This window comes from Ochotona princeps, chromosome 1 (genome assembly GCF_030435755.1).
Source record: "Ochotona princeps isolate mOchPri1 chromosome 1, mOchPri1.hap1, whole genome shotgun sequence".
Classification (NCBI taxonomy): Eukaryota; Metazoa; Chordata; class Mammalia; order Lagomorpha; family Ochotonidae; genus Ochotona; species Ochotona princeps.
The window spans coordinates 116,228,491-116,368,686 of NC_080832.1; the positions used below are offsets into that span (position 1 = coordinate 116,228,491).

At 52.4% G+C, this 140,196-nt stretch overlaps 5 protein-coding genes across 11 annotated transcripts; all 5 read right to left on the reverse strand.

Annotated features, from left to right (window-relative positions):
• Positions 1–13,442: 13,442 nt before the first annotated feature.
• On the reverse strand, positions 13,443–14,678 carry MUCL3 (mucin like 3). Its single transcript, XM_004598787.2, has 2 exons — positions 14,416–14,678; positions 13,443–13,950 (listed from the first exon to the last, which is right to left on the reverse strand). The coding sequence occupies exons 1-2, from the start codon at positions 14,554–14,556 to the stop codon at positions 13,804–13,806; spliced, it is 288 nt and encodes a 95-aa protein (XP_004598844.2). The 5' UTR covers positions 14,557–14,678; the 3' UTR covers positions 13,443–13,803.
• Positions 14,679–25,700: 11,022 nt separating this feature from the next.
• On the reverse strand, positions 25,701–27,299 carry LOC131481837 (uncharacterized). The gene is made up of 2 exons (XM_058672262.1): positions 27,008–27,299; positions 25,701–25,926 (listed from the first exon to the last, which is right to left on the reverse strand). The coding sequence occupies exons 1-2, from the start codon at positions 27,170–27,172 to the stop codon at positions 25,822–25,824; spliced, it is 270 nt and encodes an 89-aa protein (XP_058528245.1). The 5' UTR covers positions 27,173–27,299; the 3' UTR covers positions 25,701–25,821.
• Positions 27,300–33,883: 6,584 nt separating this feature from the next.
• Positions 33,884–44,794, reverse strand: VARS2 (valyl-tRNA synthetase 2, mitochondrial). 2 transcript variants are annotated; one of them, XM_004598788.4, is made up of 30 exons: positions 44,656–44,794; positions 43,974–44,200; positions 43,747–43,828; positions 43,543–43,643; positions 43,164–43,285; positions 42,966–43,032; positions 42,777–42,874; positions 42,106–42,187; positions 41,859–41,978; positions 41,415–41,526; positions 40,749–40,837; positions 39,538–39,628; positions 39,203–39,330; positions 38,989–39,092; positions 38,774–38,855; positions 38,481–38,557; positions 38,327–38,396; positions 37,953–38,058; positions 37,731–37,801; positions 37,477–37,602; positions 37,191–37,295; positions 36,975–37,043; positions 36,802–36,880; positions 36,581–36,708; positions 36,336–36,488; positions 35,450–35,656; positions 34,724–34,835; positions 34,398–34,573; positions 34,120–34,248; positions 33,884–34,034 (listed from the first exon to the last, which is right to left on the reverse strand). In XM_004598788.4, exons 2-30 carry the CDS (start codon positions 44,175–44,177, stop codon positions 33,933–33,935), a joined length of 3,192 nt encoding a protein of 1,063 aa, XP_004598845.2. In that variant the 5' UTR covers positions 44,178–44,200; positions 44,656–44,794; the 3' UTR covers positions 33,884–33,932. The 2 variants fall into 2 exon arrangements, 1 of the variants encoding a protein (XP_004598845.2); XR_009245613.1 differs by having other exon boundaries at positions 34,015–34,034; positions 34,387–34,573.
• A 122-nt stretch (positions 44,795–44,916) lies between these two features.
• GTF2H4 (general transcription factor IIH subunit 4) lies at positions 44,917–50,303 on the reverse strand. The gene is given in 15 exon segments (XM_058665997.1): positions 44,917–45,223; positions 45,583–45,661; positions 46,197–46,244; positions 46,414–46,544; positions 46,700–46,817; positions 46,819–46,833; positions 47,081–47,164; positions 47,337–47,405; positions 47,528–47,639; positions 47,858–47,946; positions 48,040–48,136; positions 48,324–48,455; positions 48,778–48,882; positions 49,398–49,540; positions 50,068–50,303. Coding segments are annotated over 14 exon segments (1,392 nt in total). The 5' UTR covers positions 49,538–49,540; positions 50,068–50,303; the 3' UTR covers positions 44,917–45,050.
• A 3,358-nt stretch (positions 50,304–53,661) lies between these two features.
• DDR1 (discoidin domain receptor tyrosine kinase 1) lies at positions 53,662–70,489 on the reverse strand. 6 transcript variants are annotated; one of them, XM_058666037.1, is made up of 18 exons: positions 70,359–70,488; positions 63,803–63,935; positions 63,608–63,710; positions 63,184–63,412; positions 61,805–61,952; positions 61,457–61,556; positions 60,891–61,077; positions 60,529–60,775; positions 59,935–60,030; positions 59,669–59,820; positions 59,078–59,243; positions 57,860–57,970; positions 56,511–56,755; positions 56,247–56,374; positions 55,905–56,123; positions 55,319–55,553; positions 54,741–54,890; positions 53,662–54,599 (listed from the first exon to the last, which is right to left on the reverse strand). In XM_058666037.1, the coding sequence occupies exons 2-18, from the start codon at positions 63,891–63,893 to the stop codon at positions 54,459–54,461; spliced, it is 2,748 nt and encodes a 915-aa protein (XP_058522020.1). In that variant the 5' UTR covers positions 63,894–63,935; positions 70,359–70,488; the 3' UTR covers positions 53,662–54,458. The 6 variants fall into 6 exon arrangements, with proteins under 6 accessions (XP_058522020.1, XP_058521992.1, XP_058521999.1 ...); XM_058666009.1 differs by lacking the exon at positions 70,359–70,488 and adding an exon at positions 68,936–69,059; XM_058666016.1 differs by lacking the exon at positions 70,359–70,488 and adding an exon at positions 68,180–68,204.
• Between the last annotated feature and the right edge of the window lie 69,707 nt (positions 70,490–140,196).

Genomic DNA, 140,196 nt, shown 5'->3' on the forward strand with positions numbered 1-140,196 from the left:
CCTTTTGGAGAGTGAGCCAGCAGTTGAACAATATTTCTGTCTCTCCTCTCGGTAAGTCTGCATTTCCAATTTTAAAAAGATGCATGCTTCCCATTTAAGCATAGGGTGTCAGAGCTGTGGAAATGGGATGGGAGTTCCTTTTCCTTCAGAAATACTTTTCTCCTTGGTCTGAGGCTGACTCAGGCTGATGTGGAATCGGGGTTAAGTAGTGAAACCAAGTTCAGAGCATAGAGAAGTGATTTTCTCAAAATAGTCAACTCTTCTATTTAAATCCCAACTATCTCACACATTTCACAGGCACAGACATGGAGACCCTGGAGGAGCCATTCACCCCAAGGCCACAGTTCACAGGTGCAGCGTTGATTCATACACCTGGGCTGACTGAGACCGGAGCCCACAGTCTTAACCGATGCATTCTAATCGCCTCCTTGGTGATACAGTGTTAGACAGAAGTGATGAGAGGAAAAGGATTCCTGGGAGAAGAGCCAGAGCTAGTCCTGGCTGCAGTCACATCTCCTACAATGCTGAAAAGGTTCTCAGAGTACCTACTGTTAAATAAAGGACTTACCAAGTACTAAAAGTAGGAGACGCAAGAGTAACCAATACGTAAGAAGGACGTTGCTTTTCTTCATCATCATATGCCTCTGTATAGCTGCAAAGCAAGGCGCTTGGATCCCAGATGTAGTTGAGACCTAGATGATCTTGAGAAAGGTAAAGGCTGGCACCTCTGGGGGATTGGGTGTCCTAAAGCTTTGCTCTTGGGAAGAACTCTGAACTGAAGGTCAGCGGGCAAGGGGCCAGATGCTGGGGTTCCTTATGCTTCCTCTGTGCGGTGTTGTGCCTCTTGCCCAACTGTGAAGGAACGCAGGGGCCTTTATAGCTTCCCATGGGCTGGGAAGGGGTTGGGCAGAGGAGCTGACGTTTTACCAGCTGTGAGCAGGTGACAAAGCAGCATTGAGCTTGGGGAGGTATAGACTGAGGTGGGGGGTGGGTCAGGAGGAAGGTGAGAAAGGAGAATGACATGATCACTTCAGGCAGGGCTTTGGGCTGGGCTGCAGCGGGAAGTAGAAAACAATAAAGAGATCAAGTTTTAAGAGTGGAGGAGACCCACCCTCAGGGGCAGGGATGGCAGTAGAAACCTGTTGCCTGGCCAGGGACTTGCCATGGACCTGCTCCAGTCACGGAAGAAGCAAGCCCTCATGAATGCAGCTAAGGGGGGGCCAGATCTTGGCCCTGAAACTAACAGGAATGTGAGGCTCAAATGCGAACAGTACCTGGAGATCTGGCCCTTGGACAAGGGCCAGAACACAAGTGGGGTGATTCTGGGTTTGCCTGTGGAGTGAACAGAGAAAGAGAGGTAGAAGTGTTGGTGCAGTTTGGGTTTTGGTGACAAAGTTCTTGTTGCAGAGCAGAGGCTCATTTACAGCTAAGGAGGTTGGAAGTCGAACCTGGATACCCCCATCTGCTTGGTCCCAGTGGGTGCAACAGGTGCCTGCACCAGAGGGCGGGCTCCCCGGTGAGACAAGAGGCAAGAGAGAGGTTCAGAGACAGGTCAGGTGCCCTCTTAAGGATCTGCTTCTTGACAGCTGCTTGAGGAAAACACAAATCCCTTCCAAAGGCCTAATCACCATCCACTGGACTCCACCTCTTAAAGGTGCCAGCTCTTTTCACATTCACCACTGTGAGGACAGAAGAGGCCTCCAGCACCTGGGCCTCCTGGGGTGGAGGAACCATCTGGAAACAAGGGCAGGGTCTCTGGGGCTGTGGACACAGGGAGGGGGTTAAGGGTACAGACTCACACGCAGGTGAAAGGGTGCAGGGTTCCTTTCAACACTCCACCGGAGGCATTCCCCTCCCTCTCCCTGACCACTGTGGCTTGACCCTGACCATTGTGGCCATTTAGGAAGTGAGCCAGCAGATGGATGATCCTTCTCCCTTTCCCTCTTACTGTCTTTCTGTCTCCTTCTGTCTCATTTTGACTGCTGTCTCTCTCTCGCGAGCTCTCTCTCTCTCTCTCTGCCTATCTTCATATGGGAAGGAAACGAGGTCCCCAAGCTCTTTTCAATGCAGCATTGCTTATGAGTGGAGCCCTTATAGCTGAAACACTTCCCATTAGGGTTCTATCTCATGGGAAACAGAAATATTTAAATCAACAGCCACTCAATCCCAAAGTTGCAAACCCAAATGAAGTTATTGTAACTAACAATCCTGATGGGAGAATTTTTTTTAAGCCCCCAACACTTGGTGCTGAGCTAAGAGACACTTGTTCCTCACAGATCCCATTGCATGAGGTGGATAACGTAGTTTTTTGTTTAACCACACAGTGAAGGCTAAGCCCTTTTAGGCCTCCAGTTTATTTAGAGTCTCCTGCTTGACTCCACTCTGTGCCAACCCTGTGCCCCACCTCTATGCTAAGCAGTAAGAAGTTGCCAAAAGACAGTCCTGAGCTCAAATTCAAGAGATGCAGTGAATCCCCTCAGCAAAAGCTGACTCAGGGCTTTCTGGGCTCTCTGAGTTTCTTCCTTCTGTCAGTTACTTATTTAAGTATCACCCATCAGGGACTGGCATTGCAGGCTAAGATGTAGCTTTTCAGTTCTAGCACCCCCAACTGGCACCAGTTTGAGTCTCAGCTACTTCGTTTTCAATCTAGCTCCACGTTTATGGTTTGGGAAAGCAGTGGAGGATGGTCCACAACCTACACCAACATGGGAGACTTGAAGAAGCTGCTGGATCCTGGCTACAGCCTGGCACAGCCCTGGTGGGGCTATTTGAAGAACAAATAAGTGTATAAAAGATCTCTCTCTCTCTCTCTCTCTCTCTCTCTCTCTGCCTCTCCCTTTGTAACTCCACCTTTCAAATGGGTAGATCTTTAGTATACAGGTTTTTTCAAAAGTATTTTTGTCTAGAAATATTTGTTGCTTTCATTGATAGGAGTGACTTATGTGCCTTATTTACCTTATTGCCAGAAAAGTAGTTCTCCAAGGGCTGTTGTGGTCATTTGGTGATAGTTTATTTAAAGTTGCTCAGAACAAAGCTTAGCATATGAGACACATGCAATAATAAGGGAGAAAAGGAAGGGCTAGATTGTCCAAACAGATAAACAAGGGAGCGTGTCACCTGGCTTCTCGAACACCACAGTTTTGGTTTCTGTAAGCTGTCATAATGCCTTTCTTCCTCTTCTGGGTCATGATGCATCACAAACAAGAGGAAACGTTCAAACCCAGAGGCGTACAGGTTGTGACCTGTACGCGGGGAATCAGAGAGGACTTGCTCTGGGCTTCCTCCCCTGGGATCCCCTGCCCTGGAGGCCATGACCCTGTCAAGCTCAGGGATTAGCCTTCGAGACCTATCAAAGCTGCACTCTCCTCCAGAACCACTGTCTCTCTGATGCCCTCTTGGCCAGGCTCTCTGTGATCTTGTTTCTGCTTTTTTCTCTTGAGCCCTTTCAGCCGTATGGGTGGGACATGGACCAGAACCCATATGTAATACTTGATACAAGTATTACAGAGACTTAACCTAAGACACCATGGTGCTGGCCCTCTCCAAAAAATATAAATAAATGGCAGTCTTTAAATGTCCATATCATCACAAAAATAAAGCCAGCACTTCTCTGCAGGACCAATCTTTGTAAAACCCAATCCGGGGGACCTGCTGACCTGCTGCTCACCATAGCCTGAGTCACTGAAGTACCTGTCTCTAGGAGTCAAGTGACGTTCAGGTCACCTCAGTCTGTGTAGAGGAGAGGACAACATACCGAAAGCAGACTTTTCTCTAATTCAACAGGGCCCTGGGTTATAGCACAGCAGTCACTCTTGGGGAGGCCAAGGACTAAAGGAAAACCAAGCGCAGATCTTACAGAAGCGCCTCCCTCTGTGGCCCCGACCTGCCTGCCACTCCCCCCGCCCGCCCCCCAGCCGCTTGTCAGTGCCACAGACAGAGCGCTGTTCAGAAAGACAGCCTGTCTCCCTAATCTCCGCCATGACAGTGGCCTCCACAGGAAACTGCCTAAGCCTTACACAGACTTGTGGGAGACACTGTTGAAGAGATAAATCACTGATCCAATCTTTCCAAAAGAAATAAGGTAATTAGCATTAACTTAAATGTGCATCCTATTTTAGAAATTTAAAAATATCAGGGGCCCCGCGGCGTGGCCTAGCGGCTAAAGTCCTCGCCTTGAAAGCCCTGGGATCCCATATGGGCATCGGTTCTGATCCCGGCAGCTCCACTTCCCATCCAGCTCCCTGCTTGTGGCCTGGGAAAGCAGTCGAGGATGGCCCAATGCCTTGGAACCCTGCACCCGTGTGGGAGACCCGGAAGAGATTCCGGGTTCCCGGCTTCGGATCAGCCCGCATCGGCCCGTTGCGGCTCACTTGGGGAGTGAATCATCGGACGGAAGATCTTCTTCTCTGTCTCTCTTCCTCTCTGTATATGTGACTTTGCAATAAAAATAAATAAATCTTTTTTAAAAAAAATATCAGGTCAGGGGGCCCGCATTGTGGCATAAGCCTCCACCTGTGTTGCCAGTATCCCATGCAGACACTGGTTTGAGTCCCAGATGCTCCACTTCTGATCCAGTTCCCTGTTAATTCACCTAGGAAAGTGGCAGAGGATGAAGTCCTTGGGCTCCTGCAACCATGTGGGAAACCAAGAAGAGGCTCCTGGCTCCTGGGCTTGGATTGGCTCAACTCTGGTTGTTTTAGTTGGGAAGTGAACCAGCAGATAGAGGATCTTTCTCTCTCTCTCTCTTTCTCTCTGTCTCTCCTTTGGTAACTTTGCCTTTCAAATAAAAATAAACAAATCTTTCAAAATGTTAATCAACCTGTGTGATAACATTTGGACACATTTTATAAGTTGCATTTCAATAGTTTTTAGCTGTGAACAGTATTTTTTAAATTAATTGTTTCTTTTGTTTCAAAATTTAACCTAATTTCTATTCCCCATGTCAACTTTGTTAAGGTAGAATGAAGAAATTAAAATTGTATCTATCTAAAGTGAATATGATGCTTTTTGATACATGCATACACATTGTGGTAATTGAATTAAGCCAATTAACATCGCCATCACTTCACACATCATTTTTAATGGCAAGAATTACACTCCAGTTGTTACAAAGCAAATAACAGAGATCCCATAAGGAGCTGGAGTTTGGAGAACTGTTGTAAAGGTCTCTGACGAAGGGCTCAAGCTCCTGGCCTCAGCCTGGCCCAGCTCTGGCTGTTGCGACCATTTGGAGAGTGAACCGATAGATTGAAAATATCTGTCTCCCTCTCCTTATAACACTACCTTCCAAATAAATATACAGATCTTTAACAGAAAATTTTAGAAAGTTTCTTGTTTGGGAAATGCTTTTGAAACTCCATGGTTTCATACATAATATGCTTTTCCCATGAGCTATTGTCACAGCAAACCTACAGGAGCATTGGACTTTTCAAACAATTTACTTGATTTATTCTGTTTCGGCCTGTGGAAAAAAATGCCTATGCAGTGTGCAAGAAATGAGGAAATGGCGATGGTGTTGGTGCAGAAGAATTTCAAGAGGCTTGATGATGAAGGAACGTTCCAACAGGCAGGGTTGAAGAGGGCTAAGGGCTGGGGAGGACAGGGGCTGTTAAGGTGGGCAGAGCAGAGCTTGTTCACCCGTGCCCTGAACCATAGGCATTCAGGTGCCTCAGACAGCAGGCCTTTAGCACACTTGAATTCTCCCAACTCCGATGCCTCACTCCAGCTTCCTGCCGCTGCAGACCCTGGGAGGTAGCTCATGATAGCTCAAGGAACTGGGTCCCAGAAACCCTCAGAAGAGACCTAGATGGCGTTCCTGGCTCCCCAGATCAGATAAGGCAGTTGCAGGTATGTGAAGACTGAGGCAGCAGATGGGAGTGTTCTCTCTCTCTCTCTCTCTCTCTCTCTCTCTCTCTCTCTCTCTCTCTCTTTCACACACACACACACACACACAGGCATTCTCAAAAAAAAAAAAAAAACAGATGCATTCCCTGCCCCACACTCTGACTCAGCGCACGATACCCGCATTCCTTAGGTAATCCCCTGCAGGTGCTTTCTGTGCTCTGTTGAGATCTTGTTTGGCTTTTGATGGGAGGGACTCTGGAGCAGGAGAAGTAAAAGTGGCAAGGTGAGGGGAGCACCCCACTGGGAAGTCAGTGGGGGTGGGAGTGGGGAAAGGGGAGGGGAGGGACTCTCCTCCAGGCAACACAGTGGCTTTTCAGTCAGTCTGGGCAGCGGGAAGGCCCTGCTGACATCTCTGCACGCCTGCGGCTTGTTTTCCTTGGGTGTTTCCTCTGTGCCTTCCCCAGAAGACATGGACACCTGGAGGGCAGAACCTGTCGCTGCTTTGTTCACAGAGGTGTCTTCAGACCCAGCACAGTTCAGAAAACGTTTACTGAAAGGTCAGCATTGTGGTGCTGCAGGTTAAGCGAGCAATGAATTTTTTTTTTAAGTTGTCTTAACTTGTGCCATCTTACTTTTTTGTGTGTTGGTTACTTGTGTTATTTTTTCAAAGTGCCATAATTTGTTGTTGATGTTGTTGATGTTGTTGTTGTTGATGATGTGGTTGTTCTAACTCATACCGGTTGTTGACCTCGTTTCATGGCTTCTCACTTATTGTAATATATAGTGATGGAGTACTGGGGTCTATCATATACAGACGTGGAGGTACAATGGAACATGCATCCCTGCATCCAGATGAAAGATGGATTCCCAATGAAACTGTTGGACATGTGTAGACAATGGGATGGTGGAAATCAGTATGGAGAACACTCAAACAACTGAAAATCTGCATACCATATGTTCCAGCAATAGCACTCCTAGGAATATATCCAAAACACCTGTTACACGAGAAACCAACATGCACCCCTATGTTCATAGCAGCACAATCAATAATTGCAAAAACTTGGAAGCAACCAAAATGCCCATCAACAGAAGACTGGATAAGAAAGGTATGATTTATTTACTCCATGGAATACTACTCAGCTATTAAAAAAAAATGAAATGCAGTTCTTTGTGGCCCAATGGGTCCAAATGGAAACCATTATGCTAAGGGAAATGAGCCAATCTCAAAAGGTTAGATACCACATGTTTACCTTAGTTTAAGATGAAATGATGTTAATCCGAATAACAATACCTGTAAACTGTAATATTATTTCAACCCCAACAACCTGTATCTCATGCAAAAAGATATTGTGATGTAACCAATGAACTAACAATCAATGTGAGTCAGATTGCTTATAATCTACATCAAAGAATTGTAAAACCTAATATACTTTTAAGACCCTATGCTACTTGGAAATGGGGTGGGAGAGAGGAGAAATCTTCCATCTCCTTAGAATGTGTGAGGAAGACGTGAAGTACAACCTATCAGGAACATAACAGGTAACTTATAGACAACAGACTCGAACCAGCATTAGATAATAGTAAAAGTGCAAAGACATACAGGGGGAATCAAGAGCAATCCTGACAACCTCTTAACAGGAGGTCATATGCACAGAGCTGCGGGGGACCCCAGAGTGGAGCAGGTGGACAGAAGGAGGCTTGTATCCCAACCCTGGAGACTCTCAGATCCTCACCAAGGACTATCAGTATGGGCATCAAGGACTACATCCCGGCTGCCAAGGAGACCACGGGCAATTGGAGTGCCTTCGGAGGCCAAGAACTCTGAGATCATCCACTCCCGTTTGGATCTACCACATGGGATGAAAGAAGCCCAAATCCTCGCAGGATCCAAGATCATCGGAACAACAGCCAAGAGCCCTGAGTGGTCTGCAGAAACAGAAGAACAGCAAGCTTCCTTCAGGACTAGGGAGAGGAGCTTTCTCTGGTCCTCACTTAGTTCCAACTTTGGATCCCCACCCTCTCTTGCAATGACCATCAGGGTTGCTCCGGAATAGATAGACAGAGAACAACAAGGAAAGCTTAGAACTAGACAGGAAACGGTCAGCATGGACTCACACATACCTTACTAGGTAGGACACAAAGATTAGTTACTCCTTACTAAGGTATTGAAGATTTCTCTGCACACCCCTCCTAAAACTGTACTGCACCTCAACTGTTGGCATATGCCTTGTTAGAATTATAAGCCAGTTTAGACTATCTTAAAACCTGTCAAGTTCAGCAAAATTATGCTTCAACACTACAAATTGATAAATACTAAAATGAAAATAGACACGAGATAGCTGAATAGTACCCTATAGCCATTCTAAGGTGTATAGAATCCAGTTGTATATAAACTAAAATTGAAATGTCAATAAAGTAGTCACAGGATGTGGTTAAGAACTTGCATTTTTTTAACATACTGGTTACTCAATACCATGTCAAATAATCCCATAATGTTGTAAATTGTTGTTGATGTTATGTTGTGACTTTTAATTGATTGGGATTATATTCTGCCAGCTCTGCCTTCAGACCAGAGATGGTCTCCCCAAGAAACCGTTGAATTTATCTGGACAATAAGATGCTGAACTCTATGCTTGGTATATGCTAGCAACAAAAGAATCTTGACTGGATTTGAACTGTAATACTGCAACAAGGTAAAGGAATCCAACATGGGGGGAGGGTATGGGGAGGAGTTGGGGGAATCCCAGAGCCTGTGAAAACTGTGTCACATAATGTAATGTAATTAATTAAAAAAAAAAAAAGCAGAAAAAAGAGATGTATTTATTTTTATTGTAAAGTCAGATTTACAGAGAGGAGGAGAGAGAGAGAATGAGATGATATTCTGCCCAGTGATTCCCTAAGCAGCCGCAACAGCCAGAGCTGAGCCAATCTGAAGCGAGGAGCCAGGAGCCTCTTCTGGGTCTCCCATGTGGGTGCAGGGTCCCAAGGCTTTGGGCCATACTCCACTGCTTTCCCAGGCCACAAGCAGGGAGTTAGATGGGAAGTGGAGCCGCCAGGACAGGAACTGGTGCCCATATAGGATCCTGGTGCATGCAAGATGAGGACTTAGTCACTAGGCTACTGTGCCGAGCCCAGCAATGGTTTGAATCCCAGCTGTTCCACTTTTGACTCGGCTCCCTGTTAGTGTGCCTGAGAAAGCAGCAGAGAATGGTCCAAGCGTTTGGGCCACTGTACTCATGCAGAAAACCTAGATGGAGTTCCTAGCCTAGCCCTGGCCGTTATGGATATCTAGGGAGTAAGCCAGTGGATTGAAGATCTTTCTCTCTGTGTCACTCTGCCTTTCAAATAAATAAAGGAAACTTTTTTTAATGCTTACCAAAGAAACAGGAGAATATTACATTCATTATAACACATGTCTAGACATTATTGTTTTCAGAAAGCTACCCAGAGACAAGTGCCTGAATTTCAGAGTGAGGACAAAGAGTTGCAACAAGAGCTGAACATGTTTGAGACAGACAGGGGCACGGAGCAGCAGTACAGAGAGTAGGATTGTAAATCAGTGCTGCAGAGGGTCAAGTGCGTAGGGCAGAGGAAGGATTCGCCAAAGAGAACCCAGAGGGCAAAGGAAAAGCCCACAAAACGCCTCAGTTCATCCAACCCAGGCCCGGTTCTCCCACCGCACCTGTTCTCCCTGCCCCTGCTCAGCATGTTTCAGCCTGTACTGCCAGTGGAGGGGCTTTGCAAGTTGTGTGTTAGAGGGTTTTAGTAGCCAAGAAAGTTCCAGGGGAGCTGAGATTCTATTGCTCTTGCTCTGCTGAGTAATTTCCCTCACAGCTTGCACAGTCCTGGGTTGTAGGGGTCCTTCCACACCGGTCTCTGTGCAGGGGCTCTGAGAGCTGAGGTCTTCCATCTAGGCAGCACTTTCTGGAAGGAATATTTTCATTCAACTCAGCTTTGGCCTCAGGGCCTTGACTCTAAGAGGGAGCAACGGATTAGATGGAATGGAGGATTTTCAGAGCACTTGAGCATTCACCCAGCAGCCATAACCACGCCCCCAGGATTTGTGTTTGTGCTGCTGCTGCTGGCGGCTGAAGTTGCAAGGAGAGGAAAGGGTGGATTTGTTGCAAGGTTAAAGTAGGGTCAGATTTGCAGTCAGGGAGTAGTGGGGATGGGAGGGGCAATACTGACTTCCACAGAACTGGAAAAAACAAGTCGGTCAAGTTTGTTTTCCGAGAAAGTGAGAATGTGCAAGCAGCATGCCTTGACACAGGGACCCTTGTCTTTGCCAAGCTTTTCATGGCCTCCTTGTGCTGAGGTGGGGAGTTTGCTGCCAGCTCCCAGGGTCCCAGAAAAGAAGAAAGGAAGAAAAGAAGCAGCAGCATGAGGATGCATGGGGCAGGTTTCCTTCTCTTTGTCTTGAGGGACTCCACGAGGCAATTTGCGTCTGGGTCGGGGCGGGAATGGCGTGGAGGTGCCTGGAAGGAGTCCAGGCTGGCCTGGAGAGGAGTCAGCAGAGTTGGCTGGGTTCCCTGCTTGCAGGGAGCCATGCAGAGGGACAGCCAAACTTCTGGCTTCCATTGGCAGCTCACCCAGGATGTCTGGTTTAATTCCTTTCTTGCTTGGCTGTGACTGTGCCCCTGCGAGAGAAGGCTGGCGCCTCAGTGTGAGGTTTGGCTTGCCTGGTCTTCTACTTATAGCTCCAGCACTCACTGGTTCTGGGCTCCAGGAGGGGATGACGGACAGCTGCAGGCATGATGCCACAAACACCCCTCTACTCCACAGGAGCTGTGTGTGTCCGAACAAGGCCCCTTCTCTGCGTTCTCACCTGTGAAATGGGTCTAAGAAGCAATCCCAGCACTAGCATCAAGGACTTTCTTCATAACCACTGCAGGGGGACAAGACCAGGTCTGTCACCTGCCCAGCCAGAAGCTCACCCAGGAAAGCCGGCCTGGGTGCCTCACCACGGATACGAATCCAGGCTGAATCTGATGTGAATTCAGAAGGGAGCTCCCTGGGCACAGGCTAGTAGGCAGTGAGAAGGCTGCCAGGTGCAACCCCGCCCCATGCTCACTAACTAATTGTGGCTACTGAGGCCCAGCCAAAACCCCGGGGAGGAGTAAGGAGAAGAGAGAGAGAGGGGAACACATCACCTGCACAGGCCAGGACCTGGGGTCTGGAGAAGTGCCTGCCAGGGTGCCTGGCTGGTGGTGCCTTGGCAGGGGAGGGGCCAATCGCATTTTGTGTTTAAGATTCTAGGATATATTTATTACATTTTCTTTTTAACTGGGGTTCCAGCTGAGATGCTTCTGCTTTAGGGGTGGCAGGGGGCCTGAGTCCTTCCCAGACTTGTTTTTGTCCATTTCTGTGGATGTCAATATTGCCCCTCCCACCCCATTACCCCCTGACTGTAAGCCTGACCCTACTTTAACCTTGCAATAAATCCACCTTTTCCTCTCCTTGCCACTTCAGCCGGCAGCTAATAGCGCTCCTGTACCAACACTCCTGTACCAAAGTTGCCACACATCCAGGCAACCAAATACCTGCATCTTCCTCCTTTCCTGTCGGAATCCCCTTGCCTCAGGCTTTCTGCAGACCCCCAAGGCTGGGCTCCCTCCGACACCAGCATACCTCCTCTATGAGACTAAGCTGTAGTTCCACCCTAGGCAGAGTATTTCTGCAGGGAGATTCTGGGTGCCCCTGAGAGAGCTCCCAGTCCAGGCCAGGCAGACAAGACCACATGACTTTGTTACATCATTGTCGGGTACAACACTGCTGTCTGCCACAGGCTTCTGGCTTTCTCTGAGTAGGGATTGTTAGAGTCCGGGCCAAAGCCCCCAGACATCAGGGTGCGAGCTAGTCAACCCCCAGAGAATGACAAAGAGTCTCGCTGGTAATGCAAACAGCAAACAAAGTTTATTGCACCAGCATGCTGGGGTCAGACCGCACCGGGGGCACACAGGCCAGCCAAGCCGGGCGGTCGGACCTCGAACAGCCCAAGACAGAAGCTTATATAGGCCCTTTTGGGCTGGGAAATACATCAAAAGTAGCAACCTTAGACATATGGCCTTCAGGCACAGGCAGCCTGTTCTGTTCCCATACCCATTATCTGTTTGGTGCATCCCATTCTCAAAACCCTTATCTTCCTCCTGTTCCTGGGACCGGAGAAGAATTGTGCCCTTGCCCTCCTGCACCTGGGTTCACAGAGTTGCAGGACAGCAAAGAACAGATTTATCACTAAAGCGAAATCCTCCCAAAGTCCAGGCACCTCCTGGCCTAGCAAAGTAGCAGTTTTTCAGTACAGAGGAATCTCACACTGCCCAACAAAAACATACTGTTCTAGCATACTAATATACTATCATAGCATTTACCTATACTCCATTAGGATGCCATGAAAGCAGCCAGCTGTGACCCCAGCCTTGCTGTTTGATCCTGGGTGGAGGTAAGACTGGAAGGCTTACAGCCAGCTAAGGGCCTTGCTTCTCAGCCACAGTGCCAGCTGCCATTGCCTACTGGTGAGAGTCAGGGCCAAGGCTACGTGTCTGATGGGCAGGGCTCTGCTGGGATGGTCACTGGGCACAGACTATCGTAAATATAGGTGTGATACATGCTCATAAATATTGGGTTTAATGAATTGGGGTGTTTCACTGTGTCATCCTGCCTTGTGATAACGCTTGTTGATTTATTTCTTTTTGATTTTCTTCTATTTGTGTGTCAGGTGGGAATCATGCCTTACCTCCATATCCTCAACTCAGTGTATAATGGGTTGGCATGTTTTCTTCTTTTTTTTGTCACCACTCAAACATGAGCAACATAAGCTGAAGTGGCCAGAAACAAGCCCTTGTGGTTACCATGGAAACAGCCTTCCCTCTCCGCACCTTCTTGCTCAGGGTCACCCATGAGGTTCCAGCCAGTGCCAGGAACCCCAGTCAGGACTTTCCCCATCTGAGAGGTTAATAATGACAATGTCCTTGCTTTATAAATATGTCACATTTTATTATAAAACACCAATAGATAGGGAATGTGGTTGTCCATCGCTCTCCATGTTCCAACCTGGCCCAGTCAGTAACAGGCGTAAGGTTATTCTACGTGGAAGGAGAATCCAAAAGGCATACACACATGGAATGCCAACAGGAGGAAAGCCAGAATTGAGGGTGTGGTTTTGAGGAGGGAGAATAGGGGCAGGAGAGAAGACAGGGGGCCCTGCAAGATGATGCCATGAAAACGAAGCTGAGTGGAGAACACCCCCAGGAAGACCTGGGATGGAAATCAGCAGATGAGAATGTTGACCCACCCACAGCTGAGCTGGCCAAGCCAGCAGAAACCCCTGCAGACAACTAGAAAGACAAAGGGTTGGGAAGAAAGAGTGGGGAAACATCTGTGTTAGAGCTATGCATTTTTTTTTCTAGAATTTTCCTTGCTTCTGGGAATGGAGAGGATAGAGAAGGAAACAAAACCTCTTCTTAGATCCTTTTGTTTTCACTAAAAAGGGAGAAAAATGGGGAGGCAAGAGCCTTGGAAACTCAGAGACAGCCTGTTTCCACATCAGTCGTGGACCTTGGGGCGCTGCCTGCGATCTCCCTGCTTCCCACAGCCCCACTCACAAGTCAGCAAGGGCAGAGCCTTGCTTTTAGCTCCCTGGGCCACGCCCATCCCAAGTCTCAGTGTCCTGGATTGCTCTTCACCCGACATGTCCACCAAGCCCCTCTTGAGTCTCCAGCCATCACTTTCTAAGAGAACACCCACAGGTGTGAGTCATCCTTTTCTTCTCTTTCCTCCCACTTCACATTCTTCTTGTTAATCATCTCACCTCCCCGCCAGTTTCAACAAAGAACCACAGCAAATGGAGTGCCAATGTTGGCTACTCTTCCCGGAGTCCAGCAAATCAGCATTTTGAGCGTGATTCCTCATTCGGGAGAGGGACAGAGTGTGGAGGCTCTGGGGGTGAATGCTTCTCAGAGATCATCGCGGGAAGGGGATCTGGCCCCCGCCCAGAGTCTGCTGCTCCATCAGGTAGACCGGGTAGGAGTTGGGGCCCCCCTCATCATCTGGCTCATTGTCCTCAGTATCCGGGGTCCGTGCATGGCGTGTTCGAGTCAAGTAGCAGATCTGTGGTCGGGAGAAGAGAAGAATGAGATGCACCTGCTACACAATTCCCTTAACTATCTCCTCCTGAGGCCCTTTATTCCATTATTCCTGAGCCTAGAGGTTCCCTTTTTCTCAAGATCCCATCTGAACCTTGATCTTCATTCCATCCCAGATCCAACACAAGGTCCAGATCCCATCTCTACCCACTTCTGTCCTGTATATCCTTATAGCCTCATATCCCCTATCATCACACCCCTCAGCTTTCTCTTTCACACCCTTTTCATCTCAGACATGACCTTCTCACCAATTAGAACATTCCCCATCCTGCTGTGCACTACTTATTTTTCCCCTGAGTTTTGCCACCACTGCCCCCTCCATTGCCATTCCCTCCCCTACCATCTCTTGGAGTTATCATTCCTCCTAACGCAGACCCCTAGCCTCTGCTGCCTCACTGTTTCCTTCCTCTGGGGCTCCCCTATCCCTTACCAAGAAAACCAGGCCAAGGAACAGGAGCAGAAGAATCACAGCCACCAGAACCACGATGACTATGGCCCAGGCAGGAAATGGATCCTCCACTTCCGTTTCTGTGGCCTGCAGACCTCCCTGTGTGACTTTATCCTGCATCATGTGGCCTGTAACTCGTGATGTGCCAGAGCTGGGGTCCGTTCTAGATGTGGTGCTGGGGAAAGAATTATTGAGTGCTGGATGGGTAACCACAGTTCTGTTTAAGCAAGACGTTGTCGTAGATTTGTTCCTTGTACTCCTAGCTACAGGTCTTGGCGTTTCTGTGGCAGCTGATGTCTTATCAGGACTTTCTGTGGACTTCCTTGGGGATGTTGTGGTCTCTGTGTCTGCCTTGGTATTGCTTGGGTATGCTGTAGACTTCTCTGAGCCATTTGTGGTTTCCTCTGTGGTTAATGTGGTTTTTTGGAGGGTTTCTGTCATATCCCTGTGGGCTGATGTTGTCCTTTCTTCATGCCCTGTAGGTGTTCCTTGGGTACCTGTGATCTCCTCATGAGCTGATGTGGTCCTTTCTTCATGCTCTGTAGATGTTCCTTGGACATCTGTGATCCTGTAGGCTCTTGTGGTCCTTTCTTCATGCCCTGTAGTTGTGCCTTGGGTACCTGTGAGTCCGTGGACTGATGTAGCTTCTTCTTCATGCTCTGTAGATGTTCCTTGTGTACCTGTGAACCCATGAGTTGATGTTGTCCTTTCTTCATGCCCTGTAGATGTTCCTTGGGTACCTGTGATCTCCTCATGAGCTGTTGTTGTCCTTCCTTCCTGCTCTGTAGATGCTCCTTGGGCACCTGTGATCTCCTCATGAGCTGATGTTGTCCTTTCTTCATGCTCTGTAGATGTTCCTTGTGTACCTGTGAGCCCATAGGCTGATGTTGTCCTTCCTTCATGCTCTGTAGATGCTCCTTGTGTACCTGTGAACCCATAGGCTGATGTTGTCCTTTCTTCATGCCCTGTGGATGTTCCTTGGGTACCTGTGATCTCCTCATGAGCTGTTGTTGTCCTTTCTTCCTGCTCTGTAGATGCTCCTTGGGTACCTGTGAACCCATGAGCTGATGTTGTCCTTTCTTCATGCTCTGTAGATGTTCCTTGGGTACCTGTGAGCCCATAGGCTGATGTTGTCCTTCCTTCATGCTCTGTAGATGCTCCTTGTGTACCTGTGAACCCATAGGCTGATGTTGTCCTTTCTTCATGCCCTGTGGATGTTCCTTGGGTACCTGTGATCTCCTCATGAGCTGTTGTTGTCCTTTCTTCCTGCTCTGTAGATGCTCCTTGGGTACCTGTGAACCCATGAGCTGATGTTGTCCTTTCTTCATGCCCTGTGGATGTTCCTTGGGTACCTGTGATCTCCTCATGAGCTGATGTTGTCCTTTCTTCATGCTCTGTAGATGTTCCTTGGGTACCTGTGAACCCATGAGCTGATGTTGTCCTTTCTTCATGCTCTGTAGATGTTCCTTGGGTACCTGTGAGCCCATAGGCTGATGTTGTCCTTCCTTCATGCTCTGTAGATGTTCCTTGGGTACCTGTGAGCCCATGGGCTCTTGTGGTCCTTTCTTCATGCTCTGTAGATGTTCCTTGGGCACCTGTGATCTCCTCATGAGCTGATGTTGTCCTTTCTTCATGCTCTGTAGATGTTCCTTGGGTACCTGTGAACCCATGAGCTGATGTGGTCCTTTCTTCATGCTCTGTAGATGTTCCTTGGACATCTGTGATCCTGTAGGCTCTTGTGGTCCTTTCTTCATGCCCTGTAGGTGTGCCTTGGACACCTGTGAGTCCATGGACTGATGTAGCTTCTTCTTCATGCCCTGTAGATGTTCCTTGTGTACCTGTGAACCCATGGATTGATGTGGTCTTTTCTTCCTGCCCTGTAGGCGTTGCTGAGGGTGCCCCATTCTCAGCAGTTGATGCAGTCTCCTTTATGTGTTGTGTGGTCCCTGGGGACTTGTCTGTATGTCCATAATCCTTAGTACTTTCTGACCCCCCCAGGGTCCTTGGGGTCACTGTGGTTTTCTCTGAGAACAATGTGGTGCTTCCATGGACCTCTGTACTGCTTAAGTCATGGAAAGGAGTTGTGGCCTTGTGGGAACTGACACTTTTGTTGTCTAAAGTCGTGCTCCCCTTATCTGAAGGTCTTAAACTTGTAGCAGGGACTTTTGTCACTGTTGTTCTGCTTGCTGTAGACTTAAGACATGTTGTTTTGCTCTTGGGGGTTGGAGTTGGATGTCCAGCAGTTGATCTTGTTGTTGTGTTAGCATTATCAGCAGAGCGGCTGTTCCGGATGGCTTGTTTCTGGCCTTGATCGTTGGGGCTTTGCTTGGAAGTGGGTGGAGCTTCAGGACTAGTTGTAGAGCTTCCCTGGCCTGTAAGTTTGGAGCTGACTGTAGGTTTGTGACCTGGACTGGAAGTGGTGTTGCAGCGGCGTTTCGGGGTCTCAGTGGAACTAGGGAGCTCTGTGGACCTTTGCCCTGATGGCAGAACCAACTGGTTGGAGGAAGGAGTGCTGGAAACAAGGCCTGCAGTGAGCAGAAGCAAAGGATCCTCTGTGGAGGCTTCACCCGTCCTCTGAAGTTCTTGATGTGTAACCGCGCCTGCACAAGCAGAAAAGTAAATAAGGAACCACCCCCAAGTTCTTCCCTACCTGCCGCCATCTCCAGGATGGTTCCCCGAGATCCATCTCCCCAGGCAGGTTTCTCCAAATGCCTTGCTCAGGCTGTGCACTCTGTAAATATGCTGCCTCGGTCCGGTTCTTTCTCTTCTCTACTCCTCAACTCTTAATCCGAGGTCCTTCTGGCATCTTCCCCGATGCCCCCAAGTGAAGCCTGGCTTTGTCTCAGGGCTCAGCAAATCACTCTTGCCCGTGACTTTCACTTGACACCACTGTCTGTGTGCCCATCAGCCTCCACTTCTCCTGCCGTGCCCGTCAGGTGGCAAGGCTATGGGAACAGGCCTGGGCTTGTATTTGCTTCACCTGCACTCCTTCAGAGCCCATGTGCTGATGACAGGGGGTCCTCTCCCCGGGGGATGAACTGAGAGTCAAAGGAATCATCAGAACCTCATTTCCCCATAGCACCCCAACTCTGACCCAAACCTAATAGTGTGAGAGCTGAGGTGACATTTCCAGTAGAACTTCCCACATGGTTCACAAATGAGTGAGAGGAGTAAGTACAAGCAGAGGAACAGAGGAAGAGTAGAGCAAGGAGCAGGTAATTTTACTTTGGAGGTGAAGCATGATCCAGATGAAGGAATACATGAAATGACTCAACCCTGGGGTCCCCCCCATGCCACTGGAGCCTTTACTTTACACCCCAAAAGCCAGCAGGGGGTAAATGATTGTGGCCCCGTTAAAGGGAAGAGATGTTTGGCTTAGCGGTCCTGACAGCATCAAACAAGGCAACTGGACTGTCGGAGGGCCCGGCTGGGAGTGGGGAAAGTGGATAAGGATCTTAACACCACAAGGAAGCAATACGATGGGACCTGATGAGGTGTCTCTGGTATGTGGCCCAGAGAGCAAGAACCGGGAGATCCCCTCAGGGACTGTGTCCCTACACAGCTGAGATTTCCCAGCTGTTAGCTCAAGGCAGCAACCAGAACCTGCACCTGCTCCCAATCATGGGCAACCACAGTCCACCCAGCCCCTCGCTGACAAGTAACAGTGGGGACTAGGAGCGAACACGGTGAGACAAGAGGAGGGTGATACTGAGACCCAAGTGACTCCAGGGGACCAAGATCGGGGAAGAGAGGAGGGGATGCTTCCTGTCATCCTCCCGCTGGGCCAGTTCCAGTCTCCCATTCCTTGGAGGCCTCAGGAACAGCAGCCTCCATCAGCCAGGTCCAGGCACCCAGCCCTTTGCCCCCACCCCCTCCAGACATTGTCTTCCTGGACTCTCTTCTGCCATGATCGATCGATCTCCCACCTTCCACATCAGCTCCCTCAGGAGTTGTCAACTCTGCTTCACATCTGGAGTACATGAATTTCACGGAAGAAATGCTGCCCCCAGCAGGGGCCACAGCCAACCCTTAGGGTATACTCATTAGAAGGCGGGGCCTGTGAGGAGGACATACATTCACTCTGACTCTCCTTGGAGGCTGAGAACCATTCTCAGCCCTCCCCTCTGAGGGTTAAGGCTCAGAGACAGTGCACAATCTCCTCAAGAACACCCAGCAAGTTGAGCCAGAATCTGAATGCAAGTTCTAGACTGTGAGCCCCAGCCCTTACCGGGTAGGGTCACAGCGCACAGCCTGTGGAGTGTTTCTGTCTCCCTGGGAAAGAAGGACACTGATATTTGGGAAGCTCCTGTTGTATGATGTTCACATCATTTGATTTTTGAACTTTTCCTTTGAAATCACAAAGCCAAAACCACGATCATTTTACAAGTGGGAAGGGGAAGCAGACAGCAAGGTCAGGTCATGGGCAAAGCCCAGCAGGTTCGGCACTGCAGCCCAGAGGCTCAGCTACACGGTAAGTGATTGCATAGCCAAAGGAACAGCAGCAGCTCAGAGCATCAACTCAGCCTGGCTGGACAGTCAGAGGACAAGGCTGGAGCTGGAACCCAGGCTCCGCCCCTCGCCAGCGCCACAGCCTGGCCCCAGTCCCTTCAGTACTCCAACACCTTCAACCCTGGGGAAGGAGGATGCTCCCTGCCTCAGCTCAGGGTGAGGGTTAGGAAATGAGGAATATAATAACACAGGATGAACTGCAGGCTTCAAATCAGGCCCATGCTGTGCCTTGTCACGCTCCTGGCTGCAGGGGTGGCAGAGCCCAAGTCTCCCCGTCTGCCTGGAGCAGCCCAGGGGTCTCTCCTGCACCCCCTGCCTCCTTATCTCTGTAAGAAGGCAGCCCTGTGCCTTTCTGGGTCACTTCTCCTGCAATGTCTCATCAATACCCATTTCTTAGTAGTATACTGTTAATTTCCACAATGGCAGTTTTCATCTTGTTTATTTATAGAATGGTGTGTGGCCCATAGGAGGCCCTTCATAAATATGAACTGGATGATGAATGAAAGAAAACTTTAAAACTAGAGGCTGGCCTTGTGGCACAGCAAGCTAAGCCTCCAACTGCAATGCCAGCATCTTATATGGGCACTCGCTATAGTCTCAGCTGCTTCACTTCTGATCCTGCTCCCTGCTAATGACCTGGGAAAGCAGCAGCAGATTACCCAAGCACTTGGGCCCCTGAACCCACACAGGAGGCCCAGAAAGAATTCCTGGCTCTGGACCTGGACCTTGTTCAACCCTGGCTATTACAGCCATCTGGGCAGTGAAGGAATGGAAGACCTCTCTCTCCCTGCAACTAACTTTCAAATAAGACAAATACACAAACATATCTGTACTTTAAGGCAGATGGAAACTCTTCAGATGTATCACTAACAACTGCTCATTAAGTTAAGGCAGACGTGTTGATAACCTTGAAAGATGAGAAGATGAAAGGATGATTTTGCCATATTAGGTAATTGAGGGCCTGAGATCTATGACGTGGGAAGGAGGCTTCTAGCCCCCCACCAACAGGTCTGGGCTGTCAGTCATTATTTAGCCAACAGGATCAGGTGGCAACTACATGCAGACAGCTAGGTCTTGCACTTCCATGTCTGCATCGAAACATCGTGGGGCCATAGATGGTTAGGTCCGGGATGGAGCTCTGGCAAGTCCCTGCTCCTGCAGTCACGCAGCTGAGCAGTAACTGCACTCCCAGAATGAAGGGACCATCTCCTCTCTACCCGGAGCAGCAACTTCACTTCCCTGAGAGGTTCTCACCATGAGATACTCATCTCACTTAATACAATAATGGCCCGGAAGGAACTGTCTCTCCCACCAGCTTGATTCTGTTTGAAAAGGAGGACATCAACCTAGCCACTCACACCTTGTGATAGAGGTCACAGGCCCTCACTCAGAAAGGCATTGCTAGTGCTTCTAGGGGTCCTAGTCCCCCCCCCCAAAATGGCTTACTGCATTGACAATAATGCAGGTAAATGTTCACTAAAAAGTGTGTTCAGTAGGAGCTCAATATGTGACCTAAAACTCAGACACAGGAAAAAAAAAAAACATTAAAAGAAAACTGGTGCAAATGGTTGCCAAAATTCTCAATATTATTCAGAGGGATTTATTTTTTCCATACTCCACGTACTATAGGGAGCACACATCATTTTCATCATAGAAATAAAGTAACATTCATTGTAGAAAGTCCTTTTAAGATTTTCTAAGGATGGGCCCGGCGGCGTGGCCTAGGGCCAAAGTCCTCGCCTTGAACGTGCCGGGATCCCATATGGACTCCGGTTCTAATCCCAGCAGCTCCACTTCCCATCCAACTCCCTGCTTGTGGCCTGGGAAAGCAGTTGAGAACAGCTCAAAGCCTTGGGACTCTGCACCCGTGTGGGAGACCTGGAAGAAGTTCCTGGATCCTGGCTTTGGATTGGTATAGCCCAGGCCATTGCGGCCACTTGGGGAGTGAATCATCGGACGGAAGTTTTCTGTCTCTGTCTCTCCTCCTCTCTATATCTGACTTTCCAATAAAAAAAAAATAAATCTTTTAAAAAAAATAAAGATTCTCTGAGGAACCCCGCCCCAGTGCCATCTCCAGCCCACCTGTGCCTCCCTTGGAGCTGATTGAGATGGACCCCGCATGCGTGCTGCCAGGCTGCCTGCTTCTGCCCCTGCAGTTCTGGGACTGCCTGCTCCTACAGGTGAGGATGGGGCAGACCACATCCGTGGGATATGGAAGATACCTCAGAACTGTAGCTGAAGTACTTCCTCCATGCCAATCATGCCTGTCCCTCCCCGATGGCCTCACTCTCTGTGGACACAGTGTACGCCCAGCCGCAACCCACCCATCTATCTACCCCACCCCAGACTTTGGTCCTCCCTGCTCTCTTCACTCCCTCTCCTCTGCAGGATCCAAGCACCCAGCTGCCCTTGTCCCTCATTCCACCCTCTCCTTGTGTCTTCCCCAGCCTGGCTCCAGTGAGGCCACAGCCGCATGGCATTTCCCATCCATGGTTGTCTTCCCTCTGCCCGCTGCTCTGAACAAACCTCTCTCCCTGTAGACTGCGTAGTGATTCAGGACTTGGTATCTTCCGCCCCCTGCTGGCGGCTGCTCGCGACGGAAGATGGATGGACAGTGGAACCCAAGGGAAAAGCAAAAGAGGGCAGCTCTGGTGCTCATTCCCCAGACCCTAGTGCAGGGGGAGCCAGCTGCGATCCAGGTGCAGACAGAATTCATGGTGAAGACAGATCACAGATGGCTTAAACATTCCCCAGCCCTGTGGTCCCAGCCCTCTGCCCAGTCCCCTCTAATAGCATCATGATCCTGTGCTCAAGAAAGGAGCAAAGTGCCACTTGCCATACCCCATACAGCTTTCCCAGCCTTGGCTTACGATCATCCACATGATTACTGCAAGTGACCATATCCCACCTCAGTCAGAGCCCACCACTGTATGTCAGCCTTATGAAGATTGTCCCCAACACTGCCAGCGCCTCTACACACTGGTCCTGTACTCCACATCTTTGCTCCCGGGTCCAGTCACCGTGAACTAACCCAATAATTTCATCTCACTTTGTAGAGTTGGCTTTACTCATCAATCTGGGCCAGTTCTTCAATCTTCATTTTCTCACCAAAGCTCTGGGGTGTTTTCTGGCTGGGAAATTAGCTACATGAGGATAAAATTGAGCTGGGCACATGGGGGGATGCCCAGAGCACCATCCGATGCTCAGCCGTTGCCCAGAGAGCACCAGCTGTCCAGATTGGCCTGGCAGCATCCTCCCCAACTCAACAGGCAGTGGAGATGCAGAGGAGCCAGAGTTAGGCCCAGAACCCAGATCTGCACAGACCGAGCTCCCAGGAGAGAAGCTCTCCACACTCACCCTTGGGGCAGCAGGTGGCAGGTGATGAGGTCTCCCCACCACACTCCAACTCACCCATGCCCACCCTTGGGTCAGTAGGTGGCAGGGGGCGCTTCACCTACTTACCCCACTACATCCCACCTATATACCTTGAGAAGCCCCCCTACTTTCCTGGGTCTCCCTCTTCTCAGTTATAAGGTAGGAGTGTCATTCCACACCTTGGGGGACATGGCAACACACTTGCTGTAGCCAGCCTACCAGAGCTGCCAGCCCATACAGAGTCTTGATACAAATTCCAGGAAGCCCCCCCTTGGGTAGGTGTGGCCCTAAAAACCTTGTCCTAAGGAGCAGAGAGCACAGGGTGGATTTGGTCTCTTACATCCCCTCTGGCTGGCAGATCTGAACGGCGTGCACCCTGGCCCCTGTAATCCCATGCCTGCTCCCCTTAACCCCATCTCCAGGATTGGCCATCCCAGTCACAGGTACTGAAATTCAAGCCCCTTCTGAGTTCTACACCACCCCTCCCCTGCGCAACGGCATCCCCTTTGCCCTACAAGCATCTTACCTGCCTCCAAAGAAGCTAGCAGGAGCAGGAGACAGCACTGGAAGCCAACGACAGAGCGGGGTCTGCAGGCCAGTGGCTGGGCCATGTCAGAGCTGGGTGACTGCTCAGAACCATGGGCCGGGGACCCCTCATCTTATATGGAGCCAGTTTGACGTCATGGGGGTTGGGGCCCCTGGAGAGTAAGCCTTAAACAAATGAAGCGGCCCCACCCCACGGGGGTGCCCTGATAAGAGGATACCGCAGGCTCGCTGTGTCATGGAGCTTACGTAAGGGGTGGGATCCAGGGGCAGGGAGAGAGAACTAGGAGGGAGGACTCCCGACCCAGCCCCAGCAAATGGAAGGGTTGGGCAGGGATGACTCTGGGCAGGAAGACAGTAGTTGGTAAGTTCTAGAAGGACCAGGCTGGGGTAGGCCAGGGGGCCAGGCCAGGTGGGGGCGGAGGGGAGGGGGCGTTCTGGGTGAAAGTTCACATTCCAAGCCCATCCCAGGGCTCCCTGATCGCAGCCCTCCATGGGCCTCACGCGTCAGCTGGGCTCTCCACACCCCTTACTCACACACGGGCCACTCTTGCTGCCCTGGGTGGAGCTGTCCGCAGGGATCAGGTGAAAGATCAGAGAAGGGAGAAGCCCTTACACAGCCACTGCTGCACAGGCAGGTACTTCACGATGCCCACACATGGCACAGCAAGCCATGGGGACAGCAAGGGCACGGTCAAGAATGGGAGTGCGGGGACCACCACCAAACACTTCACAGACAGCTCAGGCCAACCAGGGGCGCTGAGGCCCAAGCACAATAGAGTCACTCAGCATTTGGGGTCTTCTGCCCCTTTTGCCCTATCCACCCAAGCCCAATGAGCAGTTCTTTGCCTCAAATCCCCCACCCGTCCCTCCACAGACCTGCTCTTGGAGATGAGACCCCCTCTGCCTCCCGCCCTCCTCATGCCCAGACTAAAGCAAGCTGATATCAGCTCTAGGGCAGTCCCCCTAGTGCTGTAGCAGTCCCTGTGTCCCTGTGTTTAGGGCTAGGAGAGAAGTGCATGTACTCTAGGATCTCTAAGAGATCCCACCTGCTCCGCCATGGGCTCATTCAGTTGCTCCAGGTCTCCCCAGTGGGAGCACCCCAAGGCCTGGCTTTGCCTCTGGCACCCCAGCATCCCCCTGCACCCGGGCTGGTGCCTCACCCACAGCCCTCGCAGGTGCCTCCTGCCCTTGGTCATACGGAGGGCAGGCTAGCTTAGGGAAGCGGGGCAGCAGAACAAGTAGAGGGGCTGGGGCCTGGAGAATAGGAGGCCGGGCCCCAGGGCCAGCTGGGGTGCAGGAGAGGCTGAGAGGACTAAAACCGTGGCTCTCTCTCCTTGCCTGGCATGACTCGTGCCTAAGCCCTAGGCAGGGCTGGAATGGGTGGGAAGAGGACAGGAGGCCAAGTGTTCATTAGTACAATTGATGGGAGATTAATGAGGCTCCATGCAGACCGACCAAAACCTGACTCCTCAGAACTGGGCTTCCTGAGCCGTGCATGATGCAGGGTGGGGAGACTGAGGCCGAAGCAGACCTTACCCTGTGACTCCATCTAGGCTTTCCACTTGCTCCCCAGCCCACCCTGTGCCCAGGGACCTAGACCTCCAAGACAGAGAGGTCCAGGAGAAATGGGGCCATTTCTGAGGATCTTCTTGCTACTAAGCTTTCAGGCGGGGAAGGGGAGGCGTGCTCCTGGCATTCAGTGGGAAAAGGTTAGAGGTGCTGCTAACTCCCAGAACAGCCTCCTTGGCAATGACCCAGTCCAGCATGCCAGTCATGCCACAGTTGCAAGTATCCACTTTGGAAAACCTTTTTTGAGAAAATGATTTTCATTGTCTTTATTGATAGATGTGTTGAGAAGAGAGAGCATTTCCATCCACTGGTTCACTCCACTGATACCAGCCATAGTCTGGACTGTACCAGGTCAGACCAGGGCCCCGGAACTCAATGCGGCTCTCCCATGTGAGTGGCAGGGACCCAAGTAGTTGAGACATTAGCTGCTTCCTCCACAGGAGCACATTAACTAGTGGTTGGACTCAGGAGCACAAGTGGGACTAGAGCCCAGGCCCTCCGAGACAGGATATGCACAACCCAACCAGGGTCACTGCACCAAATGCCTGTCCATGCAACAAGCTGACTCAGTGTTTATGAATGGCTGTCCCACTCCCTCCTTTTGTAGCTACCGTTCTATGCAGAGGACCCAGACATCCAGGGCAGGTGGACCTGGGGGCAGGGAGAGACCCAAGTGGACCGGAGGCTGAGGGAGGCAGTCCCACTGATACCAAGGCTTGAACATGCTGAGCACCTCCCCCGGGAGGCCCAGCCCAAGGCTGGCAAGGCCCTCCTCTCCACTAAACACAAATGAGTCTCAGGATAGGGAAGCGACATGTCCCAGGCCACACACCTGGCAAGTGACACCAAACACAGCAGCTGGGAGCACGGTGGCAGGGGAGGACATTAGTTTATTCAGCAACATTTGTGGCCCAGAGCAGATCCCTCATCTTTCCTGGTGGAATAAAATCAGGGGGTCTAGTGGTATTCCCTATAGAAGGAGCATGAAGGGGAACCCCCCCATCTTGCTCCTGGGCCCTGAGTGGCCTCAGCTCAGGAACATCTCCAGCAGCTGGGCACGGGGTGGGAATGGGAAGAAGTCAAGGTTGCTCTGGGTCTGACCCAGACTGTGAGGCTGGGAAGGCCCCTGTGCCCATCTGACCCTAGTCCCTCCTTTGTGGATGAAGAACCACAGTCTCAGGGAGCAAAATGATTCCTGCAGGATGCAGGGCGGGGCGGGACAGGGGCCAGAACCCCTGGCAGGGGGACACCAGGATGAGGTAGAGGCAGAGACCCCAGAAATCTACTCTCTGGAAATGGCCTCAGCGGGGGCGAATGGGACAGAAGGGCCTGGGGATAAATCTGCAAAAGACCAAAGGGATGGGGTGTGGCCTTCCTGGTCCCGCCCCTTCACTTGACAAAGTGGCGCTGGCCACCGGCCTCCAGGTGACAGCTGTAAGGGGTCACAGAGCCACAGCCGCAGCCCACATGCATCTCCCTCCGGAGCTGGCAGGCCTGTGGGATGAGAGGGATTGGGGAGAGGTTAGCTGAAGAAGCCTGTGACGCTGCTGCCCAGCCCACATCCCTGCCACAGTGATCGGGACCTGCAAGTCATGAGCACCACAGTGGAGTCCCTTGTGTCAGCCCCGGCCGAAGACTAGAGCTGGGGGTCAAGAAGGACGGTTCCTGAGCACGGTTGCCAGATGGGCCATCTCACCAAAATATTTCCAGAACCACACACCCTCTCAGAGGCCACCACGGCCTCACGCACCAAGGACTTCCACTTGCACATGTGCTCAGCCTCGGACCAGCATCCTGCTGTTACCACTACCACAGCCAGAGGCATGTGCTGCTGCCCTCCTCCTAGAGCCCCTTGGGAAGCACCCACGCCCACTCCACATGATGCCGCCCCTTGCAATGCTCGGCTGTCTCCAGATGAGCACAGGAAAGTCTCTGTCAGTTTGTTTTTGCTTTTTACACAGACACTGCAAATCACTGCTCCTGCCCCAACAAACCAAGTTCCCAGTGCTTTTCCTTGGACAGAGGCAATGACCATGAGGAAGCCTGCACCTTGAACACCCATGGGCACGTGGGAGCCATGGGAGCTTCCCACCAGCCGCTGGGACAGATGCCATCATGCTCGTTTAATCCAGCATTCAGCAACCTCGTCTGAAGAGCCATAACATCGCCCTGGAGTGTATCACCCAGCTGCAGTGAGTCGTGCAGCACCTGGCACACACTACTCACCCTGTGAGTTTTGGTTAGCCTTGTTAGTAAAGATTCTGAAGCACAGAGAGCTAACTAACTTTTACCAGGCCACACAGTTACCACGGAAGGATTGAGATAAAAAGCCCTGACCCAGCATAGACCGAGCTCACCTGGAGCCTCCAGGGGCTGCTCTGTGCCATCTCTCACCCAGTCTCTTTCTCAGAAGCCTCAGCCACCACCCCTGCCAGGCGTGTTTCTCTCAGCTGTCACAAATGCTCCTTCCCCTCAAGTACCCTGTCACTCAACATAGCAGGCCATGCCACACCCCCCAGCCTGACTCTCCCTCCAGGCCCAGGTGCCAGCCCCACAAGATGACAGCTTCACTCACCATCTTGACCCCGTACATCAGGCCGACAATAGCGGCCACCAGCGTGAGGGTGATCAGCACGATGGCCCAATCTGGAATGGAGCTCTTCTGGGGCTTCAGGTCTGAGGAGCAAAGGGAGGGATGGTGACCAGAGCAGTGAGACCCCATTCCTTCCATGGCCCCCATGCCCCTGGACCGTGTCTGTCTGCGACTCTGATGTCCATGTGGCTCTGAGTCCCTGTCTCTCTACGTGTGTCCTGTCATCTGGGAACAGGTGGCCCACTTGCCTCTTCTCCAACTCCTGGGTACATGGCTGCTGTCCTCTTTCTGAGCCGGCTCTGCTGCATGCCGGTCTGCTTCTGTGATGCCTCTGCACAGTGAGGGTCCCCCCACCCCAGGCCCTCTCCCCAACATCCTCCCTGATGTTGGTCCCTAGCAGCAAACCAGAGCTTGCTGCCCAGCTTCCCTTGGCAGTCTCCCCTGGTTCCTCACCCTAACAGTGAGTGGCATGGGGCAGAGGGAGGGGTGTGGGGCAGGGCATGCTCTGGAAGGGATGGAATAGCCCCATAACAGTGGGATTTCCCTACCCGGCTCTCACAGCCATGAAAGAGCTTCTTACCTGGCACAGGGCTAAGCATGGGGGAACTGGTGGCCACAGCAGTGGAATGCCCTGATGCAGCCACATTGGATGCAGATGTCACAAGCACTGTTGGAACACACCCAGGGGCTGTGGTGGGAGAGACCCTTCTGAGAGGGCAAGGCAGCAAGGGCTGGGAGAGACCCACGCCAGAGCCAAGAAGGAACCACCACTAGCGCAAGACCAAGCAAAAACCTGACTAGGGTAGCTTCTCAGCAGAAAGCAATGGACTGATCTTTTGAAAATCAAAGAACTGAGCACAGCCAAGACAGTCTGAAGGAACGATAGAGCAGGACTTGCAGGGTCACTTAGCACCTGGAACCCGAGGGAGACCAAACACATCAAAGACTGGAATGAAGCCCAGAGGGACTCACACAGGTGTGGTTGTCACTTCCACCCAAGGCAATCTCACAAGTCAATGGGCAGGAAATGGAGAGGTCTTCGCAATGAGAGGTCTAGGCTAACAGGATATCTCTAAGACAGGAAGTGAACTTGGACCACTGCCTCCCTGCATGCACAGAAATTCAGACAAGTCACATGTTTCAGTGCAAAAGTTAAATGGTGAAGTTTCTGGAAGAATGGAAGGGGCATATTGTCATGATCTCAGAGTAAGTAAAAAAAAATTTTTTTAAGTCTCAGGCAGGTATGAAAAGTACAAAGCACTAGAAAAAAAGTTCATCAACTGGAGGACCTCTGGGGAGCCTCAGACAAAGATCCTGCCTCTAGTGACGCCGGGGACACTGCTGGGCTCTTGGCGCAGGCAGTTCCAGCACTCCCTGGCAACGGATGGGGGTCACAGGAATCTCACCTGGTGCTGGGGACACCGCTCCAGGAGCTCCAGGCCTGGGACTGCTGGGGTAAGCCCCGGAGGGTGGAGCAGCTGTTGAAAAGCTTCCAGAGACAGAGGGGAGACCCCCAGAGACAGAGGGGAGACCTGTAGAGGCAGAAGGAAGGTCCCCAGAGAGAGAAGGAAGACTGCCGGAGACAGAGGGGAGACCCGCAGAGACAGAGGGGAGACCTGTAGAGACAGAGGGGAGACCCGCAGAGATGGAGGGGAGACCCCCAGAGACAGAGGGGAGACCTGTAGAGGCAGAAGGAAGGTCCCCAGAGAGAGAAGGAAGACTGCCGGAGACAGAGGGGAGACCCCCAGAGACGGAGGGGAGACCCCCAGAGACAGAGGGAAGACCCCCAGAGACGGAGGGGAGACCCCCAGAGACAGAGGGGAGACCCCCAGAGACAGAGGGGAGACCTGTAGAGGCAGAAGGAAGGTCCCCAGAGAGAGAAGGAAGACTGCCGGAAACAGAGGGGAGACCTCCAGAGACAGAGGGAAGATCCCCAGAGACAGAGGGGAGACCCCCGGAGGCAGAAGGGAGATTCCCAGAAACAGAGGGGAGACTCCCAGAGACAGAGGGGAGACTCCCAGAGACAGAGGGGACACCCCCGGAGGCAGAAGGGAGATTCCCAGAGACAGAGGGGAGACCCCCGGAGGCAGAGGGAAGACTCCCAGAGACGGAGGGGAGACCCCCAGAGACAGAGGGAAGATCCCCAGAGACAGAGGAGAGACTCCCAGAGACAGAGGGGAGACTCCCAGAGACAGAGGGGACACCCCCGGAGGCAGAAGGGAGATTCCCAGAGACAGAGGGGAGACCCCCGGAGGCAGAGGGAAAACTCCCAGAGACGGAGGGGAGACCCCCAGAGACAGAGGGAAGATCCCCAGAGACAGAGGGGAGACTCCCAGAGACAGAGGGGAGACTCCCAGAGACAGAGGGGAGACTCCCAGAGACAGAGGGGACACCCCCGGAGGCAGAAGGGAGATTCCCAGAGACAGAGGGGAGACCCCCGGAGGCAGAAGGAAGACTCCCAGAGACAGAGGGGAAATTGGCGGAGATGGAGGGCAGGTCTCCAGACACGACATCCAAATTCCCCACTGAGGTCAGCTGCGCTGTTGGACATAGAACAAAAGCATTGAGATGGGGTCACCAGTGCTGGCTGTCTCCATGGGGACAGCACCGATATCCCCCAGATTTCCTGCCTAAGCCCCAGGCTGACCGTGTCCAGCCAAGGCCTGCAAGCCCAGGAGCAGCAACAGCACGGCGTCCATGTTGCGGGCGGCAGTGTACCCAGCCAGGGCCATCAGCGCGGCTCTTTAAAGGGTCTGAGGCCCATTACAAGTCCCTGGAAAGCCAGGCGTGCCGGGGCTTCCATCAACACGGGATCGCAATTCCCAGGGAGAGGCTACCAAGCTGTCCTGGGGATTAACCTGTCCCAGCCTGATCCCAGGAAGCCAGCAGCAGTGAGGAGGAAAGTGAGTAAGACTGTGGGGACTCCCCCACCTGGCCCTTGGGTTCTTCCTGACCAGGGCCCTCCTCCCCAGAACTGAGCCAGTCCTGGGGACAGGGAGACCCTCATGCCATCCCCTGAGATCCCTGCTTCTGTTCAGGGACAGCACAGAATCCCAGACTCCAAAGCTTGGCCACTGTGTGCTATCAACGGAGTCTGCGTTTCTTTGCTCACAAATCAATCTGGCAGGTTTGTGCTGGGCAATAAAGGAAATGCCATTAGTGATAAGCCTGGCACACGCATCGCAGTCAAGGTTACGGGGCTGGGAGGGACACCGGCAAGGAAGGAAGTGGAGATACTTCTGCTCTACTCGGAAGAAGACCGCACTGCCTCAGACTGACTGTGGCCACCCCTGCCCCTGCTCCAGCCTTGCAAGCTACTGTGATTGTCACCCATTCTCCCTTCCGCTGTGGCCCCTTGTCCTCTGAGACAAGCCCAGGGGACTCTGGTCATCTCGCTTCACATACAAACTGCAGGTTCTGCCCCATCTGCATTTTCTGACTGCCTGGTGCTTGCCGCCACCAGGGGCCCTCCTGCAGCATGCAGTGTCCTTGGGCCTGAGAGAACAGATGACACTTAGGGAAGAGGCAGGAAGGTCGCATGGGTCCCTGTGCCCCAGGCATGTGGGACTCTTGACCCAAGTGTCGATTGAACATAGATGTCTAGCGTCATGAACGTGGGCCTCCCAGACCTCTGCTACAGACCTGCAGTGACCTTAGCAAGCCACTTGTCCTCTCTGTGCCTAGCTGCCTTGTTGTCTAAGGGCAACAAGCTAAACTCAGTGGGTCCCAAACTTCCTCTCCGCATCTGCCTTGCGCTTACCCCCCCTGAGAATCCAAGGGCAGGAGCACAGGAGCACTGACAAAGCTCAGGCCTGCCCCTACCACCAAGGCCACGCAGGCAAGAGGGAAGTTCTCCAAACCAGCTCTCTCATCAGCAGCTGGGGCGGTGGGAGTCGGGGAGCAGGACACCTGGCTTGGTGCCAACCATCCCTCCCTTTTGGGCCCACATTCCTAAGCCCTTGGGTGGCAAGGATCCTGAAAATTAATAGCAGTTAATAATTAATCCCCAAAGAGCCACAAGAGGCCCAAGTTTGGGTGGGGTTCAAGCACCTGCGGGTGGGACACCTCCCCAGCCCCGCTTTTCTTTCTGTTTCCCTCCCTGCCAAACCAGGTACCACCCCTTCCAGCCAGGAGAGCGAGAAGAGTGGACGCAGAGCAAAACGGCCCTCTCCACTTCACTGAAGAGCCCAGCAAACATCCCTCTCCATGGCCCTCAAGACCATCCCTGGAGAACCAGAAAAGCCAGTTGCCTACAACTCCCCCACCAGTTCCACCAGGCTCCGCTGTTGGTTGGGTCCATAGAGGCTACGGGATCACAGATCTCTCAGGTGTCTGCTGAGAAGCAAGGTAGCTGCCATGGGGTATGGGCCACCCCTCTTCCTCCTCCTGACCCTCTTCGGCTGCACTCGTGGAGTAGGTGAGCATTGGTAGGAGTATGCCTGGGTCCAGAGAAGGGGGGCTCAGGGGCGAGGGAGGCACTTCAGCCCTGTGCTCCTATAGATTCCAGGCTGAACCTCCATATCCCACAAGCCCTGGACAGGCACTGATGAGGAAGCCGGACTGCAGGGTTGCAGGGCGGGTGGTGGTAGAATTAACATGGCAGGGGACTGCTCCTGGCACTCTAAGGGACCCAGCCACAACTGCTGCACTTGTGGGTTCCAGGGCCAGGCTTGACCTTGCAGCTGAGACTAAAGGAGTCTCTTCCAGCAGACCACTCCTCTGACACACACTGGCCAGCCTTGCTTCACCAGGTACTTCTATGGGAGGGGAGAGAGCAGGGCCTGCCTCTGGGATATGGCTGGCCTAAGGGTGGGAGCCAGGAGCCAGCCAACTCACCCCTCAACCTCTCTGTCGCCAGATCTGCCTCCTCCTGCAGCTCCCGTCAGGGACCAATGTCACCGTTCATCACACAGGACCCCCTTATCGCATGGCGTGCTGAGCATGAGGGCCCTGGAGCCTGTGCCCCCTTGACCCTATGCCCTGGCTGGACCTCACCCTCCTTGGTGGAAATAAACCTACTGAACCCATGGCCTGACTCTGTGGGCTCATGTGCGCTGGGCTGGTTGGGGCACAGTGCTAGCTGCCCCTGCCTTTGACCCCGACACTGAGCAGAGAGGGTACTGGATAGACAGCCTCCCTAACCCCGGACTCAAAGGCCCAGAGGGAATCAGGGAACTAAATGGGGACCTACACACTCACAATCACACATACCACAATGGGAGCAAAGCCCATCGCAACACCTAAGGAGGAGGGAAAAGCGAACTTGTTTGAAGGCCAGACCTGCACTGTGGTCTCAACGCCTGCCCACCTGGTCACTCACTGCAACCCTGAATGTTTCAGAGCAGATGTCATTGTCCTTGCTTGCAGTCAAGGAAATGGAAGTCCAAAGAGGATAAGCTACCTGCCTAGGGTTCAACAGCAGTGTAGACACCAGCAGACAGATGTCTTGGGTTCAGCAAGATTTTATTATTTTTTAAACATTTGTTTATTTTTATTGGAAAGGCAGATTTACAGAGAGAAGGAAAGATCTTCCATCTACCGCTTCACGCCCCAAGTGGCTACAATGGCCATCCTCCACTGCCCTCCCAGATCTTAACCCAGGAGCTATACCAGAAGTAGAGAAATCAGAACCCAACTGGGTCCCCTACGGGATGTCAATGCCATAGGCGGAAGCTTAGTCTACTACACTATGGTACAAGCTCTACATTTCATTCACTGATGAATCCAAGCATCCAGAATAGGACCCAGCACATGACGAGTGTTTAAGAAATGTTTGTTGAACTAGGTGGAGGCAGAAAATTAAGGAAAAGTGGTGTTGGAAGCTGGAGCAGATCTTGGGCTGAGGGCTAAGTGGGTCAAAAAGGCAGGAAAATCAGGCTAAAGGGATATGGCAGGGCGCCCCCTACCCAGAGTCCTGCACTGCTTATGCCCAGCAAAAACACAGGACAGAACAACCCCATCTTGTCTAGGATGTCATCATATTTCAAGAGCAGTTACAACAGCTAGAAAGAGCCTCCTGAGTTAAATACATTGGGTTAAACTCCAGTTGCTACCTGAAGCTCATTCCTGCGCCTCCAAGTGGGAGCTGACACCCACCTCAGGAGGCCTCCGGTGGGGTTAAATGGCACTGACCCCAGGATATGGGGAACCCAGCCCCAGGTGGCTCTGTCTGAAAGAGCTGCTCAGAGCATGGATTGGAACATGACTTGGGCACAGCAGAGCCAGCCCCTGAAGAACCCTGGGATGAGGAAAGGTGGGGGACAGGTGAGAGTATGACTCAGTCAGCAGCTGTGTGTATGGCTCTGGCACAGAGGATGGCGGCACGGGATGCAAGCCCTGGAGCACCTGCAGCTCTTCTGTGTGGAGGAAGTCCTTGCTTCTCTCACACCTCTGGGGACAGGGCCAAGAAGCCAGAACGCTTCCATCTGGTGAGCAGCACAGCTGGGAGGGCCCACAGCGCTGGGGCACCATCAGTGAGTCCCAAAAGCAGGAACAACCAGGGTCACATGCCCATGTCCTGCCTCTAGAAAGCACCTCCTTCCTGCCACGAGGCAGGCCTGGCCCAGCACCCACACCCTGTGAGGCCCTGGGCCTGAAGCTAAGAGGCGGGTACCTTGTCTTCTGTTAAGCCAGGTTCCCAGGGGAAAACTAGCAAAGGCAAGGGTGTCACCCCTGGGGAGGGGTGGGGAGGATAAAAGGACCGCAGGCAGCCACGTTTGGGGATTTTCAGGTTTATTGACTCCTTGCTCCTGCACTTGAGGAGTGCAGACAACAGGTACACGTCAGCTCAGAGAGGCTGGCAGCCACGCGGATCACATAGCCAGCCTCTCCGTTGACAAGGAGGGTGGACCCCAGACAGTAGCTAAATCCATCTGTCCCCCAAAGACAGGTGTGGGAGGGTGGTGTGTTAGGGCTCCGAGTTCCCAGAGCTGGGGGACTTGGCCATCAGCTGCTGGAGGTGAGAGGCCGCCTGGTCCAGCTTTGACAGCTCCAGCTGGAGGGCAGAAAGCTGGAGGGGGCAACAAGGAAGTGAAGGTCCAGGGCCGCCCTCTCTGCCCCCCCGGTTCCCTGTAGAGTCAGCTCCCCCACCTCACCCTTTGCTGCCGCTGGGTCTCTGCCACCCCATCAGCAGGACTCCGACCCTTGAGGCTGTCCAGCTGTTTCTGCAGCTTTTGCCTTCGGGCAGCTAGCCGGGGCAAGTGGGTCTCGGGCTCCACTAAGCCCTAAGAGAAGATCAAGGAGTGAAGCTGGAACAGCTGCTGCCTGCCCAGTCTGCCCCTGCATCCTGAAGCCCCTTCCCCATCGTCACAGGACCCTGGCCCTCCCTCCACACGCAGTCCCTGCTCGCAGCCCCCAAGTACCCTGTGGTCACCTGCAGCTCCATGTAGACCTCAGCGGTGTCACTGAGTGAGGCCTGGGCCCAACCGGAGGGAGTCACCGTACCCCGGGGTAAGAGGCTTACAGCCCCACAGTGAGCCAGGGTGCCCAGGGGTTCCAGGAAAGCCTGGAAGACATCTTGCTCTAGGGGCTCAGAACTCTGCAACAGCACTGGGAAAGGCAGGCAGCGAATCAGGGCCCAGGCAGCAGCCACCTCCCTCGCACCCCACCCCTCCTGACTCTGGGGTCAGCCCTCAGGTTCTCAGCCCCTTCCCCACCCCTTCCTGTAGGCAGCCAGTCAGGAACCAAGAGCAGGCTCACCACGGGGCCGGGCTTTGGTGAGCTGGTACGTGGCGCGGAGGGCCCTCAGCGCCTGCACGGCCTCCTGGATGCGGGAGAAGCGTTGCTCTAGCTCGGGCTGGTGCCAGTGCTCCTGAGGGGGTGGAGGGGACAGCCCAGAGTTGGCCAAAGGGCTCCAACAAGACTTGGTGACCCTGGCTCTGTCTTCAGTCCACCCACCCATCTCCCAGGGGGTCACGGTTACTCCTTGGCACCACACACAAAGGGCACCCCCAGAGGGCCACAGCCAGGCGGTCGGAAGGTTTTCAGTGGCCAGCAGCAGGTGCGTGTGCAGGTGCCCTGACATGAAAGCCGACACCCACAGTGGGTTGGGAGTAAACTGCATCACTGTGAATTCATCAAGTCAAATCAGTATGAGATGCCAATAGCCACAACCTTCAAACGACTTTTGTTGGGGACTTCATGGCATCTGACCTTCTGCAGTTATCCAGGCCGCCCTGGGGCTCCTTGGGCACACTGTCACTGACCTCCCCCAACCCTGTCAGCCATGACATGGACTCCCACTGCTCTCCATAGGCAGAGTCTCATAGGTGCTAAGCACCAGCCTAACAATGGAGTCCTGCTCTTGACCTCTAGGCTAACACCGCCCCTCAGGGACCTAGAATGAGCCCACCCTCCCACAGGCTCCATAGTAAGGCACAACCCCGTGGCAGCCCCACTCCCACACACCATGCCCACAGGACTCACCAGGCTGCGGGCACTGGGGTAGGGGGCAACACAGATGCTGGGCACAAGGGGGCCACCGGGCCTGGGGGGCAGCCTCTGCCAAAGCTCTTCGGCTAGGAAGGGCATGAACGGGGCAAGGAGGCGGAGCCCGATGTCCGCGCAGGAGAACAGGACCTGAGGGGGTTCCTGCGGGCGGGGCGAGCGCAACAGCTGGGGCTTCACAGCCTCCTGAGGGGCAGAGAGTGGCCGGTCAGAGGCAGGTCCATGGCCATAGCCTTTGCAGCAGCTTCTCTGTCCTCTTCAGCTGCCTGCAACACACCCCAGGGCTCGCAAAGAGAAGTCCAGGATGGTGCCACCAAAAGGTGGGGGCATCAGATTTTCAGGGAAATGTGGGTTTGTTCATCAAACGGGACAGTTTATAATAAGATGGAGAGCCCTGAACCAAGGCAATGGCCCTGAAGCAGTGCCACCAACGTCACCAAGGGCAAGTGAATGTCCTCAGTACCCGACCAAACCCACTGCAGCAGCTGCCAGGGCGTGGGAGGAGCTGGGCAGATGTGGTCACCATGGTCCCCATAGTGATTCCACCACAGAGCCCAGAGGGAGGGAGGAGCCTGGGTCTCTAACCGGCTGCTCACTCTTTTCCAGGCCCCACTTGGCACCTGGCCTGCAGCCCTCCCTCTCTAAACACAGCAACTTAGAGACCAGGAAAACCACCTCACAGCTTTCTAGAGTCTGTGCCCCACCCCCACCAGGTGCAGAAAGCCTGCAGAGGCCAGGCAGAGGGGACTCCAGCCCTCTCCTGTCCTTTCCTGGCACATGCAGGAGCTCATTGCCATGGAGACCCCAAACTCAAGGGGAGTGGAAAGCAGGAAGCAGGTGGACTGAAGTGGTAAGACGGACTCACGAGGTAGACGTCGCAAAGGTTATGCAGCCAGAAGTGGTGCAGGGCATGGGTGGCGAGCGAGAGCTCCCGTGTGAGGAAGCTGCGCTCACACTCCTGGGCGGTGCGGGCCAGACGGCTCAGGATCCAGGCATCCATTGGGGAGGCAGGGCACAGCTGAGGCGGGGTTGGGAGGGGGCAGCACTGAGGAGCTGGACACCCACCCCCCGCCACATTTCTCCAGCCCGCACCTCCAACCCCTCTGTTACCTCCTCTGCAGGTTCTGGTGTGAATTCCTCCCCCAGGACGTTGAGGATGAAGCGCAGGGCATTCCAGATCTTGTTGCAGAAATGACGGCAGCTCAGGACCTCTGAGACCGACAGGTGCAAGTCGCCCCCTGGAAAGGAAAAAATGAGGAGGAACGGGGTCTGCGCAGGACGGGGAGGCAGCATAGGAAGTCCCCAGCCCAGCACCTCTCAGTCCGGCTTACCCAGGGCTCCATGGGAGCACAGTGTGAAGCGCAGGGCATCGGTGCCACACTCAGGGATCCCGTGGGGGAAGTCCTTTTTCTGCAACCACAGGGATAAGGGCAGCACAACTGAGGCAGCCAGCCATGGGCCACAAGCCTGGGTTCCAGGGGAAACCCGGGTAGGACAGCTTTACCTGCGTGGCGGCTGCAATGGCCAGCTCAGCAGGATCCAGGTTCCCATCTCTCAGCTTCTCCTGTAGCACCTGGGGGTGGGAAGGAGGCTGCTGGCCTGGTGGGAGCCCAAGCCTCCCCAGGCTCCCCCCGCCCGCCATCCCCACCTCCATCCTTCCCAGCTGCTCCTTTCCTTAGATGCCGCCCCGCCCTCAAGCCTGAGCCTTCACCATCCTCACCTGCAGCTCCACCCCTTTGATGATGTCCCGTGGGTCCAGCACATTCCCCAAGGACTTGCTCATCTTCCGGCCCTGCCCGTCTCGGACCATGGAGTGCAGAAGCACCTAGGGGTTTGGGGTATATGAATGGGGATGGGCAGAGGAGACTGTGAGAGCCTTTGCTTGGAGGGTCCCTTGAGATCTTGGGTCTCTACACACAAAGGGGTCAGGATAGGAAGGTGATCAGAAACATGGAAGGCCAGGAGTGAGTCTGCTCATCTCCCTGAAGGCACTGGGGCGCTGGTACCTTGCGAAAGGGGAGCTGCCCCGTGAGCTGGGTCCCCAGCATGACCATGCGGCCCACCCAGAACAGCAGGAGGTCACTGCCTGTTTCCATAAGCGACAGCGGGTAGAAACGAGCCAGGTCTGGGGTCTGGAAGGAAGAGGCAGGCGGTAAGAGGCCAAGCCCCAGGGCCTCAGCTCTTCCCGAGACCCTGGGACCCAGCTATCTACCTTCCCCTCAACACTCCACGGCCACTCTGTCCCTCCCAACCCACTCACCTCCTGGGGCCAGCCCAGAGCAGCAAAGGGGAAGAGAGCCGACGAGAACCACGTGTCCAGGACGTCGGGGTCTGGGGAAGAGAGCAGGCAATGGGGAAACTGCCCCTAAGATTGCTGCCACCAGCCCACCCTAGGTCACAGAGCAGGGGCCTCACCTGCCACTCCACCCTCCACTTCTCTGCCCCACCTTCTACAGCTCAGACTCCCTCCCCAGACACTCACCCCTCTCCAGGGTCAGCTCTGCTCCAGGTCTCCCCGTTAGGGCAGCTGCTAGCTCTCTGGCCTCAGCCTCCGTTCGCCCAACCACCCAGCAGTCCTGTCTGTCGCCCTGCAAAAGTACACGTGGAGGGAGGGGGCAGGGCAGGGCAGTAAGGAAGAATAAAACAACAGGTGTCAGTGTACCTGACTTCCACATTGCTCACATAGGTCTCAGTGCAGCAGCCCCTCTGGACTGAGCTGGAGCCTGCAGACCCCCATACTCTGGCCCCTTTGCTCCTCAGTGGGTTACATAACTATGAGCATGAGGCGTGCTAGCAGAAGAGGGCAGAGGTCCTTCCCACCAAGCCCAACCATCCCACCAGCTCCTTCCTGCTGACCTTGGCCTCCACGACCTGATAAGCTGGAATCTGATGGCCCCACCACAGCTGCCGGGAGATGCACCAGTCCCTGCCAGGAGGACAAGAGTGATGGATTAGCATGACCGGGGGTCCCCCCTCTCAGTCATCTCCATGGGCACCCCTACCCCCTTACCCAATGTGGGCAAACCAGTGCTGCCAGTTCTTCTGGTGGAAGGTGGGATTGAACTCCAGGGCCCCAGACTCCACAGCCTAGAGGGAGAGGGTCTTTAGATGGGCTTCCCCTCCTGCAGCCCCACGCCTCTGGCAGTGGGACAGGCAGCCTCTGGGGTGGCACTAAGACTCAAGCCAACCTTCTCCCCAACCTCACAAGTCCCAATCTCTCAGCTTCTGCAGCCACAGAGATTTCTCTGGGTCAAGGGGCCCCTCTTCTCTGGGGCCCCAGTTCCTCCTCGCAGGCAGTCTCACCTTGGCAGCTTGGTCCCCCATCTCCCGGCAGCGGACGAACCACTGGCTCTTCAGCAGGTATTCCACCACATCCCCCGACCGGCTGCAAGGGACATGTGGTGGGCCCGGGGCAGGGGCCCCTGGTCCTGAGGACATGGCAGGGACTGCAACCGGCGCAGAACTTGCATTCAGGTGTGGGGGTACAGGGTCCTTCCCACGGCCACCCACAGGGATACCTGCAGACAGGTAGCACCATAGGGTGGCTCTGAAGACCCCGGAACAGGCCCCGCTCCCGTAATGCAGACACAATCTTCTCCCGGGCCACAAACCGGTGGAGGCCCTGGAGACAGAGGGGCAGCCGCTGAGATGAAAGCCTCCAGGCAATCAGGAGAGTGGGAAAGTGGAGGAGGGCAGGGACACCCAGCCCCCCACCCCACCAGGAGGTGCCACCTGTAGCCAGTCCCCACAAAGGGGTGTCATGGTGCCATCCTCCGCAATGGCACTCTGCGGACACAGGCCATGCCGGGTGCCCATCTCAGCGTCGGCAGGACTGTGAGCTGGTGTCACCTTCACGGCCCCTGGGGGAGCACAGCTGTGAGCAGCTGGACCTGACCCTGGCTTGTGCTTTTCCAGGTGCCTGGCCACTGCCCTGCCTGCCCCTCTGCTCTGTCTAGGCTTCCTGTCTGCCCCACTTCCTGTTCAGATTTCGTGGTCTCACTTTCCTCCTCCTCCAAAATCCCATATACACACTTCTTCCCTCCCTAGGCCCTTGACCGCCCACTTACCAGTGCCCATTTGTGGTTGCACTGCAGGGTCGGTGATGACAGGGAGAAGCTGCCCTGTCAATGGGTGACGAAGCTGTCGCCCATGCAGATGCTGGAGAAAAGGAGAAGAATGAGGGACAGGCCCATGGTGGGGGGTGGAAAGGTCAGGGCTGGGGCATGAGCACCCTGGGAACGAGAGTTGGAAAGCAGCAAGGGAAGAACAGGAATCGGGTCACCAAAGTGTTCCTGAAGTAGCCAGAGGACACATATTTTAGGCTTTTGAGACAAATCCACTCTGCCACTATAGCAGTTAAAGAATATATACAAGGCCAGGATTGTGGCACAGTGGGTTGAGGCACCACTTACAGCGCCAGTATTCCCTATGGGAGTGCAGGTTTGCTGCTCCACTTCCAGTCCAGCTCCCTACTAACACATCTGGGAAGGCGGCAGAGGACAGCCTAGGTGCCAAGGTCCCCGCTACACATGTGGGGGACCTGGATGGAGTTCCAGGGTTCAGGTTGGCCCAGACTTAACTCTGACTTTCTAATGAATGAGAAAGTAAATCTTTTTTTGAAAGTTCATGAAGGATAGAATTAAAAGTCACTTCCCAAAAAGAATTTACATGTTTTTAAAGAAAAAAAAAAAAGGAAGGGCACAAGCTGGTACTGCAGGCCAATCCTCCGACTGTAGCATCAACACCCCAGCTGCTCTACTTCTGATCCACCTCCCTGCCAGCCAATGGCCTGGGAAAACAGCTGAGGATAGTCCAAGGCTTTGGGACCCCGTCATGTGGGAGACCTGGAAAAAGTTTCTGGATCCCAGCTTTGGACTGGCCCAGCTTTGGCCATTATGGCCACATGGGGAGTGAATCATTAGATGGAAGATCTTTCTGTGTCTCTCCTCCTCTCTCTAACTCTACCTTTCAATTATGATAAAATCTTTTTTTAAAAAGTTATATGCACAACAGCGGCCATAGATGGCACACAAACTAATGAGCACAGCTCCTACAGATATAGGCCCTGGGCCCAGCTTGGTCCACGGGTCACAGTTTGTTACCCACTAATCCAGAGATAAAGTAGGTTACCCGGAAGAGAAAGGAACAGCAGCAGAGCCAGAGGCTGAGCTGAGATGCAGAAAGTCTTAGCAAAAGGAAGCAGGTGCAAGAGAGAAGGAGCCAGAGCCATGGAGGGAAGGGAAGGGAACGGGGGAAGTGGGGTCTACAAGTGCATTACTGTGTATCGGGAGTCGTCAGGATGAACGGCCACAGCCACATCTCCAGGCAGCGTCTCAGGCCTCGTGGTGCCCACCACAACCTCCACATCTGAAGACAAGCATTCGGGCACTGAGAGCTGCTATCCACCTTCCCTGGGCCCGACACAGCGGCAGCCTAGAGCAGGCCCCAGAAGTGACGGTGCTGTCCACAGGAGCCTGGGGCTCCTCAGAGCTCAGGACTTGGGTGGTGCTGCTAAGGAACTCCTGAATAACAGAAGCAAGCAGGGATGGCACCCAGAATCCTGCTGGGTGCCCAGGGGACATACTCAGGTCCTAACCACACACACCATGCACTCCTCATGCTAGTACCAGCCCCACCTACACACAACCTGCTCAGCTCCCACTCACTGTCATCGCCCTCGTCTGGCCTCTACAGAACCCCTCCCGTGCAAACTGCACTTTACAACAGACCACTCGGGTGGCAACAGCTTGCAGGATCCCACTGAGCTCACAAGGGGGCGACAACCAGTACATTGTTCTCACCTCCCCAGGACACCCAAAGTGAGTGTCCGTGGCCTCACAAACACTGCCAGGTTTCCCACAGACTGTGAGCTGTCTCAGAAGCCCGACCTGGGCTCCAGCAAACAGGGGACACCCTGGTAAGCCTCGGGGAGGCCCACACTCACCAGGCTCTCCGTCCACACGGAAGGCGACAGAAAAGAGAAGGCCGAAGGACACCGGGATGGGGCAGCCGGGCAGCTGCAGTTCCGTGCGGCCAGGCAGAGCCCTGCTCTCCACCTGCAGGGGGCCAGGAGGCTGGGTCACAGCCAGCCTCGGCACTGGCGCCACTGGGAGCACGTGGCAGCCACCTCCCTCACCTCTCACCCCACTTCCGTGCAGTCACAGGAAGAACATGACATGACTTATCGTTTTATTTTTCTAGCATGCCCAGGATGCAGCCAGCTCATCTTCCCTGACTTACCAATTGAGGAAGCCAGCCTTAACTAAACTTGACAGCCGGCCAAGAGCCATGGGTTCAGATTCAAGCATCTGGCTCCAGAACCCATGTTAGTCACCTCTTGTTCACCCTGCCCAGGAGTTCTTACCTCCTGCTTTTCTCCCTGACTCACCTCTATGTCAGAGATGGCTGATCTTAGGGCGCATGACCAGTTGACAAGCTGACGGCTTCGGTACAACAAGCCTGCCTTGTGGAGCCGCACGAAAGCCTCAGTCACGGCCAGTGAGAAGCCCTGGAATGAGCCAAGTGTCCACATCCAGAGCCCTTCACAGCCGAGCACCAACCCCGGGCATCCAGCACTCCCATGCCTGCAGCTCACTAGGCACCCCAAACCCACAGAGGCCCAAGGGGACACTCACCATGTCCATAGTGAAACACTCTCGGTCCCAGGCCAGGGAGGCGCCCAGGGCACGCAGCTGCTCACAGATCTCACCCCCTTTCCTGTGCCCAGAGACATTCCATCAGCAAGACACCCTGAGCATCCCCCATGCCCCACACCCCATGTCCCCCCAAGCAGTGGCCGGGCGGTAGAGGACAATAAGGTGTGATGGCACAGAGCCAGACCCTAGAAGCTGATGGAGCCAGACCCAGGCTGGGGCTCACCGCCACACTGAGAAGCCCAAGGGCCCACAGGGACACAACATGGCAGCCACCTTGCAGGAAATCAAGAAATTTCCCCTCCTGCCTGAAGACAATGGGCAGGGAGGCAGGAGGGCAACTTTATGGGATCAGAAGGGTGGCAACGGGCAAGTGGGAGAGGCAAGGAAACTGAAATTTAAACAAGGGAAAATGGGTCAGCACAGGCAAAAAATGTGTGTACATCTACACATGTACACACACACGTGTGAACACTCTATACACACACAGGAGGACTGGTGACCCCACCAGACACCAAAGGGCTCTAGCACGTCTTTCCCAGAGAAGACTGGGCCACCCCGTGAAGGGCCAGGGACTCCAAGGGAGGACAGCAAGTGCTGGGGAGCAGGGCATCAGCTGGCGACTTGGCCCCCGCATCCCGCCCCACACTCACGCCTCCTTCCACTGCCACACGGCCCTGAGGAAGTCCTCGCGGCTTAGCTCATGCCTCCTCACACCCTGCTCCCTCCACAGCTGCTTCTCCACTACAGTCTGCAGGAAGATGAGTGGCAAATAGACTGAGGCTTCCCCGGGACGAGAACCTGCTTCCACCCAAGGGAAGGAAAAAGGTGACAAGGTCTACCTGGGTAGCAATTCCTGCGTGGTCGCAGCCAGGGACCCACAGCACCCGATCCCCTCGCATGCGGTGCCTACAATGGAAGCAGCCTCACCTGAGCCCGTGGGACTAAGTCTCCCTTACTCCTGCACCCTCTACTGTCCCTCCATACCTGCCACCCCCACCCCCACCCCGAGAACACTGCTATTCCTGGTCCCCTCTCACCAGCGCACGAGGGCATCCTGGATGGCCACTGTGAGTGCATGGCCGATGTGCAGGGAACCCGTGACGTTGGGAGGTGGGATACACATGGAAAACGTCTCCCCTGTGGACTGGGGCAGCAGGGCCTAGGAGGAGGGCAGAGTCAAGGCAAGAGGATGGCGATTCCCTGGATGGACAGCGCCCTCTGGTGTCCACAGGGCGGAAAGACTCTAAGGGAACTGGCCCTGCAAGTCACAGGCAGGACAGAACTGATGAGGAAGAGAGGAACCTGCCCAGGGAAGCCTGTGCAGACACCAGGGGCCTGAAGACAAGCCAGGCAGTGTGAACTGGGGACACCCTGAGCACACACACCACACATCCCTGCCCGGCGCCAAGTACTAACCTGATATTCTGGCTTGAAAAAGCCCTCTCGCTCCCACCACAAGTACCAGGCAGCCTCAACATACTGAGGGCTGTATGCTGGCGGCAGGGGGCCCGAGACATCTGTGGGAGCAGAAGGGAGCTCCACTACCTACTCAACCTTCCCCTCAGGTTGTACTTCAGCAACAAACACGTGAGACGCCAGGTCTGGGAGCTCCCTAGATACCTTTCTTTGTCCCAGGTTCTGTAGGGACTTCATACAGCACCACCTCCTTAGGGCTCCAGGCCTTACTGGATTCAGCAGGTGTCTGCGTTGGGGAGCAAGGAGGGAGTGCCAACAGGAGGGGCTTGCAATTCCCGGTATGGCCCAGCCATCTGATCCCTGCCCTGGCCTCCTCCAACGCCCTCCCGACCATCTCAGGCACCCGGGTTCAAGGTGTTCACCCCCCTGACCTTGCTCTCCCAGGCTATCCCGGCCTCCAGCGCCGCCTGCTTCTCTCGCAGGCGCTTCTGTTTGGCCTCTCTGTTCCTCCGGGAGATGGGAGAGCCATGATGGGGCTGAGACTGTGTAGAAAGGGGACAGAGCCTGCGGAGGCCCCGCGAGGCCCTGAGACACCAAAGTGATGGTCTAAGGGAGGCCAGAGGCAAATGAGGCATCAGGAGTGGACAGGGGCCACGATCTGTTCCGGAGAGACGGAGCACAGAGAGAGGATGGGGGAATGGGGTCGGAGCGCAGCCCCCCACGCCTCCTCCCCTGCACGTGCAGCCCCGCCTAGCACCAGCCTGGTCTGCTACACATCTACTCCCTCCTACACGGCTCCTCCTCTTCCTTGCGGATTAGAGCACGCGGTGTAGACAGGGGCCGCAACCTGCAGCCACGGAGACCAGGGCTCCAGTAGGGAGGGCGTAGTCTCCACTCCCTTGCTTAAGCCTCTCTGCGATTGATCCCGCGCAGGAGGCACGACTGGGGGATTCGGAGCTGACGGACGCCGGCGTGCTGGGGCCGACCAGGTGGCGCAGCGCAGTCGCCGCCATCTGACTCGGGCGCCCTCGGCAGTGTCCCCAGCCCCGCGCGGCCCGGCCGCCCGCCCTGGCCCCGCAGCACCTCCCACAGGCCGCCCCGGCGCGCGCTCACCGGCGACCCCGCCGCTATCCCGGGGCGCCCCGCGGCGGCGACTGCAGGGACGCGGGACCGCAGGGAACCGGGCCCGGGACGAGACCCGCGATCACGCTACGCGCGGAGACCAGCCATTCCCCGCCCCGCGCGCACTGCGCCTGCGCCGCCGAAGCCTCGGCCCACCCCTTCCTCCCGCGGCCCAATGGCGGCCGGCGCCCGCAGGAGCGCGCTCACCGTTGAGAGGAGAAACCCGGCCGAGAGGCGCCCGGGGCCGCGGACTTCACTTCCATAACTTTATTGGATATGAAAAGTCCCGATACATAAATTAAAAACAACAACAACAAAAAACACCTGAGTTGTAAGGTCGCGCCCGCCGCCCCGCCCGGTCCCGCCCCCTCGGGTCCGGGTCCCTGTCAGGAACTGTGCTTCTGCCGCTTCCAGAAGCGCTTCACGTCGCTGTGCCCGGCCGGGGTCACCACCATGAGCCGCTTGGCCGAGTTCTCGAAGAGCAGCACGCCCAGCTCCCGTGCGTGGGCCAGCAGCAACTCAAAGTCCACTTGCGACAGGAACTGGTTGTACAGGACGCCTGGGGTATGCAGGACGGAGTGGGGGAGCGTGTGAGGCGGGGGTCCGTGGACCATGGCAACCTCGGGGGTCACCACAACGCTAGCCATCAGCCTGGACCAAAAGGCAACTAGGAAGCCCAGGCATGCGCACCACAACCAGAGACATGACTGTGGGTTACCCTTCCCACCCCCCCTCTCCTAGCCAAATCCAAACTGTACTCGTTGGAGAGACCGTTCCCCGCTACTGACTCACCCTCCAAGTCCACTGTCTTGCCAGCCATTCTCCCTCCCTCCATGCAGTGGACAAAAAGTAAACGACAGCTGGTGGAGGCTGAGCTAACTGCCCCTCCGCTAGCCTTGGCTACCAGGAGCCACTCACCCTCAGTGAAGCGGAGTCTGTCCCTTTCCAGCTCCCACAGGCGAATCTGGTCTGTGATGGTGGGGGGCAGCACCGGGGTCTGTAGGGACAAGGGCCGGCTGTAGGGTTTCAAGAATACTGGCCCCTGGGGCCCAGCATGATGCCTTGATTGGCTAACCCTTCCCGTTCAAGTACCAGGATCCCATATGGGCACCAGTTCATGTCCCGGCTGCTCCACTGCCCATCCAGCTCCCTGCTTATAACCTGGGAAAGCAGCTGAGGATGGCCCAAAACCCTGGGACCCTGCAACTCGTGTGGGAGACCTGGAGGAGGCCCCTGGCTCCTGGCTTCAAATCATCTCAGCTCCAGCCACTTGAGGCCATTTGGAAAGTGAATTAGGGGATGGAAGATCTTGCCCTGTATCTGCCTCTCTCTGTAAATCTGCCTTTCCAATAAGAATGAATAAACCTTTAAAAAAAAAAAAAAAAAAAAAAAACTTCTACCTGAAAAACAAATAAAAAAAAATGACCCTTGAAGACAACCCCCAGCTTCCCCACATGGTGCCTGCATTGGGGAATTTCTTTCAGCCAATTGCCAGGGACTGTCAGCTGAGGCCTCCTGGTGCCTGCACTTACCTGTTTGAGCATCACTGGGTGGGCCCTTGTCCTCAGGAAATGGATGATCTACAGAGACACAGGATGGCAGGAGGGCTTGAACAAGAGGCAGGACAACCAACTAGGCTGTGCATGCCTAGTGCTCTGCTCAAATACCCCCACCACTGCCTGGGTACCAAACCCAGGACCAGCCCCAGCCCTCTGTGACATGACCTGCCCTGCTCCCCAGCAGGGATACCTGCTGGGCTGTGATGCCGCTGGCAATGGCCTGCTGCACGCTCTCGCGGGTCACCTGTGCCACCACCATGTTGGGGAAGCGATAGAGCATCTCGGAGAAGAGGGCGATGAGTGCTATCTGCAGCTCCGACTCTGACCCCGGGGAGGGAGAGAGGGTAAGCACTAGTCTTGGGGAGCACCAGGGTCAGGGACACAAGCGACACGTGGGATGAGCCATGTAGAATGCTGCTCCCTCCTACGCGCCCCCCACCACCACCTGCTCTCCCTGGCCCTGCAGCCAGCCGCACCTGTGTAGGCATACAGCCGGTAATTGGTTTCCACAACGATGAAGCCTGGCTGGTGCACAGTGCCCCCTACCCCCGAGACACCTGAAGAGAGATTGATGGCCAGGCGTGTGGGGTAGTACCCGCCGAGATTTCCTCTGGGAAAGGCAGAAGGGGAAGATGGAGATCCTGTGTCAGGTGTCACAGCACTAATTCCTGCTCTGTGACAACTCCCGCCCTGCACACAGAATCTCAAGTCCCAACTCCTCTCTCACAAGGGACCCAAGTCTTCAGGAATGGCAACTACTTCTGGCTCCTGCTTCATGACCCCAACCTCGCTTCGAAGGCCATGACAACCCAGCACCCCACTGCTTCCCTAGAAGTTGTGTTCCTGGCCATTCATACCTTTCTCTGGAAGACAAGCCCAAACTCACGCAGGTGCTGCAGGAAGTTCAACAGAGAGTCACTCATGCCCTCCACAGAGTAATCCTGGGGAGAAGAAAGGGGCCGGGTGTCCAAACACATCCACCTTCCCTTGCCCACCCCGAAACACTTCCTCTTCCTGCTCCCATGTCTGGTAACTGTGCATACAGCCCTAGCCTCTCACTCTAACACCCACACCCTGCCTTCCCTTTCCATCTGCCTCTCAACTCCTGCTTACCTTGCCAAGAGTGGAGAAGCTGAGCTGGAATAGGAAGGACAGAATCTCCACGAGGTCCATGCCCCGGCTCTAGGGAGAAAGTGACACATATAAAGGAAGGGATGGGAGGGAGCAAACGGAAGAGAGGAGGAGTTCTGTGGGCACAGCTCTTAGAGCTGAACATGCCAGCAGGTGGTCCCTGGCCTCCTCACCTGGGCTGTCTGCAGGTACTGCAACATGAAGTACCAGAGCTGGGCAGGGGTGTCCAGCAGCAGAAACTGAAAGCCAGCGGAAGTAATGCAGGGTGGCTCTCCTGGTTCTGAACTGGAGGCACAGAGGGGCGATGGGGGGAGCTCAGGCAGAGAAGGGCTGCTGCCTCCACCTGCACTCTCACGTTTCAGCCCTGAGGCTTGGACAATGCTAGAATCGGCTTTCCTCTCTCAGCCACCTCCCTCCAGTCCTGACCCACCGCAGATGCGCTTCTCAAGGACCCCAAAGAGAGATGGCAAAGCAGGGAGTTGCTGGATCTCTGGCTGCCTCACCTCTTCATGAGCCCAGCTTGACTGAGCAGCTGGGCCAAGTCCTGGCTGACAGCGGCACTGGGGGAGCCCACCATGAAGTGCAAGACCACCTGTGGAGCAGAAGAGAATAGAGGGACTGAGGCATCCAAGGGCCACAAGGTCACGACAGCACGCACAGGACACCCAGAGCCCTAGGTCCTTACCTCCCAGCGCTCCTCTGCATACTTATCCAGGGAGGGGACATCCCGGGCATGCTTGTCCGGTCCCAGCTGACTTGTGTCATCAGACCAGGCCTTCCCCCTAGAGCCAGGATGTGCTGAGAGTAAAGACCCCCTACCTCTGCCCCGGCTGCCCCTCTGCCTGCATGGGAACATTTCCTACCCCATGCCACAGCTCTCAAAGGCAGAACCCACAAAGAGCCGCCGTGTCCAGGAGCAGGATGAGCAGTTCCCCTGGGCTGGCTTAGGAAGAGATGGCAGTGACATACCCACCCAGAAGGGCAATGCGGAGGTTCTGGCGGAAGATGGGGTTGAGGATGAGGCCCTGGAGGCCGCCGGGGAGCAGCTGGGTGTGCCAAATGCGGAGGCCACTCAGCAGCCCTGTACTTTGCTCCTGAGCCCTGTGACAGAAGCAGAGGAGAGTGCTGAGCAGGTGTGTCTGAAGAACAAAACCAGGGATCCCCAGAAAGGACCCCCATTTCTGCCTTTTCTTGACCAATTCGCAGATTGAAGCCAGCACCTTCTGAGTATGAGCTTCAGAAGCTTGCCACAGACATTACAAAAAACTCTCCAGGTGGGAAAAACACAGCACACAGAGCTGTCCAAGTGTATGGCCGAGCTCCGTGGTGCACTCCGTGTTCCACTGAACAACAGCTTGACAAGGCTAGCTGGGACGAGGTCTGTGAGGCTCCTCAGGTGACCAAGGATGCAGTGGGGACTCACTTGCTGAACTCCTTCTTCACCCACAGGGCTACTGCAGCTTGTGGCAAAGGCTGCTCCAGGAACAGCATGCGCATCACCCAGTTCTTAGCCAGAGACGGGAGCTCTCTGCAGAGGGTAGAGGTCCAACATTAAGATCTGAGGCTGCCCCAACTGCCTCTAAAACATCTCAGGGGCAGGTGTGGTTGGTGGTATAGTGAGTAAAAGCTACTGCCTGTGGCACTAGTTTGAGTCTCAGCTGCTCCACTTCCCATCCAGTTTCTCTGCTAGTGGGCCTAGAAAAGCAGCAGAGGATGGTCCAAGTCCTTGGAACCCTGCATCCACTTAAGAGACCTGGAAAAAGCTCCTGGCTCCTGACTTTGGACTGGTAAACTCCTGAATATTGTGGCCATTTGGGGAATAAACCAGTGGATAGAAGATCTCTCTTCTTTCTCTGTTAACTTTACCTTTCAAATTAAATAAGTAAATCTTAAAAAAAAAAAAAAAAAATCGGTCTCTCATGCTATGGAATAATTCCCAAGTCCCACTAGCCTGCTAAGTTTCTGCCCATGATAATGGATTCTAGTCTTCACGGCATTACATTTCCCCACTAGTCCCTGCCAGCCTAGATGGGAACTCCTCACCTAAACACAGCCAGACAGGTGGCAGGGTGCCCATACAATCGATCCAAAACCCCAGGGCTGAGGCTCCCTAGGAATTCCTGCAGATTCCTGCATTGTAGATGCACCCGGTTCAATCCACCCCTTGAAGGGGTACTCTCCATCACCTGAGAGAGGCAAGGGTTAAGACACATACCCCACAATCCACACCAGACTCCCCCACTCTGGCATTTCTCATGTTGATGCCAGATCCCTCAGTCCACATAGTAATATCCTTTTGTTTTGTGGTTTCTACTACCGGCGCTTATCTCCTCCTGTCTCTCCAAGCATGATCCACCCCCCGCCCCCCGCCTTCTTTCCCATCTCCTCATCCCACTTCTCTCATCCAATTTCCAAGTGATGATGGGGCTGGTAATTGTGTTGTGATGCCTTGCCTCATCCTTATCTAAAGATTAGCCAGGAAACTTGTTTGAGCCCAAACCTCTCTCTCTCCACTCCTTTGCCAGTTTCCCATCCCCAGTCAACTTCTGCGAGGTGTAACTCTCCCCTCCATGCCGCTCAAATCTAAATCTACCACTTTCCACTTTGTTTCCAGCCGACTTCACCCCCTTCACCCTGATTCACACCACCCTGTCTCTTAACTTCTCTACTTTCCTGCCATTCCTCGCCTCTCCTCTCTCCTACCTCTGCTTACCCGCCCTCCCGGACCCCCTCACCACTCTGGATCGATCCCCCTCTCTCGTTCCGAGTCTCGAGCCGACGTTTAAACGGACCCAATGTCCCGGAGAGAGGGGAAAAGACTGTGGGGAAATGGGAGAGAAAGATACAGACACCAAAGAATGACTTCACAGGTTGCAACCCAGAATGGAGAATTTAGAAGGAAGAGGAGTGGGAAACAGAGGCTAAAGAACAGGCGAGGCACTCGTGGGCCGCGGTGCATACTGGGAGTCGGAGTCTTGTCCTTACACGCCCCCGAGCAAACTGGAGAACCTTTAACTACAACTCCCGAAAGGCACCGCGGGAAGCTGGGAGGCGGTAAGTTCCCCTTTGAGAGGGCAGGGCCAAGTTGTTCCGGCGTTGTCTCCGCCCACGCCACTAACGGCGCTTCTAACTCGCGTCGTCTGGAGGCGGGACTTGCAGAGAAGTACGCTCAGAGCCTTCTGGCAGACGGGGTGTACTGGGTTGAGAAGCAGATGGAGACTACAGAACCAGATTTTTCGGGGTTCAGTCGTCCTTGCTATAGGGATAATGCACGTCCCAGGGAACGTTCGCGAGTGGGAGCTGCTACCATGATCCCATGCGCCTTACTTGACACGCGAGTACTCAGTATTCAGTAAGTCTTAATGTCGTTGTCCAGAGCACTGCCAAGTCTTAGCTAGAAGGTCGTAGTAAACACTTTCTAAAGAAATTATTTGCTAGGGGCTGGCATATGCCGCCATCTGCCAGGTCTGCCATCACATATGGGCTCCTCCGATTGGAATGGGAGGGGGCGGGGGGCTTAAAAGATCGCATTTACAAGTAGATGTGAGATCACGTCCCTGGTATGTACTACACAGAAGGGATCCGTCTGCACTGAGAGCATCAGTGGATGTGACCGGGACTGGGGAGATTGCTGAAGAGCCAGCAGGATTGACCAGGGGTCACTGTCCCATATAGGTGTCAGCATGTGACAAAGTCTGTGTGGCAGGAAGAACTGAGGGCCCTTTGGGGTGAGGGGGATTGAGAGGTCAGTGGTCTGGCAAGAAGAGGGAGAGAGTACAGGAGAATGCAGAAGAGTGAGAACTAACCCTGTCAGGATTTTCTTTGTTCTGAGAAACTATTAAAGGGGTTGCAGTAAAAGAGTGGGGGTCAGGTTTATGTGGGTTTTTTGTTGTTCTTAAGATTTATTTATTTTTATGGGAAAGGCAGATTACAGAGAGAAGGAGAGATAAAAAGATCTTCCATCCCCATGGTTCATTCCCCAAGTGGCCACATGGGCCAGAACTGAGCCAATCCAAAGCCAGGAACCTCCCTGGGTCTCCCACATGGATTACAGGGTCCCATGAACATGAGCCATCCTCTGCTGCCTTTCCAGGCCACAAGCAGGGATCTGGATGGGAAGTGGAACAGCTGGGACACAAACCAGTACCCATATGGGATCCTAGTGCTTGAAGGAAAAGAATTAATTGAGCCATCGTATTGGGCCCCACATTTAAAAAAATCACTGTGGGGGGCCCGGCAGTGTGGCCTAGTGGCAAAAGTCCTCGCCTTGAACGCGCCGGGATCCCATATCGGCGCTGGTTCTAGTCCCAGCAGCTCCACTTCCCATCCAGTTCCCTGCTTGTGGCCTGGGAAAGCAGTCGAGGACGGCCCAGTGCTTTGGGACCCTGCACCCATGTGGGAGACCCGGAAGAAGTTCCTGGCTTCAGATTGGTCAGCTCCAGCCATTGCAGACACTTGGGGAGTGAATAAACTAGCAAATGATATTTCTGTCTCTCCTCCTCTGTGTATCTGCCTTCCCAATAAAAATAAAATTAAAATAAATCACTGTGGGAGCTGATGTTATGGCATAGCAGCTAAGGTGCAGCTTCTGAATGTAGAGGCTTGAGACACACACACACATGACCCTGGATCCAGCTTCCTGCTAACAGGTATTCTAGGAGACAGCAGAGGAAGGCTCAAGTCTTTGGGTTCCTTCAAGCCACAGAGGAAACCCAGATGGGTTTCTGGTCTCTTGGCTTCTGCATGGACCAGCCACAACTGTTGCAGACATTTTGGGAGTGAACCAACAGATGGAAGATCTCTCCCCAATCCCTGCCACATGCATATGTTGCTCTTAAAAATAAAACTACTGCATTGTTCCAGACAAGATGGAGGCAGTATGCCAAGAGGGCCTGGAGAGAGGCAAGCTGCAGGGAGAGCTGGGAGCAAAATCAACAGGGCTTGTTCTGGTTGGATTTGTTTGGAGGAGGATGTCAGGGTGACAGCTTGTGCAGCTGAGTAGATTAGACTGAAGTTCAAGTGAGCCTCTGGTGGTTACACAGGTCTGGAGCTTAAGGGAGAGTGTGGGCTCCAGGCTTCGGGAGGTATAGGCTCATTCAGTGTCCTCATTGCTCACCATTGGTTCTGGCCTCTGAACTCTAACCTGTCCGCCTGCCCACAGCACACAGTGGTCTGACTTGTGACTGTTTTAGCAGGGCCTGGATCCGGAGGGCCTTTAACCTCAGCCTCATATTAAATCAGCTTTGTTGTTATCCTCTTGCTCAGCTGTGACTGTCATCAATCAAAACGCAGCAGTTTTCACGTAAATTGCTGGCAAGACAGCTCTGCTTGACCAGTGCTTGCATTTCCCAGCTCACCTGAGCTCTTTGTGGAGGCCTCTCATGGAGGTTGCAGCTCTTCCCTCCAAGTCTCAGGGATAATTCAGACTCTTGGTTCTGGCTCCAGCCAGGCCACTCACGCCTCCTGGGTCCCCTGCACACTTAATTATTCTAATCCAGGAATTTTCCACCTGGCCTCTACATACCTATTTTTACTAACCTCTAACTGAAAGTTAGCATTTCCTTCAACTATATCTAATGGTACCTGTAACTTGTCATTAATAAATGCTATAGCCATTTTTACAAGTTACTGTCTTTGTAGAAACCTCAGAATACCATTCACGGTCACCACCATTTGGCAAAGATCTTGTTATAAGATCTTGTCAAATATATTAAAAAAGGAAGTATATTACTCTACCATAATTCCTTACCAGCTTGGTAAGCTTAAAAAGATTGGGGCTCAGTAGCTAAATCCTCATCTTGCAAGCACCAGGACCCCATATGGATGCCGGTTCATGTCACGGTTGCTGCACTTCCCATTCAGCTCCTTGTTTATGGACTGGGAAAGTAGCAAAGGATAACCCAAAGCCTTGGGACACTGTATCCACTAGGAAGACCTGGAAGATCTTGGATCCTGGCTTTGGATCAGCTCAGCTCCAGCTGTTACAGCCATTTGGGAAGTGAATAATGGAATGGAAGATCTTTCTGTCTGTCTCTGCTTCTCTGTGTAAATCTGTCCTTCCCATAAAAATAAACAAATCCTTTTTTTAAAAAAAATGTGGCGTGTGTGTGTGTGTGTGTGTGTGTGTGTGTGTGTGTTTTTAACAAGCCTGTAAAATTTATGTAGAAACAGACCCCTGTGTTGGGCAAAAGAGGTGATATGAAATGGGACCAGGAGGGAAAGGTAAAAAGAAGAAAAGGAAGAAAGGGTATGGGAGCAAAAGGCAGGAGAGAGATTTTACCAAAGCTCCAAGAAACCCAGGCAGAGCTGTGGAAAACTCAACCTTTATTATTGCCTGCCTAGTGCAGGAGATTACAACTGCCTCAAGCTAGGTTCATATATTAGTGTAAAAATCTGTCTCTCCCCACAAAATGTACAAACCCCAAGTGATTATAGAAAAACCAATGTGGCAACTACAAGAGAGATGTCCAACCCCAAGGCCACAGGCCATTGCTTCCCTGTTCCCCCTAATCCCAATATTTACTCCACAGAAACGTATAGACTTAGGGAAGTTCTAGCTACAACATGGCGGGTGGGAAGTGGGGGTGACGGAGGGTCAGGGCAGGGGCTACCCCCATGTTCCAGTGTTGCAGGGGGTGCTGGAGGACAAGTCAAAGCTGAGGACAATTCCAGGATGGGGCTCAAGGGAGTATCTGTTTCCCCTTCTTGTCCTCCTCACCATCTCCCCGAATTCTCAGCCAGTGGGGTCCAGTGTGTGACAGGAAGAGAGAGAAGCCAGGGGGCACAGCCTCCCCCCAGCACCAGTGTTGTCCAGTGGGGCCCAGGTGCTCCGAAGGCCATGTCCAGTGTCTGCCCTACATCTGCCCCCACCCTTCCCCCAGGCATGGCTGGAAGTGGTCAGAAAGAATCCCATCCACAGAGCCAGCTAGGTGGGCGACAGAAGCCATCGGGTAGCCACAAGGAGGGGCCCACCTGCAGTCACATCGCCTCTCAGAGGTGATGAGCGGCTGAGGGTGAGGGTGGGTGCCATTGGCTCCTCTGGCTCTAACATTGCTGGCTTCCCTGGATGGCTCCCCGAAGGAGGGGGCAACTGGGCACTGCAGTTCACGCCGTGTTGAGCGCATCCTCTGCCAGAAAGCGATGCAGCTGGGAGAAGGGCGGCCGCTGCTCAGGCTCCCGGCTCCAGCACCGAAGCATCAGCTCGTACAGGCTCTGCGGGCAGGCTGGCGGCCGGGCCAGGTACACCTGCATGGTGGCAGCACCAAGGAGGGGCGGGCGGTAAACATGCTTTAGTTTCAGGATAGACAGATAGACCTGCTCTGCATATTCCCCTCCCCTCCACCACAGATCCTCTGCCCATCCCACCACATTCTGTAATGCTCCAACCTGCCGGCCCTGGTCCCGGAAGAACTCTCCTGCGTTCTCGATGACTTGCTCATCGGTGAGCTGCCCGAAGGGCTGGGCCCTGCAGAGCATCAGCACCTCCCACAGTGTCACCCCAAAGGCCCACACGTCACTCGCCGTCGTGAACTTGCCCTGGTACAGGGAAAAGGGGACATCAGCTGTGGAGAAATCCCGGCCCCATGTGACACCACCCATCTCTCCGCAATCCTGCACTGCCCCTCCAGGGCCATCTGCCTTCCTTCGCCATGCCCTGGTGCATTCTCCAGGTCCTGGCCCACATCCTTCTCCTATTTGTCCTTCCCATTTCTGGTTCTAGCTCTATCTCCCCATTTGACCCCTTCTATCCACAGCTTCCTCTCGCCCTCATCTCTCTGCCACCCTGACTCTGTGCCCCACATCCATTCTCGGCTCCTTTCCCTCTTCCCCTCACCTGCCAGGGTCCTGTTTGCTCCAGTCCCAAGCCAGGAGAAAGCACAGCCCAGAGCAGGCAAGTGACCCAAGGAGACCACAGAGCTGGGTATGGCCACGCCCCACCTCTCCTCCCTCTGCCGGCTGCTCACCATGAGGATGCACTCCCAGGCCATCCACCGGATGGGCAGCACTGCCCGGCCCTGCACGCGGTAATAGTCCCCGGCGTAGAGGTTCCGGCTCATGCCAAAGTCGGCGATTTTGATGGTGAAATTTTCCCCAACCAGGCAGTTCCGTGTGGCCAGGTCACGATGCACGAAGTTGAGTGTGGCCAGGTAACGCATGCCAGAGGCGATCTGGGCTGCTACATGCAGCAGCATTGGGTAGCTGAGTAAGGGAGCCGAGGCAGGACACTGGGTCACTTGAGAACAGCCTCAGGCTTGTCCCTGTTGCACAGATATCTGTCCAGGAGAGGAGGGCAAGCTTGCTCCCCAGACATGGTCACTCCTGCTTGTAGGTGCCAGTGTGGGCTCTCATCTCCACCCCTTAGAAGCTCAAACTTTATGCTCTGTCATTCTGGATCCTGGCGTGAGGGGGCATCAGCTCCTCATGCAACCCTGCAGCTGCACCTTCCTCTCTGAAGCTTCTGCCTACCTCCCGCCCTGTGGTCCCCTCTCTCCCCAGGTTGGGTGAGGGGCGAGGAGGTCTCAGGGTAGGTCCTGCCAGGAGACCAGGTACCTGATGGTGGGCCCAGCAGCGGCCTCCCCACTACCAGGGGCTCCCTCAGCCGCTTTGTCCTCCAGCTGGTGGGCACTGAGGAACTGGTTCAGGTCTCCATTCTCCATGTAGTCTGTGATCATGCACAGTGGGTCATCCTGCACACACACGCCCAACAGCCGGATGATGTTTGGGTCTTTGAGCCGGGACATGATCTTCACCTCCTTCAGGAAGTCGTTCCTGGAGAAGCAGGGAGGAGGTGGGCGCCTGCACTTTCCTCCTGCTCACCAGCCTCCATTGCCTTAGGCCCAGCACACAAGCATTGACACCACCCCAACTGCTGGCCCCCACCCGGGTCCTCACCTGGCATTCTTGGTGGCATCTGGCCGCAGGATCTTGACAGCCACCAGCAAGGGGTGTCCCTTGCGCACATGAAGGGGGAAATCGAGACTGACCAGGTCTTGGGGGTTTTCAACCTCACAGAGGTGCACCTGAGGGAAGAAGGCCACTTGCTAGCAGACCGCAGGTTCTCAAGGCGTAACGTGGCTGAGAGGGCCATGCAGGTACCAGCTCAGAGCCCGTGGTCAGAGCAGATGCTGTGGCGGGCTGGGCAGACATCCTTCTTACCTCCCCAAATTGGCCCTCGCCAAGCTTCTCCTTGAAGCGGAGCCGTGACCGAGGAAAATCCACTCTGGGGGGTCCATCTCCAACTGCCCCTGGGGGCAGCGCAGGCACAGCATAAGTGTTACCCCCAGTGACACCCTGCAGGGTAACAATGTCAGCCTCGGCATAATGGGGGACACTGTTCTGGGGAGGCGGGGGCAGAAGCGGGGTGCCCGGCTTCTCGGGCTCCATGTAGTGGCCAGTGCAGGCTGCAAGGGTGAGGGAAAAGAAGACAGTACAGGGCATCAGAAACATCTCATGAGGCCAGTTCTTCAACCCTAGGCTCCTGGAGACCCCCCACCCCCACCCTCTAGGACTCCCAGTTGGGTGAGAAGCTGGCTCTACCTGCCTCTTTCCTGACAGCTCTCCCAACAGCCTCCAGCCAGAGAAAGTCCTGGCGTGCAGTGATTTAGCTAGGCTGGAGGCAGCCATTACAGCAATGGACATGGTCCAACAAACATTTTCATAAAGTTGTACTCATTGGCACTCCCCTGTCACAGCCAGGGAGACCAGGGGACAGATCTGGCCGGAAGAAGAACTCCACCACCCACCATGGAAGAATACAGCCACCAGCCACCCGGCCACCCTCCTTCCAATCCTTTGTCCTGCTTACCCCCAGCCCTTCCTCCTCACTTAGCTCCTCTCACCTCTCTCCCCTTGCATTCTGGTTCTTTCTGTCCAAAACCTCCCAACCCCACACACCAAGCTCAAAGACAAGCAGAGACATGGCACACAGAGAGGGAGGGGAACAGTGGCTCATGGCCCCACCACAAGCTGTCTACAGACAGGAGGTAGAGTAGAGCATCCCCTCTTCATCCCGGGGGAAGGGGCCACAATGAGAAGGCAACACTGAGCAGAGGAGGGGCGGACAGAAGGGAGGGGGCTGAGCCTTCACCTCTGGAACTGCAGAGACAGGACACATGGGGGGAGAGGGCAAGCGCCCAGGGTGGGAGGCCCTCCTCCTCGCAGCTCTAGAGAGAGGGGAGAGTAAAGGGGGAGGGTTATGAGAGAGCCTGGGGCCACTGTAGACACCTTCTCCCTAGCTCAGGAGAGCTGCAGAGCAGAGCAGGGAGAGGAGGAGGGGAGAGAGCCGAGACCGGCAAGCGTTCTACTCCTCAGCTCGAGGAAAGGCCTTCAGTGGGAGCGTGAAGCAGCAGAAGAGAGCTAAGGGTGTGCAAGCTTCCTGCCCAGGAGCTCAGGAGAGCAGAAGAGGCCACAGTAGAGACGGGAGGCAGTGCAAGGTGTGAGGGCTTTTCCCTGCCCCAGTAGAGGTATGGGGAGCCTTGGCAGAGCCCATGGGCAGAGGGGCTTACCCTGGGTGTTGGTGGGTTTGGCCCAGGCGGGTGTGGGGGGGCCCGGGCCTCGAGGGGGACGGGCGTAAGTGGCCAGAAGGAGGCGGTAGGCTGGATTGGAGAGCAGCAACGCTGTCGGGAGAAGGAGGGGGGAGACACCGGGAAGGGATGAGACTCAAGGTTAGACAGACAGGAAGACATGGGAGAGGGCAAGACTGGGGTTGATGGAATGGATGTCCCACGAGACAGAGAACCTGCAGGGTGTTGGGTAGCTGGATAAATAACCAGTGGAAACAGAGGTTGATGAACAAATCAATGGATGATGGATGGATGATGGATTGATATAGATTTGAATGAATAGTAATGAATAGATGGTAGAATGAAAAGATGGTGTGGATGGATGAATGAAAGGTAAGTGGATGATGGCTAGATGACTGGATGCATGGACATATGGATATATGAATATAGTTGGATGGATCGTGGAGGACGGATGGATGAGGAGGATGGACAAATGGATATAAGTAGATATAAATGTATATATGGGGCCCGGCGGCGTGGTCTAGCGGCTAAAGTCCTCGCCTTGAAAGCCCCGGGATCCCATATGGGCGCCGGTTCTAATCCCGGCAGCTCCACTTCCCATCCAGCTCCCTGCTTGTGGCCTGGGAAAGCAGTTGAGGACGGCCCAATGCTTTGGGACACTGCACCCGCGTGGGAGACCCGGATGAGGTTCCAGGTTCCCGGCATTGGATCGGCGCACACCGGCCGTTGCGGCTCACTTGGGGAGTGAAACATCGGACGGAAGATCTTCCTCTCTGTCTCTCCTCCTCTGTGTATATCTGGCTGTAATAAAATGAATAAATCTTAAAAAAAAAATGTATATATGAAATGGATGCATGGTAGAGGACAAATGGATGAACAAATGGATATATGAGTATTGATGGATGGGAGTTGGAAAATGGATAGAATGGACAGAATAAATACAGCTAGTCTAGCAGAAAGAAGAGGGCCCAAGAAGACACAACAAGTGGATATACCAGAGAAATGTGTGCGAGACAGATGAGACCACTGGGCATTGTGGGGGACACATGGGCTAATCTTGGAGCAACTATAAGGAGTGACAAGGAAGATGACCTAGGTCACAGAAATAAGAAAAAGGAGCTAAAACTTCAGAAGACATGAAGAGAAGAGAATGGGGAGAAGGGGATGACAGAGGTGGCACTGGAACAAGACAGGTCTTACCAGAGCCATTGGGCACACAGGGAGCAGAGTGAGGTGGGTTCCCCCGAGGCCGGGGCTCCTGGTAAGGGGGCGGCTCTCGAGGCCCTGGGCGGTTGTTGATAAGGATGGTGTCACCCGGGACAGACAGATGAACTGTCAGCTCCTCTTCTAAGACCCGACGCTCAGCCTGGTTATGAAGAATGTGCCATGTTAACTGCCCAGCACAACTGTAGCTACTACAGGTTCTATTTCACAGGGAAGGGGACTGAAGCTCTGGAGCATTCAAATGATTCCCCAATGCCTCACAATGGAATTCCAGCCCGCATCTGATCAGCCCATAAACATCAGCCACCGCAGCACTGAACTCAGAAGACACAGGCCTTCCATATGCCTTTCCACACTCCCTCCTCCTGGGTTCCAGTGATTGCAGCCCCACACCCTGGCAGGCCCCACCACCTGGTGATTGCCCCATGGGCCAGCCCAGGTGCCCTCCTGGGAGGAAATGCCCTGTGGGCCCTGCCTGCCTTGCTCAGGAGCTCCTCCTACCCTGCCCAGGAGCCCCACTCACCTTGCCCAGGAGCCCCTCCTACCCCGCCCAGGAGCCCCACTCACCTTGCCCAGGAGCCGGCGCCAGTGCAGCCTCCAAAGCATCAGGGCAATGATGAGCAGCAGCAGCAGGATGATGGCCACCAGGCAGCCGATGAGGATGGCCGTCGGGCTCCCCTCCGCCTTGGCCACCGGCTGCTGGCCTCGAGGCTCCAGTTCTGGCAAGGGCAGAAGGGTCAGCACCAGCACCACGAGGAGGTGAGGGCAGGCCCAGGAAGAAGCAATGCCCAAGGTCTGCCCACCCACCACCTGGTCCGGCCCAGGGTGCTCACCCAAGCTGCTGAAGTTAGTGGGAGGCGGGCCCGGGGGCCACCAGGGAGCAGGCGGGAAGGTGCCTCCCAGAGCCTGGGAGGAGTCATTCACCACATCTGTCAGAGCAGGAGAAGGAGAGAAGAGAGGAAAAAGGAGAGGGTGTCAGAGGAGGGGATCCAGGAGGCAGGGAAACAGACTCAGAGTGACCCTCAGGGACACATAAGCTCAGCCTGGACTAGCTGCTGAGCAGGCCAGAATCCAACCGTCCCAGTGCCTGTGGGGTAGGGTCCTTGGAGGCTCTGACTGCAAGGACACTAACTCTACCCTTGCTGAATTCTAGGGAGGAGGAGGGATGCCCAGGGCAAAGGTCCTGGGTATCAGGAAGCTTCTAGAAGCAGCTACCTCTTTCTCAACAACAAGCAGGTACTGTCATGCTGCTCATTGTTGGAGACAAAGGGGTGGAGGGGTAGATGGGAGCTCCTGGACTCTGGCACCCCTGGTTGAGAGAGAAGTCCCATGGGTGAACAGCAGGTGAGATGGCAGGAAAGGGGACTATGGGGAGCGGGGGTCACGGCAGGGCCAGGAACCCAGTCACCAGGAATCCAGGGGCTTACCAGAGATGAAGGAGATTTCACTGAAGAGTAACCACGGCCCCCCAAAGAGGAAACGGCACTGCAGAAAGCGCCCCACACGACCACCCAGGGGCACAGACACAGCCCGGGCTCTGGGGTCCCCGAGGCTGCCACCCAGGACCTGGCGCACCGGCTCCCCTTCCCAGGCCATGGCAGGGCCTCGCCGAAAGCGACATTCCACCCCGGCAGGCAGACGGGCTCCCAGCGTGTGCATATTGTTGCAGTGGACCTGGCAAGAAGGGATGAGGGTTGAGGGGGTCAAGGGCAGAAGAGCCCCAGGGCCACACACCTTCCCTACAGCCTGGTAGCCCCGCAGCCCCCTCCCTGGCTTCAGAGCCCCTCACCTGCATGGCCTGGAAAGCCCTCAGCCGGTCAAACTCAAACTCCATCTCCACATAGCCGCTGGGAAAGCTGTGATTGCTCCATCCCACATAGTCGTAGCCTGGCCACACCCGCAGCTCCTGGCTCTGCCTGAAGTCATCCAGTCCTACCACACCATCAGCCAGCTGGCCCAGGCCACCATACTGCAGACTGAAGGGTGGGGCACCAAGGTTGGGAGGGAAGGGGCTTCAAACTAACCAGGTACTCTTTCCCTGTCCCTGCCATGTCCCAGCAGGACTGGCCCCCATCCTGTCATCCCCTTCCTGCCCCAAGTCTGTGCAGCTACCCAGCCCTTGAGTCATGGGTTCCAGCCATACACAGGCACCACCCCTCGGCTGAGCCATCCAGTTTCCAAGCTATGCACCATGATGGTTCTCACCAGAAGTCTCAGGAAAGGGGTTCCTCTTTCTAGTCCACACACAGCATCGATGGTCATCCTGCTCCCCTCCATCCCTGACCCGCTGAACCCCGGCTGACCATCCCTCTCCCCAGTTCTCACCCTCCCAGGCCAGACCCCATGTCTTCTCACCCGCTAACAGTGTAGCCATCGTAGGTGGAGTCATTGAGGTGTACTGCCTCAGAGAGGTACATGGTCTGCCCCACAGGGGCTGTGTAAGACAGGAGGCCCTCTAGGACAGGGGAAAAAGTAGGGCAGTGTCAGAGACACAAAGCTGCTGCAAGGGTCCCAGGCCCCTTCCTCAAATCTCTCCCCTCATTGGTATGGAAGGAGCAATGTGGTCCAGTGCCCTCCCCACCAGAGCAGCAGCTATGTTCTTCCCAACAGGGAGAAGAGTGACAGGATGCCCAGCTTTGCATCCCCTGCCCCAGTCCTAAGGGAGGGAACTGGATTCTCAGGGGAGGGAGGCTGACTACTCACCCCTCCAAAGGCAGCCATAGAGTTCCACCCGCAGACAGACGCTCATGACCCGGTCAGCCCGTGGGTAGAAGCGAACCAGCCGGGCCACCATGGGGGGCCCAAGGTCCTTCAGCACCACCCCACCAGGATCCTCATTGCCTGAGATCACCTAGTGGGAGTTAGATGGGCTCCAGGTCAAGGTCACATTTAACCTCTCAGCCAACAGCTAGCTCCCGCTGGCGGCCAAGAGACCCGTGAAGGGTGGCACAGTCATGTCGGTACAGCCGGACATTTGGAAAATGAGGGCTGCTAGGCATCTTATTTCAGCCCTGACCACCTGTCCTCAAACTGCAGGCTCAGCTCCCCATCTGTTCACCTGCTTCCGTCCAAGCCACACATTCCACCCAGTGCTGCCTAGTCCTGCACTCTCCCCTCACCCAACCCTGGCTCCAAGTGGCTCCACTTTCCTGCATTCATTCAGCAGCAGTTGGCTTGGGGCCCACTCCATGCAAGCCATGCTCTAAGAGGTGAGCCCAGCCACTGCCCTGGCAGGACTGGGAGTACAGGAGCACAAAGAGCTCTGAAGGGCAGAGGCAGGAAGTAGAATAGAGCAGTGAGGCACAGTAGTCAGACAAGGTTCTCCAGGAAAGCGATATGGCAGAGGGAAAGCAAGTGGAGCCAGGGGGAGTTGCATCCTTGGCCAGAGCACAGCCAGTGACGTGCCGTGACGGGTGGCAATGAGTCCTGGCTTATTCCAGGAACAGCCAGCAAGACAGTGCAAGGTGGAACAAGAGTGGAAAGTGTAAGTAGGGCCACTTACACCAGGCATTCTGCCCCCAGCTGAGGAGCAGGTGGGGCCTGTGACCTGGGTGTGACCCATCTGATTTACACAGACACAGTCTGAGGCCGCAGCAGGCAGCAGGTTTGGAAGCCCATGCACTCATCTCAACAGATCGTAGGTCCAGGGCCTGGGGTGGCGAGGCGGTAGGTAAGGTGCCAGGGCACAAGTGAAAGAACTCGGGGAACAGCACAGAAGTGAGAACATGCTAGTGCACTGGGAAGGAGAAGGTGAGAGAGAAAGAGGAACCAGTGGTGTCATCTGAGCTCTAGGCCAAAGCCACCGGACAGTAGAGAGGCATCTCCTAAGCTGGGGAAGGCTAAGGGAGGGGCAAGTATGGGAAATGGGAATGAAGTTGAGGAAGTCAGGGAAGCTCCTGGCAAGTATGTAAGCCACCCCATGAGCCATCCCAATGGACAGGTGCAGAAGGCAGTCGGGCCTGTGACACGGGGCAGACTTCAGCGGAGCGACTTGGGCTGGGGAAGACATGTACAGGTATGAAGGTGGTGTCTCAGTTGTAGCTGGGACAGAGTTCCTGGCATGCTACCCTCGCCAGCCTCACCTCCTGGCCCCAACGGTCCTTCCAGTCCATCCAGCGGTGGCCATCCCGGGAGTAACGTAGCCTGTAGCTACGGGAGAACTCCTTGCCCAGGCCCCCAGCGTGGCGCCCCTGGGTGCCCACCAGAGCCACCAGGTGCAGCCGTCGGAGATCCACCTGCAGATACTCCTCCTCTTTGGGAAACACGGGCCCCGCAGGGCACCAGGCCCCGTCCCCGTCGCTGCTCTCCAGCCTGTGAGAAGGAAGGAGGGAATGGCAACAGCTAGCCCCACCTCTGCATCTCGTATTTAGTCCCCCCATATCTGCCATGGACTGCAGGGGGTTCAGTGACATGAGCCCTCCCAAAAGCCTCTTGTCTTGGGCAGAGGAGCTGAAAGGACAGTTAGGGGCATCCCCTCGGGCAGACCCACATGTGCCAGGTAGGTACCTGCTGTGGCGGGCAGCAGTGGAGTCTGACCAGGAACTGGAAACAGAGATGTCGCTGTCTGGGATGGTCCGGTCCTGCATGCCCAGGGCATAGCGGCACTTGGCTGATGAAGAAAGGGCGTGCAATAAGTCAGGGCCCCCAGACCTCTGGTTCCCAAGGTGCATCCCTTAGGGACCCAGGGTGCAGCCTCCTCACCAGGGTCAAAGTGTCCTTTCATGTCAGAAGCATCTCCAGTCATCACCAAGAGCAACAGCAGCAGGAGACACGACAGGGCCCCCGGCCCCATAGTTCCAGATCCCACAGGCTTAAGGCGGTGGGGGCAGCATTTCTGCAGGGCACAAAGTGGACAGTAGGTTAAACGGGCTGACTCACAGCCCACAGCAGAGACTGGACAGGCTACCCTGGGAGCAAGAGCAGTGAGTGACAGCACAGTCACTATGTAGCAGCAGCAGAAGCAGCAGCAATATTTTTAGGAAGCTTCCTATATGTCAGATACAAGGGCGGGCCCTTCAACAGAATCCATAACTTTATTCTCAGTTACTCTGCAAAGTAGATAGTGCTGCTGTCCACTCTTAACACAGCAGTGATCAGTTATCTAATAAAGCCCACTCCTCCTCCACCCCTGGACCAAGAGAGGGTAGAACAGCCCCACACAATGGCTTTACATCACCAACAGGTCTGCACAAAATGCTTGCGATACATATGACAGAAAACAGAGTGATATTAAGAACAAACTAAGGACTCTTACAAATCAACAAGGAAAGAAATATCAACAACCCATCAGACAAATAGCCCAAAGAATCTAAACAGAGACAAATAAATCCAAAATTTCAACAAGTCTTTTTTTTTTTTAATAGTCAAATTCAGTAGGATCAAGTAAATACACATCAGACTGTTTTTAAAGCTGTAGTATCTTATACAGGGTGGAGAATGACAAAAGGGGTTGTGTTGTGAGCTATTTGGAAGGCAAATCTGGTAAAGTCTTTCCTGATTAAAAAGGCGCACCCTCGGCACCCTGCATCCCCCTCACCCACCAAGATGTGACCAAAGGGAGTAGGAGGAGCCACAGAAGGAACAGCACAGAGATGTCCATTGTGGCACTGTGTGTAAGGACCCACATTCTGGGTCACAAAGCTTGTGGATGCCCAGAGAGGCCCAGCCAGGCGGGGAGCAGAGGGGAGGTGAAGGTTCACAGACTACCACGTGTCTATGAGAAGCAACAAAATAGCAAACACTTCTCCAGCATGTGTGATTTCTTTATGCAGCTGCTGGATGTGAAAAAGCAAGATACAGAAACTTGAAAAATGACCCCCACTGTTTGAAAACAAAAGAAACAAATCCCAGTGTTTGTATGGGTACTTGTACATGTATTGAGAAAGAGAAAATACGTAACAGAATATGACATAAATTACCAAGGATGAGGCCAAAGAAGGGAAGGCAAACACAAAAAAGCAAGACAGGCTGGTGGTACTATTTTTCTAAAATATATAATATATGGTAGCTATCAAGCCTTTGTGTAAAATCACATGATACACAAAATATAAAATTGTCTCATTTTTTAAAAATAAAGGTGTGTCTCCAAAAAGGTTAGACAATTACTAATTGAGAATATGATAGACTTAAACATCAGAAACACCTGGATCAGTTCACCCTGGTGCCTCCCATCTAGAAGCCTGGAATTCTAAAAGAAGTAGGGGACCCCAGGGCCTTCTAATCTCTTCTGTTATCTGTGGCTGTGTTGGCCCAGAGTGCCAGCAGCCACCCCGCCCCACCCGCAGTCCTGTAGCATGGCAATCTGCACCATAACACAGCCAGAGGTGATCTGTGCCCAGAAAAGTTTGAGAATGTCAACTCCATCCCCTCCCAGGTAGCAAGTAGCCAGATCCCACCTGAAACCACTATCAACTGTCACCTCATAAACCCAGGCTGCAGGAAATGTTGTCCTACCTAACCTGAGCTGGTCCCAAACACCTGCTCCGGGTCATGGACTCTGGAGAGAACCCAGCCACTTTCTCCCACAGCCCAGGGTCACCCTAGCCTCGCATCTTCCAAAGCATCCCCAGCTGCCCCTGCTCTGCCCTTCCAGACCCCCAACATGCCTGTCCCTCCTGCCCCCTGCACCAGCTCACTTTCTGAGTGTCTGCTTCTGAAGGGAGATCAGGGCTGGAGAGAAGACTGAGTTGCCTTGGAGATGGGGGCGGGTCTAAGGGGGAAGCCAGGTCACCCCAGGAGGTAGGAGTTGGGGGGGATACTCCCCCATCCCTTTGTCCTCCTCCAGCTGCTCCCACAATGCTCTATGGCTGGAATGTAAGAGGCAGCTGAGACCCCAGGGCTCAGAAGCAGCAGCTGAGGGGGATGAGTGAGTTGTGGGGGCCCCTAATTATGAAAAGAGGCTAGAATCGGAAAGCAGCACACCTTTGTTCAATGGAGGTCCAGGCCATGGGGCGCGGAGGGGTGGGCCACTGCTGGGAGTCCCAGGAGACAGGCAGTCCCTGGGTGCTACCCTGAACCCTCACCTCCCTCAGGAACAGCGGGCCCTTGTTCCCCTGAGTAACCTTCATGCCTCTCCCAAATGAGTCACTGGAGCCAGACAGAGCAGGGAGAAGCCCCGGGCTGAGATACAAAGCCGGGCAGAAGAGAGGCAGCAGGGGGAGCCTCGAGGGGAAACACAAAGCAGGAGGTAAATAGAACAGGCTCCGAAACAGGGCGCTGAGCCAAGCAGAGAGACCTGGAACAGCCCAGTGACTCTGCCAACGGCCCCAACCCCCCAGCTCTAACCCCACTGCCTCACACACAGAGCCAGGCCCACCAGACTTGCCCGTCCTGCCCCTTTCCCGCCAACAGGGCCTGGGGCCAGGACACCCCACTTCAGCCCCTTCGCTCCTCGCTTCTCCCAATCCCTGTCTCCCACTCCAGATAACAACACTTACACAGCTTGGTACATCTGTGCACACACGTGCACACATGCACCATCAAACATGAAACAACAAAGCCATCTGTAAACACTGGGGCTAAGCACGCACACATACCTCTGGGTGTCTCATGGACTTCCAGAGCCAGGACAAACACAAACGCTGGGGCACACCGCACCCCACCCACACCTCCGCGTCATCCAAAGTCCAACCTCATCACTTAGTGAATAGACACCTTCAGACACTTGCGACATGAAATGACAGACACCACGTGCTCTGTGAGCCGGACACAGTGGGATACAAGCACAGGCCCTCGTGCACAGCACACCCCAAAAAGTGGAACCCAAGGCCCATGGTAGTCAAGGGGATGTGGAACAGGTGGAATCTGGGTGGGAGGAACAGCAGTAAAGACAAGGTCCATTTCTCCACCTTCACCTGCCTCCTGGGCAGGCTCAGTTCGAAATATATCTACATCTCCTGGCCACAGTGGGTCCCAGCACCAGCCATCCACCGGCCGTGGGGGTGGGGACGAGGTTCCGGGAAGGAATGTCCAGCCAGAGGGGGACCTCAGGGCTGGCGGCTGGGGACTTGGGGGAAGGCGGAGGAAGGCGCTCACTGGGCAGTGACATAAACTCAGGGAAGAATCCACAGACCACCCAGAGGGGCTAAGGGGCTGGTAGATCTGATGTGGAACCCTCAGTCTTCTGGGCTGCGGCCAGCGTGTCCAGCTGGGTGTTGGCTGGGGAGGGGGTGATCACAATTAATTGATGTCCCCAGGGACTGGCCCATGCAGACACGGCTTTCACAGGAGCACCTGTCCCCTGGGCTTCAGTTGCTTCACTCCGAGAAAAAGGGGGTGGGGGGTCTTTCCTCCCCACAAGACTGTACTGTTTCTCGGAAATGGGGGCGCGCCCTCGCCATTTGCAGTCAACAGACTTGGAGGAGCTTGCAGCCCAGCCCGGGCGTCCTGTCTCCCCCTCACTCCCTACCCCTAACCCCAGGGTCCTCTCGCTAGCTCCCTACCTTTCACCGATCTTCCTGGCAGACCCAGGCGCGCGATCCCCGCACTAGGGCCTCCGCGGCGGCGGCGGGGCGAGGGGAGGGGGAGGCGGAGGGAGCCAGGAGCCGCGAGCAGGCGGCGCCGGCGGGGCTCGGGTGTCGGGAGGCGGCTCCCGCGAGCAGCTGTCGGGGGCCTGTTCCGGGGAGAGGAGCCAGCGCTGGGGCGGCCCGGGCTCAGGCGCCGCCTCCCCCTCGCCGCAGCCGACGCTCCCTCCCCTCGGCCCCCGCGCCGCCGCGCGTTCGCGCCCGCCCGCGCCGCCCCGCAGCTCCCACGCGCCCGCGCGCCCGCGCGCGCCTCCCCCAGGTCCACCCCGGCCTGCCCGCAGTGCCCGCCCTGGCGCAGCATCCCCACCGCCACCCGCCGCGCTCGCCGCCAGGCGCCGGGTCGGCCCCCGCCAACAGCCGCAGCCCACCAGGGCGTTCCTCGCAGCCGAGATCCCGCCCCCCACAGGCAGGCCACGAGGTGACAGCGCCCCTCCTAGCTCCCCCGCTCCTGGGCCCTGTTCCTGGAGAGAGCCGGAGAGCGAAGGGAAGCAGGTTCCCACAGGCCCGCGCCCAGCCCAGCCGCCGGAGCTGGGAGGGGGAAGGGAGCTGGGCTCACCTGTCCGCCCTGCTTCTTACACCTTCTTTTTCCTGGAACAGTCTGGCCTCCCTTGGCTATAGCTCAGCCTGGGTCGCCCCCCTTCACTCCCCCAGACCGGAGCCTGGAAGCGGGCTCACACTCTCCCTGCCCAGCGCACTGCCCTGGGGACAGGCCAGCTCTGGCCCTGATGGAAGGCAGGGAGAGTCTGGCTGCTGGCAGAGAAGGATGGAAATGGATCCAGGAACCAGAGAGGTGGGGGGGGGGTGGGTGATGAGAAGAGCAGGACGAGCCGGCACCGTGAAAATCAGACACACCCAGAAAAGAAGGGGAGCAAGAGGCCCCCAGGGAGGCAGGCAGCTTGTGGTTGGGATGGACTGGGTAGTCTGGGGGAAAGAAAAGAGAACAGCTGGGCCGGGTGTTGAGGTGGGCTTGAGATAGGAGGTGTTCCGCCCTGCATCTCCCCACACTCCCGCACCTGCCAGCCACCTGGACAATATCACCATGTCCCGGTAAGGTCTCCCGCTCCATTGCACTTCAACAGGAACTAACACACACCCTGCATGCAGCTGCAACAGGTCCCCAGGAAGAAACTGAAAAGTCCCGAGTACACAAGGGCACTACCAGGAAGAGCTTGCCCGCACAGGCATGGGCACAGATTCACAAACCCGGAGGCGCTCAGACTGCCAAGGGACTTGCCAGCAGACTACGCGGCCACCAACTGCCCCAGCCCGTCAGTCCCTCCCACCAAAGCCTCAGGGGTCCCGGAGCACCTACCCAGAGTCGGCCACTGCGGAATCTGGGCCCTGAAGAGGCTGGCCTGGGGTGGAGCCAAGCCCCGGGGGTGTGGCCAAGGCTTCCCCAGTCGGCTCACCTGGGCCGCCACTCAGCTCCTCCTTCCCGAAGCTTGGTCTGGGACAGCCGGGGTGGCAGCCCCTTGCACACTACTGGGACATTCTACAGCCCAGGCCTGTGCCAACCAAAGCCAGGTGGCATGGCGGCACCAGACACAGGGGGTCTTGGAGCCTCTGTCCCCTCTTCCCACTCCCCCAGGAAGAATTCCTAGTTGGTGATGCCCACCTCACCCCAGCCCAGAACTGGGAGAGTGGGAGGGATCCAGGGCTGGGGCCCAGTGGAGTCAAGTGACAACAGAAAGGGGGCTGGAGCCGGCTGGAATGTGGGCCGGGAGCTGAGAGTCCCAGAGGCCAGGGAGGGAAATCCCAGCCACCCAGGGGCCCACTGAGCAGTGCCAAAGACCCAGAGTGCCTGTGCCCATGCCTCACCTCTTACATCACTCCCGACCTCAGAGACCCCCACATCCTCAAGAGCCCCTCCTCCATGTGTGCCCTCCCATTGGGGCCTTCCTCCCCTTCAAGCTGGTGGCCTCTGGCTGCCTGGGGAAGAAAGGAGGGGAAACAGCTGAAAAAATGTGAGGAGAGGCACGTAGGAGAGGAGAACAGCTTTGGGACTGGCCGACCACCGGGCCACCAACACAGGGGCGCCCAGCAGGAGCAGGGAGAGGGGAGGGAGGATGGATGGACCAGATGCCTCCCCCGCCAGCACACACACTAGCTACAGCCCCTTCTAAGAGATGCAGCTGCCTGGAGGGGGGGCAGACAGGGTCAGCAGCTGGGGAGAGTGAGCTGCCCTGGTAGGAGAGTGGGGGCTGAGAGAGGGGTGGACAAGGCTCCCGGGACAGTGAGTCATACCTTGATGCCACTGAGTATGAATGGGTGACTGAGGCCCCTGTGGGAGAAGGAAGGGGCTGTGGGTAGCCTCAGGGACTGAGGACGCTGGGGGAATGAGTGGAAGGACAGAACTTCAGCGAGAAAGGCCAGAGAGGGTCTCAGAGAGGGGCACACAGGGGTCGGGGACAAAGAGCAGTTAGCAGAAAGCAGTTGGCATTGGAACAGAAGAGCTGGGATTTGAAACGCAGAGATGAAAAGAGGCTGAGAAAGACATGCCACCTGTGGCATAGGTGGCCAGAAGGAGGTCCCGACACAGAAGCAAGCTCATCTGCAGGCACAGGACACTGACCACAGGGAAGCCCCAGCTTGATTCCTCATCCTTCCCCTCCTCCCCTCAACCCTCCAGCCAGGCCCTCCCAGGCCCTCCCCACAAGGGGAGGGCCCAGCACCCCGTGTGTGCCTACTCCCAGCTTTTCCCAGTCCAGCTCTGGCTGCCTCCCTCTCCCTCTCACCTCCAGCCTGCCTGGGGTTCTCCTGGGTCCCAGTTCCCCCAGTCTCAGGCCCTTGGGGTTCCAGATCTCGGGCTGCCACCGCCGCCTCCTGGCTTTGTCCGAGCGGCCTGGGGCCTGGAGCAGCTGCCTGGGCCAGCTGCGGCTGGCTTCAACGTGACCATGGCAACCCAGCCCGCTCCCCTCACAGAGCCTCCCGGCCCCCGCAGAGAGGGAGGGAACTGCCTGGCCGAGAGAATGGGAGGGGAGGCTGAGAATTGCGAACTGAACCAAAGGGAGACCCCAAACAAAAGAGACCCCAGACAAAGGGAAATGAAGGCAGGCTGAAAGCTATAGGCGCTGGCTGGGGCCTGGAGCCCTGCGGAGCGGGAAGATTCCGGGAGCAAGGTGGGGGCAGGGGATTGGAGGAGGGAGAAGGAGGTTTAGAGCTGATGGCGGTGGTCCTTCGGAGACCTCCTTTGGGGTCTCTAGCTATTCACTTCCTTGTCCCAGCACTGTGCTTGCCAGCAATATCCGGAATCCCCAAAGTGCTTGGTGGAGGAGCCCTGGCAGCCTGAGGGCACCAATAGCAGTAGGAAGTGTGAGAACCCCAAGAGCGCCCTCAAGAAGCAAAAATCCCAAGTTCAAAGACACCTTGAGCTCTCATCTCAAATACAGATAATGTCATCAGACACTGCAGTCCACCTCCTGGGAACTGTGGTCCCCAAAGCATACGGTGATTAGAATTGCGGGGTGGAGTGGAGTGCAGGGAGAGAGAGAGAACAGATAGCATCAGTGCCTCTCAACCCAGGATGGCAAACCTGTCCCCCACATACACACACTTCACCTCCTTCCCTGAGACAGGAGACAACAAGGTTACACCTATGGAATTGCCACTCAGGGCTGGTCCTGGGCTGAGTTCCTCCCAGCTGCTCATCATGAGAAAGCCCCTTCCCCTGCCCCAAAGTCACGAAACAGACTCTGTGACTCGCTGGACCAACTGAAGGGAACAACCAGCCAGTCTCACCAGCATGGTCTCCCATTCAGTCCACTCACAGTCCTTAGGGAGAGTTTGCACAGGGAAGGGCCCTGGCCCCAGAAACCGCACACAACACAGGTAGGATTGAGATCCGCTCCATGCCCTCTGAGCGTTCACCATGCCAGGGCTGAGAGCAGGGTCAGACACTAATATGTACACATTCCTGGGAGATGGGCTGCACCTGCTGTAGGCAGAATCAGAAGGGGCTATGGGAGCCCACAGGAGAAAGGGGCCAGACCCTCCCAGTGTATGATAGATAGCCAGGCCATGCAGGGCCTCGGGAAAGAGCTAGAAGTGGGCCTGCAGTCAGGTTCAGATTTGCAGGTGAGGCAAGGCTGTTCCTGGCTAAAGAAGCTAAAGGAACAGAGTGGTGCGAATGATCTCAGAAACATGCGGCTGGGACTAGCCCCAGTCTCTGTCCCTTGAGAAAGCCATGAAAAAGCTGGAAAGGCAGACCTGGGCCCTCCTGGCAGGAGTTCTGACGGAGAGGAGGAGGACTTGGGTCTGAGCTGCATGCTGTCGTAGTTGGGTCTGTGCCCTCCAAGAGCACCTAGCAGCAGTGTATGAGGCGCTGTGTGAGGGCACAGCCTGGGGGAGAGAGGAGCTTGTCATGCCTGCAATTGGGGAAGGCGTGATGGAGCCTGTGGACAGCACAGTCCCTGTTCGGGTGTTTGCCTGACCTTCTCGTCTATCATCTGCTGGTCCTGTCCCTTCAGGGTCTCCTGGGGCAAACAAGGGCTGGAGGGAACAGGAAACCCAAGGGGGAGCATTGGGCTCAGCAGTGAAGGTGCAGCTTGGGTGCCCCGGCTCAGGTTCTGGCTCTGCCTGCCAATCTGCAAAGATCTGCACCCCGGGGGGAAGCAGCAGGTGAGTTGGCCCAAGCACATGGGTCACTGCCACTCACAGGGCAGACCAAGACTTTTTACCGCTGCTAGCTTCCACCCACCTGTTGTGGGCATTTAGAAGTGAACCAGGCGGCCCGGCGGCGTGGTCTAGCGGCTAAAGTCCTCGCCTTGAAAGCCCCGGGATCCCATATGGGCGCCAGTTCTAATCCCGGCAGCTCCACTTCCCATCCAGCTCCCTGCTTGTGGCCTGGGAAAGCAGTTGAGGACGGCCCAATGCATTGGGACACTGCACCCGCGTGGGAGACCCGGAAGAGGTTCCAGGTTCCCGGCTTCGGATCGGCGCGCATCAGTCCGTTGCGGCTCACTTGGGGAGTGAATCATCGGACGGAAGATCTTCCTCTCTGTCTCTCCTCCTCTGTGTATATCTGGCTGTAATAAAATGAATAAATCTTAAAAAAAAAAAAAAAAAAAAGAAGTGAACCAGGGAATGGAAGGTGTGTGTGTGTGTCTCCCTGTTCCTGTCAGATGAAAAATTATGATAATAAAGTAACTTTACTTTAAGAAGAAAACTAGGTCCACAAAGGTTGCACCTTGCTTTAGGTCTGTGACAAATTGCTAACTCCCACTCAGGACTGCTCCTACATCCAGTCCTCTCACTCTTCCCAAAAGCAGAGGGAAATCTAGACTGGTTCCCTGGGCGGCTAGACTGGACACGCCCTTGGGCAGCTGGAGTCCTGCCCCAGATGTCCCCACCTAGGGTGGACTTTAACCTAACACCTCTCAACCTATCGGCCTCCTCACGGTCCCGACAATAACCAGGAAGGCCACATGGGGGCGCCTGCTGCCTAGGCTACCAGCGTCAAGTTGGGAGAAAGAGGAGAATGCTGGGAAAGAGATGCAGGCCTGGGGTGCCATGGTGCGAGTTGAATGCAAGCTGAGGGTAGCCGTGGGCTACAAAATCCCCAGATCCACCCCCATGCCAGAGAGGTGGTCATTTGTAGGCAGAATCCTAGAACCTTCACTTTCTCTTTCCTGTTGTTCTTAGCGGAAAAAACTTGAGCATGCGCAGCAGTGAGCTGGGAAAACCGAGTCTACCGGAAGCCGTTGCTTTGCAGAGTCGTCTCATTTGGCCCTGGGGACAGCTCTGCATGCAATGTGTTATTTGCTGTACACCCATAGAGAGGGGCAGAAATTTGGGGTTAGAGAAGTCAGGCGATCCACAGAGTAACCGACAGGTCTGGAATTCAAACTGCAGGCTTTTGGACGGGAGAGTCTCTGCCACCGGTGTTTGTCCACCTGCAGAGGTGGCCGATGGATTCTCTCTTCCTTAGCGTCCTTGCAGATCTGAAAGCGTGGCCTTTCATCCCACGACTCCCTTCTTCTCCCAAGAACAGCCTGGCCCAAACCATTGCTGTTAGTTTACCAAGGGCATAGTGAAAGGATCTACTCAAGGACGCGCTGGAAGTCAAAGTCAGTGCCAGGGGCAGGGTTTCTCAGACAAAGCTTTCTGGACTCCCTGTAAAAGATAGTGCATTTCTATTTCCGTTTCCTTGGAAACCAAAGGTATTGCAAGCATGTTTTGGGACAGATGTAACTAATCTTGATCCTCACGCGAATCCCTGCATTTGTGTTTATGTTAATGTTTCAAGATTTCATTGTGAGGCTAGAAGACAAGTACCAACAAAGATTTCTTAGCAATTTGAACCAGCATGGGAAGGGGAAGAATTGAGTCACAGCTGGGCACGGGGTGGGAAACGGTGCTGAGCTCAGAACCTGCACTTGCAGTACAAGTTCACGTTGCCAGCAGCAGTTTCATTACAGAAAAAAACAACGCCATTTGTCACATTGAATTCAAATCCATTTGAAAATTGTCCTTCTGCGTTTGTTTGTATTAACTGCCACTGGTTTTGGTTTTATGGCTGTTTAAGGACTGAAGGATTAAACATGCTTCATTGGCTTTGTTTGCACACATTTAAATTCTAAAAATCATTTAAATCCAGTCCTTGAAAATGGTTTTCTTTCCAAAAGAGTCCATCCATCCATTTTTGAATGACTTCATGAGTCTCCAAGGAAAACCCGCAGGGATGAAATCACTATTCAAGGTCAGCATTCTCCCTACTCTCGTGAAGCAGAACAGGGCAGTTAGAGCCTAGAGCTGCTGGATTGCCAGAGTAAGGAGGAGAGGAGTGACTCCCAAAGGGAAGGGATATGGGGCAGGCACCTGGGAAACTCCAACAAAAATCTACAGGGCAGAAGTAAAATTGGGGGCCTGGCATGATGGCTTAGTGGCTAAATCCTCAGCTTGCAAGCACCAGGATCCCATGTGGACGCCAGTTTGTGTCCCAGCTGCTACACTTTCCATCCAGCTCAGGAAAATGATGGAGGATGCCCCGAAGCACTGGGACACTGTAATGTGTGGGAGACCTGGAAGAAGCTCCTGGCTTCTGGCTTTGAATCAGCTCAGCTCCAACCATTGTGGCTATTTGGGGAAAGAACCGACAGATGGAATATCTTTGTCTCACCTCTTCGTAAATCTGATCTGCCTTTGCAATGAAAATAAATGTTTAAAATAAAATTAAAATTGGAGAGGGGATGTTGAGAATTTTCCCTAAAATACACACAATTGTAACTGAAATGATGGTGTCTGTGAAATGTTAGTTTTTGCGTGATACTTTTACCTAACAGCTCTACCCTTTACGGAATCAGCTTGGCGTAACCACAGCCATCTCACTGCTTAGGTATCCTTGATGATCTATGGAAAACAGAAGAAGTGGTAAGGTAGAAACAAAACAGGTAGCTTGCACAGAAATGAGTAACCACATACTAGGAGCTAAGTTTCCATGGGGAAAACAAGCAAGAATCACTTACGTAGCAGGACCACAAGAAGGACACCATGCTGGGATCTGAAGAGTATCCGTGCTTTGGGAAGGGCCGGAGATGAGCCTTCCTGGAGTGGTCAGCAGGGCAGGAGGAGGCCGTGCAGGGAAGCATGTCGGAGCCAAAGAAAGTGAACTTGGACAGCTGACACGGCCAGCGGTATTGCGTGAATTCTGGAAAGTGGCTCCTGGGCCCTGGTGTTGTGTGTTAAACTACCACCTGCAATGTCAGCATCCCATAGGAGCATCAGTTCAAGTCCTGACTGCTCCACTTTAGAGCCAGCTGCCTGCTAATGGCCTGGGAAAGCAGTGAAGGATGACCCAAGTACTTGGATTTTGTGTCGTTTGGGGAGTAAGCCAGCAGATGGAAAATATTTCTCTCTCTCTCCCTCACATCTTGTCTCCGGAATTCTGCCTATACATATATGCTACTCCTAATCCTTCAGTTGAAACTTCTAAGTCTTCTTTTCATATTGAATTGGTTTTCGGTAAATAATACATTCCCACAGTTCAAACACATAAAAGATTTTCTTCCATGGCAATCCTGTCCCTTCTGGTCTTCTTTCCCCAAAGCAGTGATACAAATGGCTTTTTTTTTTTTTAAGATTTATTTATTTTTATTGGAAAGGCAGATACACAGAGAGGAGGAGGAAAGACAGAAAGGAAGCTCTTTCGTCCACTGATTCACTCCCCGAATGGCCGCAACCATCGGAGCTGAGCCGATCTGAAGCCAGGAGCCTGGAGCCTCTTCCAGGTCTCCCATGCAGATGGAGGGTCCCAAGGCTTTGGGCTGTCCTTGACTGCTTTCCCAGGACACAAACAGGGAGCTGGATGGGAAGCGGGGCTGCCAGAATTAGAACTGGTGCCCATATGGGATATTGGCACATGCAAGGCAGGATCTTAACCACTAGACTATTGTGCAGACCCTCAAATGACTTCTTTATATCTGCTTGTAGTTTTTATGTTCTGTTATAGATATGCAAGAAAACATAATAAGCATACAAAATGCACGCATTCTTCTTCTTTTATAAACCAAGAGAAGTAAGTTATATGTGTTTTTTTTTCTCCCAAAAATATTTATTCATTTATTTGAAGGCCAGAGCAAGAGAGAGAGAGATCTTCCATCTACTGGTTCACTTCCCAAGTGGCTGCAACCAATTAGAGATGAGCCAAACTGAAGCCAGGAATCAGGGACTCCATCTGGATTTCCTACATGGGAGGAAGGAATCCAAGTGTTTAAGCCATCATCTGCTATTTCCTAGGTTCATTAACAGGGAGCTGGATCAGAAGTGGAGCAGACATGACTCAAACTGGCACTCCAATTTGGAGTCCTGGCACACAAGTGGTGGCTTAACCCACAGCCTGTATGTGTGCTGCATTTTTTCTTGCTCTTTGCCTTCAACAGTGTAGTTTGGGCATTGTTTGACATTCATAGAGATCTTGGTTTATTTGTTTGTTTGCTTGCTTGCTTGTTTTTGAAATACAGAGTTATAGAGAAAGATCTTCATCCACTGGTTCATTCCCCAAATGGCCACAACGGCTGGAGCTGGTTGTGTGTGCTCACAATAGAGTTTGGAGTTCCTTGCTGCCTGCTCTCTGAGAGAGGCTTTTCCTGACCTCAGTCCGCAGACTGCTGACCGCGGCAGCCCCCAGGGTCAGGCAAGTGCAGGGTCTGTCCTCCAGCCCCGAACCAATCAGGCATACTGGGAAGAAAAAACTCTACTAAAGGAGAAAAGCATTGTGCAGAGAATGCATGGATTTTTTCCATGTAATTTTTTAAGGGGCCTTAAGAGACAGATCAGCTCATTGCAATATACATCTCTTCCTTAGATCCTGATTTTTTAAAGAAAATGTATAGACAGAGTGAGAACAATGAGAAAAAGAATTAATCCTTTAACTTTGGGTATTTGATGAGAATATGAATGACTTATTGATGTTTTTCAAGTGTGAAAATAATATAGTGGCTATGTCTTTAAAAATGAGATGGGGAAAGAGAGCTACACTCAGAACCAGAGTAAAATATTAATGGATGAGATGACATCATGTTTGAGATTCCCCCAAGGCAATGGAGCAGGTGGGGCTGACAGTGGAGGAGCCAAGATGAGCCCAGAGGTCATAAACTGCAGCTGGGCAGTACTATCCCACCCCACCCCTTTAAAAGTGTTTTTGAAGTTTTCCATAGTGGAAAGTTTTTCCAATTAAAAAACTTAAGTGCTTGTCAAATATGTTCCCCAAAAGAAGGAATCCTTAGAAGATGCTTGAACTTGCCCATTAGATAGACTAGGAGGGTTGGAGAGAAATAGGTTTGATAAAGAGAAAGTTTGAAATTCTTTTTAGATATTTGTTTAAAAGACAGAGTAACAGAGTGGGAGAAACAGGGAGAAAGAGAGATCTTCCACCTGCTGATTCACACCTCAAATGTCTGCAATGGTCCCGGGAGTGGTTCAAGTCAAAACCAGGAGCCTAGAACTCCATCTTGGTCTTCCGCGTAAGTGTTGGTGGTCCAAGCACTTGGGCCATTCTTTGATGCTTTCCCAGGCACATTAGCAGGAAGCCTGATGAGAAGTGGCACAGCCAGACTTCAGACCAACACTCTGATATGGGATGCCAACATAGCAGGCAGTGGCTTAACCACTATGCCACAAGGTAGACCTCTGGCTCACAGTTCTGAAGCTTGGAAATACAAGAAAGAGAGAACATGTGGTCTTGGGAGCGTCCCCTTGGCTTAGACCAAAACAGTGGTTGTTGCCATCATGGGAGAGCATGAGAAAGGGTGAGTCTGCATAGTGAGGCAGGGAACCTGGGCACTTAGAGGGCTCAGTTTTCCTATTTTATAGCAGTCACTCTTGGGAACCAAGTGGAATCCCATGAAAACCACATTCATCACTTCCAAGGACTAAGGCTCCAACAACAGGTGCACACCTCCCATCAGATGCCACCTGGTAAAGCCAGCACTACACAGCAAGGGGCAAGCCTCAGCACATGTTTCTTGGAGGGACACACTCAGACCTCTTGCAAATATGACCTGGAGCCTGCTGCTTCCCACCTGTGTATTCCCCTCCCTAGACCTCAGCAGGGTGCTGCAGCTGGCTTGTCACATCCCTCCCCCACAACCCATGCAAAGCCCAGCTCCTCAGCCCACAGTGACAGTCTCAGCAGCAGTCTCCTGGGCTGAGAAGGGACTCCCTTCTCTGACCATGTGGGAGGGCAGTGCTGGAACAATCAAGAGAGCAAATGTGTGAAAGCTTTGCCAGCAGGAAGTCAGGAGTGACTGTTTTACAAGCACTAAAAGCATCTTCAGCAAAAAGCTTTCCCAGGGTTGGCCAGGTTTTCTTCAAACCAGTCATCTGCCCTGCCAAGGTGGTCGGATCTTATCCAGTAGGTTCTGGAAAGCCTTAAAAAAAATGATCAGATTCACATAATGCTATAAAAGCTAAAATGCAGGGAAAGTGAGATTAGCGGCAGGGGTGCCACTCAAAAGGCCTGGCTTAAGTGCTTCTCATGCTAAATCATACACAGGCTGGGAATCAGAACAGGCAGGTGGATGGGCAGCTGTCACACCTGCTGCATCATGAAGCAACAAGAACAGTCCCCCTTGGAGGCCTCCACCAAGAACACCACTGCTGTGGAGCGGTGAGTGGAGCTGATTCAAGCACAGACAGCAGCTCTTGCATCTGCCTGGAATTCAGAGCCATGGTGGGGGTGGGGGTGGGCATAGGGGCTCTCCTGACATCTCAGGGCAGGGTAGAAGGGGGCTCACCATGAGCCCACCAAAAGGAAGCTGTTCTGCCATCAGACACCCTCATGCCCCAGGTAGCTGGGTCCTATTCAAGTTACAAGCTGAGACTTCCACTACCCTGATTTTGTCTATGGAACATTCAGCTGGGCATGGTGGCAATGCCCTAGAGATATTTCACACACTTCTTGCCTAGACTGAAGGAAACCATTTGCAAGGCCTTTGCAGTGACCTGTCCCCACCTGAGGACCAGAGTCCCCTACTGTCATCATGGCACACACGCTCTAAACTGCCTAAGTGCCTACTTCCTTTGTTGCTGCTATGCCACTGTGCCACCCTACAGTGAGGTCTGTAGCTCCCATCAAGTGCTGGTAAATAGCATTCAACCTTCTCATTTGAGAAGCCACCTGTCCATGGGCTGCTGGCCACTTCAAGCGTCAGATCCAACATACTACTCACTCAGCCTTAGCAGGAGTCTGCCTTCTGCATAATTTGACCCATGAAAGCCCTGGGCAAAAGACTGGGGCATGGGAGGTAGGAGAGGGTTCTTTTCTGCCAAGATCCATCCTTGGGAGGAGTCCTTCAAATGCTTAAACTGACTTGGGGATGTTGGCTGCAGGAACATCCTCCTTGTAGAGACAGAGTAAAATTATCCAAGTCATAAAGCAATTTGTCATGGGTCCCATCAAGTAGTATCTTCTCAATGCTTTCAGTGTGTGTTTGCAGATCCACAGACACTGAATAGAGAGAATGAAAAGGCCTGTGTTCCGAGTTACAGAACCATTTAGAGAGGTGGCAAGTAAGAAAAGGAATTTGAAATTCTAATAATCTGGGAAAAAATGATCGTTTATATAGCTGTTTCTTTCTTCTTCTTTTTTTTTTTCCCCTGGACATGGATCTGAACATCCCAGTTGCTGTCAGGCCTGGATGACTATGAGGCCGAGTTCGAGCCTCAGCTGCGGCCGCGACAGTGTCTGTGGCTCTGGGCTGTGGGAGTTGGGGCCAAGGGGTGGAGGCGCGCCCCAGGACAGGGTGAGCAGCGGGAGGGGCTGGGCATGCTGCTGCTCCACCACGTCTGTTCCCACAGTCGGTCCTGTGCTCACCTGCAGCAGGAATGCGCAGAAACACACCTCCTCCACATGCCTTTCAGGAGTGGAGGAAGCTTCACACATGCACAGGAAACCCCAACGAATGATGATACTCGTACCCAACGTTTTTCAAAGCCATGGTCACCACTGGGGTGCAGCACATTAAATCACTGCCTGCAATGCCAATATTGAGTTCTGGTTGCTCCACTTCCAATCACGTCCCCTGCTAATGTGCCAGGGAAGCCAGGGAGGGTGGCCCAGGGACTAGGGCTCACTTTCACCTCCCTATAAGGAGACTTGGATGGAATTCCAGGCTCCTGGCTTCAGCCTGGCCCAGCCCTGGTTGTTGCAGCCATTTGTGGAGTAAAACAGTGGATAGAAGATCTTTCTTTCTCTCTATTAAATCTGCCTTTCAAGTAAATAAGAAAATTTTTTGTTTTCAGGCTCAGAGTCATCATCAGTCACTTCTTGTGATGAGCCCACTGCCCAGGCTTTCAGGCTAAATGTTCCCTAGACAAGTAGCAGTGTCCCCAAAGACCTCCCTCAGATCCTCACTGTACCCCAGGTTCAACCTCAGCCTCCGCTCCCCCTTCCACGAATCCTCCTTCCTTTCACCCTCAGATTGCCACCTCCCCCTGTTTCTGCACTCAATGGCCTCCCATCTCCCCAAGATTAGCACAGACCCCCTCAATGTGAACTTCTCAGAGTGCTGGGCCGGTCTCCTCACCACCCATTTGTGTGACTGGGCACAGGGTATTTGGGGACCAGGGTGCGGAGTTGGAAGAAGCAAGTCCCAGTGGGAGGCACTCTTGGCAAAGGTCTCTTTGGCCTGCATGACAGTGAAAGAAATCAGATGTGGCAAGGGTTAAGTGCAGGCCCGGCTGCAGCAGCCCAGAGCAGGGGGGCAGGGGGGCAGGCTGTCAGGCTCCATTTGCCTGACAGTCCACAGGCTTCACATACAAAACTCCTCCAAGCAAAAGAAGCAGCCAGGCATGATGAACTTGACCTGATAGCAAAGTCCTGGCCGTTAAATACAAAGTGCATGTGAATGTATGTGTATGTGTGTGTATGAGAGAGAGTGTGTGTAAGTATGTGTGAGTTGTATATGTCTGTGTGTGTGTATGAATTTGTGTGTGTGAGTCTTGTGGGCATGAGTTACATATGTACGTGTGTGAATATTTGTGAATATGTGTATGTGTATGTGAGAGTGTTTATACACATGTGAGTGTGTGAGTCTGTGTGCAAGTGTATGTGAGTATATGAGTGTGCATTTTAAGTGTGTGTATGTGTGAAAATGTATGTGTGTGAATCTGTGTGTGAATGTATATTTAAGTGTGTGTGTGGTGCTTTTCGGCCTTGTATCAGACTGTAAACTCCGTGGGCACAGAGACCATGTTTACCCCATGCACTGTGTGGCTGACGTGAAGGAGGAATTCAGGAAATCCTCGCTGAGTGGCTGAGTGGAGAGGGGGCGCACACAGCTTGCGGCCAGGTCGAGTCCAGGCCTGCCTCCGCTGTCAGCCTAGAGAAAGCCAAATGTCCACATGAGAACTGTGTTTGCACTTGCCCCGCAGGCCCTGGAACACAGCCAGGGCCTGTGCTGAGCTCAGGAGGCAGGGCAGGGTCTCTCTTGGCCCCATACACCAAACTCTGTCTACCTCCCAGGCTCGGCTCCCTGGGGTTCACACTCAGCAGATGAAGACAGATGGCAGCCTCCCAGGAGGCCTGCCAAACTCCCCTGAAACCCCAGAAATACAGGGCGGGGTGAGGGGAGGGGCTCGGCAGGGTTTGAGAAAAGACACTGAGACAGATTCTGACCCTCAAGTGACCCCATTCCATCCCTCTGGCCAAGCCAAGTGACATTCAGGGACACTCGGGTTTGGGAAATTCTGTTGAAAGACTGTGAACTCCCAGGGATGAGAATCCCTAGGCTGCTGGGGTCAGCACTGTGGCATAGACTGGCTCTGCAGTGGGTACGCCTCTACTGTGGCTTCTGAAGCGAAGTCAGAACAGCCCACAGGTGAGAGAGTGGGTTGGGGATGGGAGAGTTTGGCAGTGACCTTGGCCTTGCCCTAGACAATGAACGTGCAGAAGCCCTTCCTATGCAGCAGCAGTAGGGACCAAGGGAAGGACCAGCATCCTGGGGGACCCAGAGTGTATCCTAAGCCTTAACATGTCTGTGGGGGATTTGGTCAGCTAGAGTGGGAAGGGGCAGTACACAGCTAAAAGGTGGGCGGGAATCTCATGTCAGGCCCAGGGGAAAGGTGTTCAGTAGCACAGGGAGGGCGTGGCAGGTGGGCAGGTGGCTCGCTCGGGTCTGGATATGGACAATAAGAGACTAGTTGGTTGTCTGGTAGAGGAACAGGGCACTGACTCATGATGTTTCCTTTGATTGTGCTAGAACCTGTCCACAAGGGCACCAAGAGGTATTTGGTGATCCTGATCAAAGCATGGGTAACTGGATCCGTGGAAGCTATAGACAGAAATGTAGCTGGCCAGCCTAAGAAAAGGCACTGGGTCCCAGGAAGGAGCTAGGAGACCTAGCCCAGGGAAGGCCTGATCTCAGAACCACAGAAGGTAGACCCAGCTGTGCCTCTCCACCCAGGCAGGCCTCATGGCATCTCAGCCTAGCTGCTTGCAGCCTCTCCTCTACGAAACCCTAGGGAAGTCCAGGACCTGAGTGAGCAACACAGTGGAAGAAGCACAGAAATACACAGTATAAAATACACCTGTAGAGTTGGAGTTACAGTCAAATGCCAGGAGAAAGACTGCTTTCTTTCTCCCTCTCTTTTTAAAAGGATTTACTTATTTTTATTGGAAAGGCAGATTTACAGAAAGAAAGAGAGACAGAGAGAAAGATCTTCTACCCACTGGTTCTATCCCCAAATGTCCACAACACCTGGATCTGAGCTGATCCAAAGCCAGGAACCAGGAGATTATTCTGGGTCTACCACATGGGTGCAGGGTCCTAAGGCTTTAGGTCATTCTATGCTGCCCTCCAGGCCACAAGCAGGAAGCTAGATGGGAAGTGGAGCAGTCAGGACATGAACCAGCACCCTCATGGGATTCCAGAGCTTGCAGGGGCAGGATTAGCCAATTGAGCCATTGTGCCAGGCCCAGAAAGACTGTTTTCAAGACAATTAATGTATTTAAAAGCATTGAAAGTTCTGAAGTGGATATGGTGACTCCACTGAGTTGGGGACAGTATGTCTGTCTTGCTACTCTGCCATCGCTGTAAGGATGCCAGCACTTGACAGGCTGGAGCAACAGTAACACATCTGCAGAGTACAAGTGGACAGGAAAGGCCGGCAGAGTATCACCCCCGTTGCCTGAGGGCAGAACACGAAGTTGCTGACATCACTCACTCAGACCCTATGGGCCAAAATTAATCACATGGCCATGCGTAGCTGCAAAGGATACTGGGAAATGCAGTCTATGCTTGGCATGGTCACAAGTTTAGCAAAAATTTGAAAGTCTCACAAATAACGAAAAAGAAGAGAATGGGCTTCAGGGGATAACAGCAGTTCCTACCACAAGCACAAAGTGGGAAGGAAATACAGCCATGCTCTTTGGTTCTCACCAAGGCCAGCTGCTGGTCTGTAAATGGTGTAAAGAAAGTAAAAAATGCCTCACATCTAAATAACGCTTTTCTTGTCAGAGATTGGACCATTCAATTACTGATCTATTTTCAGGGTTAAAATGACCAGATCAGTTTTGATTACCTGTGGGAGTTACCAGGAAGTTTATAGGACCTGCTCCAAATCTCATGGGGTAGAAGGATAATGAGTTCTACAAAATGTCCTTAACAGACAGAAATGGGAAGAAGGCAGCTTCCTGATCCCACCTTTAATTAGTTAGGTTAGAGTGGACTAAGGTAAACTAAAAAACCTTAAGGATTCCCCACTGGGAAGACAGCTAGAATGCCACACCCAGGGGTCTGTGTACTCCAAGCGGTCAACCCACAGACTCCTGTCCCTTCTTCCTGCAGGTTATATTTCTGGCTTAGAGCGATGGGCACACCACTCTGGAACAGCCATATGCAAAACTTTCACCACTCTGCCCATAGGCTCTCCTTTAAAAACAAAGCAGGATCCGGGCCCGGTGGCGTGGCCTAGCGGCTAAAGTCCTCGCCTTCAATGCCCCGGGATCCCATATGGGCGCCGGTTCTAATCCTGGCAGCTCCACTTCCCATCCAGCTCTCTGCTTGTGGCCTGGGAAAGCAGTCGAGGACGGCCCAAAGCTTTGGGACACTGCACCCGTGTGGGAGACCTGGAAGAGGTTCCAGGTTCCCGGCTTCGGATCGGCGTGCACTGACCTGTTGCGGCTCAGTTGGGGAGTGAATCATTGGATGGAAGATCTTCCTCTCTGTCTCTCCTCCTCTCTGTATATCTGACTGTAATAAAATAAATAAATCTTTAAAAAAAAAAAAACATAGCAGGATCCAGCATGATGGCTCAATTGGTTAACTGCCCCCCCCCAAAAAGTGGGGTGCAAAACAAAACAGAAACAAACAAGTATACTGACAGTAGTTGCCTTGGCTTGGTGGGGTTTGTTCCATGGACCCCAGGGGGGCACTCTCTGCAGGCTTTCCCTGACTGCTTCGGAATTGTCTCCCTGCAGTCACCCAGTGACACACTCTGCACCTGCAGCCGTGGCTCAAGTGGCTCCAGGTGCAGCAGCTCACGCTGGGGACTGGGCATCACCCAAATGTTGCTGGCTTTGCAGGCATGCAGAATGCAAGAGCTATGGGGCCATGCGCATTTCCACCAAGCTTTCAAAGACGAGCCTGGGAAGCCAGGCAGATTCATGCCACAGCCGGCAGGGAGAGGGGGGACGATTCCCTGCTCAGAACCCCTGATGGGGTGTTGCTTAGTGGAAATGTGGGAACAAAGGCAATGTGGAAACCCCAGGAAGGCAGAGTGATCAGCAGAGTGAACAACAGGCCCCAGGAAAAGTCATGGGCAGGATGCCCCATGGGCCTTGGAAAACCACAGGCATCAGCACACAGCCTCAGAGAGGGGCCATGCGGGCTGTGACAGCAATGTCATGGGGGCAGGGCTGCCTCAGCACGCAGGAGCCCACCCCTGCCACGCTGTGCCCTGCATACCAGACATGCAGCTTCAGGATTTAAGGTTTGCCCTGCTCTCCATCTTGTGTTGAGTCTTTTACTCCCATTTCTCCCCTTTTGGAATGTGCCTGTATCTTGGAAGTAAGTGACTTGGTTTTTATTTCTCATTAATCTGTAATGATCTGAGATACAGAGAAACATAGAGATCCTGTCTCTGCTGATTCACTCCCAAAATGCCCTCCATGGCTGGAGCTGGGCCAGGCCAAAGGGTATCCCATGTGAGTGGCAGAACTCAAGTGCTTAAGCCATCATCCACTACCTCCCAGGGTCTGCCAGAGCGGGAAGCTGGACTCAGGAGCCAGAGCTCGGCATGGAATCCAGGTACTCCAACACGGATAGTGGAGGTCTTAACCCACGTTTTAGCCCCTAGGCTAAACACCCACATCTGTCGCTTCTTTTAGTTTGCAGGGACTCAGAGCTGAAAGAATTTGGCGTCTCAGATGAAGCTTTGCCATTGCATTTTGTGACAATGCTAGACTTTGGCATTCTTGGGAAGAAACCGAATGCATTTTTAAATATTAAAGGGACATGAACCTTTAGGAGCCAGGGGGTAGAATGATACAGTTTAGAATTAGACTGGATGTTGAATGTCCTCCAATTGCCCACCTTAAAAGGCTTGGTCTCTAGGGTGATGCAGATATCACCTTGGAAATGGCAGATAGAACCTAGCAGATCTTTAAAATATTGGGAGTATGTCCTTTTATGAGTTTCCAAGAGAAGGTTTGCTTGTTTGTTTGTTTTTAGGATTTATTTATGTATTTCAAAAACAGAGTGATAGAAAGGGAGAGCCACAGAGAGATCTTCCATCCACTGATTCACTCCAAAGCCGGTAGATGCATCCTGGTTGTCCATGCGCATGACCAGAATACACACTGGGCCCTCCTTTGCTGCGTTCTCAAGCATTTTAGCAGGGAGCTGGACCAGAAGTAAAGCAGACAGAACTTGAACTGGCACTCTGATATGGGATGCCAGCACTGCAGGTAGCAGTTTAGTCCTCTGTGTCACAGTGCCCAAGAGAAGGCTGTTATAAAGGCTGAGGTTGGACCCAGTCTCTCTCTCTCTCTCTCTCTCTCTCTCTCTCTCTCTCTCTCTCTCTCTTCAGGATTATCTGATCTCCTTCCTCTGCTGTTGTCACCTGCCACCCTCACCAAAGTTTAAGCCCATAAGTCTACTCAATCCTGAACCTGAACCTCCAAAACTGAGCAAAGTAGACCCGTTCTCTTTATAAAGTGGATAGTTGCCTCAGGCATCTCACTGTAGTAGCAAAAACCTGACTCATTTGAAAATACAGCAAACCACACAGCTCTAAAGCATGTGCACTGGTAGATTTTGAAGATAGTGAACATGCCCACAGCCCCCAAGGCTTTCTCATGCCCTGTGCCAATTCATTCCCTCTGGCTCCTCTCACTCTCCCCAAGCAACACCTGATCTGGTTCCTGTCATTACAGAGTAGTTTGCATTTTCTAGGGTTCTACAGTCTGGCTTCTCTCACTCTGACTGTCAACTTTCCAGAGACGCTGTGCTGATGGAAGACAGTCCTGCTCGGGGCTCCTGCCAGCATTCCTGCACTTGCCTCTGCAGTGGTTGGGAGGATCACGAATTCTTGCTGAACCATTGCATTTTCCTCCAAGGGCACTAAGTCTGCTTTACAGTTGATGCATCTTTCAATCAGAAGCAAGAAAGCTTGTATTCTTAGATCTTCTCCCAAAATATATTATCTTAAATATCAGCCTTAGGATACAACCTTGGAAGACAACTGGAAGACCCTGCCAGTCACATAGGAGACTCCAATGCCTGGTTTCAGGTTCTCGCTTCAGCCCAGCCCAGCCCAGCCCCAGGTGGTTGCAGGCATTCGGGAATTAACGTGCAAATGTTAGCTCCATCTCTGTCTCACTGCAGCTTACATATATCAATCTTCTTTCAACAAGAATGAAAGATGTGGGTGGGGGGACCTGGTGTGGTAGCCCAGCAGCTAAAGTCCTCACCTTGTACACGCCGGGATCCCACAAGGGCTGGTCCTAATCCTGGCGGCCCCACTTCCCAACCAGATCTCTGCTTGTGGCCTGGGAAAGTAGAAGAGGACGGCCCAAAGCCTTGGGACCCTGAACCCATGTGGGAGACCTGGAAGAGACTCCGGGCTCCTGGCTTCAGATTGGCTCAGCTCCAGCCATTGTGACCACTTGGGGAGTGAATCAACGGATGGGAGATTTTCCTCTCTGTCTCTCCTCCTCTCTGTGTATCTGACTTTGCAATAAAAATAAATCTTTTTTTAAAATGTGGGTGGGGAGAGTGTTGTGGGACAGCAGGTGAAGCAGCCACCTTCAATACTGGTTCTAATCCAGCTGCCTGCTTGAGTGTCTTAGAAAGCTGCAGAAGATGACCCATAATTGTGTCCCTGCCACCCACAAGGGAGACCCAAGGTGGTGTTCTTGACTGCTGACTTTGGCCTGGCCCAGCTCTGACCTTCACAGCCATGTGATAAGTGAACCAGAAGACTGGAGATCTCCTTCTCTCCCTCTCTGTTCCCTTGAAGATAGAAATAAATCTGGACTGGAAGTGGAGCAGCTACCATTCAAATAGCATCTATATGGGACTCCAGCACTGCAGGTGGTAGCTTTACTCACTATGCCACAGTGCCAGTCCCTTCCAGGAATTGTTGGACTGAGGTTTTTGGCTGGTTCTGTTTCTCTGGAGAATTCCAAGAGTTCCCTAAACCAGTCCGATCACCAAAATGCTCACGATGGCTCCCGCCTAGCCAGGCATCAGAGCTCTGCCGCTCTGGAAGGCAGAAGCCCAGACCTGTCAACCTGCTAGGAAAGGCCACTGCTTCCAGGACATGCAGCAGTTCATCCCATGTGCAAACAGCCCCTCACTCTCAGAAGAGGAGTCCCTGTCTTGGCCCTTACTCTGTGACCCCTGCTCACCACCCTGCCCAGCCCAGTCATACCTACACTGCTGTGGCACAGTGGGTTTTTTGCTGCCGGTTTTAAAGTCTCAGTTCATTAGAATCCTTTGTTCATTCTACACATGAAAAAAATGTACCAATCTTTTTTTTTTTTTAACTATGAGGAATCCATTTAATATCTCTTTATTTAGCTAAATGTCATTAATTATGAGTGAACAACATTATATAGACTCTGAACACAGTCTTACACAATGAATTGAGTTAGATTAGCAAGGTCATAGCCAGCTAGTTAATGATTACCATGTTTGTGGGTAAAATCAACCACTGACCTCCTATAAAAAGCTCAGTTTTAAACTAAGAGGACAACTATTACTTACTGTGGTGGGAAATCTTTATCTGCCAAGAACCTTTAGGGTATTTATAATACCATTAAAGGGCCATGTGAACTTACCAATTTAAACATTAGCCTGCTATAGATTGAATTTTGACTCCCCCCTGTGGTTGCCTCGGTAGCGCCAGACCAAACTGTTTCTCAGGCCCTGTGTGTTCACCACCCCTGGTGTAGAAAAAAGATGTTTCTGTTTTATTAAAAAAAAAAAAAAAAAAAAAAAAACTTGGGCTTGGCAGCGTGGCCTAGTGGCTAAGGTCCTTGCCTTGATCCCATATGGCCGCTGGTTCTAATCCCGGCAGCTCCACTTCCTCTCTGTCTCTCCTCTCAGTATATCTGACTTTGTAATAAAAATAAAATAAATCTAAAATAAAAAAAAAAAAAAACTTGTTTACTTGAGAGGCAGGTAAAGAGTTTCTATTCCTTGGCTTACTCCTCAAGTGACCATTCACAGTCCAGGGGCTGGAAGCCAGGATCTCAATCCGGGTTTCACATGTGAAAATCAACTGCGTGAGATAGTACCCTGCTGCCCACGAGGAAGGAAGCTGGGATCGGGAGCTGGGGTGGGTACTAGGCCCAGACACCCTGATGGGAGATGCAGGCAGATGACCCACTCAACCAACATCTGCCCCAAACCCTTGCTTCTGCAAACCAACATTCATGGTCTCAGTACCAAGTGGCCAGTAGGCAATGACAACACTGTGATGTCTCTGAGAAGCTCTTGCTAAGACGAAGAGCACCGGGTGTGGAAGCCTCGGCCAGGTAATCTTTGTGTCCACTGATGGACGGCAAAGATGGGGAGTGTAGACAAGAGAAGGTTCTGCCTGCAGGGTCCCAACTCCACACCCTGCTTCCGTGATGGACTTTGGCACCATGGCCCCAAGTGCTGAGTGCACTGGAAAGCAGCCACTACTAGTGTTAGGACCTGCTGGGGTTGGACTGAGAAGGGCAGCCATGCTCTTTCCCAAAGGCTCCTGCTCCTCTTCTCTCTCCTTGTCTCCTCCTTCGCCCAGCCCCTGCTTCCCAGATTCTTTTCACATTCCAGGGAAGGAGCACTTTCCATGGGACCCCAGCTGCCACAGAGTAGCAAACAGCATTCCTTAGGATCCAAGGCCAAGGGAGGAAGGAGACCAGAGAGCGCGAGGCGGGGGAGGCACTCACCAGGAAGGTGGCTGAGGAGGAAGACCCGCAGGGGCCCCAGGAGAGCAGCCTTTCCTCAACTACAGGCTCCAAGGCTCAGGCTCAGATGCCACCTCCCTCCTTGGCTCTTACTTCTCCATCTCACCCCTCCCTTTCTGCACCCTCCCACTCCAGCCGCCCCTGCTTCCACCTTCCCTGCCTCCCTTTACTGCTCTCTTCCCTCTTGAGTCTCCCTCTGGCTCACCTAGGTTTTGCTAAAGGGTGTTAGCACCCACTACTGTGGGCTCTGGTTCAAAGCTGAGCTGTCTTCTTTCTGTTTCCTGGAGCCCCGGGAAAGGGAAAAGAAAATTACAGGGAGCGCATTTGGTGTGGTGGTTAAGACAGCACTTCGATACACACATTCTACACCGGAACACCCAGGTTCAAGTCCTGGGTTCCAATTTTCTGATAGTGCTTAGGTGATGGCCCCAGGGACTTGCGTCGCTGCCACCTATGTGGGAGACCCAGTTGGAGTTCCCAGGCCTTGACTGCAGCCTGGCCCAGTGCTGCTTTTGTAGGCATTTGTGGGTGAAGCAGCAGATGGGAGATATCTGTGTGTGTCACTCTTGCTCTCAAATAAATATTCTTTAAAAAGAAGGACCCACTGACAGAGCCTCTCCTAAGGCAGAAGAGAAGCTATGAGAATAAAACCACTTGCTATCTACAGGAAATAGGGCTTGCACTAAATTCCTAAAGCTATCTACAAATTCCTGTGGGACACGGTCACCTCTCCCCTCAGACTCCGGCATTCTAGACCAACCTAAAGAACAGGACAGTTGTATAGTGCACAGAGGCTAAGATGGATATCAAGGCATAACTGGGGTGTTTCTAGATTCTTGCACTCTGTATGGCCTTTTCCTTGCTTTGCGTCAGTCATACAGCCCCTGTCCCTTCTGCGCATACAGGTAGAGCTGCAACCGGCCCTGCCTTCCTCTAAGCACAACTTCAGAACAATCTGAACCTGCAATTGCTGAGTTCACAAACAGAGGCCTGTGCTGTGGGCAGGACTCAGCCGCCACCTGCCATGAGTACCAGGTTAAGTCTGACAGCTCCACTTCTGATGCAGCTCCCTGCTAATGAGCCTGGGGGCAGCAGAGGTTGGTTCAGTGCTTGGGTCCCTGAACTCATATGGGAATGCAGAAGAAGTTCCTGGCTCCTGGCTTCAGCCTGGTCCACGTCCAGCTATTGCAGCCATTTGGGGAGTGTGCCAGTTGATAGAAAACCTCTGCCTCTCCCTCTCTCTAATCCCAACTTTCAAAATAAAACAAATCTCAAAAAAAAAAAAAAAAAACCTCTCCAAGTAAAGCCCTTTAAAAAAATGTTCCTAAAGCCTGCTCAGCGGCTCAACAAGCTAATATTCTGCCTGTTAGCGCCAGTATCCCATGTAGCCAATAGTTTATGCCCCAGTTGCTCCATCTCTTTTCCAGCTCCCTGCTTGTGGCCTTTGAAAGTAGCAGAAGTTTTACTGATGGTATGTTGGAGCTTTTAATTGATCGGGATGATACTCTGCTGGCTCTGTCTTCAAACAAGAGAGGGTATACCTAAGAAGCCATTGAATTTGACTGGACAATAAGATGCTGGACTCTATGTTTCGTATATGCTTGCAATGAGGGAATCTCAACTGAACTTGAACTATGGTTATGCAACAAGGTGGAGGAATCCACCATAGTGGGTTTGGGGAGGGGTGGGGAGAATCCCAGTACCTATGAAACTGTGTCACGTAATACAATGTAATTAATCAATAAAAAAAAAAAAAAGAAAGAAAGAAAGTAGCAGAAGATGGCTCAGCTCCTTGGGAGACCAGAAGAACCATGTGGCTCCTGGGTCCAGATAGGCTCAGTTCTGGCCATTGCAGCCATTTGGGAAGTGAACAAATATATGAAAAAAAATCTCTCTTTCTGTGCTTCTCTCTGTAAGTCTGCCTTTTTAAATGAAAAAAAAAAATCTTAAAAAATATTCATGCTCCTATGAAACTGTGTCACATAATACAATGTAATTAATGAATTAAAAATAATAAATAATTTTTAAAAATTCATGCTTCAGAATTTGTTTTCAAAAAATGTATATTTTCAAGCTATGTGTTGCTTTTATTATTATTATTACTTATTTCATTAGTTGAAAGGCAGAGTCACAGAGAAAGAGAGAGATTTTTTTTTAAAGATTTATTTTATTTTTATTACAAAGTCAGATATACTGAGAGGAGGAGAGACAGAGAGGAAGTGGAGCTGCCGGGATTAGAACCAGCGGCCATATGGGATCAAGGCGAGGACCTTAGCCACTAGGCCACGTCGCCAAGCCCGAGATAGATCTTTCATCCACTGATTCACTCCCCAAATCTCTGCAGCCATTGGGACTGGGCCAGGTCAGATGCTGGGAGCTGGGAACTGAATCTAGGTCTTTCTAGTATGTGGCAAGGCGAGCCACCACCTGCTGCCTCTCAGGGGAGGGCGCTAACAAGCGGAATTGGGTATCCAGGTACTCTAACATAGAACGCAAGCATCAAACACCATCTCCAAGTCGCATCTTCGCAGAGGGTGACTCCCAAGGCCATGGCTCCCCAGCACTCCTCTGGCTCTGCCGAGATCATAGTAAACTCTGAGCAGAGCCACAGGTGCCGAGAGAGGACCCATCGTGTGGGCATGGGTGGTGCATGTCAGCTACAGGGTCCACGGCACTCAAAGAGCAGCACCACCTCCCTCAATCTTCCCTTTCCCAGGTCTGAACAGTCCCTCCGTGCCCTCCCCCTCTCTTTCACTGGGAACCTGGTCCATTCCCAGCTTCAGCGCGCGCGTGCACACACACACACACACACACACACACACTTTCTCTTCCTTGTTTCTCCACTTATCAACAAAAACAACGCCCTGCCTCCCGCACCTTAGCCCAGCTGCTCCCAGCTTGCACCACCCCTGTCACCTCCCGTCAGCTGGGAAAGTCAGTTTTCTTAGGGAGAAGAGAGATTGGCAGGCAGTGCGCTTGGGTGTGCTCTACCAGGCTCCGCCTCCCCTCCCACTCTGCGCACCATCCCCCACTTCCTCCCGCACGGTGGACTTTGTCCTCCCTCTGCCTGGGGAAGCTTGAACTGAGTTCCTTCTGATTCCTGGAAACTGACCTCCCTGGGAGTGGTGAGGGTGGGGTGGGAGTGTCTTAAGGCGCCAAGGGTCAAAGGTCCAGGACAGAGTTCATTCCCTTCCCCCCACAATGCAGCACCCAAGACTCCTGGCTGGAAGACACCTGAGGGAGGTGGGTCCTTCAAACCCTCCCAAGCCCCACTGCCCTGGGGCACGTCTGGCAGCTGTACCCAGCACCCACACTCTACCAGTGCTCTTTGGTTCTTGCAGAGGCCATCGAGTGTTCCCATCGGCCAGAGACCTTTCTCCTCCATGGAGGTCCATGTGGATGACAGCTGCCTGAGACCACACTTTGTCTGTTGAAGTCCTTCTGATAAGTTGCACTTTGGTCATCCTGGATGGACCTACCTCTTTCTTTGGTCTGTCCAAATATTCTACCTTCAGGGGTGAGTTCCCTTCCCTATTCATCCACTTGTCATTGCTTCAACTAAAACACCTAGGGGAGCTTCTGTGGGAAGGAAAGGTTTGGAGTTTGAAGATTCATTTCAGGATCATGCTGCCCCAGAGTCCAGCACCAGTGGAGGTGTGCCAGTCACACGGTGAGCCAGGAAGCTGAGAGCAGCGCTGAGCTCAAACTCAAAATAACCAGACCTCATGCGAGGTCCACCCTCCCAGCGACCAGAGGACCCCAGCTTTGATGCCACTTCTACCCATAACCTAGCCACCATGTAGACACCACAAATTAAACATCTGTATGAAATCTGGCGTGATATGTTTTGCTGTACAAATAACATGCTACTCCTGGCTCCTCAAAACCCACCTTCTCAGGTACAACATACAGTCATTCTATTCGAAGGACTCCCAGACTCAGTCCAGGATTCACTGAAAAGTCTACAGCCTCAGCTGAGACTCGCAGATGTTCTTAGATGTGAACCTATAAGATCACAAGCAAGCTCTACACATCCAAGACACCACAGGGATGTGATGGTTAGGTGGGCTAGTAGGTGGTCAGGGTCAAGTCCCTGTTTAAATGAGAAAATGGAGAATCTGTTTAGAAGTGTGCAAAATGCTTGCTTCTGCTCAGAAGATACTTTGAACAAGACTAAAGTGCCTTCTCACCCTTCTGAGATTTTAGCTTATCATGAGCATGGAGAGAAGTCACCAGCCACTCCCTTCAGATGGCTTTTTGCTTTATGTTTGAACAAGCTAGACAGGATTACAATTCTGGCCTTCTTGTGGCCTTTGTCCCTAACCTCTTACTGTGATTGTTAGCTGTTGTTCTGCTCACGCAAATTGTGCTTACAAGCCATACTTCCACCATTTGCTTGGGTCTTTTTCTCACTTAATAAATCTTTTGTCCATACAGCAGGAGATTTCTCACTTAATAAATCTTGCTTGGCTCATTAAAATTGTCTGCATGAAAATTCTTTCATGTGACAAAAGAATCAAGGTCACTTCTGTCTTTCCTAGAGAATTTCCACTTTCATTCTAAACAGGACACTCAAGGAAATAGAAAGGATAAATTGGACCAAACACAGACAGAAACCAGCGAACTTCAAAGGCCCACAGTATCACATCTGACATCTTCACACTGTTTTGGGTGCTGGGCTCCCAGTGGCTTGGGGCAAATCCACATTTTAACTCTCACGGATGAAAGACCTGTCTCGGGATCCCTGGTAGAAGCTAATTGCAGTGACTCCAGCCCTGGAACCCATCTCTTTGTTCAAAACAACCTTTGGAAACTAAGTGGTATGCCTGGTGCGATGATTCAATGCCTAATCCTCAACTTGCAAGCACTGGATGCTGGTTCACATCCATTGGAGCAGGTTGCTCCAATGCCTATCCAGCTGCCTGCTTGTGGTCTGAGAAAACAGCAAAAATGGCCCAAAACCTTGGGATCTTGCACTCACATGGGAGACCCAGAAAAAGCTCCTGGCTCCTGGTTTCAGGTCGGCTCAGCACTGACTTTTGCAGCCACTTGGGGAGTGAACCAGCAGATTAAACATATTTCTGTCTCTCTTCTCTGTAAGTCTGATCTGCCTTTCCCATAAAAATAAATAAATCTCTTTTTTAAAAGTAAGCAAATGCAGAATTACAGAGCGAGAAGGAGGTGAGGGAATCTTCCATCTGCTAACTTGCTCCCCCAGTGGCTGCAATGGCCCAGATTGGGCCAGATCGAAGCTCAAAGCCTTTTCTAGGTCTCCCACATAGGAAGCCAGGAAGGGTAGTGAGCGCCTCGCTGAACTTGAATCAAACAAGCAAACTACTTGTGAGGACCGTTCTGCAAGTGCCTTCCTCCAGTGAGCCAAAGACTTCCCACCACTCCCACCTCCCAGGCACCGTCATCAGGCCAAATCGCCACCCTCACTACGTCAACCATCAACATGAAGACACCCCAGGGGCTAGTGTTGTGGCATAGGATGTAGAGCCTCCAGTTGTGAGACTTGTATCCCATGTAAGCACTGGTTCAAGTCCCGGCTGTTCCATTTTGGATCCAGCTCCTTGATGGTGGCCTGGGAAAGCAATGGAAGCCCCTGTCACCTACATGGGAGACTTGGAAGAAGCTCCTGGCTTTGGTTCTGATCCAGCCGCAACTATGAGGTCATGTGGGGAGTGAACCAGCAGACAGAAGATCTCTCACTCTGCCTTTCTGTAGCTCTTTGAAATAAATAAACAAATAAATCTTTAAAAAATCAAAATTTAAACATGTATATGAATTTTGGGAAAATACATCCTTCTATATTAAGCTTTGTTTTTAAAAGATTTATTTATTTTTATTAGAAAGTCAGATATACAAAGAGGAGAGACAGAGAGGAAGATCTTCCGTCCATTGATTCACTCCCCAAGTGGCTGCAACAGCCAAAATTGCACCGATCCAGAGCCAAGAGCCAGGAGCCTCTTCCAGGTCTCCCACATGGGTGCAGGGTCCCAAGGCTTTGGGCCATCCTCAACTGCTTTTCCAGATCCCAAGCAGGGAGCTGAATGGGAAATAGGGCCTCTGGGACATGAATTTGCACCCATATGGGTTCCCGGCATGTCCAAGGAGAGGACTTTAGCCGCTTGGCTACCGTGCTGAGCCCCCAAACTCATTTAAAATAATTCAAACCAGAGCCGGCACTGTGGCGTTGACAGCAAAGCTGCCGTCCAGCACTACAGCTTTGTGGCCATTTGCAGAGTGAACTAGCAGATGAAAGAAAGATCTCTCTCTTTCTCTACCTCTCCCTTTGTCTGTAACTCAGCCTTTCAAGAAAATAAACAAGTCTTTTTAAAAATAATGATAATTCAACTTTCCCTCTAGCTATAGACTATTGCAGTCATGAACAGTGGGCTAATAACCAATCATGCCATAACCAATATAGGCCCACAGTCACTCAGTCGGCCAACCCTGGCAGAACTCTCTGAGCGCCATGATGATAATGAAGGGATTCTAAAAAGGCTTGCCTGGGTGAGGGAAGTGGGAGCTGACTAAGGTGTCTGGCATGAAAAAAAAAGTCTCAGGGTGGTCTGAAGGCAGCGCAAGAGGGAAAGCTAATGGGAGTGCATCCACACGAAAGGTACAAAAACTGCCTTGCTAGGCCGGAGTGCAAGGCCAAGAGCCCGCTGTGCTGGAGATGCTGGGGGCAGGGTGTCAGGCTGACAGCGCCATCTTGTGGAGCAGAACCTGCAGGAGCTTTCCAAACTGTGAAGTCCTCCTGCTGGGAACCCATTCTACAGATTCCCCACCGCAAACACAATCCAGCTTTGGCATCCAGTTATTGTTGGGGTACTCTCGTAACAACAACCAATCAGAGGCAGTATGAGGGCTCGGCTGCAGGAACTAGCCAAGCACACAGCTCCCAGGAAACACTACTCAGCTGGCAAAAGGAAAAGCAGGCGAGAGGAGGAGTTCCACATGCTAACATGAAAGGACATCCAGAATGTTCAGGTGAAATTTAAGAAGGTGAAAGGCTTTTTTGTAATAAAGGAGGAAGTAAAAGAAATAAAGTTCAATTGTAGTAAAATGATTGCTCACAGGGTCAAAGTAAAGGAAAATAGAAAGGGCAGGAATTGGAGTAGGAGAGATATTTCTATGGAGCTGTAAACACCATTTACATTCGGAACCATGTAAATGTAATAACTGTTTAAGAAATTAGATTTTTTAAAAAACAAACTGGGCCTGGCATGATAGCCTAGTGGTTAAATCATCGCCTTGCATGCCCAGGATCTCATATGGGCACCAGTTCATGTCTCAGCTGCTCTACTTCCCATCTAGCTCCCTGTTTGTGACGTGGAAAAGCAGCAGAGAATGGCCCAGAGACTTGGGATCCCGCATCCATGTGGAAAACCTGAAGGAGGCTCCTGGCTCCTGGTTTCAGGTCAGCTCAGTTCCAGCTGTTGCAGCCACTTGAGGAGTGAACCAGCAGATGGAAGATCTTTCTGCCTGTACCTGCTTCTCTCCAGTAAAAATAAATAAAACTTAAAAAAAATCTTGTTTATCTGAATAGCAGAGTTACAGAGAGAGAGAGAGAAAGATCTTCTGTCTACTGGTCCACAGCTCAAATGGCCACAACAGTTAGAGCTGGGCCATTTTGAAGCCCAGAAGCTCCTTCCACATCACCTGCAAGGACTCTGGTCATCCTCAACTGCTTTCCCAGGCCATAATCAGGGAGCTGGATTGGAAGTGGAGTAGCTGGGATTCAAACCAGCACCCATGTAGGATGCTAGCACAGCAGGCAGAGGCTTAGCCTTCTATGCCACTGTGTCTGTCCCCAAAATTAAAACTTTTTTAAAATGCCTGTTTGGGTGGTTCATTAAAAATAACAGAAGTACAGAGAGTATTTAATCTAATAATCCAAAAATAAAGTCCACGGGTCTAAAACCGTTGTATGTGTGTGTGTGTCTGTGTCTCTGTGTGTGTGTGTCTGTGTATGTGTGTGTGTCTGTGTATGTGTGTGTGTGTGTGCACGCGCACACTCATGTGCTTGCATAAGCCCCTCTTGTGTCCCTGTGTCCTCCTTCTTACAAAAACAAAATTTCCAAACCAGGAGGCATTTCAATGAAATCTTGCCAAGGAAAATGTTGGTCCTCCAGCGGACACAAGAGACTGGGAGGAATTTTAATCCTAGTTGCTGGTGGGGCTCTTGGCTCCCTCCAAAATATTACAAAACATCACAACTTAAGCAAGTGCCAGGAAAACTGGGGGCAAGCTCAGGTCTTCTGTATCGCTAATAAAATCCCCCAGGTGGACTGGTTTAACGGGTGCCCAGGGACCTGCTGTGAAGGCACTGCCGAGGGTGTCCGCATCCCGTGTTTGGGCGCCAACTTCAGCTCCCTGCTAATGCACCCGGAAGGCAGCAGCTGGTGGCCGCAGCGCGTGGGTCCCCGCAACTCCCTGGCAGATCAGGATGGAGTTCCCAGCTCCTGGCTTTGGCCTGGCCCTGACTGCTGCAGCCATTTGGGGAACAGACCAACAAACGGAGGATCTCTCCACCTCTGTCTTTCAAATAAGTAAGTAAATCATTTTAAAATACATACACACATACACACATACATACATGGCAAGTGTTCTCTACTCCCAGTTCTACAGATTGAGAAGCCCAAGGCCAAGGTTCCAATGGATTCGGGGCCTTTGAGGGTCTTCTTCCGGGTCTGTAGACAGGCACGCTTTCATGGTCCCCACAGTAGATAAAGTTCCGGGCTCTTCCTGATCTTACAGTGGCGCTGATTTCACCTGGGCATCTGTGTTCAGGAGTTCATCCAAACTTTGTTTGGAATGACCCCTCTAAACACGATAACTCAAGGCTAACGTGGTGGCAGAGTAGGCTAATCTTCTATATGCAGTACCAACATCCCATATGGGTGACGGTTCAAGTCCTAGCTGCTCCACCTCCCTGCTTTATGGACTGGGAAAGCAGTAGATAATGGCTTAAGTCCTTGAACCCCTGCACCCACATGGGAGACCTGAAAAAAGCTCCCTGCTCCTAGCTTCAGATTGACTCAAACTCTGGCCATTGCACGCATGTGAGGAGTGAATCAGCAGACAGAAGATTTTTTTGTTTCTCCTATCCCAGAACTCTGCCTTTCAAATAAAAATAAAATAGTTTTTTTTTTTTTTTTTTAAGATTCAACACAATGGGCCTGGTATGGTAGCCTAGCAGCCAAAGTCCTCATGTTGCATGAACTGAGATCCCATATGGGTGCTCCACTTTGCTTCAAGTTCTCTGCTTGTGTCCTGGGAAAGCAGTCACGGAGGTCCCAAAGCCTTGAGACCCTGCACCCACGTGGGAGACCCAGAGGAAGCTCTGGGCTCTTGGCTTTGCATTGGCTCAGCTATGGATATTGCAGTCACTTGGGCAGTAAACCAGCAGGTGGAAGATCTTTCTCTCTGTTCTCTCATTCTCTCTGTACATCTGATTTTCCAATAAAATAAACAAATCTTAAAAAAAAAAATTTCAGGGCCCGGCACGATAGTCTAACTGCTAAAATCCTTGCCTTGCACGCCCAGTCTCATTTGGGCACCGATTCTAATCCCAGCAGCTCCACTTCCCATCCAGCTCCCTGCTTGTGGCCTGGGAAAGCAGTTGAGGGCAGCCCAAAGCCTTGGGACCCTGCACCCGCGTGGGAAACATGGAAGAGACTCCTGGATCCTGGCTTTGGATCGGCTCAGCACCAGCCGTTGCAACTGCTTGGGGAGTGAGTCAATGGACAGAAGATCTTCCTCTCTGTCTCTCCTCCTCTGTATATCTGACTTTGCAATAAAAGTAAATAAATCTTTTTTAAAAAATTCAACACATTTATCAGGGGGCACTCAACATTCAGTCCACAGAAGCAGTGGTCATGGCAACTGCTTCCCATCCTGGGGTGACGTCCTCAACTCCAGGACCTGCCCTGCCCTGCACATCTGTGATGCTGATAGCACGCCAGTAGGTGGACTCTCCTTGGGGGATCCTGGCCCCTCTGTCCCTCGTCAGGGGGAACCAGGCCGGCCTCCTGAGCCTTCTCCAGCAGGGCTCCAGCCTGGGTTGGCTCCAGGCAAACGTGGGGACCTGGGTCTCCGCCTCTGGAAGGGGGCTAGTACCAAGTCCCTTCCCCCCAGAGGATGGCCACCTTTGCACAGCACCACAGCCCGCTCCGCCTCTCAGACCAGGTGCTCACACATAATCCAAAAGCCAACACCCACCCTCCCTTCCAAGCACATGAAGGAAGCACAGAATTGACAACAAACATCCCAGTGAGGTACACAGAACAATAAGAACAACAAAATTCCCACAGTAAGCAATCCTGTCACAAGCCTGGCAGGGAGTTTGGAGGAATTCTAGCAAATGCTGAGGCCGCAACTGGCACTCGTGGAGGCAACAGGTCTTTACAGAGCCACAAGCTGCTCACATGGGCCCAGCATTCAGCCGGTGGGACAAGCAGCCTGACCCCGAAGGGGGAGGGGCAAGAAACAATCCCTCTCTGCGTCTTTCCAAGACACATGGCCACCGTATCCAAGACAGATGACATGTTGTCCCACTTGTGGAGATAGCTGGGCACCCCTTGTGGCTGATTAGAGAACCACGCCTTACCACCCTGTTGTGGCCACCTCCAGGCATTCACATTTTCACCAGGGTGACCCAGGAGCTCAAAGATGGGAGCTAGAAGCTGCTCTCCCAGCCTGGACTTGAAACAGACTCACTCTGATCCAACAGCCACAGGGCCACCCAGCTCCCAAGGGCCCCGCTTCTTGGGACAAGGCACCAAGGATGCGTGGCCACCCTTAGCCCCCGCCAGTGAACAGAAGCAGCCCCTTTCCTGCAGGTGACTGCCAGCAGAGGCCTCTGTGAAGCTCACGGCTCTGGGAAGGACACCAGGACCACTCCAGACTTCACCAGCAGCGTCAGCCTGGTCCATGAAAGCAGCACAGAGGCCTCACTGCTGCCTTAGGAACATGACACACAGTCAAGAAATCAGAGGTGGTTATCAAAGTAGTAACAAACTGGGGACTCCCAGTAGCACAAGCCCACATGAGTCAGGGTCCTCCAGCGAAACAGGACCATGGGAGGAAGGAAGAGATGCATGTATGGATGCCTGAGTGCAGACGCAGACGGACGGGTGCAGGGATAGAGGTAGACAGATGATAGAGAGAAAGAACATAGAGAAAGATGATAGATCGGTGGATGTAGAGATGATAACAGATAATAGACATTATTGTGGCACAGAAGGTTAACTCACATTCTGTGACTCCAGCATCCCATATGAATGCTGGTTGATCTCCCAACTGATCCACCTCCAATCCAGCCCCCTGCCAATGCACTTGAGAGAGCAGCAGAAGATGGGCCAAGTGCTTAGACCCATGCACCCACATGGGAGACGTGGATGGACTTCAGGACCCCTGCTTTGGCGTGGCACAGCCTGAGTCATTGTAGACATTTGGGGAGTGAACCAACAGATGGAGATTTGTGTGTGTCTCCCTTTGTGTCAATAATTCTGCCTGCCAAACAAATAAAGTAAATCTTAAAAATAAAATAAAAGCAAGACAGAAAAGAGAAAAAAGAAAAAGAGAAATTGACTCACAGTTTGTGCGAAGCTCCACCTCCTGCAAACTGCAGGTGCAGGAGAGCAGCGATGGCGGAGGGGAGTGTCCAGCCTGAAGCCAGAGGCCCGAGAACCAGGGGAACCAACAGTGACAGCCTCAGTCCAGAGCAGGAGCAGACAGCTGCTCCAGATTGGGCCAGCAAGAAGAGAAAGAGGGGCGTTCCCCTTGCCAGCTCAGGCCCTCCAGGAATCAGTTGCCCCACTGGGCAGGCAGTCCGCTGGGCTGAAGCCACAGATTGAAACACTAATGGCACAGGCAGGTGACACCACTCGTGCGCATCATCCCACTGGGTGGGAGTTTGGCCTGGTGGTTAAGATGCCAACATCTCATTGTCAGAGCCCTGGTCCAGATGCCAAGCCCAAGTTGCAGCTAACACAGCAGTGATGGCTCAAGCTGTGGCATTCCTGCCACCCACATAGGAGACATAGATTGAATTCCTAACCCCCAGCTGTTGCGGACATTTGGAGGGGGAAACCAGCAAATGGGAGTGTTCTCTCCCTCTCTCTTCTTCTCACTCTTTCCCTCCCACCTGCTCATCCTCCCTCTCAAATGCATTTTAAAATACTTTTTAAATATCATATAACTTAGTCTCTCTCAGTTTTTGTAGAAACTGAATAATACATGAGATCAATTCAGAAAGTCCCAAAGAAAGATGATCAAGACGAGGGCTGGGAGCTTAGCCTAGAGGTTGGCAAATCCATGGCCCATATTGGGGTGTCTAGGTTAGAATACTGGCTTCAGTCACCTGCTGAAAATGCATATTCCAGGAGGCAGTGGTGAAGGCTCAAGCAATTAGGTTCTGGCCACTCACATGGGAGCCCTGAGTTGGATTTCTGGCACCCAGTTTCAGCCCAGCCCAGCCACTCTGCGCATTTGGAGAGTGAACCAGTCGGGGGAGCTTTGTTTCCCTATCTATTTATCTTCCCCTCTCTCTCTCTCTCCCTCTCTCTCTCCTCCACCCAAATAAAGGTTTAAAAACGTATAGAAAAGAAAGGCCAATTCAGGCAAGATGCGAAGAATGAACAGAAAGGCATTAAGGTTCTCGGGTCTGCACCCCACCCCCACCTGCTTGCTTGTCAGACAAAATCGGCGACTGACCCGCTGACCCACAAGCAGGCAGCAGAAGGCCGTCCTGCAGACCCTGAGGTCATTCCCACACCCCCCTCCACCCTGATCTCTTCCTTCTCTCCCAACCCTTGCAGTGTTGCCTGGACTTGAGCCTGGCATCAATGGCTCACACGGTATATATTCTTGGGTACCTGGCTTCTTTCACTGACAGGCGCACAGATTCACCTGTGTTTTCACAGGAAACCCAAGGGAGATAATTTTCTCAAGCCAGAAGGGGGGTCACAAATCTTTTCCATACTGTGTCATGGAACCCCAGGTCCCGTATGCATGCTCCATCTTGGGCTGGGCCTTTCTGGGTCCTCCTGCCACAGCCCCTCAGTCACAGGTAACCAGCTGAGGCCACCTGCTGGAGACACCACTGCACAGGGCTTCCCACCCAGGGGCTCCAGGCCTAGCGTCCTGGGTCCAAAGAAGACTAAACAGTTCCAAGTGACACCTAGGGACTCCTGGGAGCTTTCTGCCTCTTGTGGGGAGGGGGATCAGCTTCCTCCCAGGTCGTTCTTATGCACTCCAGCCCCAGCCCAGGGACTCCTTTGCTGTTGCAGGGTGGGGACTTGGGGAAGTTGCTCTTGAGTCCTTGCTTCTCCTGAATGGAGCTCGGAGCCCCCTTGCCCAGGAGCCTTGAGTGCAGCCTGACCAGGAGTAGATGCCTGCAGTCTGTAGAAATGGCCAAACTATGGTCTCCGCCAGGGGGCAGAGGTGAGCACCTGGAGCGAAGGCTGCCCAAGGGAGAGGAAGGGGAGAGTCATTCACCTGGGAAAGGTTGGGGCTGGGGTTCCTGGATTAATGAGGAGGAGCCCTGCTCCCCCACACGGTGAGCACTAAGGAATCCCAGGGGGAACAGGCGCTAAGAGCCATGGCCTCGGGAACCACACACAATGATGGCCAGTCTTAGCTCAGCAGGGTTGCCACCCAACCCCTACCCAGGGTCCCACCAGCAATGGGTGAAAGGCACAGGCCCAAGATGCCGCAGGGAACCAGGCACCGGCTCCTCAACCAAACTGCAGGCCCTCACTACCGAGCGCTCAGGCTGATGATCTGAAGGCAGGTGGCCTAGAAAAGGAACAATGTTGCCACTCCTGGAAGTCAGATGCAGTTCAGTCATCCTGTATTCTGTATCCCAGCAACAGAAACCAAGCACACGCTGAAGCCTCTTTGTCATTGACCTTGACAAGGAGCTCTTCCTGGTGGAAGTGACCTTGACAGGCCACACTCAGGTTGAAAAACAGGAGCTTATATGTTTTTTGTCTTCTTGGCACTGCTGCTGCCAGGATAGAAGTGTTAATTAATTAATATCTACTAATGAAATTATCTCAGGCTGTCATCAGCTTAGTCTCTTTTTGCTCAACCTTGGAGCAATTAAATCAACAGCAACTCAGAACTATCCAAACCACTTGAGCATGTGCCACATCGGGGACCCTGGGATGACACTGGGTGGCTGTCCTCCATCCCTGGATACTGACGTGGTTGGCTGCTAGCAGCAACTCTCTCCCCTTCCTCCCCACTTTCCCCGATACAGGAAGAAAAAAAAGAGATTGGAGGGAATTGTCTCATCCACTATCCCCCATTCCTTGGACCTCTCCACCCCAATCTGTATCTATATAGGCATACATTCTTCTTAACTGCGTAAGCATCACCAAAAATAAAATAAATTTATTATTAAAAAAAAACAAAGAAAAAGATTTGTTTTATTCTTATTTGAAAGGTAGAGTTACACAGAGAGAGGAAGAGACAGAGGGAGGGAGAAATCTTCTACCCTTTGGTTCACTCCCCACATAACCACAACAACCAGAGTTTGGCAGGTCTGAACCAGGAACTTCTGGGTCTCCCACGCAGGTGCAGTGGTCTGAGAACTTGGGTCATCCTCTGCTGCTTTTCCCAGGCCATTAGCAGTGAGCTGGATTGAAAGTGGAGCAGCTGGGACTTGAACCAGTGCTCACATGGGATGCCGGTACCACAGGAGGAGGTTTAGCCTGATATGCTACAGTGCCCAGCTCGGTATCATTTCTAACACAGTCTGTCCAGTGCACGAGAGGCCTCCTTGGACCATTTCTCTGTTTTTAGGAAGCAAGAGACGTACATCACCCCCATCAGTACCTGGCCTGACCTGGCCTGTACTTCTATAGTGTCACATGACAATGCACCGGGGCATGCTAAAACCGGAGCCACAGACCAAGCAGAATACATGAATTAGCAAAGTTGAGGCAGGACTCTGCCCCATATTCACAAACGCAAAGCCAGAGACACAACACACACACACACACACACACACACACGCACACACACGCACACACACAGAGCCAGTGAAAGATGTGGAAAGGGCTCCCCCTGGTGGCACAGCCAGTGCACCCCTTGAACCTGCCAGCCCCAGCTCAAGGCCAAGGCCAAGCCCCAAGCTCAAGCAAAACAATCTGCTATCTCATGCAAGCCTGGATGGCTTTCCCCACTTCGGGGCCAAGTTATGACTCCTGGCATTCTCTGTCCTGAAATAACAACCAGTTCCAGGAAGAACTGGCTCCAGGGACAAACTTGCACAGGCACCCCCAGGCAGTCTGGCCAAGTGTGTTGTCCAGCGTGCCCAGCACTAGGGAATACTGCCCACCACGGCTCCTTAGCCTCCCTCAACTGGACCACAGGGCACTGCCATGGCGAGGGGAGCCACGGCCAGCAGGCGAAGGTGCTCACAGCTTCTCACATCCCTGAATGCATGCCCAGAGGGCCTTAGAGCAGGCAGCCAGGCTCAGGGCGTGTTGCAAAGGAGACATCACATCATACACAGTTCCCCACCCAGGGTGCCTTTCTTGTGTCACCGAAAAACATCTGGCATGACAGGAGAGGAGGAGCAAGCTGGAGCCGGGTGTGTGCCTCGCCTCTGCCAGAAGCACCTGTTGGCCCAGTCCAGGGCAGATTTGGCACACTGGACAAGTCACACGCTGGGCTCTGAGGCCACAGCAGGTGCCCAGCGCCCTGGGGCATCCTGGTTGCGGTGTGCACATCCTTCTTTCTGGCCAAGCTTGTCACAGATGACATCACAGGAATCTGCCCAGCCCCATGTCGCCCTGTGTTGAGTTTCAATCTCAGACAAGAAGTTCTCGAAAGGTTCATGCAGGGTTTGCTGGCCCAGCGGTGTTTACTTGTTGGGACACCGCACCCATATTAGAATATGAGTTCAAGTCCCAAGTAGGTTTCGGATTCCAGCTTCCTGCTCATATGTACCCTGGCAGGCGGCAGCTTATGATTCAAGGGCCTGGGTCCCTGCCACCCAAGTGGGAAATCTGGATGGAGCTTTTTGGGTCCTGGTTTGACCTGGCCCAGCCCTGACTGTTGTGGTCATTGACGGAACCAGCAAATGGAGCAGGGGGGACTTAATTTATTTTTTTTAAAGATTTATTATTGTTGGAAAGCCGGATATACAGAGAGGAGGAGAGACAGAGAGGAAGATCTTCGGCCCGATGTTTCACTCCCCAAATAAACCGCAACGGGCCGATGCGCGCCGATCCGATGCCGGGAATCAGGAACCTCTTCCAGGTCTCCCACGCGGGTGCAGGGTCCCAATGCATTGGGCCGTCCTCGACTGTTTCCCCAGGCCACAAGCAGGAAGCTGGATGGGAAGTGGAGCTGCCGGGATTAGAACCGGCGCCCATATGGGCTCCCGGCGCGTTCAAGGCGAGGACTTAAGCCGCTAGGCCACGCCACCGGGCCCTTAATTTATATTTTTAAAAGATTTATTTTTTTTTAATTGGAAAGTCAGATATACAGAGAGGAGGAGAGACAGAGTGGAAGATCTTTTGTCCGTTGATTCACTCCCCAAGTGGCCACAATGGCCGGAGCTGTACCAATTCAAAGCCAGGAGCCAGGAGCTTCTTCCGGGTCTCCCACATGGGTGCAGGGTCCCAAGGCTTTGTCCCATCCTCAACTGCTTTCCCAGGACACATGCGGGGCTGCCGGGATTAGAACCAGCACCCACATGGGATCCCGGCATGTATAACGAGGACTTTAGCTGCTAAGCTATCATGCCGAGCCCTCTCTCTCTCTCTCTCTCTCTCTCTTTCTCTTTCTCTCTCTCTTTTTTTTATTTTTTTAAATCTATTTTATTGTATTGTTGTTGACAATCTTTACATAGTTAATTACAGTTAAAGAAAGAAAAAGAAAAAAAAAAGGTTCAGGGGGATAGGGAAGTGGGTAATACTATTATGTCCATATTGTTTTCATCATGTATCTGAGGTAAAGGGGGATATTGAGGGAGAAGCCCCACCTGGTTTCCCGCTCACCCTGAGTCCCGGGATGTGGGGCATGCTCTGACATATGTGCTCGAGTGGTGTTAATAGTTCTCCAGTTATGAATCGCTGCCAGTTTTGCTCGATGAGGTCGTCCACTGATTGATATGGTCCATTATAAAGTCTCCGTTTGCCCCATATTTCGCTGCCAACATATAGCTGAGATGAATGATTGATCTGCTCTGTCTTCTGTCTTTTCTTGATTAGAGTTCTGAGTCCAACAGTTCGATTGGGGAGATCTCCAAAGAAACTTTGAGGTATTCCCAGACTAGTTTCTTGTATGTTCTAGCAAGCACAGGGCCCAGCACAGTCCATCACCCTGATCAGCTGGTGGTTTCAATTGCTGGGTTGATTGTGTTTTCGGTCCCGAGTTGCACTGGAACCAATGGGTGTTGCAGTCCAGTCTGGTTCGGCCCTTACATCAACCAGTGGGAGCTGCAGCCAAGTTGGGGCGACCCACAATAACCCCCACCAGGCCCGCCCCCTACCCTGGTTTGCCAGTATGTGTAGCAGAAGACCAGTCTGTCCCCCATCCCATTTGGCTCTTGTACTTGTCAATGGGTATTAAAGCTTAGTTCTATCTAACCAACTCAACCATCCAGCCCTCACAGGTGTTGTTGAGTGCCTCTCTATCTAGCCATCCCAGCTCCCATCCTAGTTTTCATGCCCTCCCACGGGAATAGTGACCCAAGAAGGGGGAACCCACTTTTCCCTCCCAGGTCTCTCTGTCCCGGTTTATGCACTCTTTATGTGGTTCTGTGATTTGACTTGACAGAATTAGTCCCCAGTGCCAGCTTCTGCGGCTATGCCCATACATCCCTCACCCACTCTAAGTTATGCTTGCACCAGCAGGAATAATCAGCCCAGCCTGGCTTTTCCTTTTCCTAATCCACATGCAGCGCACAGGTGATGTAGCCTTGCTTAGTCTGGTCTGTCTCTATCCCAGCCCACGCTCTCCAGTGGGAGTAGCTGTCCAGCGAGGGTACCAGCCCCTTAATCCCCCTGCCGGTTCTGCCCCTCCATTCCTGGATCTCACGTGTGCTGTTGGGTGCTGCATTCATATCCAGTACAGGCAACCACGCCCTGGCATTCCATAATGTGTACTGGTTTTGTCGCGACCAAACCCGGCTCATCCCACACTCTGTTCTGGTGATCGGATTTGCCAGTGGGTGACATGAACTGATTCAGCCTGGTCTGCTCCTGACCCATGCTGAATGTGTGCCGGTGGGAAACTTTCCATGGCCTATTCTGGGCTGTTTCCTATCATGCTCCTTGCGCTAACCTATAGGGTCTCTCTCTCTTTTTTTTTAAGAAGAGGGATTTTTGGACTTGGTGTGATAGCCTAATGGCTAAATCCTCGCCTTTCATGCACCAAGATCCCATATGGGCACCAGTTTGTGTCCTGGCTGCTCTACTTCCCATCTAGCTCCCTGCTTGTGGCCTGGGAAAGCAACAAAGAATGGTCCAAGGTCTTGGAACCCTGCACCCATGTGAGAGACCCAAAAGAAGCTCCTGGTTCCTGGCTTTGGATCGGTTCAGTTATAGCCATTAAGGCCACTTGGGGAGTGAACCAGTGGGTGGAAGATCTTGTTTTGTCTCTCCTGTATATCTGCCTTTCCAATAAAAATAAAGAAATCTTTTTTTAATAGCCAAAATGTTACAAAACATAAGCTTTTCTTCTTTCTTTTTAAAAAAGATTTATTTTCAATTGCAAGGCCAATTTACAAATAGGAGAAACACAGAGAGATCTTCCATTTGCTGGTTCACTCTCCAAATGGCTACAATGGCTGGAGCTGGTCCAATCTGAAGCCAGGAGACAGGAGCCTCTTATGGGTCTTTCCACATGAGTGTCGGGCCCAAGGACTTGGCCATCCTCTATTGCTTTCCCAGGCCATAAGCAGGAAGCTGGATGGGAAGTGGAGCTACTGGGAAAAGAACTGGTGTCCATAGGGAATGATAAGCTGAAAGGTTGAGGAATAGCCCACTGCTTCTGTCCCAATAAACAGAAGAAAGTCAATGAGTGGAAGCAAGCAGAGGACTTGCATTGTAGCTCAGCAGTGATAGAATCAAGATCCCAGGTATTAAGATTCATTTCTGGGGACCAGCACTGTGGCATATCAGGTTAAGCCTTTGTCTACAGCACCGGCATCCCATGTGGGTGCTGGTTCGAGTCCCAGCTGTTTCACTTCCGACTCACCTCCTTCCTGATGGCCTGGGACAGCAGTGGAGGAGGACGCAAGCACGTACTCTCCTGGCCCTGAAGTGGGAGACCTGGATGGGTTCCTGGCTTCCAGCTGCAGCCCAGCCCAGCCCCAGCTTTCCAGTTAGTTGAAGAGGAAAGTAGAAGATGGCTCTCTCTCTCTCTCTCTTTCCACCTGTTAAATAAACTGATTTAAAAACTACAAGCCACGGGCCCATCATGGTAGCCTAACAGCTAAAGTCCTTCCCTTGCATGGACCAAGGATCTAATCCTGGCAGCGCCCCATCCAGCTCCCTGCTTGTGGCCTAGGAAAGCAGTCGAGGACAGCCCAAAGCCCAAAGCAAGGTCCTTGGGACCTTGCACCCGTGTGGGAGACCCAGAAGAAACTCCTGGCTCCTGGCTTTGAATTGGCTCAGCTTCGGTTGTTGCAGCTACTTGGGGGGTGAGTCAACGGACAGATCTTCCTCTCTGTCCTTCCTCCTCTCTGTATATCTGACTTTCCAATAAAAATAAATACATCTTATAAAAAAAAGAAAGCTACAAGCCACATGAGTGGGACCATGAAGTAACTCAGGAGCTTCCAAGGTCGAACATTTAGACAAGCCACCCCAAGCAACCAGATGGTCTTCCCAGGGATAGTCCCAGAAACGGAACCTGAGTGCCAAGCTTGCTGGGAGCTGTCTCCTGTGGCTTCTCCCTATAGGCAGATGGGTTCTGACTCAGGATACAGCCAAGGGCAGGGGCTGGCAGTTCAGACGCTTTCCTGGGGGATCAGAGGGAATTCACCTGCCCACTGAGGCAGAGGACCAGAGTTGTGCTTACAGCTCAAAAAAATCAGGGAGTGGCCAGCACCCTGGCATAGCAGGCTAAGCTTCCGTCTACGGTGCCAGCATCCTACATGAGTGCCAGCTCAAGTCCTAGGTGCTCCACTTCTGACCCAGCTCTGTCCTTCTGACCTGGGAAAGCAGCAGAGGATGGCCAGATCCTTGGGCCCCTGCAGCCACATGTGAAACTGGGAAGTAGCTCCTGGCTCCTGGCTTCAGACCTGCTAAGCTCTGCCACTGTGGCCATTTGAGGAGTGAATCGACAGCTGGAAGAGCTGTCTCTCTCTCTCTCTCTCTCTTCTTTTCTCTCTGTAAATCTGCCTTTCCAATTAAATTAAATTAAAATCAATCTTTAAAAAAGAAAAATCCTCAGGGACCTTCTTCCCACACCTTCCTTTCCCAGTAAAGACTGAATCAGCTGCTCCTGTCTTTGCCAGGACTATGATCCTATTGTGACCCAGGGACGTGCGTGGACTGCAGACCACGCAGACCATGCTGCACCTGCAATTCACCTCCCCTACCCCAACCTCACCCTGGGTGTGAGTCAGCCTCAGGGTCTTCCCAGGGCAGGAGTCCCGACTTCCTTGAGGACCCAGTCTGGATGCAGGCCCCAGCCAGGCAGTCAGCAAAGCGGTTAGCTTACAGTCTCTATTTTTTGTTAAAATTAATCCTGGAGCAAATTGGTTTCACAAAGTGCACATTGCTGATCACTCTGTCCACTGTCCCTTGCTGGGAGCTGTCTCCTGTGGCTTCAGGACCCTGGGGCAAATTGGCTAAATGGTCCTACCAGGAAAAATGCAGTGTGTGTGTGTGTGTTCCAAATCTGAGCACTGGGCCTTGCCAAGGGGCAGCAGTTGTGTGCAGTGTGCAGTTATACACACTGCAGTTATACAGTGTCGGCAGAGCCCTATGGAAGGACCCCTGGGAGGAGACAATTGTCAGTAAGGAGCCTGCGGTTGGTGGCAGTCCTGGGGTTTTGACTTGCTGGCTCTGGGAGGGGAAGGGAGGGGCGCCAGGGATGGGAGGCGAGGTTTCTACCCCTATATCTCCAGCAATCTCCACCTTGAACACAACAAGGGGTTCCTGCGTCTGGGTTTCAACTTTCTCCCTTAGCTTGGAAACGGAAGCTTTGGACTCAAGTGTAGCCCTCAAATTCAGTAGCTAGGCCACACAGAATGGAAAACGGACTTAAGCCCTTGGGGCCACACCTACCCCCATCCCTGCCCCCATCCGATGCCAGATTAGTGTTGGTCTGTTTAATCCTCACCTGGGGCCTCCCTGAAACCCACCTCACACTCCAGGGCAGTTCCCATCTACCTCCCCCACCCCTCAGCCGTCATCTTAACATCCATCACCTCTCACTGAGGCTTTCCACAGCCTTGGTAACTGGGCAGAGTCAAGAAGGCCGTGAGAGATGCTGTCAAGACCCGTGTGCAGTTTTGCACTTCTTGCAATGAAATCAACTTACCTTTCTTTCCCACTGTCCACACACCCTCTGCTACTCTCCTACCTCACCCTCTGCCTACTCTCCCACGGGGTCTCCCTGCGTGTCTTCTGCTGCCCCCTCACCAGCCTGCTGCCCTGCCCTAATGCACCAGTCACTGCAACTTTTGTTTAATCCTCAGCATCACTGGTGAGCAACGGCATCTTTGCCGTGTGGTCCCCAAGATGCTACTTTCTCTCATATTCTGTAGCAACTCAAGGTCTTCCTCCGTAGAAGAAAGGAACCAGCAATGAGCACCATGTTTGGTTGTTCGTATTTATTCTTCACAGTCAAGGACGTTTCAACAGAAGATGCTGTCCCCGGGAACAGAGCTGCAGTTCTGTCTGCACACCTGGGCACAGGGCACTCCCTGTGGCAGGGTCTTACCCGGGGCCCCCATCTCACTCCAGGAGAGCTAAAAGCTAGTCAGAAAGCTCCCAAGGAGCAAGCATTTAGCTGAACAATTAAACTGCTGACTGCAATACCCGCATCCCGTATCAGAATGCCTGGTGCCAGGGCTGGGACTGCCCAGTCCAGCTTCCAGCTAATGCACAAGTGCTTGGGTCGCTACCATCCACCTGGGAGGCACCAACGGACCAGGCTCGTGGCTTCAGCCTGACCCAGCCCTGACTGTTGCAAGCATTTAGGGAGCAAAGCAGCAGATGGAAGTTCTCTCTGTATCTGTCTCTCTCTCTTTCTGCCTCTCACATAAAGTACTATCTCCAGTCCCTATGCAATGAATGGGATGTCTGTTAAATAAATCCATCTATCCATCTAAAATAAATATCAGGAATAATTGTTTAAAATTCCCAGGAAATCCACCTGCAAATGCTGATCCCAGATGGGCACCAATTCATGTCCCAGCTGCTCCACTTTTAATCCAGCTCCCTGTTTATGGCCTGGGAAAGCAGTAAAGCCAACCCAAAGCCTTGGGACCATGTACCCACATGGGAGACCTAGAAAAAGTTCCTGGCTTCAGACCAGCTCAGCTTATACTTGGAAAGTGAACCAGCAGATGGAAGAGCATTCAGTCTCCCTTTCTCCCTGTAAATCAGCCTTTCCAATTAAAAAAAGAAAAAATTCTTGGGTCCAGTGCTGCAGCCTAGTGGCTAAAGTCCTCACCTTGCACACGCCAATATCCCATATGGGTGCCAGTTCTAATCCTGGCAGTCCTGCTTCCCATCCAGATTCCTGCTTGAGACCTGGGAAAGCAGTCAAGGACAGCCCAAGGCCTTGAGACCCTATACCCGCATGGGAGACCCGAAGGAGGCTCCTGGCTTCGGATCGGTGCAGTACCAACCATTGCAGCCACTAGGGAAGTGAATCATCAGATGGAAGATAAAACTAGGGATTGAAGGTTTATCCTTTCTCAGCCCTTTCCTTGGCACAAGGCAATCCTACAGGCACCAAGGCACATCCAAAGGCCACCAAAGTGGGGAGGGCGCTACACGTGAGGGCGATTTGTCCTTAGTCCTACCTGGTCGGCACTTCTCCCACACAGGGATGCGAGTGTCAGTTCCACAGCAAACATTCACCCTGATCCCTCCTCACCGTCTCCACTAACTCAGACATTCAGTGGCTCCATGGCAAGCGTTTTCAGCAGGGAAGGTTCATTGCAAAATGCGCAGGTGAAGGGCCGGCACTGGGGTGCAATGGGTTAGGCTGCTGCTTGCAGCCCGGCTCCCCATACTGGAGCACCAGTTCAAGACCCAGCCGCTGTGCTTGCACTCTGGCTCCCTGCTCGCTCCGGGGAAGGCAGCAGAAGGCAAGGCCCAAGTGCTTAAGCCCCTGATGGTCACATAGAAGGCCAGAATGGAGCTCCTGACTGCTGGCTTCCACCTGGCGCAGCCCTGGCTGTTGCAGCCAATTGGGGAGCAAATCAGCAAATGGAAGAGCCTTCTCTCTCGCTCCCTCTCTCTCTCTCTCTCTCTCTATCTCTATCTCTGTCTCATAAATGCATAAACAAACTTGAAAGAAACATTAGCAGATGAGAACACATTCACTCCTCAGACTTACTACCAGGTGGTGTTTTAAACACAGGCAGGACAGAAAAGGAGCTGTTCGTATTTTAACGGCAATAAAAATCACGTGAAGCATCAAATGGTACTTGGAATCCGCAAGAATGTGCTTTCCTGGGGACATTTTCATCTCCCCTCATCTAGTTCGGTAAATGCACTTTTTTTAAGCGCTCAGCTGTGCCCTCTAGTGGCCAAAACAATTTAGACTTGGGCAGCCATGATGGACTTGGGCCAACCAGGAGAATGTGAATGTGTCCTTTTTAGGGTTGTTCCCGTCCCCCACTTTCCTCCTTCTCCAGTGTCTCGTTAGCATTTATTAGTCAGTACATAAAGAGTGCCAGGCCGCCAGTGAATTTCATGGTGTCTACATCCCTGCGGGGGACAGGTAAGGAAACAGGAATGAAACTGGTTATGACAAAAGGAAAACACGGGGTGAGTGAGGGATGGGCGCTGGCTCACAGCCAGGGCACAATGTCTCAGAGACACGGAGCAGGAGCCTGCGGTGACCCTGCTTCTCCCTGGACCGTGGCATGAACTCTAGGAAGATGGAAGCCGTAGCCGAATCCAGGAAAAGAGCATGAAAAAAACGCAGCTGTTCTCCACCTGCTCTCACCCTTGTTGTGGTGGATGACAGCCCGGAAGCCACACAAAAAATGAATTAAGAACATCGCCAACGGCTTTGGAGGAAACACAGCAAGACAGAGCAGCAGGGCCTGGCTGGAGGTCGCCTGGCTACACTGTCCACAGAAAAGGTAAAGGTTGGAAATGGTACAGTGGGTTAAGCTGCTGCCTGTAACATCAGCATCCTATATGGGTGCACCAGCTTGAGTCCTGGTTGCTCTGCTCTTGACCCAGCTCTCTGCTAATACACCTGTGAAGGTTGCAGAAGGAGGCCCAGTGCTGGGCCCCTTGCCATCCACGTGGGAGACCAGGATGGAGTTCCTGGCTCCTAAGTTCAGCCTGGCTCAGCCCATGGCTATTGTGGGCATTTGGACAGTGAACCACCAGAGAGAAGATTTCTCTTTCTGTCTCTTTCTGTGACACTTTAAGTAACTAAACCGCCAAATACGTGCCTTGACAGTGACCTTAGGCAAAAGACTCAAATGAGTTTTGCAAGGCCTGAGGAAAATAAACCAAGTGTGGCCACCAGGGGGCCTCTGGAGCTCAGCAAGGGCAGGCCGTGGTCGTCTGTCCTCCCACGCTGTCTTGCCAGGGTCCCCAGAGAGATGAATGAGGCAATGTGCCAGACCAAGGGGTTGGCTTCTACTTGGGCATTTTGTGACACCCGTAAGGACACCAGAAATAGAAGGGGTAGAGTTAGGAGACATGGGAACTAACTTCTCATGGCGCAAGCGTGTTCCGTCAGTCCCGCCCTGTTGAATATTTTGATCACGTCTTGTATATTACAGAGAACATGTTTGATGTACCTCTGAATAGCAGTGTTTGAAGACAGGGCAAGTCCACGGACTTCCAGAATTGGTATGCAAGACCCTTCTCTTTTTTTTGAGATTGATTTCTATTTATTTGAAAGGCAGAATTACAGAGAGGAAAAGTCAGAGAGAGGAACCATCCAACTGCAGCTTCACTCCCCAGGTGGCTGCAATGGCTGGCGCTGGGCCAGGCTGACGCCAGGAGCCTAAAACCTTATCCATCTCCCATGTGGAAGGCAGGGTTCCAAGGACTTGGGTCATCCGCTGCTCTCCCAGGCACATTAGCAGGGAACTAGATCAGAAGCAGAATAGCCAGGGCTTGACCCACTGCTCATAGTGGGTGCCAGCAGTTCAGGGGCCTGCTTAACTTACTACACCACAAGCCTGGCCCTGCACACCCTTCTTGACAGATGGAATAGCTTTGAGGCAGATGAAGCAAGTCTTTCTCTCTACTCAGACTTCCTGTTTTGTGGGTTTTACCCAAGGTTTCCCTCTGTTTTCTCCCCTATTTCCCCACAATCTCTTCTGGGATCAGGAGAAGTGTCATTCCCACTTCAGCTTCAAGTTTCTCTCCCTCCACCTCCTGGGAATTTGTCCTCCCCAGTGCTGGAGGCAGGGTGCCTGTGGCTTCCTGACCCCATCTTGCTCAAACCATCCAGACACATCACTGCTTGGGATGCCCACGTCCCATGTCAGAGTGCCCAGTCGGAGTCCCAGCTCCACATCGTCTTCCACCTCATGCAGTCCCTGGGAGGATGATCGTCCAAGCACTTGGATCCCTGCCACCCGTGGAGGAGCCCTGGACTGAGTTCCAGGCTCCTGGTGTCAGCCTGGCCCAACCCTGGCTATTGTGGGCATTCAGGAAGTGAACCAATAAATGGAAGATCAAGGCCTTTCAAACAAAGTGAATACACAGAGAAGGGCATTTGGCTCAGCAGCTAAGAAACTATGACCCTGCTCCGGACACATGCCTCCTGTCTCAAAGTGCCTTAGTTCAAGTTCTGGCTTCTCTTTCAATTGCATCTTCCTGCAAATGTACAGCCTGGAGGCAGTAGTGATGACTCAGGCACCCGGGCCCTGCCACCCGCGTGGGAGACCGCATGGGTTGCATCCCAGGCTCCTGGATTCCTAGCCCAGCGCTGGCTGTTGCCAGCCATTGGTGAGTGAACCAGCAGAAGGAAAGATATCTGTCTCTGTCTCTCTGAGTTTCAAATGAATAGGTTTACCATACCCCCATTTTTTTTTTCATTTGTACTCTTCCTCCTCCATCTTCTCAAACTCTTAGGAAGTATTTCTTTTCAATACTGTCTATCCGAGCCCAGAATGCAAGGCGCTGGTCAGGCCCGGGAAGGAGGACTGGGCAGAAGACACTAAACCAGGAAGCAGACCCCTCCACCACCTCGCCTTGCCCAGCCCCCACCTGGGGCTGCCAGGAGAAGGGGTGTGACCAGGGACAAGGCCAGCGTCTGTCTGTACCACAGGCACCTGCAGGAACTGGCAGGAGCTGGCTGCAGGTGGCTCTCCTGCGGCTGAGTCCCAAGTCTGTCCCCACAGGGATTTAGATGGTGCCCTTCCCTCTACAACACACTCTGCTAACTTCTTTTTCCTCCCCAGCTTGTGAGTCTGCCAACGTTGCCTGCCCTCACAGGTGCTTCACCCCCTCACCTCTCTGTACCCAGTGGGCACTTGATTGTTCTTACCTTACGGTGGAAACTGCAGCCCTCATCTCTCTTTTTCTCCCTGCTTTCCAACCTTCTCAGTAACCTGTGTGCTCCTGGTAGCACATGGATGTTGGGATGCCTTCCCAGCCCATCCTCCGCTTCCTCCACACCCCCCAGTGTGATCCCAGCCACAGTCCAGGTTTCAATTCCCGTTCATGACCACTCTGGGCTCCACTCTCCAGCCCACCTTCTCTCTTGAGCCTCCAGGTCTCTCATCTGCTTGGAGGCTGTCACCTCCTTGCCAGGCCTGGCAATCCTCTCTTCGCCACCCTGAAGAAGGCCTGTGCAGGGCCAAGGGGCCCTTGGGACCTGCTCCACTGAGTTCCTTTTCTGGGCAGCTAACCTTGCTCACTCCTGTTTGGGCATGTGGATGAGCAATGGCAAGGGCTCCGGAGATGGAATCCCACGCCATGGGTACAGAAATAGATGCCAGTGCTGAGGCCAAAGAGCCGTGCCCACTACTTACCTCACCAGGTGTGAATTTGTGATTCAGCAGGGCGGGAGGGGATGACTGTGTGTTCCTCCTGAGGGTAAAAGCCCTCTGACAATGTGGGTTTTTTTCTTTTTACATTTTATTTATTTTTATTGGAAAGGTTGAATTACAGAGAGCAGAGAAAGAGAGAAAGCTCTTTCATTTGCAGGTTCACTCTCCAAATGGTTGCAACAGCTGGAGCTGAGCTGACTCAAAGCCAGGAGCCCGGAGCTTCTTCCAAGTCTCCCACACAGGTGCAGGGTCCCAAGGCTTTGGGTCGCCGTCCTCCACTCTTTTCCAAGGCCAGAAGCAGAGAGCTGGATGGGAAGTGGAGCAGCTGATACACAAACCAGCGCCCACATGGTATCCTGCACTTGCAAGGGGAGGATTAGCCAACTGAGCCATTACCCCAGGCCCAAGCAGGTGGGTTTTATTTGCAACTGTCCACAGCAGTCATGGCTCCCTGACAATTACCTGGCATAAACGGAGCATGCTTCTTGGTGCACAACCCTTCTGTCCTCCCAAATCAGGAAATAAGAATCAAACAAGAGCCACATTCCCCCAGGGCAGGGCCAGGTGTCGGATGTCCCTGTCCTGAGGAACCTGAGCGCTGGTGCCAGGGCTGAGTCCCAAGCCTGAAAGGGCCACAAAGACCATGGCAGCAGTAGAGTGTCACAGGGTCCAGCGTGGGGAGCAGCATCTCTGACTTCCAATGTCATGGGCTAAACCTAAAGGAAAGGTCAGATCACAGGGAGTTAGCACAAACAAGGCACACAGATGACACATGACCCACACGTGAGGGAATAGCAAATGGCAAAAGGCTGTCAGAAGACCACAAAATCAGTCAACAACAAGGAGATCGTCTCACATTCAGGGACAAATACTGAAAGTGTGGAACTATCCTGGGAGGTGAGAGAGAGACAAAATTCTGGGAAAGTGTACTCAGCTGGCCTCAGCACCAGCCTGGACAGGGAAAGGCCAACTGCCTGCCCCCTGCTCCCTGCCCATGCCCCAAGTGGGTGGCAGTGGCACCTGGAGGAGGTGGTTCTGTGTAAGAAAGAGCCCATCGAGGACCTGAATCTGTCCCCCTGGTCTGGGGACCACGGTCCCTAATGCTGCCCACTTGGGTCCCTCTATCGGGGAATCCAGTGGTGACTAAGAACACACGAGTCATTGGCATCAAATGCCGGGCCCCAAAGTTCACAAGAACAGGAATGTTTTGGGCCTGCTGGCTTTGCAGAGTGAAGCTTGTGGCAAATCTGCCCAGCCGGCCTCAGCAGGAGAGACAGGGCTGGCTGGGAGGAGGGAGGGAACTCCATGCCTGCTACCATCCACCAGGTCATCTCAGCTTGCAGGAGAGAACCCTGGAGCCCAAAGACTCCCTGTGGCTGAGCCTGGCATCCCAGAGGCCTTGGCAGGGCCTGAGAGTGCTAGACACCTTGCACATCTTTGTGAATTTTGTGTCTGGGGTGTTATGTAGGGAGACCCGCTATGAGGCCAAAACAAATCAGACACCGTTTCTCCAGCCCTAAGCAAAATGGCACACAAGTTGTGCTAGATAAGTTTGTGTTTGGTTTTCCAGTATCAAAAACCCAATGCAATGGCCTAGTAAGGCATAAGTACACTTTTCTTGCTCATCTGGAAGAGTTGGGGGTTGGGGAGAAGGCAGGGGGCATCAAATGTAGCTATTTCTGCTGCAGCCTGGGGCACCGGCATCCCCTATGAACACAGACTTCAAGTCACACCTGGTCCACTTCTAGTCCAGCTCCTTGCCTCCCTGGAAGGCAGCAGCAGATGAGCCAAGCAAGGGGGTCCCTGCCAACCATGTGGAGACCCAGACAGAGTTCCAGGCTGCTGGCTTTGGCCTGGCTCAGTTGTAGCCATTGCAGCCATTTGAGGAGTAAACCAGCACATGGAAGCTCACTCTCCTCTCTCTGTCCATGTCTCCCTCTCTCTGTAACTGTGGCTTTCAAAGCGTAAACAAATCTTTAAAAAGCAGCAGCCTGGGGCAGGTGGTGTAGGGCTGGCCCAGCTGCCTGACACCCTCCCCAGACCCTGTCTCCTGCAGGATGTCTCACATCAGTCTCTATGTGTTGAGGGTAGCTGCTCCACAACCAGGCATCACATCCACAGCCTGGCTGGAAAGCAGAAGGGAGGAGTGGAAGGGGTGGACGAGTGTTCTGACTCAGCCATATCATTTTTTTTTTTTTTTTGGAAGACTTATTTTTATGTATTTGAAAGGCAGATTTGGCTCTGGCACAGTAGCCTAGCAGCTAAAGTCCCCACCTTGCACATTCTGGGATCCCATATGAGTGCTAGTTCATATCCCAATAGCGCTGCTTCCCATCCAGCTCCCTGGCTGTGGCCTGGGAAAGCAGTCAAGGACAGCCCAAAGCCTTGGAACCCTGCACCCACATGGGAGACTTGGAAGAAGCTCCAGGCTCCTGGCTTCGGATCAGCTCAGCTCCAGCCGTTGCGGCTGCTTGGGGAGTGAATCATCAGATAGAAGATCTTCCTGTCTGTCTGTCTCTCTCTCTGTATATCTGACTTTCCAATGAAATAAATAAGTATTCTTTTTTAAAAGGTAGAGTGACTCAAGGGAGAGAGACATGTGGGTAGCAGGTCGCCCAGCACCTGGACCATCTCTGCTGTTTCCACAGGCACATCATCAGGTCTGACAGGAACCGGACCCCATGTGGAATGCCCGTGCAATTGGTGGTGGCTTAACTGCCTTAATTGCCACAGTGCAGGCGGCTATTAAATTTTTTTTTAAAAGGTTTGTTTTATTTGTATTGGAAAGACAGATTTACAGAGGGAACGAGAGACAGAGGAAGAGATCTTCTATCCACTGGTTCACTCTCTAAATGCCACAATGGCCAGAGCTGAGCTGATCCAAAGCCAGGAGCCAGTAGCTTCTTCCATGTCTCCCACGGGGGTGAAGGTTCCCCAGGACTTGAACTATTCTTCTGCTTTCCCAGGCCACAAGCAAAAAATTGGATGGGTAGTGGAGCAACTGGGACATGAACTGGTACCCGTGTAGGATCCCAGTGTTTGTAAAGGGAGGATTAGCCAATTGAGCCATTGTGCCAGGCAGGCTGTTGATTTTTTTTTTTAAAGATTTATTTATGTGTTTGAACAGCAGAGTTGTAGAAAAAGAAACAAAGAGACACAGAGAAAGATTTTCTATCTGCTGGTTCACTCCTGCACAATTGGCCATGTTAGAGTCTGGGCTAGAGCCCCGGACATTAGGGTGCAAGCTAGTCACCTCTCAGAGAACAATAAAGAGTCTCACTGGTAATGCAAACAGCAAACAGAGTTTACTGCACCAGCATGCTGGGGTCAGACCGCACTTGGGGCACGCAGGCCAGCCAAGCAGCGGACAGACTTCGAACTAGCCCAAGACAGAAGATTATATAGGCCCTTTTGGGTTGAGAAATGCATCAAAAGTAACAACTTTAGACATGTTAATTTTTATGGCCTTTAGGTGCAGGCAGTCTGTTCCCTTCCCACACCCATTACCTATGTGGCTCATCCCATTCTCACACCCTTATCTTCCTCCTGTTCCTGGGACCGGAGAAGGATTGCGCCTCCCTCTGCCCTCCTGACTCAAGGTTGCAGGGCAGCAAGGAACAGATTTATCGCTAAAGCGGAATTCTCCCAGAGTCCAGGCGTCTCCTGGCCTAGCAAAGTAGCAGTTTTCTCAGCACAAAGGAACCCAACAAAAACACTCCATTCTAGCATTCTATTATTCTAACATTTTATCCACACTCTAACAGCCACAACAGCTAGGGGTGGAAGCCAGGAACCAGGAGTTTCTTATGGGTCTCCCATGTGGGAGTTAATGTACTTCTTTTCCAACTACATTAATAGGCAACTAGATCAGAAATGGACAACCGGAACTTGAACCGGTGTCCATAAGGGATGTTAATGCTGCAGGCAGCAACTTAACTGGGGGGTAGAGGTGCTGAGTAAGGACCTGGAAAGCGACTGAGGAGGGGGTAGTCCCAGACATGCCCCAGCTGAGGAGCCGGCACCTGCAGGGGTGCACAAGGCACGCGGGGGGCACGCGGGGAAAGCCTGGGTGTGTCCCCTGTTCTGGCAGCCCATGCCTGGACTCCATCCTCACCCACTGGTGAACCGTGTTCAACAGAGGCATGTCCTGGGGACTCGGGGGCTTTGATGAGTGATCAGGAAGATACGCAGTGGGCAGATTCAGTGCCACAGCCTCTGCCCAGAGTCCCCCTCCTTCAGACCTGTGTTACAATGGCAGCTTCAAGATGTCATCAGACTCAACAGCTAACTTAGCCTGCTTAACCGACTCTCTATGGTCATAACTGAATCAACATTTTAAGGTGGGCTTAATGATTTCCTAATTTCTGAAGACTAGAGACTGTGACCCCTCCACAGATGAGGCACCACAAAACTCTTCTCACTTGGGTGCCACCATCAGAAGTCATCTGCCTCTAAAATATGAGGGATGTTGGCTGTGTATTGTAGTGCTGCAGGCTAAGCTGCCACTTGGGACTCCCTCATCCCATATCAGAGAGCCTATTTCAAGTATGCTTACTTTACTTCAGATCCAACCTCTGGCTAGTGAGTCTGAGAGGCAACAGAGGATAGTTCAAGCATTTAGGCCACTGTCACCCATGTAGGAGACCAGGACAGAGTTCCAGGTTCCTGGAGTCAGCCTGGCCTATCCCTGGCCATTGTAGCCATTTGGAGAGGGAGCTATCAGATGAAAGATATCTCTCTCTCTCTCTTTTTCTCTCTCTAACTCTGCCTTTCAAATAAAATCTTGAAAGAATCAGAGAGAGGGACTGGCTCAGTGCCTCAACTGGCTAATCTGACTAATCCTCCACTTCCAAGTACAGCGTCACACAGGGGTACCAGTTTGTATCCCGGCTGCTTGTGTCCTGGGAAATCAGCAGAGGATGGCCCAAAGCCTTGGGACCCTGCCCCCACATGGGAGACCCGGAAGAAGCTCCTGGCTTTGGATCAGTTCAGCTCTGGCCATTTTGGGGAGTGAACCAGCAGATGGAAGATCTTTCTCTCGGTTTCCTTCTATCTGTATATCTGCCTTTCCAAAAAAATAAGTAAAGCTTTAAAAAAGATAGAGAAAGGAGGAAAGAAAGAAAGAAAGAAAGAAAGAAAGAAAGAAAGAAAGAAAGAAAGAAAGAAAGAAAGAAAGAAAGAAAGAAAGAAAGAAAGATCAGGATCTCTTGATTCTCCATTTGAAAGACATTTTCCTCTGGGGACAGTAGCTTTGGAAGAAAAGCAAAAGACACACAGTTTTTGTCTCTTCCTTTCCCTGAGATTATGGGCACAGTTTCCTTCAGACACACACACACACACATGGTCAGGAGCCTGCGTGATCGACTTGAAGCCACTGCGTGGGTAGGAATAGTGAAATCCCAAAATAGCACGGCTGGCAGCTTCAAAGGGGCTTTTTTACTACTCACAGTTCCTGGAATTCTGGGCAATTACATCTTGGAAAGCCAGAAAATAAACAGCAAGCATAGAATTAAGGAATCAGAGTTGGGGAAGCTCAGGAAAGTGGATGAGGAGAGGACAGCAGGGCCAGGTGGCACGCCACCCCGCCGCCTTGTGACTCCGGGCCTGGGAGCCTTAGGAATCTCAGGCACCCAGGTGCCTGGCCCTTCTTCAGTGGAATTTCCCCAGTTTGTTGTAGTTGGCAAAGTTATAAGCTTAAAAAAAATGGCTTCCCCTCAACCTTCCGTGCAGGTAGGAGTGCCTGTGTGGGTTTCCACACATGCAATGTCATGCTGAGTCACCTCAATGAGATTTCCAGAAAAGTGCTTCCCTGGCATTGACTCAACCAACCCCTTGGGCATGTGACTCCGCCCACTTGCTCCTGCCAGGGGCACAAAGCTGAGGGCTGAGCACTAGTCATCCATTCACACCTTCTACAGACACCTGCCAAGGAATTGGTTTCAGGTCTGGGGAGTTAGCAGGGAAAAAAAAATGATAAAAATAAATTTTAAAAATTTCCAGGCATTAAGGAACTTGTAGTATGATGAGGGGAGATAAATTATAAACAAAGGGGCTCCGCACGATAACCCAGTGGCTAAAGTCCTCGCCTTGCATGCACCAGGATCCCAAATGGGTGCTGGTTCTAACCCCGGCGGTCCCATTTTCCATCCAGCTCCCTGCTTGCGGCCTGGGAAAGCAGTCAAGGATGGCCCAAAGTCTTGGGTTCTTGCACCCATGTGGGAGACCTGGATGAATCTCCAGGCTCCTGGCTTTGGATCAGCTCAGCTCCAGCCATTGCGGCCGCTTGGGGAGTGAATCAATGGACAGAAGCTCTTCCTCTCTGTCTCTCCTCCTCTCTGTATATCTGACTTTGTAATAAAAAGAAATAAATCTTTTTTAAAAAAACATTAAAAAATCATAAACAAAGGTATGGGACATAGACAGGTGGTATGGGGCCAGTATGTGGCACTGTAAATTAACCCACTACCTATTACATCAGCATTCAAAATCAAAGCACCTGTGTGAGTTCTAGCTGCTCCGTTTCTGATCCAGCTTCCTGCTGATGTTGCAGGAAAGCAGTAGATGATGACTCAAGTGCTTAGACCCTTGTCACCCATATGGGAGATCCAGATGGCGATCCAGGCTCCTGGCTTCAGCCCAAACCAGTCCCAGCTGCTCTAACCTCTCTCTTTCGCTCTCTGTCACTTTGCCTTTCAAATAAATAAAATAATTATTCTTTATAAAACATGGTAACTGTTAGGGAGAGAAATGAAGCGGGAAACGAGACACCTGATGCAAGGTGAAGTCAGCCAGGAGCACAGTGGCTCAGCAGCTGGGCTGAGCGGCGAGGGGAGGCAGCCGGGGTTTGCTGCAGTCGGGGTTTGCTGCAGTCAGGTGCAGTGAGACACAGACCCAGGGTTGATGACAGTGACTGGGCGTTTACTCACTGCTCACCAGAAATAGGAAGTAGTCACCTGATGTCCCATGCTCAGCTGGGAGGCAGAGGGAGCAGGTGTCAGCAGGTGAGAGCAGGTGAGAGTGGCTCCGGCTGCGGGCAGGGACAGGTAAGGCAGGGCAAGCAGGTTCAGGATTGAATCATTATAGCTGGCTTGAGGAGGTTGGGGATTTTCTCGGGATGTTCAGGATGAGACCACAGTGGCCACAAGAACAGAGCTTAACAGAGAAGGTTGGCAGAGGCAGATGTGAGCTGCAGACTGGTTGGCTTGTAGGTGGCAGGCCCAGGAAGGGACTCCTCCTCCACTGTCAGCGAGACCCCAAAGTCAAAGCTGCAGACTAGAGATGCTAGGAAATATGGTTATCACACTGGCTTCCTGCCTGTTCTCGGAGGCTCTTAGGCTGTTGGGACCTCTGTCCCCACTTGTAGATTTATTTTAACCTCTCTCATTTGCTTATGCCACCGTCCTTCAGGTTTGCCTTAGTAGCAGTGAATACTGTCCCTCACTGATAGTGGCCTTGAATCAAGATTCTTTGACATGGCCATGGCCTCCTTGCCATTTCTCAGCTCTCATCCATGCAAATGCATTGTTAGGCATAGAACAGGAACAGCAAGACAAGCAGTGGGTTCTTGAGAGACTAGTTGCTCTCATCTGTGCACACACACACACACACTCACACACAATACACCCACTCACACACACATGCACTCACTTGCACACACATATCACGTACATATAACTCACGCAGTCACACACATACACCCAGCCATGCAAGCACATGTACCCACTTGCATAGTCACACACAAGTACCCACTTGCATACATACACACATCACACATACCGCTGCAAAAAAAAAAAAAAAAGATCATTTCCTGCTGCAATTGATTCATGGGTTCCTTTTTAATTGTTGCATCATTCTTGGAATGTAATGTAATCATGGTAATTAGCATTCCCATCACCTCAATCATTTATCATTGCTGTGTGTGGGAAACTTTCAAAAAAATCCCTCTTGTCATTCTTTTGAAACACATAAATTGAGTCTTCATGGGCTTTTCCTGAAGATCGAAGACCGGAACTGTCTCAGAAGTGGTCCTGAAGTTATGGAATCTTCTAGCAACATGTTGAGTACTAACTTCACAGAACGAAAATAGGGAGGGGGATGTGTGGGGACAGAGGGATGGGGGGGGGAGCTGAGGCTCAGCTACTGGCAAGGCAAAGCGAGAAATGCAACAACAAAACAAGTTGAACAACAACCCACACCCCATGCCCACTCCACCGACTGTTACCAATTATTAGTGAAGAATTTTGGCCTTGTGATGTTAGCCACATTTTTAAAAAGCTAGAAATCTGGAATTTTATAGGAAATCACTACTCTTAAGTTGGAGATTGAGGGTAGGCATTGTGGCTCAGTAACTGAAGCCACTGCTGGGGATGCCGGAATGTCGCATGAAAGGGCCAGGAATACAGCCCCACCCCGCCCTCCAATCCGGCTTCCTGTTTGTGCATCCTGGGAGGCATCAGATGAGGGCTCAATGCTGGGTCGTTGTCGCCCACATGGAGAGGCCCACATAGATGTCCAAGCTCCAGGCTTCAGCCTGGCCCCACCCTGACTATTGTAGGCACTTGGGGAGTCCAGCGGTGGATGGGAAGATCAACTTCTCTATCTCCGCAACTCCTTCTCTCTGTTCAACTTTGCTCTTAAATAAAAATAATAAGGAGGCTGTTGGGGTCCGACTGGAAATGTGCAGATCTGGAGTATCCAGGACGATGTGCTTGGAAAGCTGCAAACGGGAGCTGGGTCTAGATTCTGAGCCCATCACACCATGCTGTCTGAAAACCAAATGGATTGAGACAAGGAAGACAGAATTATCTCAGCAAACAAAACAGAACCATTGTCACCCACATGTGACCTCTTTTCTGTATTTAATTTTTAATATAATTTAAAAGATTTATTTACTTATATTTGAAAGGCAGATTTACAGAGAAGAAGGAAATACATAGAGTAGGTCTTCTACTGGTCTACTCCTCAAATGGCCCCAACAGCCAGAGCTGAGCTAATCCAAAGCTAGGAGCCAGGAACTTCTTCCAGGTCTCCCATGTAAATGCAGGGGAGCCCAAGGACTTAAGCCATTCCCTACTGCTTTTCTAGACCATAAGCAGAGAAGTGGACCAGAAGTGAGGCAGCCGGGACATGAATTGGCACTCCTGTCGGATACCTGTACCACAGGACAAAGAATTAGCCTGATACATCATAGTAGCTCAGGCCCCTTCCAGCCTCATGCCCAGCACTTGCCTACAGGCTCCATCACTTGCCCCCATTGGCTCTCTTCCTCCCAGGCCTCCTCCCTCCTTTCTCATGCAATCACCCAAAAACTTGCAACAGGGACCCAACACAAGGATAAACAACAGCATCCCAGAGCACCTTCCTGGCCACAGATCGTTGTACTGACAGCTGGTGGGCTCCGCTGCCCACCTCTGAGCTGAGCAGACCCGGGAAGCATTGGGGGCGATGGCTGGGGGTGGTCTTCAGGTAGGAGAGTGAAAGGAAATACGGTCTACTGTGACCCTTGTACTCTGGAAGCAGCCTACTCAGGGATGTTGAGTCTGAGTTCAATGCCATAAACAAACCCTACTGTTGCCCTTAGCTTGAGCTTCTCCCTCATGGAAACAGCAACCCCCACCCACGAATGGGTCAACAGTGGATGACTGAGTGTGAAGCGCTTGTTCAGCCCTGGCACCTGGCTGTGGGAAAATATTCCAGGGGAAGGAGCAGGCATGGCAGATTGGGATCTGCTGGCAGCGGCATAAGGTGAGCATCCAGGAAGAGAGGCTCCCATCTCAGCCCACTCCTGCTTCCCCGATCCAGCCTTCTCCGGTCTTTCACAATGTGGGAGTCAAAAGCAGGGGTGGAGGGAAAACAGGAAGCAGGAAACGCTCACATCATCAGCAGAGGCTGCTCCTGAACCTGCCACACATCAGCCTACACCTACCACTTCCCCCTCCACCATCCCCTGGGGCACCCTAGGCACTCCAAACACCTGCAGGAAGTCCAGCTGGAATCACTTGCTAGGCAGGTCTTCAGCACACTCTGTCCAGGAAGGGGAAAGAAGCAGTGGGATGGGACCTAATGACCGCAGCTGAACAGTTGGGAATGGTGATGCTCATCCAGGTTATCCAAGCCAAGCAAACCAGAAAATGTAGAGGAAGAGTCCAGCTGAAGGGATGGGTCAGGGAGAGGAACTGGTAATACCAAATTTGAGCTGTCACATTAAAAAAAGGTAAGAGTTACCACACAGGGTCTGGTGCAGTCGCCTAATGGCTAAGGTCCTCACTTTGCACGTGCTGGGATCCTACATGTGTGCTGATTCTAATCCCGGAAGCCCCATTTCCCTTCCAGCTCCCTGCTCTTGACCTGGGAAGGCAGTAAAGGACAGTCCAAAGCCTTGGAACCCTGCATCCACGTGGGAGACCCAGAAAAAGCTCCTGGCTCCTGGCTTCAGATCAATGCAGCTCCGGCCGCATTGATCTGGCCGCATCACTACTTGGGGAGTGAATCAACAGACAGAAAATCTTCCTCTCTATCTCTCCTCCTCTCTGTATATCTGACTTTACAATAAAAATAAAATCTTAAAAAAGAGTTATCACACAGAGTATTTAAAAAAAAAACACACAGTGTTAGGAGGAAACAAATGATTTCTACAATTAGAGAAGAGAAGATGCTTTCACAACTGTTAACAGTATGACCACATTGGCGGGGGAGGGGGACAATTAATAAATCTGACTACATCAAAATGAAAAAAGCAATGCTTTTTTTTAAAATGTGTTTATTTTTATTGGAAAGGCAGATCTACAAGAAAGAGAGACAGAGAGAAAGATCTTCCATACACTGGTTCACATCCTGAAGGGCTGCTACAGCCAGAGCTGAGCTAATCCAAAGTCAGGAGCCAGGAGCTTTTCCAGGTCTCCTACATGGTTGCAGAGTCCCAAGACTTTGGACCATACCTTACAAACAGGGAACTGGAAGGGAAGTGGAGCAGCTGGGACTCCAACCAGTGCCCATATGGGATACCAGTGCTTGCAGGCAGGGAAGATTAGCCAATTGGTCCACCATACCAGCCCAAGCAGCACTTATTTTTTTTAATTATTTATTTTTTAATTTTTGATAATTTTTACATAGTTGATTAAGGTGAAAAGGGTCAAGGGCTAGAGAAACTAGGTGAAACCATTGTTTCCACATTCTTTTTCTTCCTTCCTGTATCTGGGGCAAGGGGAGATAAAAGGGGAGAAGCCACACCCAGCCTCCCATCCATCTCAGGGTCCCCAACATGGGATACACTCCTAGGGTCCTTCTCAAAAGATTTTGATAGTTTAACAGTCCTGAATTGCTGTCAATCCTGTCACTCCAATCACAATAAAATCTCTCCAGACCCCACTGGCTGACTTAGTCCAATTTAAAAACTCTGCTTGCCCAGGTATTCACTGCCAACACTTGCCTAGGGTAGTTGATTGATTTGTTCTGTCATCTGTCTCCTGTTATGATACCAGGTGTCCTCTGCAGGCTCCAGTGTACTGCTATATCCTCCATGTGCATCTGGATATGCTGTCCACTACTCCGTTTGAACCACTGAGGAGGCCCAGCTCTGACACACGCACTCCACAGTGAGGTCATGGAACCTGCAATTCTCTCCATGGTTGGGGTTCTGAGGCCAGCGGTTAAGTTGGTAGGGAATCACCAAAGAAACTTCATCTGAGGTGATCCCAGACCTGATTCTTGTGTGTGTTTGTCAATACAGAATCTGGCACAGTCCATCACCCAAATCAGCCTACACACACACTCGTAGTTGCGATTGCTGGGTCAGTTCTTTCTCCAACCCTGTGTTTTATGCACACCAATGGGTGTTGGAGTCCATCCCGATCCTGCCCACCACATACTCAGCCTTCATGCAAACCAGTGGAAGCTGCAGATTAGTCAGAGCAACTCGCAATAACCCCTACCAGGCTCACCCCATGCCCAGGTTTCTGTGCTTGCCAGCATGTACAACAGACTGGCCCAATCTGTCCCACATCCCATTTGGCTCTCACACATGTCAATGGGCATTGAAGCCTAGTTCAACCCAATCAGCCCCACTATCCAGGCCACACTGGTGCCATCATCTGTTTAGCTATGCCTGTGCCTGACAGAATTTGCCCCCTATGCCAGCATCTGCCAGCTGATGCTATGGCAAAGCCCAACACACCCCCACCCACTCTGGCTCGTGCATGTACCAGAAGGTACAGTCAGCCCAGCCTGGCTTTTCCCTTATCTGGCTCACATGTAGGCCATCAGATGTTGTGGCCCTGACCAGCTTGGCCTGCCCCCATCCCAGCTCTCATACTCACCAGTGAGAGCAGTGGCCCAGAAGGGGGGGCCCATAGCCCCCCCGGCTGGGTCCGTCCCCACCACCCTCTGGGTCTTACATGTGCTGATTGCTTGCTACGGCCCAGTCTGACATGGCCTTCCTCACCTTGGCATTTGCCAGTGGGTGCTGTAGCCTAGCTGGGCCCAGCTCACCCCCAATTCCAGCTCATGCCAGTGGGGGCTACAGCTTAGCCCAGCCCTGCCAGCCCCTAGTCCCAGCCCTCATGTGGACTGGCTGGTATTGCGACACAACCCAGCCCAACCTGGCTCTCTGATTTGTCAGCAGGTGGTATGAACTGACCCAGCCTGGCTCACCCCCAACCTGTACCAAATGCATGCCAGTGGGTGCCGTATTTTGGCCCGGTCTGTGTTGCTCCCCATCTTGGGAGCAGGGACTATGTCCCAGCAGAGGAGTTCCCCAGAGCTCCTCCATCAGGATCTCTCCCAGTGCCAGACCTCATGCACACCGGTGAGTCTATGGGCCGGCCCTGCTTAGTCTACCTTCTGTCCCATAGGAACGGGGCTTTTCCTGACTGACCCTCACTGATTCCAGTTCTTATTGTTGGGTGCTACAGCCCAGCCAAGCCTGATCCACACCCAGACACAGCTTACGCATGGTTCCACAGGAACAGGGACCTAGCCCAGCCCACCCTATACCCACCCTGGTCTTCACAAGCCCCAGTGGGTGCTGGATTCTAGCCCAGTCCTGTGCACTCCAGACCCAGGCCACACCCATGCCGAGGGACCCTGCAGTCATGTCCAGACCAAACCACAGCCCCCACCCTGGCCATCAGGCTCACCAATGGGAATCACAACTCAGAGAGGGCATCCCCTTTATTTCACATGCGCCAGTGGGTGCTCTGACCCAGCTTGGCATAGCCCCTCACCTGTCTTGGCCTTTGTCTTCAGATGCTGCAGTCTGACCTACCTAGATGGCTCCCAGTCCCAATTCTTGCTGGTGGGTGTTACAACCTGGCCCTGCTCAGTCTGCTCCCATTCCTGGCTCATGTAAATCAGTAGGTGTGATACCCTAGCCCACATGACCTGCACTCCAGCCTGGTTTCTGCACTCACCAATGGCCTAAAGTTTGCTTGGCCCCTCCCAGTTCACCCCCTTCCAAAACCAGTTCACACACTTGCCAACAGCTGGCCTTGCCCAGCTTTCCTTACACCCTGGCCTAGGCCACGTGCTCAGCTGCGGGACCTGTTGCCCACCAGGGGAGTTTCCCAAGTTTCACCATTAGGCCCACTCCCAGACCCAGATCTCACGCATTCCAGCAGATGCTAAGCCCTTACTTGGCATAGCATGTCCCCTCTGTCCTGGCTTTTGTATGGGCTGGTGGATGTTGCAGTGCAGTCCACCCCCAGCCTGTTTGAGGGTGCCCATGTGGGTGCTGCAGCCTGGATCTGCCCAACCTGTTTCCAGCCCCAGTACCCGTGAGTGTCGGCTAGTTCTATGATCATGCCTACCTTGGCCCATCATCACCCCAACACTTAAGCTAACCAATGGTACTTGTAGTTCCATAGCGTTATGCCCAAATATCCCCCCACAGAATCTACCCCCAGACCTGGTTCTCTTGAATGCTGGTTAGTGTCATGGCTCAGCCTAATGTCACCTGTCCCCTCTTCCTACACTCACTGTCCAATGCTGGGATCTAGCCCTGCCAGATAGGCCCCCAACCCTAGCTGGTGTGTGGTGGTCTGCAATGATCCATGCTAACAAGCCCAGCTCAGGTCTCCCATGTAGGCTGGTCCATTGGTCTGACACATAAAGATCTTCTGGTCTCTCCCCTCCAAAACACCTCATTTACCTACAAGTACAGTGGCCTTGTCATTTGGAGTCCCTCAGGAGTCCTTCCTCACTTATATGATGCTCCAAGGATGGTCCTCTCTATCCCATATCCCCCTGCCCCTATTCAATCCACAATCCTTGTGCCCAGGAATGCATGGGTTCTTCAGTCCAGACTTTGGAAGCCCAGCGGGTGGTGTGCTGATCAAAAGCTCTCCCCACCCACCAGCATCCCAGGCTCCTTGCACATGTGCTGGCCTGGTGCCTTATCCCTCCACATACCCAAGATCCAGACCCACTGAAGTCCTCCAGGCCTGATCCACCGCACACCAGGACAGCATGCTAACCTGGGGCTCTCTCTTCCCCTCTCCACTCAGGGCCAAACACATGGGGAAATCCCCAGGTTCACTCTACCTGCCTAGAGCTGAGCTCCCAGGTCCTCTCATGCCCACTGGTGCTATCTCCTTAGCCGTCTCAACTCCCAAGCCCGGATCCACTGGCCCCCCATGGGCTCCCTGCCACCATGCGCAGCCCCCTGCGAGTTGCCAGAGAGGGAATGGAAGGGAAGTGGAGCAGCCGGGATACAAACAGGTACCTGTATGGAATCCTGGCACGTACAAGGAGAGGACATTAGGCACTAAGCTACTGCACCAGGCCCTATTTTAAAGAAAAAAATTACCATGAGCAAAGTAAAATGACAGATGGCAAACCTACCACGGACAGAGGGCTAACATCCTTAATAGACAGCATATCTACAAGTAGAGGTAAAGAACCTATTTAATTTAAAAATTGGAGAAGGAATATGAACCGCTTACAGAAAGAAAATCAGAATGTAAAGGAACTCACAACACACGAACAGATGTTTAACCTAGCTTCTACTAAAAAAAAAAAAAAGGAAACATCAAAACTGTACAAAAGGAACATTTAACTATCAGATTGGCGAAAGTCCCAAAACTTGTCAGCACACTTTGCCGGCAAAGCTGCAGGGGATCAGGCGCTCTTGTACACTGTTGGAGAGGATGCAGGGTGAGGCAGCCGCTGTGGAGGGGAAGTAGATTGGCGATTGCCAGCAGAGCTAAATGTGTGCTTCCTCTTTGAGCCTGCAAACCACTTCTAAGAATCCAGTTCGGAAAAAAAAAGTCACTGGCAAAGTGGAAAATTATTCGCATAGGTTATTTACCGCAGCCCCTAGGCAAAATCAAATACCAGAAAGGACCCAAGTGTCTAATAACAGGAAGTTGGCTGAACTTGAATATGAAGTACTACAAAGCATAAAAAAAAAAGGGGGGAGGAGGATAAAGAAAATGTTGTAGCACAATGGGTTAAGTCACAGCTTGAGAAATCTACATCCTGTATCAGAATGCCTACTTAGTCTCTGCTCCTCCACACCTCATCCTGCTGACGTACCTGGAAGGCCACAGCTGACGGTTACGTGCTTGAGGCCTTGGTGCTTGCACCTACATGAGAGACTAGGAGGGAATTTCTAGCTCCTGGCTTCAGCCTCGCTCAGCTATCACAGAATCAGAGCATGGAAGCATCCTCCTTTGCCCTTTCTGCTTTTCAAATAACATTTCTTTACATTATTATTATTATTATTATTATTATTATTATTATTATATTTTGATGATCCTTACATAGTTGATTAGGGTACAAAGGATCAAGGGCTACAAGAAAGTAGGTAAGATCATTGTTTCCACATTCTCTTTTTTCCTTCTTAAAGATAGCATTTTTTCAAAAGTAAGAAAAATCTGTCAAAAAGAAGAATCTGTTAATCTCAGGAATATCTCAAAAGAGGGTTAAGAGATTCTTGGGGCCAGCAAGGTGGCATAGCAAGCTAAGCTTCCAACTGTGGCATTAACATCTCACATGGACACTGAGTCATGTCTCAGCTGCTCCGCTTCTAATCCAGCTACCAGTTTATGGCCTGGTAAAGCAATGGAGGATGGCTCAAGTCCGTGGGTCCCTGCCCTCACTTGGGAAATCGGGAAGAAGCTCCTGGCTCCCAGTTCTGGCTCTTGCAGCCCTTTGGGAGTGAACCAGTAGATGGAAGATGTGTGTGTGTGTGTGTGTGTGTGAGTGTGTGTGTGTGTGTCCTTCTCTCTAACTCTGCCTTCCAAATGAAAAATAAACTAAATCTTAAAAAACTTGCTAAAGATTGGTCAATTTGAAGACTGCTAAGAGGAACAATCGCAATGACCCAAAGTATACTGAGCATGTTCAAATCTCTGGTTTCATACGCTATTCTTTTTTTTTTAAGACTTATTTTTTATTGAAAAGTCAGATATACAGAGAGGAGGAGAGACAGAGAGGAAGATCTTCCATCCGATGATTTACTCCCCAAGTGAATGCAACGGCCAGAGCTGCGCTGATCCAAAGCCAGGAGCCAGGAGCCTCTTCTGGGTCTCCTACAAGGGTGTAGGGTCACAAGGCTTTGGGCTATCCTCAGCTGTTTTTCCCAGGCCACAAGCAGAGAGCTGGATGGGAAGTGGAGCTGCTGGGATTAGAACCAGCGCCCATATGGGATCCCGGCACATTCAAGGCGAGGAATTTAACCACTAGGTTATCGTACCAGACCCTCATTCGCTATTTTGAAAGTGGCCACTTTAGGTGGAATTTAGATTGTCAACCCAGCAATTGAGAAAACGGTGGTACAGCAACTCAAACGTTAAGGCTACCTTCCCCAGGGGAACCCTAACTGACCACATGGAGGATAAAGCAATTTGCCTTGCAGTAGTAGTTTATCTAGTAAAGGAACAAAGGACTGATGGGACTCCGAAAGCACCGTTTTGTGACTCCTGATAAGACACCAGACTAGTTGAGGGTCACCAATGGCTTCTGACGTCATCAAAAGAAACACCAGCAGGGAGTGTGACTTCCCATTGGACGTTCACTGCAAAAGTGAACGTTGAACTGCAGTCTGATCAGGCGTTGGAACGCAGCTCCCAAGCAGGTCAGGGAAAACAGGAAGGCCTGCCAAGGGAGAATCAGCAGAGCCTAGGCTGCCGTGCTGTAAGACTTAAAAAAAAAAAAATGTGGTTGCTCCTACACGTGCATTGCAAAGGATGGAAAGAATAGGCTAGAGAACGCACACATTAACTGTCTGACATCTGGACTTTATTTCAATCCTGATTCATAGAAGCACATTTACACTGAAAATATGAGACATTTAGGGGAACAGGGGTGGAGAACAAGCCTGCAGGTCCCAGATTCCAGGCTAGATTTCCCACTGACTTGAGCCCAGGAATCTCAGCTATTTTAAGTAAAGGTTACATCAAAGGCCCAGACAACAGGGCTGTTTCTGTCTCTCTTTTTCTTTCTAAAAGGCCTTGTCCTGGTCATCTCTCCCTGCCCTTGCTGCCACCAGGCTCAGCCACCACCAGGAGGGCAGCAGGAATGTGGGGCTCAGTAGCCACAAGGAGGGGAGGCACCGAAGCCTCTGGGAGTGGTCCAGTTCTGGCCCAGATGCAGCATCATTCAGGATGTCCCCAAACTAAGCAGATGCAACTTGATGCTTCTAGTGCCAATTGGGCCTGTGATTTGGAAAGAGAGGTAGTCGGGACATTTCCCCAGAAACCACCACCCAGTGAAACTGCTGTGATCGGTGGTGCACTAAGCGCCCCTGTTTTAAATAAAGGTTAAGTTTTGCTTCATGATCTGAGTGCTCTGAAGTCAGGAGATCCAGAAATTAGTCATTGCCCCACTAAGCCTACAACAGTCTCCCAAACCACCTCACCCTGCCTACATTCATTTACTTCTTTAAAAAAAAAGGGGAAGGGGCATTTAAAAAATTATTTATTTTATTTGAAAGTCAGAGATACAGAGAGACAGAAAGAGATCAAAAGAGAGAGAGATCTTCCATCCACTGGCTCACTCCCCAAGTAACCCCAATGGCTAGGGCTGAGCAGATCCAATGCTGAGAGCCAGGAGCTTCTTCCAGATAGCCTACACGGGTACAAGGTCTCAAGGCCTTGAGCCATCCTCTGCCGCTTTCCCATTCATACTAACAGGCAGCTGAATCAAAAATGGGGCAGCCAGGATTAGAACCAGCCTCTATCTGAATGCCTGCGCCACATGCGGCAGCTTAGCGTACTATGCCACGTATATTGACCTCAAGCAGAGATAATCAATACCTCACATGCCTAGGACTAGGGCTCAGATGAGGTGTTCTCCTAAGCTCCTTTACTGCTCTGAGCTATCTAACATTTTGTAGGTGACTCAGACCAAGTACTCCTTATTTCAACAACGGAGGAACTTAAGATAAATAGAAGAACACAAAGGAAGAGACAAACATGGGCAAGTCGGAAGACCTGGACACATAAAGCCCAAGAGGCTACAGCTGAAAGGACAATAACACTCGTTAAAACATGATGTTTTGGGCCCAGCGGCGTGGCCTAGTGGCTAAAGTCCTCGCCTTGAACGCCCTAGGATCCCATATGGGCACCGGTTCTAACCCGGAAGCTCCACTTCCCATTCAGCTCCCTGCTTGTGGCCTGGGAAAGCAGTTGAGGACGACCCAATGCATTGGGACCCTGCACCCGCGTGGGAGACCTGGAAGAGGTTCCTGGTTCCCGGCTTCGGATCGGCGCGCATCGGCCCATTACGGTTCACTTGGGGAGCGAATCATCGGACAGAAGATCTTCCTCTCTGTCTCTCCTCCTCTCTGTATATCTGACTTTGTAATCAAATAAATAAATCTTTAAAAAAAATGATGTTTTAAATTGGTTTTTTCAAATTGTTTTTATTTATTTTGTTATTAACTAGTAGGAAGGCAGAGAAAGATCTTCCACCTGCTGGTTCACTCCTCAAATGGCAAGAACCAGGAATTCAACTGGGGTCTCCCACATGGACAGCAGGGACCCAAGTACTTAGTCATCAACCTGCTGTCTGCCATGGTGCATGTTAACAAGAAACCTATCTGGAACAGAGTAGTTGGGACTCAAACTCAAGCATTCTTTATCATTTTTTTTTAAAGATTGATTTATTTTTTAAAAGATTTATTCATTTTATTACAGCCAGATATTCACAGAGAAGGAAAGACAGAGAGGAAGATCTTCCGTCCAATGATTCACTCCCCAAGTGAGCCGCAACGGGCCGGTGCGCGCCGATCCGAAGCCAGGAACCAGGAACCTCTTCCGGGTCTCTCACGCGGGTGCAGGGTCCCAATGCATTGGGCCGTCCTCAACTGCTTTCCCAGGCCACAAGCAGGGAGCTAGATGGGAAGTGGAGCTTCCGGGACTAGAACCGGCGCCCATATGGGATCCCAGGGCATTCAAGGCGAGGACTTTAGCCGCTAGGCCACGCCGCCTAGCCCAAAGATTGATTTATTTTTATAGGAAAGGCAGATTTACAGACAGAAGGAGACACACAGAGAGAGATTTCCATTGGCTGGTTCACTGTCCAGATGGATGCAACTGTCAGAGCTGAGTTGATCAAAAGCCAGGAGCCAGGAGCTTCTTCCAGGTCTCCCACGTGGGTGCAGGGTCCCAAGGACTTAACCATCCTCAACCGCTTTCCCAGGCCACAGCAGGGAGCTGGATGGAGAGTGGAGCAGCCAAGACACAAATCAGTATCTGAATAGGATGTTGGCATTTGCAAGGGGAGGATTAACCAATTGAGCCACTGCACTGGCACCCAAACTCAAGCACTCTGATATAGGATATGGGCAACCTAAGTGCCACCTTAACCACTACGCCAAATACCCTCCTTCCCTTAAACATTCAGAGTTTATTGAGTTCTCCTACAACGCCAGTTGCTGGGCTAGGTCCTTTGTATATATCATCCCATTTGTGAATGTTATAGACTGAATAGTTACTAACAAAATTCATATCTGAGAACAGGGCTCATTTACATTACCCCCCCGACACACACACTCTCTCTCTCTCTTAGCAATAAGGAGAAGGACAAACAGGCAGACGGCTTCTCAGAGAGAAGAAAGTAGAAGGCGAGCAGCACGTGACAGGACCCTTCTCTAAGAAGCACAGGATTGCTCCTGAGCGTGAATTCCCCAGGAGCCTGCAGAGCTGTGACCCCCAGCCCAGGGTTTTTCCACATCTCTTTCACTTTCACAGTTCCTTCTGTGCGACTGGCTGAGATTGACATTTGCCTTCAGAGTGCAAGGTTTGCCAGTTGCTTTTTCCTCACAGGGTTTTTCCTCTGTGTGAGTTCATTGATAGACAGTAAGGGACACTGGAGACCTTGGCCGGGCCCAGCTCCTGCAGTACTGAACTCTCTGAGGGGTACTGATAGGTGGTCTCCAGAGCTTGGTGGGAGGCTTGCCTGTAAACACCCATACTCTCGCTGGAAAGTTCACAGTCCTGCTAAAGACTGATTTCTGCAAATATTTTTTTTTAAAGATTTATTTTTTTTTTTAAAGATTTATTCATTTTATTACAGCCAAATATACAGAGAGGAGGAGAGACAGAGAGGAAGATCTTCTGTCCGATGATTCACTCCCCAAGTGAGCCGCAACGGGCCAGTGCGAACTGATCCGAAGCCGGGAACCTGGAACCTCTTCCGGGTTTCCCACGCGGGTGCAGGGTCCCAATGCATTGGGTCGTCCTCAACTGCTTTCCCAGGCCACAAGCAGGGAGCTGGATGGGAAGTGGGGCTGCCGGGATTAGAACCAGCGCCCATATGGGATCCCGGGGCTTTCAAGGCAAGGACTTTAGCCGCTAGGCCATGCCGCCGGGCCCGATTTACTTATTTTTTATTACAAAGTCAGATATATAGAGAGGAGGAGAGACAGAGAGGAAGATCTTCCATCCGATGATTCACTCCCCAAGTGAGCTGCAACAGCCAGTGCTGCGCCGATCCAAAGCTGGGAACCAGGAACCTCTTCCGGGTCTCCCACGCAGGTGCAGGGTCCCAAAGCCTTGGGTCATCTTCAACTGCTTTCCCAGGCCACAAGCAGGGAGCTGGATGGGAAGTGGAGCTGCCGGGATTAGAACCAGCGCCCATACGGGATCCCGGTGCATTCTTTAGCCGCTAGGCCACAGCGCCGGGCCCGATTTCTGCAAATATTTTTCAGAAAGATTTTACCTTCCTTCCATTGATAGGACTTTTTTTTTTAAAGATTTATGTATTTTTATTGGAAATGCAGATATACAAAGGAGGAGACACCGAGAGGAAGATCTTCCATCCGATGATTCATTCTCCAAGCGACCTCAACGGCCAGAGCTGCACCAGCAGCCAGGAGCCTCTTCCAGGTCTCCCACATGGATACAGGGTCCCAAGGCTTTGGGCCGTCCTTGACTGCTTTCCCAGGCCACAAGCAGGGAGCTGGATGGGAATTGGGGCTGCTGAGATTACAGCCTGTGCCCATATGGGATCCTGGCAGTGCAAGGTGAGGACTTTAGCCACGAGGCTACTGCGCCAGGCCCAATATGGCTTTTTCCTTGACTTGTTGTAGAGTGTAAAAGAGATCATCCCAGACAAGTCTAGGATGTATTAAGGTGTATTATTAACCAAGCTTGGTGATGGCAGGGCCCACTAGAAATTAGCAAATGACAAATCCACATGGCAATCTAGTCTGAATTGAAACCCTGAGAGGAACAAAAGGTCATTAACGTGAAGTCCATCCATTAAACTGAAGACCTGTGTCCCAGCTTCCCTAACAATATAAATTATCCCAAGAGACAGGCAATAAATAACCTGAACTCACTTGGAAAGCTGCAGACACCTTTTCCTGGCTTCTCTGTCCAGATTCCATTACCTCTAGGCCTCACCTCTCCTGGAAATGTTGAAAGTACACAAATCAGAAATACAAATCATCTTCGCATTTGCATCTTCACTGACTCACAGAAACAGTGAACAAAGGGTGAGGAATACACACATACAGGGGCCTTGCTCAGGAACTACCTGTCCTCGGAATCTGTGGGAAGCAGAGAGCAAGCAGGGACTGGGGAGGCCAAGAGTCGGAGTGCAAGAGCGACGGAAGCACACAACCAAGAGAGAGAACCCTTCCATATCATGGGCCTTTATGGGGGGTTATGAGCAAAGTGGTCACACAACAAAGCAACACTGCCCCCTCTCAGGTTCCACATGCTAGCTGAGTGTCACAGGTGGGCAGGAAGGGCCACGAAGGTGGGGAAGGTGTGACTTTCAAGCTCATGACCCTGAACTAGCTGCCGAAGACTACAACAGAACAAGTCCTCTGATGCCCACCAGTAAGATCTAACTTCTGGCAAACGTGGTTTGTTTTGAGGGAAATTTTCCCCCCACATTCTTTCATCGTCCTCAAAGAGCTTCTCATGTGTCACTTCTATGGTGCTTACTGATGCTTGAATTCTGGGGAAATGGTTTTCCACATTCATCTCTCCCCTCCGATGTGCAATGAAGAATACATCACCCATTTTATTCCCTCAACAGGGGCTGGCATTGTGGCACAGTGGGGTAAACCACCGCTTGGGAGCCCCACATCCCACATCAGAAGTGGTGGGTTTGAGTCTTCCCAGCCTGGGAGGTAGTAGACCATGGCCCATGTACCTGGGTCTCTGCCGCCGATGTGGGAGACCTGGATGGAGCTCCTGGTTCCTGGCTTCTGCCTGGCCAGCCCTGGCACTTGGGGAGTGAACCAGTAGATAAAAGATCTGCCTGTCTTTCAAGTAAATTTTCAATAATAAAACAAGAAATTATATGAGAAAATTAAAGGAATTTCAAAAATCCAAACGTAATAATCCTAAAAGCAAGACCCCTAAAAGCTTACTAAGTAATGTTGACTCTACTTTCTCCCTCCAGGGCAATCCCTCCCTCCTCAGGAGGACATCAGATACCTAACAGTCATAGATAAGCACTGAAATGTCACAGAAGGGTACCAAAAGCCCCGAGGGACTATCCCGGTGTCATGTGGGAGGGCCAAGGTCATGGCAGGGCCCAAGGCCTCAGGACACAATATGCCATGGCAAACCACCAGCCACGGTGGAACCATCTTAGTCCTGGTGTCTCAGAAGGTTTAAGTGTTGTCCCAAATCCTTCCAAGAAACACAGCAAGATGCCTGAGCAGTTATTCCTGAGTGATAGCAAAGGAATGCTGTAACACAAGTGCCAAACCTTACCACTCCTGAAAGTACAGATCCTTGGGGCCAGCACTGTAGCGCAATGAGGAAAGCTGCCATCTGCCACCTGCCACATCAGCATTCCATGTTGGCACTGGTTCATGTCCCAGCTGCTCCATTTCCCATCCAGCTCCTGCTAATGTGCCTAGAACAACATTGGAGGGTGGCCCAAGTGCTTGGGCCCCTGCCACCCACATGAGAGTCCTGACTTTAAACTAGGCCAGTCCTAGCCATTGCAGCCATGTAGGGAGTGAACCAGAGGATGGAAGATCTCTCTATCTCTCATTCTTTCTGTAACTCTGACTTTTAAA

Bases quoted from the DNA above. Each gene is read 5' to 3' on its own strand.
- MUCL3 (XM_004598787.2), bottom strand. From the start codon at position 14,556: ATGATGCAGGATAAAGTCACACAGGGAGGTCTGCAGGCCACAGAAACG. The intron at 13,951-14,415 runs GTAAGGGATAGG...TCCCGACCACAG, and splicing joins TCCTTGGCCTGGTTTTCTTG to ATCTGCTACTTGACTCGAAC.
- VARS2 (XM_004598788.4), bottom strand. From the start codon at position 44,177: ATGCCTCATTTGCCTCTGGCCTCCCTTAGACCATCACTTTGGTGTCTC. The intron at 43,286-43,542 runs GTTAGTACTTGG...CCCTCCTCCTAG, and splicing joins TTTTCAAGCCAGAATATCAG to GCCCTGCTGCCCCAGTCCAC. The intron at 36,709-36,801 runs GTAAGCCGGACT...TTTCCTTTCCAG, and splicing joins GTGCTCCCATGGAGCCCTGG to GGGGCGACTTGCACCTGTCG.
- DDR1 (XM_058666037.1), bottom strand. From the start codon at position 63,893: ATGGGGCCGGGGGCCCTGTCGTGTCTCCTGCTGCTGTTGCTCTTGGTG. The intron at 60,031-60,528 runs GTAAGCCCCTGG...CTGCTCTGACAG, and splicing joins TGAAATCTCCTTCATCTCTG to ATGTGGTGAATGACTCCTCC. The intron at 54,891-55,318 runs GTGAGCAGCCGG...TCCCTGTACCAG, and splicing joins CCTGGGAGTGCATCCTCATG to GGCAAGTTCACGACGGCGAG.
- LOC131481837 (XM_058672262.1), bottom strand. From the start codon at position 27,172: ATGGGGGCCATGGAAGGAATGGGGTCTCACTGCTCTGGTCACCATCCC. The intron at 25,927-27,007 runs GTGAGTGAAGCT...CTCATCCCACAG, and splicing joins TGATGTACGGGGTCAAGATG to GCCTGCCAGCTCCGGAGGGA.